General features: G+C 33.3%; 6 protein-coding genes, 3 long non-coding RNA genes, 1 other non-coding gene and 1 pseudogene across 15 annotated transcripts; 6 read left to right on the top strand and 5 right to left on the bottom strand.

Moving 5' to 3' along the window:
* Positions 1 to 50,868: 50,868 nt before the first annotated feature.
* LOC112806003 (rust resistance kinase Lr10-like) lies at positions 50,869 to 51,855 on the top strand. The gene has a single exon (XM_072220802.1). It carries the CDS (start codon positions 50,869 to 50,871, stop codon positions 51,853 to 51,855), a length of 987 nt encoding a protein of 328 aa, XP_072076903.1.
* A 3,388-nt stretch (positions 51,856 to 55,243) lies between these two features.
* Positions 55,244 to 57,746, bottom strand: LOC112697922 (uncharacterized). Of its 3 annotated transcripts, none has more exons than XM_025751302.3 (3): positions 56,785 to 57,746; positions 55,602 to 56,659; positions 55,244 to 55,526 (listed from the first exon to the last, which is right to left on the bottom strand). In XM_025751302.3, exons 1-3 carry the CDS (start codon positions 57,466 to 57,468, stop codon positions 55,481 to 55,483), a joined length of 1,788 nt encoding a protein of 595 aa, XP_025607087.1. In that variant the 5' UTR covers positions 57,469 to 57,746; the 3' UTR covers positions 55,244 to 55,480. The 3 variants fall into 3 exon arrangements, with proteins under 3 accessions (XP_025607087.1, XP_025607088.1, XP_025607086.1); XM_025751303.3 differs by having other exon boundaries at positions 55,602 to 56,620; positions 56,785 to 57,740; XM_025751301.3 differs by having other exon boundaries at positions 55,602 to 56,620; positions 56,728 to 57,700.
* A 2,110-nt stretch (positions 57,747 to 59,856) lies between these two features.
* On the top strand, positions 59,857 to 73,472 carry LOC140180324 (rust resistance kinase Lr10-like; annotated as a pseudogene).
* On the top strand, positions 68,461 to 68,568 carry LOC112700281 (small nucleolar RNA R71). The gene has a single exon (XR_003153191.1). It is a non-coding gene; the product is annotated as a small nucleolar RNA R71 (small nucleolar RNA).
* A 4,599-nt stretch (positions 73,473 to 78,071) lies between the features above and the next one.
* LOC140179874 (uncharacterized) lies at positions 78,072 to 81,628 on the bottom strand. Its single transcript, XR_011873707.1, has 2 exons — positions 80,997 to 81,628; positions 78,072 to 79,417 (listed from the first exon to the last, which is right to left on the bottom strand). It is a non-coding gene; the product is annotated as an uncharacterized lncRNA (long non-coding RNA).
* A 14,273-nt stretch (positions 81,629 to 95,901) lies between these two features.
* Positions 95,902 to 97,576, top strand: LOC112806001 (uncharacterized). The gene is made up of 2 exons (XR_011874673.1): positions 95,902 to 97,039; positions 97,131 to 97,576. It is a non-coding gene; the product is annotated as an uncharacterized lncRNA (long non-coding RNA).
* Positions 97,577 to 101,889: 4,313 nt separating this feature from the next.
* LOC140180419 (uncharacterized) lies at positions 101,890 to 103,958 on the top strand. The gene is made up of 2 exons (XR_011874672.1): positions 101,890 to 102,396; positions 103,520 to 103,958. It is a non-coding gene; the product is annotated as an uncharacterized lncRNA (long non-coding RNA).
* A 4,987-nt stretch (positions 103,959 to 108,945) lies between these two features.
* Positions 108,946 to 110,834, bottom strand: LOC112697921 (probable galacturonosyltransferase-like 1). Its single transcript, XM_025751300.3, has one exon. The coding sequence runs from the start codon at positions 110,463 to 110,465 to the stop codon at positions 109,392 to 109,394; it is 1,074 nt and encodes a 357-aa protein (XP_025607085.1). The 5' UTR covers positions 110,466 to 110,834; the 3' UTR covers positions 108,946 to 109,391.
* A 9,484-nt stretch (positions 110,835 to 120,318) lies between these two features.
* LOC112806000 (lysM domain receptor-like kinase 4) lies at positions 120,319 to 122,260 on the top strand. Its single transcript, XM_025848312.1, has 2 exons — positions 120,319 to 120,796; positions 121,047 to 122,260. The coding sequence occupies exons 1-2, from the start codon at positions 120,319 to 120,321 to the stop codon at positions 122,258 to 122,260; spliced, it is 1,692 nt and encodes a 563-aa protein (XP_025704097.1).
* A 90-nt stretch (positions 122,261 to 122,350) lies between these two features.
* On the bottom strand, positions 122,351 to 129,223 carry LOC112697920 (protein DA1-like). Of its 2 annotated transcripts, none has more exons than XM_025751298.3 (12): positions 128,315 to 129,223; positions 127,567 to 127,728; positions 127,354 to 127,444; positions 126,798 to 126,954; positions 126,083 to 126,218; positions 125,880 to 125,963; positions 124,148 to 124,267; positions 123,854 to 124,066; positions 123,683 to 123,745; positions 123,471 to 123,589; positions 123,142 to 123,200; positions 122,351 to 122,979 (listed from the first exon to the last, which is right to left on the bottom strand). In XM_025751298.3, exons 2-12 carry the CDS (start codon positions 127,684 to 127,686, stop codon positions 122,687 to 122,689), a joined length of 1,455 nt encoding a protein of 484 aa, XP_025607083.1. In that variant the 5' UTR covers positions 127,687 to 127,728; positions 128,315 to 129,223; the 3' UTR covers positions 122,351 to 122,686. The 2 variants fall into 2 exon arrangements, with proteins under 2 accessions (XP_025607083.1, XP_025607084.1); XM_025751299.3 differs by having other exon boundaries at positions 126,083 to 126,203.
* Positions 129,224 to 130,570: 1,347 nt separating this feature from the next.
* LOC112697919 (type IV inositol polyphosphate 5-phosphatase 11-like) lies at positions 130,571 to 135,769 on the bottom strand. 3 transcript variants are annotated; one of them, XM_025751294.3, is made up of 8 exons: positions 135,551 to 135,769; positions 135,266 to 135,431; positions 134,897 to 135,030; positions 133,295 to 133,374; positions 132,946 to 133,071; positions 132,146 to 132,333; positions 131,803 to 131,940; positions 130,571 to 131,003 (listed from the first exon to the last, which is right to left on the bottom strand). In XM_025751294.3, exons 1-8 carry the CDS (start codon positions 135,571 to 135,573, stop codon positions 130,752 to 130,754), a joined length of 1,107 nt encoding a protein of 368 aa, XP_025607079.1. In that variant the 5' UTR covers positions 135,574 to 135,769; the 3' UTR covers positions 130,571 to 130,751. The 3 variants fall into 3 exon arrangements, with proteins under 3 accessions (XP_025607079.1, XP_025607081.1, XP_025607082.1); XM_025751296.3 differs by having other exon boundaries at positions 132,946 to 133,087; positions 133,295 to 133,340; positions 135,551 to 135,711; XM_025751297.3 differs by lacking the exon at positions 135,551 to 135,769 and having other exon boundaries at positions 135,238 to 135,417.
* Positions 135,770 to 144,179: the final 8,410 nt, after the last annotated feature.

The following is a 144,179-nucleotide window of genomic DNA, read 5'->3' as shown; positions in this document are numbered from 1 at the left end:
TTATTTTTAAATTTGTAAAGAAAAACACAAAAATGACCCAAAACATGAAAATTTTGGATCAAGACACAAGATGCATGCAAGAATGTTATGAATGTCAAGATGAACACCAAGAACACTATGAAGATCATGATGAACATCAAGAACATAATTTTGAAAAATTTTTGATGCAAAGAAAACATGCAAGACACCAAACTTAGAAATTTTTAATGCATGGAAATTATGGATGCAAAGATGCACATGAAAAACAACAAACAACACAAAACAAGAAAATCTCAAGATCAAACAAGAAGACTTGTCAAGAACAACTTGAAGATCATGAAGAACACTATGAATGCATGGGATTTTCGAAAAAATACAAGAAAAATTTTTAAAGCATGCAATTGACACCAAACTTAAAAATTGACTCAAGACTCAAACAAGAAACACAAAATATTTTTGATTTTTATGATTTTCTAATTTTTTTTTGTATTTTTATTAATTTTTTTTTTCGAAAATAATTTTGGAAAAACGAAAAATTAAAGAAAAATTTTTGAAAAAGATTTTTGAAAAGAAAATTACCTAATCTGAGCAACAAGATGAACCGTCAGTTGTCCATACTCGAACAATCCCCGGCAATGGCGCCAAAAACTTGGTGGACGAAATTGTGATCACTATTCTTTCAAGTTGTTTGTCTTTGTATGAAATCATTATTATGGCACTGGTTGAATTCACAACTCCGTTCAACTAACCAGCAAGTGTACTGGGTCGTCCAAGTAATAAACCTTACGTGAGTAAGGGTCGATCCCACAGAGATTGTTGGTATGAAGCAAGCTATGGTCACCTTGTAAATCTCAGTCAGGCAGATTAAAATGGTTTATGGGTTTTCGAAATTTAAAGAAGAAATAATAAAAGGGATAGAATACTTATGCAGATTCATTGGTAGGAATTTCAGATAAGCGAATGGAGATGCTGTATGGCTCAAGGACGCCTGATCTCCTACTGCTTCTACTCAATCTTTCTTACTCCTTTCCATGGCAAGCTTTGTATAGGGGTTCACCATCAACTGTGGCTACTTTCAATCCTCTCGGGAAAATGATCCTATGCGGTTGTCAGTCGCACGGCTAATCGTCTGGAGGCATCACCCATGGCTGATGGCTACATCCCATCCTCGCAGTGAAAACTAATGCTCACGCACTCTGTCACAGTACGGCTAATCACCGGTTGGTTCCCGCTCCTACTGGAATAGAATCCATTGATTCTTTTGCGTCTGTCACTAACGCCCAGCACTTGCAAGTTTGAAGCACGTCACAGTCATTCATTACCGGAATCCTACTCGGAATACCACAGACAAGGTGAGACTTTCCGGACTCCCAGGATCCTACTCGGAATACCACAGACAAGGTGAGACTTTCCGGATCCTCATAAATTCCGCCATCTATCTAGCTTATACCACGAAGATTCTGTTGGGGAATCTAAGAGATACACATTCAAGCTCTGTTGCATGTAGAACGGAAGTGGTTGTCAATCACGCGCGTTCATAAGTGAGAATGATAATGAGGGTTATCTAACTCATTACATTCATCATGTTCTTGGGTACGAATGAATATCTTGGAATAAGAATAAAAGAGGATTTGAATAAAAGAAAATAGAATTTCATTAATACTTGAGGTACAGCAGAGCTCCACACCCTTAATCTATGGTGTGCAGAAACTCCACCGTTGAAAATACATAAGCAAAAGGTTCAGGCATGGCCGAATGGCCAGCCCTCTCCATGATCAAGTGACCGAATGAAAAAGACTTAAAGTGGTCAAAAGATGTCTAATACAATAGATAAATGTCCTATATATACTAGACTAGCTACTAGGGTTTACATGAGTAAGTAATTGATGCATAAATTCACTTCCGGGGCCCACTTGGTGTATGCTTGGGCTGAGCTTGATCTATCCACGAGCTGAGGCTTCTCTTGGAGTTGAACTCTGAGTTATGACGTGTTTTGGGCGTTCAACTCCGGATAATGACGTTTTTCTGGCGTTTAACTCCAGACAGCAGCGTGTACTTGGCGTTCAACGCCAAGTTACGTCGTCATTCTTCGAATAAAGTATGGACTATTATATATTGCTGGAAAGCCCTGGATGTCTACTTTCCAACGCCGTTGAGAGCGAGCCAATTGGAGTTCTGTAGCTCCAGAAAATCCATTTCGAGTGCAGGGAGGTCAGATTCCAACAGCATCAGCAGTCCTTTTGTCAGCCTTTTTCAGAGTTTTGCTCAAGTCCCTCAATTTCAGCCAGAATTTACCTGAAATTACAGAAAAACACACAAACTCATAGTAAAGTCCAGAAATTTGAATTTAACATAAAAACTAATGAAAACATCCCTAAAAGTAGCTCAAACTTACTAAAAACTATATAAAAGCAATGCCAAAAAGCGTATAAATTATCCGCTCATCACTTGCTTCATACCAACAATCTCCGTGGGATCGACCCTTACTTGCGTAAGGTTTATTACTTGGACGACCCAGTGCACTTGCTGGTTAGTTGTGCGAAGTTGTGATAAAGAGTTGAGATTACAATTGTGCGTACCATGTTGATGGCGCCATTAATGATCACAATTTCGTGCACCACTAGTCTTTCCATAGGAGTTGACTAGGACTTGAGGAATTAAGTTGATTAGTCCACTTGACTTTCCTTTATTTAGTAAGGGTTAACTAAGTGGGAGCAATAAACAATTCTCATCACACCTGATAAGGATAACTAGAATGGGATTTTCAGTTCTCATACTGGTGGACGAAATTGTGATAAAAGAGTTTCAAGCACTGTTAGAGAAGCTCACAACTCCGTTCAACTAACCAGCAAGTGTACTGGGTCGTCCAAGTAATACCTTACGTGAGTAAGGGTCGAATCCATAGAGATTATTGGTTTGAAGCAATCAATATTTATTTTATTAATCTTAGTTAGGATGTCAATAGGATTATTTGGATTAAAAGTGAAATTACTGGAATTAATAAAAGAGGGAACAATGTTACTTTGATTTGCAGTAATGGGAAACATGTTGGAGTTTTGGAGATGCTTTGTCCTCTGACTTCAACTCTTCCTTGAAATCCTCTTCTCACACGCAGGTTCCTTCCATGGCAAGCTCTATGTAGGGTGTCACCGTTGTCAGTGGCTACTTCTCATCCTCACAGTGAAAACTATGCTCACGCACTCTGTCACAGTACGGCTAATCACCGGTTGGTTCCCGCTCCTACTGGAATAGAATCACTCTTTTGCGTCTGTCACTAACGCCCAGCAGGTTAAAGTTTGAAGCATGTCATAGTCATTCAATCCCGGAATCCTACTCGGAATACCACAGACAAGGTTTAGACTTTCCGGATTCTCATGAATGCTGCCATCAATCCGGCTTATACCACGAAGATTCTGTTGGGGAATCTAAGAGATATTCATTCAATCTGATGTAGAACGGAGGTGGTTGTCAGGCACACGTTCATGGGTTGAGGAAGGTGATGAATGTCACGGATCATCACCTTCTCCACAGTTAAGCGCGAATAAACATCTTAGATAAGAACAAGCGTGTTTGAATGGAAAACAAAGAAATTGTATTAAATCATCGAGACGCTGCAGAGCTCCTCACCCCCAACAATGGAGTTTAGAGACTGATGCCGTCACAAAGTATGTAATTCAGATCTGAAAAATGTCATGAGGTACAAGAAATGTCTGTAAAAGTTGTTTAAATAGTAAACTAATAACCTAGGGTTACAGAAAATGAATAAACTAAGATAATTGGTGCAGAAATCCACTTCTGGGGCCCACTTGGTGTGTGCTGGGGCTGAGACTAAAGCTTTCCACGTGTGGAGGCCCTTCTTGGCGTCAAACTTCAGGTTATGACGTGTTTTGGGCGTTCAACTCCGGATAATGACGTTTTTCTGGCGTTTAACTCCAGACAGCAGCATGAACTTGGCGTTTAACGCCAAGTTACGTCGTCTATCCTCGCTCAAAGTATGGACTATTATATATTGCTGGAAAGCCCTGGATGTCTACTTTCCAACGCCGTTGAGAGCGCGTCAATTGGACTCCTGTAGCTCCAGAAAATCCATTTCGAGTGCAGGGAGGTCAGGATCCAACAGCATCAGCAGTCCTTTTTCAGCCTAAGTCAGATTTTTGCTCAGCTCCCTCAATTTCAGTCAGAAAATACCTGAAATCACAGAAAAACACACAAACTCATAGTAAAGTCCAGAAATATGATTTTTGCCTAAAAACTAATAATATTCTACTAAAAATTAACTAAAACATGCTAAAATCTACATGAAATTACCCCCAAAAAGCGTATAAAATATCCGCTCATCACAACACCAAACTTAAACTGTTGCTTGTCCTCAAGCAACTAGATGAATAAAATAGGTTCTAACAGAAATAAAGAAATAATAATATTCTCGAGTTTTAAATGAGGTTCAGATTCTTATTAGATGAGCGGGGCTTGTAGCTTTTTGTCTCTGAATAGTTTTGGCATCTCCCTGTATCTTTAAATTTTCAGAATGATTGGCATCCTTAGGAACTCAGAATTCAGATAGTATTGTTGATTCTCCTAGTGTAGTATGTTGATTCTTGAACACAGTCATTTTATGAGTCTTGGCTGTGGCCCTAAGCACTTTGTCTTCCAGTATTACCACCGGATACACAAATGCCACAGACACATAACTGGGTGAACCTTTTCAGATTGTGACTCAGCTTTGCTAAAGTCCCCAGTTTGTGGTGTCCAGAGCTCTTAAGCACACTCTTTAGCTTTGGATCACGACTTTAACCATTCAGTCTCAAGCTTTTCACTTGGACCTTCATGACACAAGCATATGGTTAGGGACAGCTTGATTTAGCCGCTTAGGCCTGGATTTTATTTCCTTGGGCCCTCCTATCCATTAATGCTCAAAGCCTTGGATCCTTGCTAAAATTTTCGCCACTCTTTTTTTTTTTTTGAACTGCTTTTTCTTGCTTCAAGAATCAATTTCATGATTTTTCAGATCCTCAACAATATTTTTCGTGTTCCTCATCCTTTCAGGAGCCAATATTCATCAAATTCAAAGTACATATTATGCACTGTTCAAGCATTCATTCAGAGAACAAAAAATATTGCCACCACATATAATTAATTATAATTTTATTTATTAAGAACTCGAAAAACATAAATTACTTCTTTATTCTAAAAGAAAATCTACTACTTTATCATGCCTAATGATGATGAGAAAAATAAATTATAACTTAATTGGAAATAAAATCAAAATAGACATCCTAATTACTACTAAATATCTTCTAAGGTCAATTTCTAAAGGGAATAATCTCTACTAAGTTAAAACAGAGAAATTGGAACTCAGCAACCTGTTGTTTTGAGGAGTGGATGCTCCTCTAATTCTTTGGGGTGTGGTTCAAGGATTAATTTTTGGCGCTTCAGCTCCCTTAGATCACGCCCTTGCTCCTCCTGTTCCTTGAGCAGTTTGCAAATCATGCTACCTTGATTATTCTGTTCTTCCTTTATTTGATCCATAGCTTCTTGCAATCTGGAAACAGAAGCCTCAAGCTGTTCCCAATATTCGAATTGGGGCAGTTCTGGGAGGGCTTCTTGTGCTCTCCTTCTGACAGGATCCTCTTGTTGCTGTTGCCTGATCATTGATGTTCCAGTAATGAACTTTTCAATTGGGATATATTCAGTTATTCCCATCTTTACTCCAGCCTCTTTGCAAAGCATAGAAACTAGGCTTGGATAAGCCAATTTGGCGTCCTTAGAATTCCTGTTTGCTATTTTATATAGCTCACAGGAGATCAGCTGATGGACTTCCACTTCTTTTCCCAACATGATGCAGTGAATCATGACAGCTCTTTTGATGGTAACTTCAGAATGGTTGCTGGTGGGCAATATGGAGCGACAAATAAAATCCAGCCAGCCTCTGGCTACTGGCTTTAGATCCTCTCTTTTGAGTTGAACTGGGATGCCAGTTGTACTGGTAGTCCACTTGGCTCCAGGGATGCATATGTCCTCCAGAACCTTGTCCAACCCTTTATTGACCCTCATCATTCTCCTATTAAAGGAGTCTGGGTCATCTTTCAGTTGAGGGATCTTGAATATCTCCCTGATCCTGTCAGCATTGGTATGAATGATTTTTCCTCTGACCACTGTCTTATGGTCAAAGATAGCAGCTCCAATGATTCTTTGCCTTTCTGTCTGCCATAGATTAGCATAAAATTCCTGAACCATGTTCTTCCCCACTTTCGTTTCAGGATTGGCCAGAATTTCCCAATTCCTGTTTCGAATTTGCTCTTGGATTTCCGGATATTCATCTTCTTTAAGATCAAATCTGACTTCCGGGATCACTGATCTGTGACTCATTATCTTGTAGTAATGGTCTGAATGTTCTTTAGTTAAGAACTTCCCTTGGTTCCAAAGTGGCTTTGGAACGCTTTCTTTCTTTCCTCTTGGGGCGGTTTGTTTCCCTTTAGGGGCCATGATCAAGAGACACAATAGTTTTTGTGATCACGGGAAAACACACCAAACTTAGAGCTTTGCTTGTCCTCAAGCAAAAGAGAGGAAAGAAGAGGGATAGGAGGAGAGCAATGTGGAATGGTGAGGATGAGGAGGGCGCCGAACACAAGATATAGGGAGGGGGGTGGGTGATTTTCGAAAAAATAAGAAAGAGATAAGATAAAAGATATAATTTTAAAAGATATGATCAGAAAAAGATATAATTTTAAAAAGGAGAAGATATGAATCAGAATTTAAAAGATAATTTTGAAATTTAATTTTTGAAGAAGAAATTTTTTTTTTTAAAAAGGAATTATTGATGTGTTGAAAACAAATTTGAAAAGCTGATGGCTTGAATTGGAAAGCCATTTGGCTTTTGGGTTAAGATAAATCTAAAAAATTTGCAATCATTGGATTTTAGAAATTAGGATAAAAACTTTTTGGAATTGAAAGTGATAATTTAAAATATGTTTATGCAAGAAATCATGAATTGAAACATAAAAATTTTGAAAAATTGCAAGGAAAAACGAACTTGTACCTCCTCCCACCATCCTAGCGTTAAACGCCCACATGGTGCATGGTTTGGGCGTTTAACGCCCAAATGTTGCTTCTCCTGGGCGTTCAACGCCCATGTGATGCTTCTTCCTGGCGTTGAACGCCAGGAGGTCCTTCTTTACTGGGCGTTTTTCTAAACGCCCAGAAAGCTAGCAGATTGGCGTTAAACGCCCAGAAGGTGCATCTTTCTGGCGTTTAACGCCCAGAAGATGCTTCTTCTTGGCGTTTAACGCCCAGAAGGCTACCCTTACTGGCGTTGAACGCCCAGTGGGTGCTTCTTTTGGGCGTTTAACGCCCAAAGTATTTCTTACTGGCTTTTTCATGCCAGTGAGCTTCCAAATCTCTCTGTAACTCTTGGGACTTCAATCAATTACGAATTCACCTTTGAAGATACTTGGACTTAAACCTGTAAAGAAAAGAAAATTTATTAATCAGTAAATAAACTTTGTAAATGGCTGGGTTGCCTCCCAGCAAGCGCTTCTTTAATGTCATTAGCTGGACTGACACTGATATTCAATGTAATCTCAGTCTTGAGCATTCTTGCTCGAAATTATCTTCAAGATAGTGTTTAATTCTTTGTCCATTGACAATGAACTTTTTGTTAGAGTCACTATCCTGAAGTTCTATGTATCCATATGGTGATACACTTGTGATCACATATGGACCTCTCCACCGGGATTTTAACTTCCCAGGGAATAATCTGAGCCTAGAGTTGAATAGCAGAACTTTTTGTCCTGGTTTAAAGACTCTGGATGACAATTTCTTATCATGCCATCTTTTTGCTTTTTCCTTGTAGATTTTCGCATTTTCAAAAGCATTGAGTCTAAACTCCTCTAGCTCATTTAGCTGAAGCAATCGTTTTTCTCCAGCTAATTTGGCATCAAGATTCAGGAATCTGGTTGCCCAGTAGGCTTTGTGTTCCAGTTCCACTGGCAAGTGACATGCCTTTCCATACACAAGCTGGTATGGAGAGGTCCCTATAGGGGGTCTTAAATGCTGTTCTGTATGCCCACAGAGCATCATCCAAGCTTCTTGCCCAATCCTTTCTACGGTTAATTACAGTCCGTTCCAGGATTCTTTTAAGTTCTCTATTTGAGACTTCAGCCTGCCCATTAGTTTGTGGGTGATATGGAGTAGCCACCCTGTGGTTGACTCCATAACGTACTAGAGCAGAGTAGAGCTGTTTATTACAGAAATGAGTACCCCCATCACTGATTAACACTCTAGGGATACCAAATCTGCTGAAGATATGTTTCTGGAGGAATTTTAACACTGTTTTAGTGTCATTAGTGGGTGTTGCAATAGCCTCCACCCATTTGGATACATAATCCACTGCCACCAGAATATAGGTGTTTGAGTATGATGGTGGGAAAGGTCCCATGAAGTCAATGCCCCATACATCAAACAACTCAACTTCCAAGATTCCTTGTTGAGGCATAGCATAACTGTGAGGCAGGTTGCCTGATCTCTGGCAACTATCACAGTTAAGCACAAATGCTCGGGAATCTTTATAGAGAGTAGGCCAGTAGAAGCCACTCTGGAGGACTCTTGTGGCTGTTCGTTCACTTCCAAAATGTCCTCCATACTGTGATCCATGGCAATGCCAAAGGATCTTCTGTGCTTCTTCTTTAGGCACACATCTACGGATCACTCCGTCTGCACATCTCTTAAAGAGATATGGTTCATCCCAAAGATAGTATTTTGCATCTGTGATTAATTTCTTTGTTTGCACCTTACTGTACTCCTTGGGTATGAATCTCACTGCCTTGTAGTTTGCAATGTCTGCAAACCATGGCACTTCCTGGACGGCTAGTAATTGCTCATCCGGAAAGGTTTCAGAAATTTCAGTGAGAGGGAGGGACGCCCCTTCCACTGGTTCTATTCGGGACAGGTGATCTGCTACTTGATTTTCTGTCCCTTTTCTGTCTCTTATTTCTATATCAAACTCTTGCAGAAGCAGCACCCATCTGATGAGTCTGGGTTTTGAATCCTGCTTTGTGAGTAGATATTTAAGAGCAGCATGATCAGTGTACACAATCACTTTTGATCCTACTAAGTAGGATCTAAATTTGTCAATGGCGTAAACCACTGCAAGTAGCTCTTTTTCTGTCGTTGTGTAATTCTTCTGTGCATCATTTAGCACACGGCTGGCATAGTAAATGACATGCAGAAGCTTGTCATGCCTTTGTCCCAACACTGCACCAATGGCATGGTCACTGGCATCACACATTAGTTCAAATGGTAATGTCCAGTCTGGTGCAGAGATGATTGGTGCTGTAACCAATTTAGCTTTCAGAGTTTCAAATGCCTGCAGACACTCTTCATTAAAGATGAATGGCGTGTCTGCAGCTAGCAGGTTGCTCAGAGGTTTAGCGATTTTTGAAAAATCCTTTATAAACCTCCTATAGAACCCTGCATGCCCCAGAAAGCTTCTGATTGCCTTAACATTAGCAGGTGGTGGTAATTTTTCAATTACTTCTACCTTAGCTTGGTCCACCTCTATGCCCTTGTTTGAAATTTTGTGCCCAAGGACAATTCCTTCAGTCACCATAAAGTGACATTTTTCCCAGTTTAAAACCAGGTTAGTCTCTTGGCATCTTTTCAGAACAAGTGCTAAATGGTTAAGGCAGGAGCTGAATGAGTCTCCAAATACTGAAAAGTCATCCATGAAGACTTCCAGAAATTTTTCCACCATATCAGAGAAAATAGAGAGCATGCACCTTTGAAAAGTTGCAGGTGCATTGCACAGGCCAAATGGCATCCTTCTGTATGCAAATACTCCAGATGGGCATGTGAATGCCGTTTTCTCCTGATCCTGGGGATCTACTGCAATTTGATTATAACCTGAATATCCATCCAGGAAGCAGTAGTATTCATGACCTGCTAGTCTTTCTAGCATCTGGTCTATGAATGGTAAAGGAAAATGATCCTTTCTGGTGGCTGTATTGAGTCTTCTGTAATCAATGCACATACGCCACCCTGTAACTGTCCTTGTAGGAACTAGTTCATTTTTTTCGTTATGAACCACTGTCATGCCACCCTTCTTAGGGACAACTTGAACAGGGCTCACCCAGGGGCTGTCAGAAATAGGATAAATAATCCCAGCCTCTAGTAACTTAGTGACCTCTTTTTGCACCACTTCTTTCATAGCTGGGTTCAGCCGCCTTTGTGGTTGAACCACTGGCTTGGCGTCATCCTCCAACAAGATTTTGTGCATGCATCTGGCTGGGCTAATGCCCTTAAGATCACTAATGGACCACCCAAGAGCTGTCTTGTGCGTCCTTAGCACTTGAATTAGTGCTTCCTCTTCCTGTGGCTCTAAGGTAGAGCTTATAATTACAGGAAAGGTTTCACCTTCTCCCAGAAATGCATATTTCAGGGATGGTGGTAATGGTTTGAGCTCGGGTTTTGGAGGTTTCTCCTCTTCTTGAGGGATTTTCAGAGGTTCTATTATCTTCTCTGATTCCTCCAAATCAGGCTGAACATCTTTAAAGATGTCCTCCAGCTCTGATTCGAGACTCTCAGCCATATTGACCTCTCTTACCAGAGAATCAATAAGATCAACACTCATGCAGTCATTTGGGTTATCTGGATGTTGCATGGCTTTAACAACATTCAACTTGAACTCCTCCTCATTGACTCTCAAGGTCACTTCCCCTTTTTGGACATCAATGAGGGTTCGGCCAGTTGCTAGGAAAGGTCTTCCTAGAATGAGAGTTGCACTCTTGTGCTCCTCCATTTCCAGCACCACAAAGTCAGTAGGAAAGGCAAATGGCCCAACCTTGACAATCATGTCTTCAATCACGCCTGATGGGTATTTAATGGAGCCATCAGCAAGTTGAAGACATATCCTGGTTGGTTTGATTTCTTCAGTCAAACCAAGCTTTCTGATAGTAGATGCAGGTATTAGGTTGATACTTGCCCCAAGATCGCATAAAGCTTGCTTGGTACAAACACCTTCTAATGTGCATGGTATCATAAAGCTCCCAGGATCTTTAAGCTTCTCAGGTAAGCTTTTCAGAATGACTGCACTGCATTCTTCAGTGAGGTAAAATTTTTCAGTTTCCCTTCAATCCTTCTTATGACTTAAGATCTCTTTCATGAACTTAGCATAAGAAGGTATTTGCTCAAGTGCTTCTGCAAACGGAATCTTTATTTCAAGAGTCCTGAGATAGTCTGCAAAGCGGGCAAATTGCTTATCCTGTTCCGCTTGGCGGAGTTTTTGAGGATAAGGCATTTTGGCTTTGTATTCCTCAACCTTAGTTGCTGCAGGTTTATTACTTACAGAAGTGGGTTGGGAAGCCTTTTTAGAAGGGTTGTTATCAGCACTTGTATGTGACTGATCACCCACTGGCATTTGAATGCCAGGTGTGGAAGCTGGAGTGGCGTTAAACGCCACCTCCTTGCTTGTTACTGGCGTTTGAACGCCAGAACCATGTTCTTTTTGGGCGTTCAACGCCAGATCCATGCTTGTTTCTGGCGTTGAACGCCAGGAATGAGCATGGTCTGGGCGTTCAGCGCCAGCCTTATCCCTTTCTGGGCTCTGCTTGTCCTCAGAGGGATTTTTAGTAGCCATTTGTTCATTTCCTGTCTTCTTGCTGCTTTGAAGTGAGGTATTTAATGTTTTCCCACTTCTTAATTGAACTGCTTGGCATTCTTCTGTTATTTGTTTTGACAGTTGCTTTTCTGTCTGCTTTAATTGTACTTCCATGTTCCTGTTAGCCATTCTCGTTTCCTGTAATATTTCCTTGAATTCGGCTAGCTGCTGAGTTAGAAAATCTAATTGCTGATTGAATTCATTAGCCTGATCCACCGGACTGAGTTCTGCAGTTACTGTTTTAGCTTCTTCTTTCATGGAAGATTCACTGTTCAGATACAGATGCTGATTTCTGGCAACTGTATCAATGAGCTCTTGAGCTTCTTCAATTGTTTTTCTCATATGTATAGATCCACCAGCTGAGTGGTCTAAAGAAATCTGAGCTTTTTCTGTAAGCCCATAGTAAAAGATGTCTAATTGCACCCATTCTGAAAACATTTCAGAGGGGCATTTTCTTAGCATCTCTCTGTATCTCTCCCATGCATCATAAAGGGATTCATTATCTCCTTGTTTGAAGCCTTGGATGCTTAGCCTTAGCTGTGTCATCCGTTTGGGAGGGAAATAGTGATTCAGGAATTTTTCTGACAGCTGTTTCCATGTTTTTATGCTGTTCTTAGGCTGGTTATTTAACCACCTCTTAGCTTGATCTTTTACAGCAAATGGAAACAGTAGTAATCTGTAGACATCCTGATCCACTTCCTTATCATGTACTGTATCAGCAATTTGCAGAAATTGTGCCAAAAATTCTGTAGGTTCTTCATGTGGGAGACCAGAGTACTGGCAGTTTTGCTGCACCATGATAATGAGCTGAGGATTCAGCTCAAAGCTACTAACTCCAATGGAGGGTATACAAATACTACTCCTATATGAAGCAGTAGTGGGGTCAGCATATGACCCCAGAGTCCTCTTGGACTGATCATTCCCTCTTAATTCCATAATGGAATAAAGGAGATGGTATGTATGTTGCTATTGTCTAAAAAAAAATTAATTTTTATAAAATAAAAATAAAATTAAAAACGAAACAAAAGCAATTAAAAAAAAAATTAATTTGAAATTGAAATCTGAATTTTTTTTAAAAAAAATTTCGAAAAAAAAGTAGTTGGAAAATATAAAATTTTTGAATTTTGAATTTTATGATGAAAGAGAAAAAACATGCAAAAGACACAAGACTTAAAATTTTTAGATCTAATGCTCCTTAATTTTCGAAAATTTTTGGAGGGAAAACACCAAGGAACACCAAACTTAAAAATTTTAAGATCAAGACACAAGAAAACTCAAGAACACTCTGAAGATTCACAAGAACACCAAGAACAAAAGGAAGAACACCAAACTTAAAATTTTTAGAAAACTTTGATAAAATTTTCGAAAATTATAAAAAGATTAATAAGAAAACACCAAACTTAAAGTTTGGCACAAGATTCAATCCAAGAAAAATTATTTTTGAAAAAGGTTCCAAAGGGTATAACCAATTATCAAGAACAACTTAAAGATCAAGGAAGAACACAGAACACTCACACGAAAATTTCCAAGAAAAATATAAAAGATGCAATTGACACCAAACTTAGAACAAGACACTAAACTCACGAAAATTAACAATAAATTAAGAAAAATAATTTTTGAAAAGAAATTTTTTTGAAAAGAAACTATCCTATCAAAATTTAATGACTCTATAAAAACAAATTATTCCTAATCTAAGAAATAAAATAAACCTTCAATTGTCCAAACTCAATAATCCCCGGCAACGGCGCCAAAAACTTGGTGGACGAAATTGTGATAAAAGAGTTTCAAGCACTGTTAGAGAAGCTCACAACTCCGTTCAACTAACCAGCAAGTGTACTGGGTCGTCCAAGTAATACCTTACGTGAGTAAGGGTCGAATCCACAGAGATTATTGGTTTGAAGCAATCAATATTTATTTTATTAATCTTAGTTAGGATGTCAATAGGATTATTTGGAATAAAAGTGAAATTACTGGAATTAATAAAAGAGGGAACAATGTTACTTTGATTTGCAGTAATGGGAAACATGTTGGAGTTTTGGAGATGCTTTGTCCTCTGACTTCAACTCTTCCTTGAAATCCTCTTCTCACACGCAGGTTCCTTCCATGGCAAGCTCTATGTAGGGTGTCACCGTTGTCAGTGGCTACTTCCCATCCTCGCAGTGAAAACTATGCTCACGCACTCTGTCACAGTACGGCTAATCACCGGTTGGTTCCCGCTCCTACTGGAATAGAATCACTCTTTTGCGTCTGTCACTAACGCCCAGCAGGTTAAAGTTTGTAGCATGTCACAGTCATTCAATCCCGGAATCCTACTCGGAATACCACAGACAAGGTTTAGACTTTCCGGATTCTCATGAATGCTGCCATCAATCCGGCTTATACCACGAAGATTCTGTTGGGGAATCTAAGAGATATTCATTCAATCTGATGTAGAACGGAGGTGGTTGTCAGGCACACGTTCATGGGTTGAGGAAGGTGATGAGTGTCACGGATCATCACCTTCTCCACAGTTAAGCGCGAATAAACATCTTAGATAAGAACAAGCGTGTTTGAATGGAAAACAAAGAAATTGTATTAAATCATCGAGACGCTGCAGAGCTCCTCACCCCCAACAATGGAGTTTAGAGACTGATGCCGTCACAAAGTATGTAATTCAGATCTGAAAAATGTCATGAGGTACAAGAAATGTCTGTAAAAGTTGTTTAAATAGTAAACTAATAACCTAGGGTTACAGAAAATGAATAAACTAAGATAATTGGTGCAGAAATCCACTTCTGGGGCCCACTTGGTGTGTGCTGGGGCTGAGACTAAAGCTTTCCACGTGTGGAGGCCCTTCTTGGCGTCAAACTTCAGGTTATGACGTGTTTTGGGCGTTCAACTCCGGATAATGACGTTTTTCTGGCGTTTAACTCCAGACAGCAGCATGAACTTGGCGTTTAACGCCAAGTTACATCGTCTATCCTCGCTCAAAGTATGGACTATTATATATTGCTGGAAAGCCCTGGATGTCTACTTTCCAACGCCGTTGAGAGCGCGTCAATTGGACTCCTGTAGCTCCAGAAAATCCATTTCGAGTGCAGGGAGGTCAGGATCCAACAGCATCAGCAGTCCTTTTTCAGCCTAAGTCAGATTTTTGCTCAGCTCCCTCAATTTCAGTCAGAAAATACCTGAAATCACAGAAAAACACACAAACTCATAGTAAAGTCCAGAAATATGATTTTTGCCTAAAAACTAATAATATTCTACTAAAAATTAACTAAAACATGCTAAAATCTACATGAAATTACCCCCAAAAAGCGTATAAAATATCCGCTCATCACATACCTTGCCAAGAGTTTTTCTAATTATTAATTTATTTTTCTTGCCATTTAAATTACTTATTCCTTATTTCAGAAACCCAACGATACTTTTCCATAACCAATAATAAATCATACTTCCCTGCAATTCCTTGAGAGATGACCGAGGTTTAAATACTTCGGTTTATTGGGTTTTATTACTTGTGACAACTAAACTGTTGTACGAAAGGATTCTCTGTTGGTTTAGAAGCTATACTTGCAACGAGAATTTATTTGTGAAATTATTTACCGACAGTAAATCCGATCATCAAAGCTCCCATCCACTTGCTTTCCAAATAATAGAAATAGCCTCACTCGGTACATGTAAGCTCGGTTACTAATTCCTAACATATTAGTACCGTAAAGATCTTAATATACATAACAAGACAATAACACAGAGGTTTTCAAAACGTAAAATACTCACTATAATACGAAAATAAAACAGCAACGGCCTCTGAACCGGGTTGGCAGTAGCCCCGACAGCCACCTCTAGCGGCTGCGGCGACCCGACTCCGGCGACAGTGACTGAAACCAACATGTCACGACAAGAAAACTCCCATAATTTTACAAGAAACAAGAACCAAGTTCGAAACCCTTACCTGCATAATTTTTCAGCAACGGCAGCAGGGTCTTAAGTGGCAGAAGCTCAGCTCGGAGCTCCGGCGGTGCTTCCGAAGGTCACAGAACCTCTCCCGGTGGCCGGAATCACAGAGATGCAGCTCCCTTCTCCGGCAGCGACACCTGTGGCGACCTGGACCCCTTTGCCAGCGGCGGTTACTCGCGAAAGAATCAAAATGACACAGGCTTCGGTAGCGGTTCCGGGCGACAGCAGCGGCTGATCAGCGGCGGTCCTTGGGCAGTGACGCGTGCGACGGAATGCACGACCTCCCTCTCCCCGCAGCTCTCTCTCTCTTCACGTGAACTTTTCCTCTCTCGGGAACCAGCTGCTACAACGCTTCCTCTCTCCCAACTCGGCGATGACAGTGACGCGGTGATGGGCTCTGTAAAACCCGGTTAATTAATGGCTAATTAAACCATAAATGAGAATTTATTCTAGAAAGCCCAAAATGTGATTCTTATGGCTAATTGTGATAGAGGAGATTGAGACGAGAATTTTGGTACCAATTTTATAGAATTCGGACCAAGATTGGACCGAACGGGCCAAACCGGGCCAACCGGACCCAAAGTGGGCCCTTGGCCCAACATAACTAAACCAAAACCCTAGTTTTCAGCACTCTCTCTCTCCTCACAACACACTAAACACGCTGAAATGGAGGCCATGGAGGGAAGAATACTCTCTCAAGTTCTTTTTCTCACTTGATCTTCAAACCACCATAACTTTTGATCTAGAGCTCCGATTGTCACTCCGTTTGTGGCCACGCGTTCACCGCGGAGAGCTCTACAAAACCCATACAATTAATCTTGAGGTAAGCCACGTTTTGCTCTTCGAAATTCCAGCCTTGTTTTCGAGTTTTATGAGCAAAAATGTTGAGATTTTGGGCTCTTTGATGTTATAGGACCCAACTCTCTTGAAGGAGAAGGTTAATATTGTCTCCTTGGACCTTGGGTGTGGTAAGATTCTCAACCCTAGTGTAATTTTGTTGTTTTATGATGTTTGGGTTTTGAGATGTTGTGTATGGGTATGATGGTTGTGGCTTAGGTTGTGTATGTGTGGATATTGAAGCTTGATTGGTGATTTTGAAAAGCTTGGAGAGGGTTTGGTGGTGAAAAATCTGTTCTTGGAGGTTTTGAGGCCTTGAGAGCTTGTGGATAAGTGGTTTGGAAGTGCTCCAGTTGAGCTTGGGAAATCGGCTAAGGTATGGTTTCGGTTTCCCTTATCTAATATGTAATGTGGTAGGAAATACTTAGGCTAGAGGCCCTAAGATAGGCATTGAATGGTTGATATTATTAAATGATTGAAATATATGATGTGGTCATATATGTGATGATGATTATTGATGGCTTGGTAGTATGATGTATGAGAAATATACATGTTGTGATATATGCTTGATGATTGGTTATGGTTGAATTGTGGGTTAAACCATGTTGATGGTGAGTATGATATTGATTGTGTTCAATGATGATTTATTGGGATTGGTGTTGTTAAAAATTGGCATGAGGAAGAATATATGATATGTCAATATGTTTGAGTTTGAGCCACTTGGGTGAAGTGGGGTAAATGATGAGGTAGTGATTTTGGTAAATTGTGATAATGTGTCAATGTGTGAGTTGAGGAGGCTTGATGTTGAATTTGATATATTTTGATTGATTTCAAAGAAAGGGATGAAATTGGCATGTTTTGATTGATTTTTAAAAGAGTTGAAAATGGCTTGTTTCGAAAATGGCACTTGGTGGTTTTGTATGAAAATATGGTTTTTGGGCATACTTTGACGGGACATAACTTGGACTACGGATCTCTATTTTGTACCAAATCTGTTTAGAAATGAAATTGGATCCGGGATGTCCATGCCGTTCGAAGAACGGGTGAAAAACGATTTAAAATGAGGAAGTTATGTCTGTTGGAAGATTGGAGTTTAAATCTGTGAATTCTGCAGCTTTTAACTTAGAAAATTTTTAGCAGAATGACCCCTTACGCGTGGGCGCACTTGGCGTGTACGCGCCGTTCTTCCGAAAAGTGCCATCCACGCGTGCGCGTGATGTGCGCGGGCGCGCCGATTGTGCTGCACCCAATGCCCAGCCATTTTCCAGAGAGTTATGCCAGAACTGTGCCAGTGTTGTGCCTGGGGCACGAGAACACCCACGCATACGTGTGGTTGACGCGTGCGCGTCGATTGGCAAATTTTGAATCCACGCGTTAGCGTGCATGACACTTGTGCGTCGATGAGTTTTGAGGCCATCCACGCGTGCGCGTGGAGTGCGCGTACGCGTGGCCCTGTTTTCATCCCAAAGTTGATTTTTGAGTTTTAAAAGCCAAATCTCATACTTCTAAGCCTCCGATCTCACCATTTATGTCTTAAATCATTATGATATGCCTAGCTATTAGAAAAGGAGCTAGTGAATGAAGTAACTTGCGAGTGAAGCAAGGGAAAAATGAATGATCAATGAGGATCAAAGATGATTATGTGAGATGCGGAGGATGGTGGTGGAAGTGCTTGTTATGCCATGGGCCGAAAGGCTGTAATTGTTAATGAAACGGCTGGTTATGGATTTAACCGTGAGCCGGGTGGCTGGTTATGGATTTAACCGTGAGCCAGGTGGCTGGTTATGGATTTAACTGTGAGCCGGAATGGCTGTGTATGATATGAATATTGGCTAGTTCTGGATTGAACCATGAGCCGGATGGCTGATATGGATGATGATCCATGGATGAGAATTCATGCATGTTTATGCTGAATTATTGATAATTGTGATTTGCACTTCCACTATCTGAGATACGAGTTTCCCTGGGTAGTAGCAGTGGCTAGCCACCACGTGCTCCAGGTGGAGACTTGATACTCTGTTGACCCTATGTCGTAAGTGTGGCCGGGCACTGTGAAAGACCCGGATGAGCTCACCCCCGTAAATATTCACCAGTGAGGGTGATGGATATGGATCATGTTTATGATCAAGTTTATAACGAGTATAACTCGAGTTGGGGATGCGTGACAGAGGGACAGTCCAATGGTTAGCGATCAGGACTTGTCGGGTTGGCTCTATAACCGACAAGATGATATCATCAGCCACTGGGGACAGGCATTCATCATATGCATAATATGTGAATTGTTTGAGATTGCCTATTTGACTGCATATTACTTGCTAATTGTCTAAATGCCTTAACTGCTCCTATTTGTATATTCCTTGTTTGATATAACTGTGTTTGCTACATTATACTCCTGCTGGTGGTTGGGAGGTTTGAAGGAATTGGAAAGGGAAGTATTAGTTAGACTGAAGAATCTTTAGTCAGATGCCCTTATATGGTTTAGCTTGTTTATAAGCTTTGATATTATTTGGAGGAAGTTCTAGGATTGCCTTCGGCTTTCCTCTATTATTATGTATTATATATGTGGAAGCTGTTACCATGCTGGGGACCTCTGGTTCTCACTCATGCGGATTTTGTGGTTTTCAAATGCAGGACGTGTGGTTTCCCGCTGAGGCATGCTGGAGACTTCTAGAGTTGCGAAGATCCTTTGTTCTCGGGGCTATGTTTTGGTTTATATGTTTTGCTTAGATACTTTTATCTCCATTAAATAATACAAACTATGATGACTCCTCTTATGGGAGATTTTGGAGAATAGGTTTTATGTATTTGTGTCCCTTGGGGTTTCTTTTGGGGTTTTCCTTATTTTATCATATGTATATATTGCTATGCTCGGACCGGTTATCTTCGCAGCCGGATTTTGAGTCTTGATATTCCTGTTTTTGACACTCCTTTGTATATATAATCACGCGTTGGTTATCCTTGTTCGTTACGTTATCGATCGGAGTGTTGCGCTTTTGAGTTGCGATTTTTGTTTACCCATTTTTCTATAAAGGCTCCTAGTTATAATCAATCATTCATACTACTATATGTACTAAATTTTTATTTTAGAGGTCGTAATACCTTGCCATATCTGAATTATGACTTAAGCATAAGACTCTGTATGGTAGGGTGTTACAGGCTCTACGGCGACTCCCTCTCTCCCAGCGCCACTCACTCACGGCGGATCAGAGAAGCAAAAATGGAGCTCCATCGTGCTTCTCGTTCGGGGCTGACAAGGACGACGACGCGGTGACCCCGTCGGTGACTGGGCGCAGCTCGCGGCTCCATGGTTGACAGCAACGCGGTGAGTTCCCCTTCTTCTCTCCTCTGCCGCGTGGCTTCTTCCCCCTTGCTCGGTTCTGGTCCTCCCCGTGATGGCGGCGAGCAGCTCGGAGGTGATGGCGAGGCCCACCGGCGCTAGCCCGTGCTTCTCTTCCTCCCCTACTTCCCTCTGCGTTCCCCGTTTCCTCTCAGCCCTTTTTCTCTCTTTTGTTTCCTCTCGTAGCAGCTGTTGCTGTTGTAGTGTTAGGCGCGTGTGTGTGTTGGTTCAGGGGAACCGAGTCGGGTAACGGGTTATTGGGTAAGGTTTCATTATTTTGAAAATTAGGATTAGGGATAATTTAGTCATTTCAAATAAAAATTGGGAATAATATAATAATTGAAACCCAAATTAAATCCAACAGTAATTGTATATAGAAAAATACTATTTGCTCATCAATTTTACAAATTATTTTCAATAAAAAGTCCAAATCATAAAAATTAGAAATAATATAATTAATTTTCCTATTTTCCAAAATAGCAATATCAATATATTAAAATATTGATTATTTAGTCCATATCATATAAAAATCTTTATTATTTCACAACTACCAACTTTATAATTTGAATATAGAAAATAATTCAATAATTACAAAATTGGATAATAATCATAACTTATTTCAAATTCAATTAAATCAAAACTTGCTTTAATAATCTTTAATAAAATAATTTTTGAAATTAAGACTATAAATAACCATATGATTTGAAATTTGATCATAATAAGACCTTTTCAAAAGTTCTGGGTCTTACATTTTCACCAAGCAACCAATCATATTCCAACCCTTGTTTTGTAGCATAGAAAAATATCAAGTATCAATTGGCATGCTTAAGATAACAGAAATTGCAATTCAAAAGTAAAGTTACTAAGATTCAGTGAGCTTATGGAAGTTCTTTACACTTAAGTTGAGGAGTGTTAGGAGCCAGCAAGTTTTGTGAATTGTAGCCATCAATTAGTCATCATTGGTATTTTTAATAGTATGAGATTTCATCTAGTGGTGTGGGATTACTCACTTTTTTTTTGCTGGTTAAGTGCTAGTCAAATTTTAATAAAAGTGCTGGTCCCTAGACTTTTTTTTCTATTTATTGCTACTTTTTAAAACTCCTAGACTCTTATTTGTGGAGAATTGATTATAAACTTGAGAGTCAAAATCTTATCCTAAATCAACAATAAGCCACTCATAAGCTCTCTTACATAGAATTTCATTCTTGGTATTCGTCACAGATTCAATAAGTGATAACTAATAAAACTTTTTTAAACCGGTAAAAATGACTATCAACTAATCAAAATCATAATTTTAAATTTATTAGATTAGACTATATTATCACTCTAAAATTGACAGATTAATCAATCACAAGAATAATCCAAACCAAATATATTACCATGGCTCCGCAAAATAAGAATGCAACATAAATTATTTGATAAAAAGACACAAAAATTAACTGTAGAGAAATTTATTTCATCTATCAAATTGTTGAATTACAGTTGTCAACTTACCATTATGATCATGCATGCCAAAGACAAAAAATAAGCAAGTATTGAGACACATGGTTGATTTTTTTTGTTTTAAAATGATATATTTAATTCTAAGACATCTAGTTGAACTATAAAACAATTTAAAAAGAATTAAATAAAAAATCAAGAGATACATGAGAGATGCTTTTAACCAAACAGCTCAAAATATAATATATTATTTCACAAAGTATATTACTTATTTTTACAAACAAAAAATTTAATTAATGCAGAATCTTATATAATAATACAGAGATAATAAACCTGCTCTTTATCACTTGTCAAAATTTTTTAAAATTTTTCAAAATTTTTCAAAAACTTTTTTTAAAATAATATTCTAATTATTTTTTTTATAAATTTATGAACTTTCACATATCATAAAAACATAAATATTATAAAATCACATAAAATAGAATAAAAACATAATTTATATAAAAATAAGCAAATAGTCGTAGTATTACTTAACTTTTTTAAAAAAATTGCTTTTCCTAAGACAACAGGAGTGGCTCTACAATTGAAGAAGAAGTGAGTAAAAAAAAAAAAAAACTAAATAGCATTTTGGTAAAACTCAAGTAGTGTACAATTATATATATAAGACTATGTTGATTACCACATTCACAACAGTAATGCTTATTATATAAATGAAATTTAGTTACTAACTTACAACACATAATTTTAATTAGAAGAAAAAAAATAAAGGCACAAAACATATAAAGCAAGAATAGAATTTAAGGTTCATCACCATCTAGATAAATGAATTCTTATTCCAGATTCAATTAAGGTTCTATAGTTTATTGAAAAAGATAAAATCCATCATCAAATAAAGTTATCTTTGGTTTCTAATATAGAACTGCAAAGTTGAATAGTCACGAAACTTTAAAAACTTTAACACAGTTGATTTCTCCAAATTAAGATAAAATTATACATCCAAATAAAAGGATTATCTGATTTTTTAATGAAGTTAGAAATTCATATACATAATAGAAATATTTAAAAAATTACAACGGTAATTAGAGTAATAATTAATATTACAAACACAAAAAAAATAACAGATTAAAAATAATTTACATTGACATAAATAAAGAGCAAAATTATTCACCTTAAATCTCCAGTTGAGGTTCTTCTCCCAAGTCAGCCAATTCCACTAATTCTGTCAACTCCGTCAAGAGCGACATTTTGGGATTAGTATAGTTGGACCTGCATATAAAAAAAAGGAACAGTTAGTTCGTATATATTTACTCCAAAACATCAAATAAAATCCTAAAACAGCACGATTGATTAATAAACATAACCATATACTAACATATTGCAACTAAAATAACAGCAAATTCATATAGATTTGGAAGAAAATCAAAAGACGATTCTTGGTACTCAGTGGCCATCTCTCCAGAAGTCAACAACCAGCTCAGAATCAAATACACCAGCTTCCAGACAAGCACAATGATGTCTTTGAAGCTCCCAGTTCGAGATCTAACATAAGCTTGATCACTTCATAGAGCAAACGCTCAAGCCACTTGGTGCACGAATTCCCACACTTTCATACAGCTATACCAGCAAGTGCACTGGGTCGTCCAAGTAATACCTGAGCGAGTCAGGGTCAATCCCATGAAGATTGTAGTTTAAAGCAAGCTATGGTTATATTGCAGGTCTTAGTTACACAAATCAGAAGGTTGTTGGATTGATAGAGTGAAAAAGGTCTAATATATAAACAGAGATAGGAATATGGTTAAGGATTGGAGTTGCTTGCCTTTTTGAATTAAATCTGGTATTACTGTCTTCTTTGCTTGTGAATGATCTCTTCAATGGCAGGCTGTATGTGATCAACGCCTTTATTGAGAGGTAGTCAATACTCCTCCAAATCTAAACCCCAAGGTTAGTGAAGATGGGTATTTATAGAGTGGGGGTAGGTGAAGGTTTGGTCATGGGGGTGTTTTGGGTGGCAAATTTGATTTTGAATTGGGTTAGGGTTGGTGGGAGTTATGATGGATTTGGAAAAGTGAAATGGATATGATTGGGCTAGGGTTTATAGAAAAGTGTGTATGGGAAAGTGTGAAAGTATGTTGGAATAAGTGGTGTAGGTAAAAGATGCTGTGGGACCCACTGATCCTGAAAGGATAGGGAATCCAGATTCTCTGCTTCTCTGCATTGGCGTTTGAACGCCCAGGGGCTGCTCCCTGGCTGGCATTCAACACCAGCAATGCTGCCCATTTGGGGCGTTGGACGCCCAGCAGGGATACCCTGCCTAGCATTCAACTTTAACACTCCATCCAAAGTGTTCTGTTTTCACTGCTGTGAATTCTGTCTCTGTTCTGACTACTGCATATGATCATGACTCTAAAAATAACTGAAGGAAAAACAAAATGAAAGAAAATAAAAGTAATTAATTAAGGTTGGGTTGCCTCCCAACAAGCGCTTCTTTAACGTCATTAGCTTGACGGTTAGCTCCTTACGGAGGTGAGTATGGGCTCAGATTTTTGCCCCTTATAGTGAACTTTCTTCCTGTATTCTCATGAATGAGCTCCACATGCTCTAGAGACAGGATACGAATCACTGTATGTGGTAAGATTGGCTTCTGAGTAAAGACCACTCTCATGCCAGGTGAGAGGTGTAACACCCTACCACACAGAGTCTTATGCTTAAGTCATAAAACAGAGGTGGCGAGGCATTACAACCTCTAAAAATAAAATTCAGTACGTATAGTATTGCAAAAATGTTCATAACTAGGAGCCTTTGAAGAAAAATGAGTAAGTTAAAAGCGTTAAATAAAAAAGCGCAACACTCCAACATAAATGGACATATAAGGAGTAAGCTAATGCGAAGAGATATACAAAAGAGTGCCAAAAATACATATATCAAGGCTCCAGACTCGGTTTGTGAAGTCAACCGGTCAGAGCATACATACATACATACATACATACATACATACATACATACATACATACATACATACATATGTATGTATGTATGTATATTGTTATGCTCTGGCCGGTTGACTTCGCAAACCGAGTCCGGAGCCTTGATATATGTATTTTTGGCACTCTTTTGTATATCTCTTCACGTTAGCTTACTCCTTATATGTCCATTTACGTTATTGATCGGTGTGTTGCACTTTTTGATTTAACGCTTTTAACTTACCCATTTTTCTTCAAAGGCTCCTAGTTATGAACATTTTTGCAATACTATATGTACTAACTTTTATTTTTAGAGGTCGTAATGCCTCGCCACCTCTGTTTTATGACTTAAGCATAAGACTCTCTATGGTAGGGTGTTACATTATGGTATCAGAGCAGTTCATTCCTGTAGAGCTTGAGGGATGTACTGGCTATGCTTTTGTGCATTTTCTGTGTTTGTGTTTATGTGCTATTAGGATATCTGACTGATATAACTGGCATAAATATTCGTGAGCATGCATTTGGGACTTTGAGCACTAGACTTCCGATATTGAGACTAATTAACTTGATATCGATTGTTTGGTGTGTATAGGAATCAGATGGCGCCTCGTGGATGCGGTCGAGGCCATAGGAGAGGACGTGCCAGTACTCATGGGCCGGAAACTAACCTGAATGACCCCGTGAACTTCATGGCCGCATTGCAGAATACAGCTGCTACTATGCAGGCCACTGCTAAGGCACTCGGACAGCAGATGAACAACCATAATAATGGGAAAAATGGCAGAAACAAGACCCAAGGTCCAATGACATTGGCGACCTTTTTAAAGGTCAATCTGCTAAAGTTTAAGGGAACCACTAATCCGACGGAAGCCGACACTTGGTTTCAAGCTTTGGAGCGCGCACTGCAAGCGCAGTTGGTACCTGAGGAACAATGCATCGAGTTTGCTACTTATTTGCTCACCGAGAAGCGTCGCATTGGTGGCAGGGAACCCGACGTTTCCTACAGCAGGGTAATGATCCTATCACCTAAGATGCCTTCCAGGAGGAATTCTACAAGAAGTACTTCCTGAATTTTGCCCAGACGGCAAAGGAACTTGAGCTACTGCAACTGAAGCAGGAAACTATGTCTGTATCTGAGTACACGGATAAGTTTAAGGAGTTGTTTAGATTCTCTCGTATGTGTCAAGGAGCTCCGGGAGACTTTGAGGAGTGGAAGTGTATCAAGTATGAAGGAGGGCTCCAAAGCGACATCTACAGCTCTGTAGGGCCTATGGAGATCAGAACTTTGTTCGAGTTGGTAAACAAGAGCAGAGTTGTCGAAGAGTGTGTGAAGAAGGCAGCTGCAGAAAGAAGAAGCCAGAGGGGGTCCTTCCTATTGAACCGAGGGAAGGGTTTTGCTCCTAGAGGTCCGCCCTTCAAGTGGGGAGGTTTTGCACCAAAGAGGACTCAGGGTCAGAACAACTTCAAGAGGCCCAATAACAACAATGTTCCGAGGAAAAGATTTGGGAAGCATCCTCAGAATGAACAGGCGTGTGCTAGATGTGGGAGTTACCATCCTGGTGTTCCATGCAAGGCTGGATGGGGGTTGTGTTACTCATGTGGGAAGCCAGGGCATCAAGCCTCAAACTGTCCAGAGAAGCAGAGACAGGATACTGGGAGAGCACAGTAGCCTGGACGGGTGTTTACTACTTCAGCTGTGGGTGCCGAGGGGTCCGAGGCACTTATCTGAGGTAAATGTGAAATGGCTAGTCAAATTTTAAATGCCTTGTTTGATTCTGGAGCATCACATTCATTCGTTGCATTTGAGAAGGCTAGTGAGTTAGGATTAAAGATTGTGGTTTTGGGTTATGACCTAAAGGTGTATAATGCCACCCATGAAGCCATGTTAACTAGGCTAGGATGTCCGCAAGTTTCGTTTAGGGTCCAGCAGTGTAACTTTGTACTTGATTTAATTTGTTTGCGATGATCGGTCTTGATCTTATCTTGGGATTGGACTGGTTATCTAAGAACTATGTTCTACTCGACTGTTCTGCGAAATCAGTGTTCTTTATGCCGGAAGATACAGAAGGGCCGGTGGTGGTAAATAGCTATTACTTGAATTCTGTGGTAGTGAATTGTTCTGGGGCTGAATGTCAGGGTATTTTGTTGTTGACCGCGGTTGTCTCAGGCGATGATCAAACCTTGGAGCAAATTCTGGTTGTGTGTGAGTTTCCAGAGATCTTTCCCGATGACATCGATGAATTTCCACCTAACCGAGAGGTTGAGTTTGCTATTGAGTTGGTGCCTGGGACCGGACCAATTTCGAGTGCTCCTTATAGAATGTCACCGCTAGAAATGGCCGAGCTAAAATCTCAAGTGGAGGATTTGTTGGGTAAGAACTTTATCCGACCATGTATTTCTCCGTGGGAAGCGCCGATGTTATTGGTGAAGAAGAAAGACGGGAATATGCGATTTTGTGTGGACTACAGGCAACTGAACAAGGTTACAATAAAGAATAAGTACCCACTGCCAAGGATTGACGATCTCATGGATCAGTTACAAGGAGATGGAGTTTTCTCCAAAATTCATTTGCGATCCAATTATCACCAGATAAGAGTGAGAGAAGAGGACATCCCTAAGACCACTTTCCGAACTCGGTACGGTCATTATGAGTACACTGTAATGTCTTTTGGATTGACAAACGCTCCTGCAGTGTTTATGGATTATATGAACAGGATTTTCCATCCGTTTCTGGATAAATTCGTAGTTGTCTTCATTGATGACATACTGATCTATTTCAAGACTGAAGAAGAGCATGCAGAACACTTGAGGACCATGTTGCAGATACTAAAGGAAAAGAAACTCTATGCGAAACTATCTAAATGCGAGTTCTGGAAACATAAGGTGAAGTTTTTAGGTCACATAGTGAATAAACAGGGGATAGCAGTAGACCCTGCCAAGGTAGAAGTAGTGATGGAGTGGAAGTGACCGACCTCAGTTACTGAGATAAGAAGTTTTCTGGGATTAGCTGGCTACTATCAGAGATTCATCAAAGGTTTTTCGCAATTGGCTCTGCCATTGACAAAGTTAACCTGCAAGGACGCACCATTTGTTTGGACTTCTGAGTGTGAAGAGAGCTTTCAAGTGTTGAAGCAAAAGTTGACTACCGCGCCCGTGCTGGTGTTACCCGAGCCGAATGAACCGTTTGAGGTGTATTGTGATGCCTCGCTAAAGGGTCTGGGGTGCGTGCTGATGCAGCACCGGAATGTAGTGGGATATGCCTCACGGCAGTTGAGACTTCACGAAGTTAACTACCCAATGCACGACTTGGAACTTGCTGCGGTTGTGTTTGCGATGAAGGTGTGGAGACATTACCTCTATGGAGTTAAGTTCCAAGTCTTCTCTGATCACAAGAGCTTGAAATATCTATTTGATCAGAAAGAGCTTAATATGCGGCAGAGGAGGTGGATGGAGTTACTGAAGGACTATGACTTTGAGTTGAACTACCATCCGGGAAAAGCAAACGTTGTGGCAGATGCGCTAAGTGGGAAATCACTGTATGCTTCTTGGATGATGCTTCGAGAAGAAGAGTTATTTAAGGCATTCGGGAGTTTGAGGATCAGTGATTAGGAAGTGTTTGGAACTCTGTGTTTGAGCCAATTACAGATCTCAAGTGATTTTAAATCCGAACTCCTGAAGGCTCATCAGAACGATGATGTGTTAGCGAAGGTGTTGCCAGCTATTGAACAAGGGAAGCAATGGAGAATGTCAGAGGATCAAGATGGGCTATGAAGGTTCAAGGGTAGGATCATTGTACCTGATGTTGGAACTCTACGGCAAGATATATTAAAGGAAGCACACAAAAGCGGATTTTCTATCCACTCTGGGAGTACCAAGATGTATAATGATCTAAAGGCTATGTTCTGGTGGCCTGGTATGAAGAATGATGTGGCAGAATATGTCTCAAAGTGCTTAACTTGTCAAAATGTGAAGATTGAACATCAGAGACCTTCCGGGACATTGCAGCCCTTGGAGATTCTGCAATGGAAGTGGGAGAGCATTGCGATGGATTTTGTATCGGGATTACCGAGGACTAGAGCTGGTTTTGACGCTATCTGGGTGATTCTGGACCGACTGACGAAGTCGGCCCACTTCCTACCCATTCAGATGAACTATACACTTGAGGAGTTAGCGCTCTTGTATATCAAGGAGATTGTGAGACTTCATGGTGTGCCTACGACTATAATTTCTGACAGAGATCCCCGTTTCACTTCAAGGTTCTGGGGTGCATTTTAGAAAGCTTTTGGAACCCGTTTGAGCTTAAGTACAGCTTACCATCCTCAAATAGATGATCAATCTGAGAGGACGATCCAAACTCTAGAAGATATGTTGAGGGCTTGTGTTTTGGACCAGCCGGCGAGCTGGGATCGGTATATGCCGCTAGTGGAGTTTGCGTACAATAATAGCTACCATGCGAGCATCGGAATGGCTCCGTATGAGGCTCTGTATGGGAGAAAATGCCAATCTCTGCTATGTTGGTATGAGGCCGGGGAGAAAAGTCTATTAGGGCCAGAATTGATAGCCGAGACTACTAAGCAAGTTAAGAAAATCAGAGATAGGATGCTCAGTGCTCAGAGCCGTTAGAAGAGTTACGCCGATCAGAGGCGGAAGCCCTTAGAGTTTGAGGAAGGAGACCATGCTTTCCTTAAAGTTATTCCAACAATAGGAGTAGGTAGAGCGATTAAGACTAAGAAGCTGAATCCTCGATACATCGATCCATTTCGGATTCTTGAGAGAGTTGGACTAGTGGCATATCGGATAGCTCTACCACCTCACCTTTCGAACTTGCACGACGTATTTCACGTGTCGCAGCTTCGGAAGTATACTCCTGATACTAGTCATGTGTTAGAACCTGAATCGGTTCAGTAAAAAGAAGATTTGACTTTGCTGGTGACTCTAGTCAGGATTGATGACACGAGTATTAAGAAGTTATGCAGAAAAGAGGTTTCATTAGTGAAAGTGGCATGGAGTCGGGCCAGTGTTGAGGAACACAATTGGGAACTCGAGTCGGATATGCGAGCAAACTACCCTCACCTATTTGCAGGTAACTGAAATCGAATTTTGTGGGCAAAATTTCCAATTAGGTGGGTAGAATGTAAAACCCGGTTAATTAATGGCTAATTAACCCATAAATTAAAATATATTCTAGAAAATGAGAAATGAGGTTTTTATGGTTTAATATGATAGAGAAATTTAAAATGAGAATATCAACACTAATTTTAAAGAAATCGGCTCAAGATTGGGCCGAACGGGCTAAACCGGACCCAAGTTGGGGCCAACGGCCCAGCCAAGCCCCATTAATTAAAGAGATCTCAGCTTTCTTTCTCTTCAAAACACACATACACGCTGGTTAGGGAGAGGGAAACAAGAAAACCCTTGCTCCTATTCACATTAATCTTCCATTGATCATATCTTTTGATCCGGAGCTTCGATTGACGCATCGTTTAAAGCCACGTGACCGCAGTGTTGAGCTCTACAAAACCCACACAAGTAATTTTGAGGTAAGTCACAGTTTTCTCTTCGAATTCTTAGCCCTCATTTTCAAAAATTTGTGGCTAAAGTGTTGAGATTTTTTAGTTTAGATGTTGTTGGCTCAAATTAAATTGAAGGGAAGGCTTGGTCTAGCTCCCTTGGTCATTGAGTAAGGTGAGATTCTCAACCCTAAACTAAAGATTTGGAATTTTGTGATTTAGTGATTGAGTCATTGTGTTGGGTTTGATATTGTGGCTTAGGCATTATATATGTGTGTTTTGGAGCTTGATTGGTGATTTTGGAAAGCTTGGAAAGGAGTCTTGTGTTGGAAAGTCTGTTGGTGGAGTTTGGAAACCTTGGAAGTTGAATTTGAGAGTGTTCCGGGTTAAGCGGGAATCGGCCAAGGTATGGTTTCGATTTCCTGTATCTAAAATGTAATGTGGTTGTGAAAACGTAGGCTAGTGGCCCTAGGATAAGATTTTTTTTGGAGCTATTGATGTAGTTGATGAATGATATAAGTCGTGTGGGTATGTATGTATTTGGTGGATTATGAAACGTTGATGTAATTGTGGGGAGATTGGGATTTGGATTGGATATATGAATTATGATGATAATGCTTGCTAAAGCTTTTGTTTTCAAGCCCTTCACATTCCCAACAAGCTTGTAACCTTCCGAGATGTTATTTCACGCTTATAAACCCCCAAATTCATCCCCTTAAATCTTAAATGATATAAATGCCTAGCAAATGAGAGTAAGCTAGGGGAGAGGGTAACTTGTGGGTGAAGAAAGAGGACGTTATGATGGGTTGTGATGAAGGATGATGATATGAGTTGTTGAGGAGGATGGTGGAGTGTTGTATGATAAGAGTCGAATGGCCGAGTGTGATATGAGCCGAATGGCTGTATGTGCTAATGATTATGGCTGAGTATGAATTATGACTTGTAAGCCGGATGGCTGAGATGAATATTAATGTATGGCTGTGGTTAAATGCATATATGCTGAATTGTTCAACTATTATGATTGTTGCACTCCACCTATCTGAGATACAAGTTTCCCTGGGTGAAAGCAGTGGCTAGCCACCACGTGCTCCAGGTGGAGACTCGATACTCTACTGACCCTATGTCGTAAATGTGGTCGGACACTATGAAAGTTCCGGATGAGCTCGCCCCTGTAAATATACACCAGTGAGGGTGTTGGATATATATGTATATATATGATGTTATGTTGTGGATAGCTCGAGTTGGGGATGCACGACAGAGGGACAGTCCAATGGTTAGCTACCAGAACTTTTCGGGCTGGCTTTATAACCGACAGATGAGACTCATCAGCCACTAGGACAGGCATGCATCATATGCATTATATGTGATTGGTCTGGATTGCCTAATTGATTGCATTGTGACTTGCTAATTGCCTACTTGTCTTATCTGCTTCCTACTTGTGCATTTCTTTGTTTGATATACTTGTGTTTGCATATGTTACTATTAGCGGTTGAGAGGCTTGCAGGATTTGGAAAGGGAATGTTTAGTTAGTCTGAAGATCCTTAAGTTAGTCGCCTATTTACATTTCTTATGGTTTAGCATGTTTATGTGCTTTGATTATAATCTGGAAGTTCTAAGATTGCCTTCGACTTTCCCAGGACATTACATCTTAGATATTTGGGCACTGTTACCATGCTGAGAACCTCCAGTTCTCACCCATGCGGATTTTGTGGTTTTCAGATGCAGGGTGCGAGGCTCCTCGCTGAGGCATGCTGGAGACTTCCTTTTGGCAGAGATCCTTAGTATCTTTGGATTTTATTTTGATCATGTATATTGTTTAGATACTTATATTCTCCACTGTTCATATGTATTTTGCATTATCTCCTCTTAGAGGTTATTTTGGAGAAACAGGATTTGTATATTATCTCCTCTTTAGTCCAGGCTTCCATGTAGTCCCAATAATTAAAACCTATTGGGTCATAGTTTTGAGAAAATTTTTGAATTTTGTTTAGATTGTTCCTAAATTGCTTTGGGGTCAAAACTCTGAGGATTTGGATTGTTGAGTCGGTTATGAAATCGGGATTGCTTTTGTCCTTGTAGTGTTTAATAGATACCGAGTCAGTATCTATCAAAATAAATTTGTAAAATTGGTGAGTTTTATTGGGTGCAAATGGCTTGAATATATATATATATATATATATATATATATATATATATATATATATATATATATATATATATATATACTGTTATGCTCTGACCGGTTAACTTCGCAAACCGAGTTCAGAGCCTTGATATATGTATTTTTGGCACTCTTTTGTATATCTCTTCGCGTTAGCTTACTCCTTATATATCTGTTTACGTTGGAGTGTTGCGCTTTTTTATTTAACGCTTTTAACTTACCCATTTTTCTTCAAAGGCTCCTAGTTATGAACATTTTTGCAATACTATACGTACTAAATTTTATTTTCAGAGGTCGTAATGCCTCACTACCTCTGTTTTATGACTTATGCATAAGACTCTGTGTAGTAGGGTGTTACACCTCTCACCTGGCATGAGAGTGGTCTTTACTAAGTAGCCAGTCTTACTACATACAGGGAGTCGTATCCTGTCTCTAGAGCATGTGGAGCTCATTCATGAGAATACAGGAAGAAAGTTCACTATAAGTGGCGAAAATCTGAGCCCATACTCACCTCCGTAAGGAGCTAACCGTCAAACTAACCAAACCTTCACCTACCCCCACTCTATAAATACCCTTCTTCACTAAACCTGGGGTTTAGATTTGGAGGAATATTGACTACCTCTCAATAAAGGCGTTGATCACATACAGCCTGTCATTGAAGAGATCATTCACAAGTAAAGAAGGCAGTATTACCAGATTTAATTCAGAAAGGTAAAGAAACTCCAATCCTTAACCATATTCCTATCTCTATTTATATATTAGACCTTTTTCACTCTATCAATCCAACAACCTTCTGATTTGTGTAACTAAAATCTACAAAATAACCATAGCTTGCTTCAAACTACAATCCTCGTGGGATTGACCCTGACTCACTCAGGTATTACTTGGACGACCCAGTGCACTTGCTGGTACAACTGTATGAAAGTGTGGGAATTCGTGCACCAAGTGGCTTGAGCATTTGCTCTATGAAGTGATCAAGCTTATGTTGCATCTCGAACTGGGAGACTTCAAATACATCATTGTGCTTGTCTGGGAAGCTGGTGTATTTGATTCTGAGCTGGTTGTTGACTTCTGGAGAGATGGCCACTGAGTACCAAGAATCGTCTTTTGATTTTCTTCCAAATCTATATGAATTTGTTGTTATTTTAGTTGCAATATGTTAGTATATGGTTATGTTTATTAATCAATCGTGTTGTTTTAGGATTTTATTTGATGTTTTGGAGTAAATATATACGAACTAACTGTTCTTTGTTTTTTTTTTATATGCAGGTCCAACTATACTAATCCCAAAATGTCGCTCTTGATGGAGTTGACGGAATTAGTGGAATTGGCTGACTTGGGAGAAGAACCTCAACTGGAGATTTAAGGTGAATAATTTTGCTCTTTATTTGTGTCTATGTAAATTATTTTTAATTTGTTATTTTTTTTGTGTTTGTAATATTAATTATTACTCTAATTACCGTTGTAATTTTTTAAATATTTCTATTATGTATATGAATTTCTAACTTCATTAAAAAATCAGATAATCCTTTTATTTGGATGTATAATTTTATCTTAATTTGGAGAAATCAACTGTGTTAAAGTTTTTAAAGTTTCGTGACTATTCAACTTTGCAGTTCTATATTAGAAACCAAAGATAACTTTATTTGATGATGGATTTTATCTTTTTCAATAAACTATAGAACCTTAATTGAATCTGGAATAAGAATTCATTTATCTAGATGGTGATGAACCTTAAATTCTATTCTTGCTTTATATGTTTTGTGCCTTTATTTTTTTTCTTCTAATTAAAATTATGTGTTGTAAGTTAGTAACTAAATTTCATTTATATAATAAGCATTACTGTTGTGAATGTGGTAATCAACATAGTCTTATATATATATAGTTGTACACCACTTGATAGATGAAATAAATTTCTCTACAGTTAATTTTTGTGTCTTTTTATCAAATAATTTGTGTTGCGTTCTTATTTTGCGGAGCCATGGTAATATATTTGGTTTGGATTATTCTTGTGATTGATTAGTTTGTCAATTTTAGAGTGATAATATAGTCTAATCTAATAAATTTAAAATTATGATTTTGATTAGTTGATAGTCATTTTTACCGTTTTAAAAAAATTTTATTAGTTATCACTCATTGAATATGTGACGAATACCAAGAATGAAACTCCACGTAAGAGAGCTTATAAGTGGTTTATTGTTGATTTAGTATAAGATTTTGACTCTCAAATTTATAATCAATTCTCCATAAATAGGAGTCTAGGAGTATTAAAAGGTAGCAATAAATAGAAGAAAAAGTCTAGGGGTCAACACTTTTATTAAAATCTGACCAATACTTAACCAGCAAAAGAAAAGTGAGTAATCCCACACCACTAGATGAAATCTCACACCATTAAAAATACCAATGATGACTAATTGATTGCACAAATCACAAAAGTTGCTGACTCCTAACACTCCTCAACTTGATATTTTTCTATGCTACAAAACAAGGGTTGGAATATGATTGCTTATTTGGTGAAAATGTAAGACCCAAAACTTTTGAAAAGTCTTATTATGATCAAGTCTCAAATCATATGGTTATTTATAGTCTTAATTTCAGAAATTATTTTATTAAAGATAATTAAAGTAAGTTTTGATTTAATTGAATTTGAAATAAGTTTGATTATTATCCAATTTTGTAATTATTGAATTATTTTCAATATTCAAATTATAAAGTTGGTAGTTGTGAAATAATAAAGATTTTTATATGATATGGACTAAATAATTAATATTTTAATATATTGATATTGTTATTTTGAAAAATAGAAAAATTAATTATATTATTTCTAATTTTTATGATTTGGACTTTTTATTGAAAATAATTTGTAAAATTGATGAGCAAATAGTATTTTTCTATATATAATTAGTGTTGGATTTAATTTGAGGGAAAAACTACCAAAAGTACCCATAAAGTTTACGAACGCTGACAAAAGTACCCATAAACTAAGGAAATTAACGATGTACCCATGGAAGATGGATTTCGTATGACAAAAGTATCCAAACCCTAATTTTTTTGTTGATTTTTTAATAAAATTTCCAAACTACCCCGACTCTCAACCTCAACTCACTTTTTCAACTTTTCGTAACCCAACCAGTACCTTTAAAACCTTTGTCATGGTTTTATGGAGTCTAAAACTACTCCTATAATAAACCAGGCTAAAATCAATGATAGTGGTTGTGGTAGAGGACTTCGACCAATTCCTGGCAAATAAATTTAGTATGATGAGCTCTTTCCCATTTTTTTTTGCCAATCCTTTCACACAAAGAAAACCCTCAAATTAAGAAAAAAAAGGAGAAAACAATTGAAACGATTAAAAACTGTTCCTTTATGATTCTTTCTTTGATTCTTCATCGGTATTGATTGATTTTTTTATTAATCTCGGCGCTACAATCCTCTGTTATGTTACTATCCAAAATTTCCACCATAAAAGGTTCATTTCGTCTTTTGTAGGAGTAGTTTTGGACTCCATGGCAAGGGTTTTAAAGGTGCATGTCGAGTTATGGAAAGTTGAAAAAGTGAATTGAGGTTGAGGGTGGGGATAGTTTGGTAATTTTATTAAAAAATCAACAAAAAATTAGGGTTTGGATACTTTTGTCATACGGAACTCATCTTCCATGGGTACATCGTTAATTTCCTTAGTTTATGGGTACTTTTGTCGGCGTTCGTAAACTTCATGGGTACTTTTGGTAGTTTTTCCTAATTTGAGTTTCAATTATTATATTATTCCTAATTTTTATTTGAAATGACCAAATTACCCCTAATCCTAATTTTCAAAATAATGAAACCCTACCCAAAAACCCGTTACCCGACTCGGTTCCCCTAAACCCAACACACACACGCGCCTAACACTACAGCAGCAACAGCTGCTACCAGAGGAAACAAAAGAGAGAAAAGGGCTGGGAGGAAACGGGGAACGCAGAGGGAAGTAGGGGAGGAAGAGAAGCGCGGGCTAGCGCCGGCGGGCCTCGTCGTCACCGCCGAGCTGCTCGCCGCCATCACGAGGAGGACCAAAATCGAGCAAGGGGGAAGAAGCCACACAACAGAGGAGAGAAGAAGGAAAACTCACCGCGTTGTCGTCAACCATGGAGCTGTGAGCTACGCCCAGTCACTGATAGGGTCACCGCGTCGTCGTCCTTGTCAGCCCCGAACGAGAAGCACAATGGAGCTCCATTTTCGCTTCTTTGATCCGCCGTGAGTGAGAGGCGCTGGGGGAGAGGGAGTCACCGTGGAGCCCATCACCGCGTCACTGTCATCACCGAGTTGGGAGAGAGGAAGCATTGCAGCTACTGGTTCCCGAGAGGGGAAAAGTTCACGTGAAGAGAGAGAGAGCTGCGAGGAGAGGGAGGTCGTGCGTTCCGTCGCACGCGTCACCGCCCAAGGACCGTTGCTGACCCGCCGCTGCTATCACCGAGAATCGCTATTGAAGCCTATGTCATTTGGATTATTTCGCGAGTAACCGCCACCGGTAAAGGGGTTCAGGCCGCCGTAGGTGTCGCTGCTGGAGAAGGGAGCTGCATCTCTGTGATTTCGGCCGCCAGGAGAGGTTTTGTTACCTCCGGGAGCACCGTCGAAGCTCCGGGCTGAGCTTCTGCCACTTAAGACCCTGCTACCGTTGCCAGAAAAGTATGCGGGTAAGGATTTTGAAACTATGGGAGTTTTCTTGTCGCGGCATGTTGGTTTTAGTCACCGTCGCCGGAGTCAGGTCGCTGCAGCCGCTGGAGGTGGCTGCCGGGGCTACTGCCAACCCAGTTCAGAGGCCGTTGCTGTTTCATTTTCGTATTACAGTGAGTATTTTATGTTTCGAAAACCTCCCGTTAATGTCTTGTTATGTATATTAAGATCTTTGCGGTACTAATGTGTTAGGAATTAGTAACCGAGCTTACATGTACCGAGTGAGGCTGTTTCTATTATTTGGAAAGCAAGCGGAGGGGAGCTTTGACGATCGAATTTACTGTCGGTAAAGAATTTCACAAATAAATTCTCGTTGCAAGTATAGCTTCTAAACCAACAGAGAATCCTTTCGTACAAAAGTTTGGTTGTCACAAGTAACAAAACCCAATAAAATTTATAATCGAAGTATTTAAACCTCGGGTCGTCTCTCAAGGAATTGCAGGGAAGTATGATTTATTATTGGTTATGGAAAAATATCGTTGGGTTTCTGAAATAAGGAACAAGTAATTTAAATGGCAAGAAAAATAAATTAATAATTAGAAAAACTCTTGGCAAGGTATGAGAACTAGAAATCCCATCCTATTTATCCTTATCAGGTGTGATGAGAATTGTTTATTGCTCCCACTTAGTTAACTGATAAACCACTATTTTATGATTCATATTGTGTTTAATTGTGTGGTTTTATCAAGTCTTCATCCGCTTATTCATATGATTTACATGTATTTATAATTCCTTCCTAAAAATATTCTATGATTGAAAACTTGCTTCCTAAAGACCTTTTAGTTGTACATTTTTATTTTCCTTCATACCATTCGATGCTGTGATCTGTGTGTTAAGTGTTTCAGGCTTCATAGGGCAAGGATGGCGTAAGGAATGAAGAGGAAGCATGCAAAAGTGGAAGGAACACAAGGAATTGAGGAGATGACCAGCGAGAAGTCACGCGATCGCATGGCCCACGCGACCGCGCGGATTGGAAGCTGCACGAACGATGCGAATGCGTGGATGACGCGCACACATGGTACGAGAAATGCTGAGTGACGCAAACGCGTGGACGACACAGTCGCGTGACGTGCGCGATCTGCAGAATTACAGAAGTCGCTGGCACAGATTCTGGGCCTCATTTCAACCCAGTTTTCGGCCGAGAAACACAGATTAGAGCCAGGAAACATACAGAGACAAAGGCAACAATTCATTCTGCACAATTTCAAGTTTTTAGATCTGAATTTACTCTTCCCCTAGGTTTCTCTCTTTGACATTCATAAATTAGGATTTGAAGATTTTTGGCTTTACCTTTTGAGAAGAGTCTACCTCCGGTATTGGTCATTATAGTTTGTTATTTACTTTTCATTCACTCTTCCATATTCTTAATCCTTCCAGAGTTGACATTGGATTATTTTCATGGTTTACTAATACAAAACTATTTTCGCTTTTAATTAATCTCTTTCATTATTATTTATTATGTCTCTTTTTATTTCCCTTATTAAAGTTGTGAAGTCTATATTTATGATGATGGAGTAGTTCCCCAACTTGATTGGGAGTTGATTAAAAGGAGAACCTTGAGTTGGAATACTCAAGAGCCCAATTATAATTGGTTCATTGTTGGTTGGCTTGTTAGTCACTAACTCTAATCCTTCCCAAGGGAGAGGATTAGGACTTGTGAATAGGAGTTGACTTTTAATTTGACTTTCCTTCATTCGTTGAGGGTTAACTAAATGAAAGCAATGATTAATTATTAATTGATCTTGACAAAATTCTGACAAGGATAGAACTTCCAATTAATCTTCTCTCGGTCAAGATTTTATTTAATTCATATAAATTCTCTAATTTAATTTTCTGTTCATCAAACTCAAAACTCCTTTTGAAAACCTCTGATTGATAAAATAGCACATCTTCCTGCAACTCGTTGGGAGACGACCTAGGACTCATACTCCCAGTATTTTATTTCTAAAATTTGTGACAACTCTTTTCTAAATTGATAAGTGGATTTTCGTCGGTTAAGAACTGTACTCGCAGTGCCATTTTTCTAATTAATTCTTAATCTGCCAATTTTCGCTCACATCATTAACCCTTACTAAATAAAGGAAAGTCAAGTGGACTAATCAACTTGATTCCTCAAGTCCTAGTCAACTCCTATGGAAAGACTAGCTTTAGAGGGATCCAAGTCAATCAGCAAATTTCAATTTTCAATCAACAGCTGAGTTTGACAACTCAAGTGTCACAAATTACTCAATCAAATCCAAAAGGGAAAAATCCAAATTATTTATATCATAAAGGGAAGAAAGCAATCATAATTCTAAAATACCTCAATTTATATTAAATAGAAAATCAAATTAAACATAGGAATCCATAAACCAAATTGGTAACATCAAGTAATCAACTAAAGTAATAGAATAATGAAAAGTAGAAGAGAAACTAAAGTAAAGGAACATTGAACTTGGAATGAAGAAATAACCATAAACTAAGAGAAATCCTAATCCTAAAACCTAAGAGAGAGGAGAGAGCCTCCCTCTCTAGAAAACTACATCTAAAACCTAAAATTGTGAATTATGAGTGTTGTCTAATGAATGAATGGATTCTCCCACTTTATAGCATCTAATCTGTGTTTTCTGGGCCGAAAACTGGGTCAAAAACAGTCCAAAAATTGCCCCCAGTGTATTCTGTTAATTCTGCAGATCGCGCATGTCACGCGTACGCGTCGCTGGTCGTTTTGGCGTGTCACGCGTTCGCGTCAAGCACGCGCACGCGTCATCTTGCAGGACTCCAATCCACGCGTACGCGTCAGGCGCGCGCATGCGTTGCTGCAAATTTCTTCATATCCCGCGCACGCGTGGGCCATGCGTGTGCGTCGATGCTCGCTGGTCATCTCCTTAGTTTCTTGTGTTCCTTCTATTTTTGCAAGCTTCCTTTTCATTCTCTAAGACATTCCTGCTCTATGAAGCCTGAAACACTTAACACACGGATCACAGCATCAAATGGTATAAAAGAGAATTAAAATACACAAATTAATGATCTCTAGGAAGCAAGTTTTCAACCATAGAACAAACTTAGGAAGGAATCGCAAAAATCATGCAATTCATATAAATAAGTGGGTAAAAACTTGATGAAACCACTCAATTAAACACAAGATAAACCATAAAATAGTGGTTTATCAAGCTTTCCGAAAACTATATTTTATATATTGGAATTATTACATATGGATACTGATGTGAGACAATGTGTATTAGGTGATTGTATCAGCCTTATGTGTTGTTTGATTGTCTCGAATGATTATGAATGTTTGTTTGGCTGGATTGTTGTGTGGTTTTGTGAAACGGAATGTCTTTGAAGTTGATTCTTTAAAGATTTGAGATTGAGTTTAATTTGTTGAGGATTGATTCGAGTTGAGTTAATTTTCTTGATAATGTGAAAAATAGAATACTCTTTGAAATTCAGCCTAGTTTGCTTTAATTGATTTGGTTTTGATGAATGAATTGTTGCTGAACCATTTCTTTAAAGCTTTGGAAATGAGATTAATCGTCTGATAATAATTTGATTTTAAAATGATTCCCTTGAGATATGAAATGAGGTGAATGTTGGATTCAGTTGCTTTTGAACTGATTTTTTTTGGGTTTTGAACCGTTGAAAGGAAGTGTGGAAACGGTTTAGTTGGGACCCGAACCGGGTGGTAAAGTCCAAGTTTTAGGGGAGGTGCTGCCGAAATTTCTATAAAATCTGAGTCTTTATTGAAATGTTATCTGGAAAAATGATGAGTCAAAGACTTCTACTATTCTATTTGATTTATCAAGAAAAGGATGATTCATGCTTTTGAAATGAATTATTAAAGAGGAAATTGTGATTTAGTCTTGTCTCTTAAGAAGAGCATTGTATCTCTTTTGGGAGAAAGTTATTTAGATGAAACTTATGTTTTAAGGCTGTTTTAAATGAGACAAGGGCTATGCCTTTGAATTTGACTTGAGGGTTTCAACTAGAGGAGTTTCAGTGACTTTGAAAGAACCTGAACTTCTATTGACAAGTTTCATTTTAAAATGTTTTGGGAAAGGTTTTAAGTACTCTTTGAATTCTAAATTTTGGCAAGACTAAAACAATTTAAACAGTTGAAACGCTTTAGAATTTATCATGGGATTGAAGCTGGTTTTGCCTAAGTAAAGGAAACGGCTTTGAAAGAAGTAAATGATTATGTGACTCGGTTTGGCTTAGATCCTTTTTTATTACTAAAATCAGGAAGCCAATGTTTTAATGATTTTAAGTGAATTTGGTGAAATGAGTTATGTTATTCTCTCCTAAAGACTTGAGACTCTGCCGAGAAACTTTTGTAATATTGTTGGATGGATGATTTTGAATATTTCAAAATAAACCTTTAATTTCCATGGTTTTGGAAGTTTTGGAAAGGGGATGCCGAGAGTGGCTTTGTTTTAAAAAGAACTTTACCTTAAGTAAAAGTGGCTTATGAGTCTGGGATAATTTGAGAAATGAGAATTTTAAAGTCAAGGCTATAAAGGATTAATTTTTGAATCCTTTTGATTTCAAAGTAAAGTGGATTGAGAAAAGTTATTTATGGCTTAAATGCCGATTTTATGAATTTGATGATGTCGGATGGTGGAAGTGCTATTTTGTTATGAGCTGGAACAGCTATGTATGATATTGAATTATGGCTGATTGCCGTATGAGTTATGAGTCGTATGGCCGATTATGAATTATGAATTTAAGCCGAAGGGCTGTATTTATTGATAAATTGATTGGTTCTGGATTGAACCGTGAGCCGGATGGTTGAGATGGATGTTGATCCATGGCTGAGAATGAATGCATATATGCTGAGTTATTGATATTGTGATTTTGCACTTCCACTATCGGAGACTCGAGTTTTCCTGGGCGGAAGCAGTGACTAGCCACCACGTGCTCCAGGTGGAGACTCGAGACTCTGTTGACCTTAATTATGTCGTAAGGGTGGCCGGGCACAGTGAAAGTCCCGGATGAGCTCGCCCCCGTGAATATACACCAGTGAGGGTGTTGGATATGGATCATAATTATAATCAAGATTATGTTGAGTATAACTCGAGTTGGGGATGCACGACAGAGGGACAGTCCAATGGTTAGCTACCAGGACTTATCGGGTTGGCTCTATAACCGACAGATGATATCATCAGCCACTAGGACAGGCATGCATCATATGCATCTATGTGACATTGTTTGGGTGTGCATATTGTACTTGGTTTACCTTGTGATTACTTGTGATTAACTGCTAATTGTCTACTTGTTGTAACTGTTTGTTTGTGATTGAGCCTTCCTACTTGTGTTTGCGACTGAAACTCTGTTGGATTGTGGTGGATTTGTTGCTGTTGGATTGTTTGGGCCTAGGGCCGTGGTTGAAATGAGATGGATTGATGGTTGGTTTCGGTTTTGTGTTTCTGGTTTGGAAAAGTATGAAAGGCTAATTTGGTTCAGTATAGATAAACCTTTTGAAAGACTTTTGAATCTTGTTTTAAATGAACAGTTTCCTCTTTCAGAAAAGATTTCAGATTTCTCTTTTATTGTAAACCGTTGTTTTTGAAAAGAGGCATAAGACGGTTATTAATCACTGGTACGGTTTATCTTCACGTATCCTATTATAGTAATTCCCAAAAACCCTCTACTGAGAACCCTTTCGAAGATGATGTTCTCACCCCCTACAATTTTCTCCTTTCAGGATATGGATGCAGAAGTCATGAAGAGTTTATTTAGTTAATGTTGAGATGCTCTGTATTGCTTTAGATTATTATTTATTGTACCCTCGCCTTTATCTTGATATATTCTGTAAGAGGGATAGGAATTGTATTGGTTAATGCTTGTAATATTATATGTGTGTGTGTGTGTGTGTGTGTGTGTGTGTGTGTGGGGTATCTATGGATGTACGTTATCGAATGAAAGTATTTTGAGAGCGGTATTGTGGTTTAAAGTTTTAAATAGGCTCATATTTTAGTATTAAATAGTATAAGTATCGTCGTAATGTCCGAACTATCAGAGTTACGCAGTCGGAAGCGTGAGTTTTGGTAGTTAGGGTGTTACAGAAAATGTTTGCAAGATGATGGTTCAATGAAAAATATGATGGTGTTGAAAGTTCTATATTATTTAAGGGTGAATTGAAATTTGATTGTATCAAGTTCTCGACGCTTTTAAGACATCTTAAATGCCATATTTTTTTTAACACATGTCATAATTGATCTCACAATTTACTGCATTAAGTGACAATAAGATTGTCATATACAAGGCTTAAGATAATAGACGAATATATAAATTGGTGTTGTGGGCAAAAATTTTTGTGTTTAGTAAGTTTGTTGTTGCTGAGATTTCTATTTATTCTATTAAATCTTAGTCAACAGTAATTTTATGATTCTCACACTTCAAATGTTGTGCTAGTGTTGGTTTTAACTTTGATTCTTTTATGCATACCATGGCTCTTCACAAGGGAACCAGAGAAAGTTATTGTAGAACCAATAAATTGGTCATCGATGGTCACGACAATACTTGCAGTACGAATCCTGATTTTGGTGCCACTGATGGGAACTTCTAAGAGGAAGATTTATGTCAAAGATTTTAATTATTTATTATCTGTTAATTATTATATTTAACATATGGGTTGGATTTATTGTGTTTTAGGATTTTGAAAGTATTCTTTGATTACATTCTTATACTTGCCTTTGAAATATTAAATGATTTAAAACATCAGTTGATTTATTTAAAAAAAATTGTAGAGAACAGATTTGTTCTTCATGTATTTTATCTCAGAAGATTAAATTTCTAATCTAAATATATAAAGCATCATATCTTTTTTTTTTTTTGATAGTGTGATATTATTTGTATTTTAATTTTCTTTATCTTATATTAGCAAAACTAAAATTTATCTTCTAAGATATCCTTATGGAATTAATACGTTTACACTTTATGTTTATTTTATGTTTACTTGATTATTCTATTTTAATTTATGCCAAATTAATAATCATAAACCTGTAAAATTAGTTGTTAATCACAACTACTATATTTTTCACTTTTGACATTTGTTTAAGATTTTGCGATTTTTTAAATTGAAGTAATTAGTTTTTGAAATACATTATTAGGTATATATTAAATATTAGGTTGGTATAATTATACAAATAGAAAAAGATAATTCAAATTTTGAATTAGAATGACTATAAAAAGAAATAATCTAAATAATTAATTAGTAAAAAAAATTTAATAGTTAATTTTATTTTTATATTACAATAAATTTATCTATTTTTTAAATTTAGTTAAAATTTGTTCTAAAAGTTGTCAATTAAAAAAGATAGTAAACAAATACAAATCAATGTTAATTAAAATATTATAATTTTATTACTTGAAGACATAGATATTTGTGTCTTTTTTTTAGTCATTCCACTTTTATGTTGAGCTTTTTTTCTTTCAAAAAAAAACATGACATATAAAAACAAACTAAATGTGTGACTAATATTTTAGTTTCTTTTTACAACAAAAGTCTCCTTCAAGCCAACTGTACCGTTGGCTTCAAGCCATGTATTTTTTAGAAAAATTATTCAAATCATGATATTTTGATAAGTGTGTTTTTTGTTAAAAATTATATAATTGAGGTATTGTTTTTTTCTTTTGAGTCAATACGTATTATACGTATTTTTTAATAAAATAACAATTAAATATTTTTTAGGAATAGAATCGAATAGCAGAATTTAGCAAATAGAAATCTTTTACCCGTACATGGTACGGGTGTTTTGCTAGTTTTATAAGTGAATACTTCTTTTTTAACTTACATTTCGCTTAAAATTTTTACTTTAAAAAAATTGGGTGAATATCTATCCTAACTCTTGATAATTTTTTTGAAAGACTATGAAACTCCAAAAAAAAAAGTATTCTTTTTTATCCTTGATATTTAATTTTTTGAAACTGATTAGCCTTCTAAATGATCTCTTTTCAAAATATGCTCATGTGACATGTTAATCACTAATATATCTTCTATTTAATTTTTATAAGTAAAAATAATTTAAAAATCACTAACATTTTTTAGTTTTACACAATAAATTTAACCAATGTATTTGAAAAAAGGTGAATTCTATCATGTCCTCTCTAAAATAAAGGATAAATTACCCCTTGTGACATATACAGTGATTATTGATAAATTATCTTTCAACCAGAGTTCCAAGGCTCGAAAAAGATCGTCAAATCTGATCGCTATCTCTAATATGATTGGAAGAAAATTCTAAGAAGGAGAGAGCTAAAAAATTGATAGAAATTTGTGATATATTAGTTAAAAATGATGGTAATTGGTGCGTGAAAGAGAGGACCAAGGTATTTTTTCATCTTTAATTTTTCTTAAATTATCTTTCAATTATTATTCATATAATAAAAATTTTAAGATGGTAATTATTGAATTATTGTTTTTATGACTAACTAATATTTTGGTTTGTTTTTGTTATATAATTATACAAGGCTATGGGGGGTTGGTTACCTGAAGAGGAGTACCATTGTCAATCCAGCTGAATTTTAAGAAAAATACTAGAAAAAAAATCTTAGGAATGAGAGAGTTGAAAAATTGATAGATGTGCTCATTGAAATTGAAGATTAAAAGTGTAAGAACAAGTTCAAAATCCTAACCTAATTGATTGAGAATGGTGATTGGATTTGAGAGGTGTATTTGGTGGGGATGATGAAAATGACAATGTTATCAAGTTTTAAGAGAAAGATAGCGTCAATTGAAAAGAAAAGAGAAGATAACGTGAATTTTAGAGCTCGGATAAAAGAATAATTTATCAATAATCACTCTATATGTCATAAGGAGTAACTTATCCTTTATTTTAGAAAGGGTAGAGTAGAATTCACCTTAAAAAAATAAAAAAAAAAAACAAACAACCTTGACAATTATCTCCAAAAAACGAGATTTTCAACAAAAAAGAATATGTCAATCCTAATTGGCTCTTAACGGATAAATCAACAGTTTAACATGTCATATAAGTTTATTCTGTTAATACAGAAAAAGATATTGACAGAGAGGTTAATCAATCTCACAAAAATAAAGATGAAGGGCCAGAAAGAATTTTTTTTTCTTGAAGATCTCATTATCTTTCGAGATAATTGTCAGGACGTTTAAAATTTTTTTTCTAACAAAATTGAAAAAACAAATTGAGATTGAGTATTTTAATGTATGGTTGAGTAAGTAATTTATCCAAGAAAACTTGTAATATCTTTTTTTCTGGTTTTGGTCCAAAAATTCAGATGTGGAATTAGTTCTTGTAGCTTTTTGTTTTTAGATGCTAGCTTTTTGTTTTTATATATATATATATATATATATATATATATATATATATATATATATAATTAAAATTTTGTTTCTGTTTTAGTTTTTCATATGTAATCAATTCATAAAGACAGCAAAAATATAAGAAAGTAAGAGAAAAAATTCTACTTAGTCTTATTATAAATGTACCTTCTTTATCTTTGGTAGTATATTATTTGAGAAAATTATTAAAGAAATTAAATACTAATAATGGAATCTATCATAGATTGAAAATAGTTACATTTTAAAAAGAACTTTCTAATATTTTGATGTGTACTTTTTCTTCTCTAAACCTTTTTAGCAGGATATAGATTACAAACATGGAATCGATGCTTCAAAGAAAATTGGTCCTCTTAACACATTTTCTAAATATATAAGATTTTTAAGATTTTTATATTTTTGAAAAGTTATTTATTATAAAGATATGTAGTTTTGTGGCAAAACTTGAATGAAACTTTTGGAGGGTCAACTTTTAGCAAAAAAAAAAATTATACAATAATATTTATATTAAAATAAAATTTATAAATATAATTATTTGTTAAATTTGTTATTAATACATAAGACTACATATATAGTTAAAGTTAACTAACAAACTAAATTTGATTTTGATTAACAAAAAATTTAGTTTAGGTTAATAAATTAAACTAATTTTAAATAATAAAATCAACTATTAACCGATTATAAAATTAATAAATTGATTTTAAAAAATAACTATTTTTATATGAAAAAATCGGTTTTTCACATAAAAATCATTTTTTAATCTAAAAACTATTTTTTTTCTTTTTAAAAAGCAGTTTTTTTTAATTATACAAAATTAATTATAATTTATAAGTTAATTTTTGACATTTTGAACAATTAATTTTATTTTTGAGCATATCTATCTCTCAAAAATCTCTAAACGATTTATCTTTATTGTTATTTTCATTACAATTAAATAATATATTGCAATAAAATAAAATCTTAACTTCCTAGCAAAATAAAATATCCAAATTCATTAATGTAAACAATGGTAATACTTCAATGATATTTAACTAGCAATGTTGATTTAAAAAATTAAACACAGATACACAAGATGGAAAAATATCAAATTAACCAAATGAGTTAACTTTATTTTATTTAGACAAGAACTAGTAATTTTTTTACAAAATATTTGAGGGGCCATGGCTCCCATCGTCTACACAAAATTCCGCCTCTGTTTAGTCTTTTAACATTTTTTTTATCCTTTGGTTGGTATTGTTGTTCTGTCAAGTGTAGAAATAACAATGATGCAAGAATCATGGTCAATTATATGATTATGGATATAATATTAACAAATATTTTGTTTGGGCAAAATATAAATTTATTGTTATTGTTATATTTTACTATTTTAATTTAAAATGCAGTTATATAGATAATTATAATATAAAGAATATATTTAAGTGTTAATAAATGTTAATTTAGTAAAAGAAAATTAAAATATATATTATTAATATACATAGAAGGGATTCAGACAAAAATGTAAAACATAAAGATACGCTTATATAAAATAGTTATCGGTATATAATATTACTATGCTTATAAAGTAACGCATTGAATAAAAATAATATTGTCTATTTATTTGAATTATGTAACTTTGACAAGGAAAAAAACCGTAACGGGTAGCCCATTTCAATCTGAAAAAACATAACTTCAGATGCAGAAAAACGATGCCTTTAAAAATACACAGTTTAGCTTAATAAACAGTCCCTAATAAAACGTCTCTAGTCAAATAGGCATAGCCTTTGGTAAAGGCATCATTCTATTCCGTGTAATAGAATCAATAGGTATATAAATATAGAATAATAGTTAATTGAACTTGGTTCAATTACAAAGAGAAGCAATAGATAATATAATTAGATATTAGTGTGCGAAACAAAAAATTTTCGTGGGGGATCAAATTTGTGTGGAACTATGTATAAATATAATTAAGTTCAAAGAATATTGTCCATCGCATTGTTTTTAATCGAATTTTCTTTTCTATTTGTTATCTTATACCATTGCACTTATTTTATTTTTCCCTAGCTATCACCTATATTATTATTATTATTATTATTATTATTATTATTATTATTATTATTATTATTATTATTATTATTATTATATTTCGATTAATTATATTCCACTAATACAAAAAACCAGTCACCATCCATTTATCAATTATCTTATAGAAATGAATATTTAATATTCATGTAAACTTTGATTTTATTTTTCAAAAGTATTTAATTATTCTAACATAAAAATTTGATTATTCTACTATAAAAAAATTTATTATTATTAGTAGTCGATTAAGAATATATAAAATAACATATATAAATACACAATAATATAACTAACTAGTATTTTTACACGTAATAATATTACGGGAATATAAATTTTTTAAAATTATAGTCTACTTTGTTCTGACAGTATAAATTATGCATAGTACAAAAGATTTATAAAATTAAAGTACATTTACAAAAAAAATCATAGGTTAACAAAAGTTTCTGATTAAGAAGATCAAGGTATCTGTAGATAAAAAATTAAATAATAAAATTTTTAGTTATTATTTTATATAAAAAATTTAATTTTTTTATTAATAATTAATTTTAACATTCGTTATCTAAAATTTAAAATAATTTAACATATATATTTTTATATTTAATTAGGTGTATGTTAACTGTTAAATTTATTGCATAAATAAAAATAATTAATTTTTATACTTATTATTTAAAAATAATATTTTTTTCTCTATGTATATAAAAATATAATTAGATATTAGCATAAAAAAATTATACAGATAATTATAAAATTAACTCAAAATTATTTTTTTTGAAAATAATTGAATCTTGATTCTAACTTTTAATTATAACATTAATATTCTCTCAAACTTATATAACTTATATGTAATAAATATTTGAAAGGAGAAAAATAAAAATATAAATTAGAAAGATAAGTGGTACAAATTTAAAATTAAATAAAAACTAAAAAACTATGTATATAATAATAATAATATTTTTTATTTAAATTATATTATTTTGTTAATTTTGTTTTCTGTAGAAGAGAAAGATAGAAAAATAGAGAATGAAAAAAAAGAGAGAGAAAGATAAAGATGAAGAATGAGAGTGAGAGTGAGAGCTTGTTAATTTTAGAAAAAAAATTATTTTAATTGTAAAAAAATATTGGATGATGTATTTTGATTTGGCAAATTACTAATATAAAATGTAAATTATATATAGAATAAAAATAGTAGAGAGAAATAGAAAAATAGAGAGAGGTAGATGAAAAAATTTAGGAAGAGAGTTTATTAATTTTAAAAAAAAAATATTTTCTCTCAATTTTAATAAGAGATTAAGAGAGTGTCATGTGACACATTTGCTTATTAAATTAGATAGTAATATATGATACATAATATAGGTATATTTTAATTTCAATTTTAATATTTTAATTTTAATTTTAATGTAATTAAAGAATATTATGTTGCACATTTTGATTGTCAAATTAGTAATTAATTATTGATATTGATAATAATATATAAAATAGATAAAGTGGTTGAAGGAAGGAGAGAAATGGAGAAAGGAAGAGGGAGAAGAGGAGAATTTTTAATTTTGGAGGAAAAGATATTATTTCAATTGCAATGAGAGAGTGACATGTGGCACATTTTTGTTGTAAAATTAGTAAGGAGGAGAAAATAATTCTTTAATTTTAGAGGAAAAGTCATTTCGATTACAACGAAAGAGTAACTGTGACATATTTTAGTTGTAAAATTAATAAAAAAGAGTAGAAAATTCCTTAATTTTAGAAAAAAAAATTTAATTTTAATTACAATAAAAAAAATGACATGTGCATTTTAACTCTAAAATTAGAGATATATAATAGATTTAACCGTTAATTTTTTATATACAGCATTATTATTGTTGTATTACGATATTACCCAGACAATAGGTTATAGGTTAGGTACATATTAACAATTAAGCAGTAAGCAATACCTTAAACATATATAAAAGAATATATAATACCATAAATTAATCCTTAAAATTTTTTTACTCAAACACTTTTATCCTCAAAATAAAAGATTAAAAATCGATTTGGTGATTAAATTTTATTGAGAATTAAATTCTCCAACGAAAAAATTTTTTGAGAACTGATTTAGAATATTACTCAATATAAAACAATACAAAACAATAAAATACTGATTTTAATTATTATTTTATTTATTTTAAAATAAGTGTTTTTGTTTTACTTTTTAAATTTATTAAAAATTTAATGTAGTTAAACAGAAGAATTATCTAAATACATTAATTTTTAAATAAATCTAAAATTAAATAATCCAATTATTTTGAAAAAAGAGAGAGCATTACTATTGTCAATTGTGCATCGACTAATACAGTAATACTAATTTATTGTCATTGCTATGTATCTAATTTTTCACAAATTCTTCTCTACAGATTACGTGTACGGAATTTTGAAAGGTAGATTCTCATTCCTCAGAAAATATTTTATGTTGCATGGTGTGATTTCCATATTGAGTCCTAATGTGACTAAGAAAGATATTATTATTAGGGTACCACAAAATATAAAATATCTTTCAAAGACTAATTAATTTGCCATTCTCCTAATTTTTAAGAGTTTGATGGTTGTTCTTATGTCAATTAATTAATTAATTATGTAAAAATTATTTACAGCTATATATCGAAAATCAAATTACATTCTTTGTACACTATGTTCAACTTTATGTTCTCGTTAGCAACAAATATATTTAAATTGATTGATACTTGATATTTTCGCAGGACTTCGAAAAATAGTAGGACAAGATCGTGGCGAAACCTTCTATAAAACGGATGTATTAGCTCTTATTAAGCTAGGAGTATTCACGGGACGGGTTATGGTGCCATACATGGTCGTCAAATTCATACTGAGTCTCGTATTTTTCTTGGTAATGTTGATCTACACATGCCAAAAAAAACATGCATCAATTTATGAAAATATTGAGGAATTTTTGCAAGGTAATAATCTCATTCCAATAAGGTATTCATATAAAGAGATAAAGAAAATGACACGAGATTTTAAGGAAAAATTGGGAGAAGGAGGATTCGGTTCTGTGTACAAGGGAAAGTTACGAAGTGGACCTTTTGTAGCCATAAAAATGTTGGGTAAAGCTAAGACTAATGGTCAAGAATTTATCAGCGAAGTTGCTACAATTGGTAGAATACATCATGCCAATGTAGTAAGGTTGATTGGATTTTGTGTTGAGGGTTCAAAACGTGCTCTTGTATACGAATTTATGCCGAATGGTTCTCTAGATAAGTTTATCTTCTCCAAAGTGGATAGTGTATCATTGACTTACCAGGAAATTTTTGAAATATCTCTTGGAGTGGCTCGTGGTATAGCTTATCTGCATGAAGGCTGTGACATGCAAATTTTGCATTTTGATATCAAGCCTCACAACATTCTTCTTGACGAGAACTTCATTCCTAAGGTCTCAGACTTTGGTCTTGCAAAGCTTAATCCTCTTGATAATAGTATTGTAACTTTGACAGCAGCACGAGGAACAATTGGTTACATGGCTCCAGAATTGTTCTACCAAAATATTGGAGCAGTATCTTATAAGGCCGATGTCTATAGTTTTGGAATGCTTTTGATGGAGATTGCAAGTCAAAGAAGAAACTCCAACCCAAATGCAGAGCATTCGAGTCAATTTTACTTTCCATTTTGGATATACGATCAATTGGCTCAGAAAAATGATGAGATAGAGATGAAAATTTTAATGCATGAAGAAACGAGTGAAGTAGCAAAAAAGATGTTCATAACTGCACTATGGTGTATACAATTAAAGCCAAGTGATCGTCCTTCAATGAATAAAGTGGTGAAAATGTTAGAAGAGAATGCTGCAAGCATTGAAATGCCTCCAAGACCTTCATATTATCCAAATGATATGATTCACAAAGATTCTGAGGAGATTAATTCAGGAGTAACTACTTCAAATGATTCTTCTAGTTGTTCAGGTTTTGAGGAGGAAATTACAACCAATCCTATGTGAAAGTGCTTTGGTTGATGACTAGTGCAATTTGCTTTCTATGATCTTGTTTCTTATTATGTTAAGTAAAAGGACAAGTATAGCAAGTGTGATATTTTTCTATACTGTATTTTAATTTATATGTATGTGTTATACGCTTTTGTTTATTAAAATCAGTTGAATGACAATTTGATCATTTCTTTGTGGGCACGGGTGTATTAATATTATTATTTTGATTATTATTAGAAAATATTTTAATTATTATTAAAGAATAGCATGTGAAATATTTTAATTGTCAAATTAGTAATATAATATAGACATATAATGAATTCGATGTACACTTTTAATACCAGAAGTCTCTTTCTCTTGGTTGATTATGTAAGTTTATTTGTTTACCTACAAAAAATTGTGTAGAATTTTGTTATTAGCAATATTTTGTAATATTATTTTGACAATATGAAGTGTTAAAACTTACTCAACATTCTACTACATGTATGCTATCCCTCCAAATTTGTATGAGTAACTACTTCAAATGATTTTTCTGGCTCTTCAGAATTTGGGGAGGAAATTACAACCAATTCTATGTGAGTTTTCTGGTTGATGACCAAAGCAGCTTGCTTTTTTACGATCTAGTTTCTTAGTATGTTAAGTAAAAGTACAAGTATAATAAACAGGTGTGGTATTTTTCTAGGAGGAGTGTTAGGGGATAAGTAGATTTTGTGAGTTGTAGTTATTAATTAGCTATTATTAATATTTTTAATAGTGTGAGATTATATCTAATGGTATAGGATTATTCAATATTAACAAATTCCTTCATTTTAATATTGGATAATCAAATTTCAACCTATACTTTGCTAAGAATACATGTATTTAACAACATCTCAGCGTTTAATTAAAGTAACATTTTCAGAATGTTAACAATGTCATAATACAATAATAATGATAAGTTGCTGTTGCATATTATATTTCATCATAACCAAATGTATATATAGAGTAGACATTTCCAAAATAATACACCATCTTTAGCACAAGATTTGTTCATCATAAGTGCCAGTCAATGAATTGTTTTTGAAATCCAAGATATCCCTACAAAAAGCATGTAAAAATAAATTCTTAGGAAGAAAATCTTAGGAAGAAGAGAGTTGAAAAATTAATAGATGTGCTTGTTGAAATTGAAGATTAAAAGCGTAAGAACAAGTTTAAAATTTTAATCTAATTGATTGAAAACGGTGATTGAATTTGAGAGGAATTAGGATTTTAAAATTGGAGAAGAAGAGGTGTATTTGGTGGGGATGATGAAAATGACAATGTTATCAAGTTTTAAGAGAAACATAGCGTCAATTGAAAAGAAAAAAGAAAATAACGTGAATTTTAGAGCTCTGATAAAGGATAATTTATCAATAATCACTCTATATGTCACAAAGGATAACTTATCCTTTATTTTAGAAAGGGTAAAGTAGAATTCACCTTAAAAAAAATAATAAAAAAAAAACAAACAACTTTGACAATTATTTCCAAAAAACAATGAGATTTTTAACAAAAAAGAATATGTCAATCCTAATTGGCTCTTAACGGATATATCAACAGTTTAACATGTCATGTAAGTTTATTCTGTTAATATAGAAAAAGATATTGACAGAAAGGTTAATCAGTCTTAAAAAATAAAAATGAAGGGCCAAAAAAAAATTTTTTTTAAAGACCTCATTATCTTTCGAGATAATTGTGAGGGTGTTTAAAGTTTTTTCTCTAAAAAAAATTGAAAAAACAAATTGAGTTTGAGTATTTTAATGTATGATTGGGTAAGTAATTTATCCAAGAAAATTTGTAATATCTTTTTTTCTGGTTTTGGTCCAAAAATTCAGATGTGGAATTAATTCTTGTAGCTTTTTGTTTTTAGATGCATTTATATATATATTATTAAAGTTTTGTTTCTATTTTAATTTTCCATTTATGTAGTCAATTCATGAAGACAGCAAAAAAACTGACTAGTTTAATCAATTCAGATAGCAAAAATATCAGAAAGTAAGAGAGAAAATTCTGCTTAATCTTATTACAGATGTACCTTCTTTATCTTTGGTAGTATATTATTTGAGAAAATTATTAAAAAAATAAATACTAATAATGAAATCTATCATGGATTGAAAATAGTTACATTTTAAAAAGAATTCTCTAATATTTTGATGTGTACTTTTTCTTCTCTAAACCTTTTTCGCAGGGCATAGATTACAAACATGGAATCGATGCGTCAAAGAAAATTGGTCCTCTTAACACATTTGCTAAATATATAAGATTTTTAAGATTTTTATATTTTTGAAAAGTTAATTATTATAAAGATGGGAGTCACTTACATAAAGACGTTTAAAACATCTTTTTTTAAAGACGCTTTTTAATAATTAAAATTTAACCTATATAATCGATCAAACTGTATTATTTTTGTCAAAATTAGATCAAACAAACCAATTTGACCGAAAAATCGATAAATCAAATCTTAGACTAATCTAAATTAATATTCTTTTTTATAAAAAATGACTACAATATTCTTATTATAAAAAATGACTAAAATATTTTTATTATATATATTAATTTTGAAAATCTTAAATTCTAATTCTACGATGGTATCAAGAGAAGAGAAAGGTTAGAATTTAGAGTTTTAAAATATATAGTAAAAATATTTTAAATCATTTTCTATAATAGGGGTATTATAGTCATTTTATAAAAAATATTAATTTAAATCGGTTTAAGATTTGGTTTATCAATTTTTTGGTCAAATTGATTTATTTCATCTAATTTTGACAAAAATAACACAATTTAATCGATTATATAGATTATATATTAATTATTAAAAAACATCTTTAAAAAAAGATGTTTTAAACATCTTTAAAAAAAGATGTTTTAAACATCTTTATGTGAATGGCTTCCTATAAAAATATGTAGTTTTGGTGGCAGAACTTGAATGAAACTTTTGGAAGGGTCAAAACTTTTGGCAAAAGAAAAGAATTATGCAATAATATTTATATTAAAATAAAATTCATAAATATAATTATTTGTTAAATTTGTTATTAATATGTAAGGCTAAATATATAGTTAAAGTTAACCAACAAACTAAATTTGATTTTGATTAACAAAAAATTTAGTTTAGGTTAATAAATTAAACTAATTTTAAATAATAAAACCAACTATTTTGTTTGTGCATGATATAAATTTATTGTTATTTTGTTATATTTTACTATTTTAATTTAAAATACAGTTATATAGATAATTATAATATAAAGAATATATTTAAGTGTTAATAAATGTTAATTTAGTAAAAGAAAATTAAAATATATATTATTAATATACATAGAAGGGATTCAGACAAAAATGTAAAACATAAAGGTATATAATAATATTACTATGCTTATAAAGTAACGCATTGAATAAAAATAATATTGTCTATTTATTTGAATTATGTATGTAACTTGGACAAGGAAAAAAACCGTAAAGCGTAGCCCATTTCAATCTGGAAAAACATAACTTTAGATGCAGAAAAATGATGCCTTTAAAAATAAAGAGTTAGCTTAATAAACAGTCCCTAATAAGTAATAACACGTCTCTATAGGTTAAAAAAGAAGTTTACGAACATGGGGTTAATAGAGGACAACAACAACAACTAAGCTGCATTCTTCCCTTCAATGTCTTCGCCTCCAACAGCAAACCTGTCGAGAGTTCAATGGATAGATTCAGAAAGTATGAGACAGCATAATATAAGCAAAGAGGATAGAGATGCTCACATATAGAGTTTGGTATAGGGACCAACTTTAAAATAACCCTTGGATTCAACCTTGACAGAAAAAAGAGCATCCGTTTTGAGCTTGACTCTGGCATAATGAACAAGGTCATGAAGCCCAGATTCATTCTGTTGCATGAACATATAAATCAGACTTTCTTTTTCTTTCTGGTTGTGATGACAACAGAAAACATGCAACACCCGCCAAGTATCGTCCAGACCATCTATATGCAGATCTGCCATAACCATCCTCCTAGACAAGTCGTACACATACCAATTAGAGGCTAGCTCCTCAACAACTAGGAGATAATCACTAGATCCCAAAAGAACAAGTTTTGTAGGACAGAACACATTAAGAGGAATTTTTGGAAATTGGCACTCAATGGGTTTCCATCTGTTTGCTTCAACATCATATGACACAATCGATCGTCCTCCCAACTTACTAAAACGATACAAGAAAATGAGGGTCTTATGATGCTTGGTGCTCTTGTCCTCCCACAAAAAGTAAGATTCAGGATCCATAGAACCTTGAATCAAGGCGTTATAAGGTACTTCCCTTCTATCCCAGTAATCTGATTTTGGGTCATAGATCTCAATCCAACCACCCCCAAAGATTAACAACTTGCCATCATATGGGACTACTAAAGCTCTATTACGACTGATGAACGTGTTACCCAATAATTTCCAAATCCAAGTAGAACCATCGTATTTGAGGCACCAGAATTTTTTGGGGTAATGTAGGTCCATGATCACCCCATATTCTTTTGGAATACCACCCATCAACCTACCAGGGACGAAGTACAAGACACCACCAACGGAACAGAATTCTAGGGACTGTGATAGCGAGGAATCAATTTTTATACCTTTGGCAAGAGGAGTAACAGGACCTGCTTCTTCAAGATCAACACAGCCATTCTTCATCAAGTCCGCCTCAGTGACAGTTAACATCTTGCGGGTGAAGGTAGTAGAAGAACCCATCTCAGTTACCACATCGTCAACATTTTCCACAAAAACATAAAAGCGCTGCGTCATGAGTAGCTTTGGATCAGAACAAGAAACAACCTGGAATTTGGGAAACAACTATATTATCCAAGATAAAATTAAATCACAAATAGTTTAGAACAACTAACTATTAAAGAGAAAGTTTCAATTCGCAGGTGTGTTGATGAGAGGATGCAGAAACCAACCTCAGGTTCAGATTGCTGGCACTTGCCAACAGCAACTGTATCTTCCAAAACCGCACCTTTCAAAACCCCAACAGCCCTTTGCCACCAGTTGTCAAAATCAAAATCAGGGTTGAATTGAGTAGCGTGACCCAAATCCCTAATGTGATTGGCGGCCTTAGCCATCAAATTCTTGCCATCTTCGGAAACCCTACCGACCACACCAAACGCACTGAAAGTGCAAGCCTTCACAACAAACACTTCACCCTCAAAGTTACTCACTTTCTCCTTGAGCCACCTGGCGAAGTCCTCTGCTGCAAGACGTAGGGAGGTATCTTTCGCGCTGATAGGCGGTTGTGGCGGAGATCGGTTCCAATGTTCCGCAGTTGAAGCAATGATGAGGACGAGGTTCTCCTTAGGTAGGTCTTCGGGCTCGTAATCAACTGTATCTACGAGCTCTAAAGTAACGCCGTTTGAGGCTAACATATAGCGGAGGTGCTGCGCCAGAGCTTTTGACGTTCCGATTCGGGAAAAGAATAGGATCTTGCCACATGGATTGCATTCGGGTTCGGATTGTGGACCGAGCATTGAAAGGTCCTCTTTGTGGGGGCCTTGAAGGAGGGTCTTGCGGCGACCCTTGCATATTAACATGGTTAGGGCAGCGGCTGAGGCGGTGGCCGCGATGGATAAGAGAGAGGATACCGTCATATCCACCTGTAACGAAGATAACTTAGCTTTTATTATTGGCTTTTCTATTTCGTTTTAGGGTTTTCTTTTTTTTTTTCGTTGTTGAAGAGACTCAGAAAGTGTTCATCGATGGCAAAACTGGGAATGAGGAAAACAGAATAAGGAGATGAGCTATATTTTAAAGGTGATGCGGCTTGTGGTCATTTTGGTTCCTCTTGTTATTATGGAGCTCGCACCCTAACACTATAGCACTAATCCACAGTTAATATATAGAATTACTTACATCTAACTTTAGCTATACATTACAGACAATAGCTTAGGTATAAACAACTAAGCAATACAAGTTAGTGAAGTTACACCTTAAACATAAAATAATACAAAGCAATGAAATACTGCTTAGTTATTAGTCTTTCCTTTTTAAAATAAGTGTTTTATTTTTTAGATTCATTGAAAATTTAATATATTAATGGTGCAATGGTGCGTAATTTATAACCCACAAACTATCCGGTAAGTGCACCGGGCCGTACCAACTAATACCTTACGTGAGTAAGGGTCGATCCCACAAGGATTGATGGATTAAGCAACAATAGTATTTGATAGGCTTAGTTAGACAAACAAAAAATAGTGTTTAGATGTTCAAAAGCATTAAACAATAGAAGAAGAGTTTGAAGACAGACAGGTAAATAAGTGAGAATAAAATATGGAGAAATAGTTAAGGTTTTAGAGTTATCTATTTTTTTGGATTAACTTTTCTTATTCACTATTGTAATCATGTAAGATTTAATTCATTGCAAACTATTTGTGACTAGACCCTAATTCCTTAGACCTTTCTAGTCTCCTCTAAAATTCATTAACTGCCAATTCCTTGGTCAATTAATTCCAATTAGAGGGTGATGATCAAATTCTAGTTTATATGCCACAAGAATCCTAATTATCCAAAAATAAGGGGATTATATGTCACGTATCCCGTTAAGTACAAACAATTAGAAATTCAAGATAATATGTTTTCAAGTTGTTGTTCAAGTAAAGAGCTTTTCCAAGTTATACAAGAACTCAATTAGAACATAGGTCATACTTCCGTTTCACCCAAATTCATAAAATAAAAAACGAAAACAATTATTGAAATATAAATAAAAACATGAATTAAAATAGAAAAATAATAGTATCACTCTATACAATAGACAGTGTTCCTAACCTTAACAATGGAGGTTTAGTTGCTCATGGTTCAGAGTCCAAAAGCTGTGGAATATGGAATGTAAATTTGTATGGAATAATGTTGTGGAATGTTGTGTTGGAACCACCCTGTTGAGATCCCTTTTATAACTAATCCTAATAAATTTAAAATCTAATTTCTAAATTTAAAATTAAAATAATATCTTTTTCTAGAATTAAAATTTGAATTTAAATTTGAATTAATTAACAAGTCTTCAGCTGATGGGTGGGGACTACTTAATTTGTCCATTCTGCAGTTTCTAATCTGTGTTTTCTAGGCTAGAAACTGGGTCAAAACAGCCCAGAAATCGCCTCTAGTGTTTTTCTGCGTTTTCTGCACGTGGCGCATGTTATGCGTATGCGTCGCTGAGCAAATCTTCAACTCACGCGTACGCGTCGCCATGGATACCTTCAGATCACGCGCACGCATCAGGCACGCGTGCGCGTCGCTCCTCGCTGCCATCTCCTTTGCTTCTTGTGCTGCAGAAATTCCATCAAATTCCGCCGAATGCTATCTAAAATAAACAGTATTGCACAAAACTCAAAATAGCATCTATAGTGGCTAAAATATAATTAATTCTTAATTAAACTCAACAAATTACATGCAAATTTACTAGAAAAAGATAAGAAAGATGCTTACGCATCAACTAACAAGTAAAAAAGATAGTTATTTTAAAAAGGAAAGAGTATTACTATTGTGCATCCACTAATAATGCTAGTTTATTGTCTTTGCCATGTTGCTAATTTTTCACTAATTCTTCTCTACAGATTACGCGTATGGAATTTTGAAAGGTAGATTCTCATTTCTTGGCAAATATTTTCAGTTGCATGGTGTGATTTCCGTATCTATTGAGTCCTAATCTGTCACAAAGAAGACATTATTAGGGTGCCATAAAACATATAAAATATCTTTTAGAGACTAATTAATTTGCCATTCTTCGAAAAGTAGTGAGAAAAGATGGAGGAGATACCTTCTATACAGCAGATGTATTAGCTATTATTAAGCTAGGAGTATTCACGGGACGGGTTATGGTGCCACATATGGTCATCAAATTCATATTGAGTCTCGTATTTTTCTTAGTAATGTTGATCTACATATGCCAAAGAAGACATGCATCAATTTATAAAAACATTGAGGAATTTTTGCAAGGGAACAAACTCATTCCAATAAGGTATTCATATAAAGAGATAAAGAAGATGACAAGAGATTTTAAGGAAAAGCTAGGAGAAGGAGGATTCGGCTCTGTGTATAAGGGAAAGCTACGAAGTGGACCTTTTGTAGTCATAAAAATGTTGGGTAAAGCCAAAGGTAATGGTCAAGATTTCATCAGTGAAGTTGCTACAATTGGTAGAATACATCATGCCAATATAGTAAGATTGATTGGATTTTGTGTTGAGGGTTCAAAACGCGCTCTTGTATACGAATTTATGCTGAATGGTTCTCTAGATAAATTTATCTTTTCCAAAGTAGATAGTGCATCATTGACATACCAAAAACTCTTTGAAATATCTCTTGGAGTGGCTCATGGTATAGCTTATTTGCATGAAGGTTGTGACATGTAAATTTTGCATTTTGATATCAAGCCTCGTAACATTCTTCTTGACGAGAACTTCATTCCTAAGGTCTCAGACTTTGGTCTTGCAAAGCTTAATCCTCTTGATAACAGTAGTAAGAGAAACAATTGGTTACATGGCTCCAGAATTGTTCTACCAAAATATTGGAGCACTATCTTATAAAGCGGATGTCTATAGTTTTGGAATGCTTTTGATGGAAATTGTAACAACCACCCCTTCTAGAAACAAAATTAAACTTCGAAGTTTGAAAATCGGTTAGGAGATAAGATTAGAATTTTTGAAATTTTGGATAGAAACTTAGTAACCACCCTCAGTTTGAAATTTAAAATATCCCAACCACCCCATCCCCAAACGTATATAAATAGGGGAGCACCCATAGGTAGAAAGTCACTCCTCTCAGACACTAATCCTCTCCCTTCTCTCTCTGCAAAGAAATAATATTCTGTGGGCAAACACAAGAGGCAAGCTCGAAGAAGTGTTAGGAAAAAGAGTAGGGAATTATGCCTTTCTTACTTATGTTGGCATGTAGTATCTTTCATGTATTTTATGACATGAATTATTCTTTGCTTATCTCTCATCTACATTGAGCATGATTATCTATTATGTCAATTATTCCCTCTTGAATCCATTAATATGTATCCCATATCTTTTCTATGTGCATTTACATGACCTTTTAATTACTATTCCTTTCATGTTGAAAATACATGTCCCTTTAAAATGTTTTATTAAATTATTTAACAATCCCTAATTTTACTACATGACCTTTGATACCGTTACATTATTATTATTCCTTTAATGTTGAGAGTACATGCTCCTTTTTGTGTCTTGTTCAAGGAACCCTATTTTGTTATATGCAACTAAATGACCCCTTATATCATTATGTTATTATTGCTCCTTTATTTTAAAGATCAAAGGTACATGCTTCTTATAATATCTAATCCAAGTATTTCAAATACCCACTTTCTTACAATATGCACTTAGATTATATTTTATACATTATATCATTAATATCTTCTTAGGGTCAAGAGTACATGTTTCCTTATAATTATTTTATTCAGCTAATTAATATATCTCATTTTATTACATGAAATTATATTGACTTTTATAACATTAGATTAATATTAATATTTCCATGAGTTAAAAAGAGTACATGCTCTCTTATAACTATTTTATTCAACTATTTAAATTATTCTATCTTTTATAATGTATATTTATTTTATATTATTAATACCCCTCTAGGGACGAGAGTACCTACTTTCTTATAAAGTCTTATTCAACATGCTTATTTTATCATGGTATATGTCTCTCCTCTTGCATGATCTATTCTTGTATATGCCTAAATAATCCTACTTGTTAATTAAACTGAGGGAATGATACTTCGGTAAGGGAAGGTGACCCCAAAGACAAGATAATCGAGATGATCCTTCGGTAAGGGAAGGTGATCGAATCGAGATGATCCTTCGGTAAGGAAAGGTGATCGGCAAACCTTTGGGAACCTTCGGTAAGGGAAGGAAACTCCCATCAATTTTATATAATAAGATATATTTGTTGATATAACTCTTTTCTTGTGTATGTCTAAATAACCTTGATTGTAAATTGAACTGAGGGAATGATCCTTCGGTAAGGGAAGGTGACCCCCAAAGACAAGATATCGAGATGATCCCTCGGTAAGGGAGGGTGATCGATCGAGATGATCCTTCGGTAAGGGAAGGTGATCACCAAGACACTCGAGATAAGAACCTTCGGTAAGGGAAGGGGACTCTCATTTATACCGTTTTGAGCTCAATACCTTCCATAAAAGTTAAAAGTTAAGAAAGAAGAAAGCATGAATGAAAGTTTGATTCTTAGTTTTTCTCAGATTTATGTATGATTATGTTGATGTTACTTAGGATGTTATCCTTCTGTTTTCCTATATGCTTTCTCTTTTTGCACACATGTTCTACAAGAAAGATGCATATTACATGTCATATCGTACGCCCCTAGTGCGCGAAATTGTGATCAATACTTTTCACAACTCAAATAATCCCCGGTAATGAATCCAAAAACATGGTGTTCAATACCATGGCATAAACACAACTTCGCACAACTAACCAGCAAGTGTACTGGGTCGTCCAAGTAATAAACCTTACGCGAGTAAGGGTCGATCCCACAGAGATTGTTGGTATGAAGCAAGCTATGGTCACCTTGTAAATCTTAGTCAGGCAAACTCAAATGGATATGGGTGATATACGAATAAAACATAAAGATAAAGATAGAGATACTTATGTAATTCATTGGTGGGAATTTCAGATAAGCGCATGAAGATGATGTGTCCCTTCCGTCTCTCTGCTTTCCTACTATCTTCATCCAATCCTTCTTACTCCTTTCCATGGCAAGCTTATGCAAGGGTTTCACCGTTGTCAGTGGCTACCTCCCATCCTCTCAGTGGAAATGTTCAACGCACCCTGTCACGGCACGGCTATCCATCTGTCGATTCTCAATCAGGCCGGAATAGAATCCAATGATTCTTTTGCGTCTGTCACTAACGCCCCGCCTTCAGGAGTTTGAAGCACGTCACAGTCATTCAATCATTGAATCCTACTCAGAATACCACAGACAAGGTTAGACCTTCCGGATTCTCTTGAACGCCGCCATCAGTTCTAGCCTATACCATGAAGACTCTGATCTCACGGAATGGCTGGCTCGGTTGTCAGGCGAGCGCTCGGTTGTCAGGCGATCAACCATGCATCGTGTATCAGGAATCCAAGAGATATTCACCCAATCTAAGGTAGAACGGAGGTGGTTGTCAGTCACACGCTCATAGGTGAGAATGATGATGAGTGTCACGGATCATCACATTCATCAGGTTGAAGAACAAGTGATATCTTAGAACAAGAACAAGCGGAATTGAATAGAAGAACACTAGTAATTGCATTAATACTTAAGGTACAGCAGAGCTCCACACCTTAATCTATGGTGTGTAGAAACTCCACCGTTGAAAATACATAAGAACAAGGTCTAGGCATGGCCGAATGGGCAGCCTCCCAAAGAGGGTTCAATCATAAAAACATGATCAAAAGCTCTCTAATACAATAGTAAAAGGTCCTACTTATAGAAAACTAGTAGCCTAAGGTTTACAGAGATAAGTAAATGTCATAAAAATCCACTTTCGGGCCCACTTGGTGTGTGCTTGGGCTGAGCATTGAAGCATTTTCGTGTAGAGACTCTTCTTGGAGTTAAATGCCAGCTTTGGTGCCAGTTTGGGCGTTTAACTCCCATCCTTGTGCCAGTTCCGGCGTTTAACGCTGGAAATTCTGAGGGTGACTTTGAACGCCGGTTTGGGCCATCAAATCTTGGGCAAAGTATGGACTATCATATATTGCTGGAAAGCCCAGGATGTCTACTTTCCAACGCCGTTGAGAGCGCGCCAATTGGGCTTCTGTAGCTCCAGAAAATCCACTTCGAGTGAAGGGAGGTCAGAATCCAACAGCATCTGCAGTCCTTTTTAGTCTCCGAATCAGATTTTTGCTCAGGTCCCTCAATTTCAGCCAGAAAATACCTGAAATCATAGAAAAACACACAAACTCATAGTAAAGTCCAGAAAAGTGAATTTTAACTAAAAACTAATAAAAATATACTAAAAACTAACTAGATCATACTAAAAACATACTAAAAACAATGCCAAAAAGCGTACAAATTATCCGCTCATCACAACACCAAACTTAAATTGTTGCTTGTCCTCAAGCAACTGAAAATCAAATAAGATAAAAAGAAGAGAATATGCAATGAATTCCAAAAACATCTATGAAGATCAGTATTAATTAGATGAGCGGGGCTTTTAGCTTTTTGCCTCCGAACAGTTTTGGCATCTCACTTTATCCTTTGAAATTCAGAATGATTGGCTTCTTTAGGAACTCAGAGTCCAGATAGTGTTATTGATTCTCCTAGTTAAGTATGATGATTCTTGAACACAGCTACTTATTGAGTCTTGGCTGTGGCCCAAAGCACTCTGTCTTCTAGTATTACCACCGGATACATACATGCCACAGACACATAATCGGGTGAACCTTTTCAGATTGTGACTCAGCTTTGCTAGAGTCCCCAATTAGAGGTGTCCAGGGTTCTTAAGCACACTCTTTTTGCCTTGGATCACAACTTTATTTCTCTTTTTCTCTTTTCTTCTCTCTTTTTTTTTTCGTTTTCTTTTCCTCTTCTCTTTTTTTTTTCGTTTTTCCTCTTCTTCTTTTTTTCACTGCTTTTTCTTGCTTCAAGAATCATTTTAATGATTTTTCAGATCCTCAGTAACATGTCTCCTTTTTCATCATTCTTTCAAGAGCCAACATTCATGAACCACAAATTCAAAAGACATATGCACTGTTTAAGCATACATTCAGAAAACAAAAGTATTGCCACCACATCAAAATAATTAAACTGTTATAAAATTCAAAATTCATGCAATTCTTCTCTTTTTCAATTTAAGAACATTTTTCATTTAAGAAAGGTGATGGATTCATAGGACATTCATAACTTTAAGGCATAGACACTAAGACACTAATGATCACAAGACACAAACATAGATAAACATAAGCACTAAAATTCGAAAAACATAAAAATAAAGAACAAGGAAATTAAAGAACGGGTCCACCTTAGTGATGGCGGCTTGTTCTTCCTCTTGAAGATCCTATGGAGTGCTTGAGCTCCTCAATGTTTCTTCCTTGTCTTTGTTGCTCCTCTCTCATGATTCTTTGATCTTCTCTAATTTCATGGAGGAGAATGGAATGTTCTTGGTGTTCCACCCTTAGTTGTCCCATGTTGAAACTCAATTCTCCTAGGGAGGTGTTTAGTTGCTCCCAATAGCTTTGTGGAGGAAAGTGCATCCCTTGAGGAATCTCAGGGATTTCATAATGAGTGGGATCTCTTGTGTGCTCCATCCTTTTCTTAGTGATGGGCTTGTCCTCATCAATGGGGATGTCTCCCTCTATGTCAACTCCAACTGAATAACAAGGCTAACCTTGCCAAGGTAGAGGACTTGTCCGCCACTTTATAAAGTTCTTGGGCTATAACCTCATGAACTTCTATTTCTTCTCCAATCATGATGCTATGAATTATGATAGCCCGGTCTATAGTAACTTCGGACCGGTTGCTAGTGGGAATGATTGAGCGTTGGATGAACTCCAACCATCCTCTAGCCACGGACTTGAGGTCATGCCTTCTCAATTGAACCGGCCTTCCTCTTGAATCTCTCTTCCATTGGGCGCCCTCTTCACATATGACTGTGAGGACTTGGTCCAACCTTTGATCAAAGTTGACCCTTCTAGTGTAAGGATGTTCATCTCCTTGCATCATGGGCAAGTTGAATGCCAACCTTACATTTTTCGGACTAAAATCCAAGTATTTCCCCCGAACCATAGTAAGCCAATTCTTTGGGTCCAGTTTCATACTTTGATCATGGTTCTTAGTGATCCATGCATTGGCATAGAACTCTTGAACCATTAAGATTCCGACTTGTTGAATGGGTTTGGTAAGAACTTCCCAACCTCTCCTTCGGATCTCATGTCGGATCTCCGGATATTCACTCTTTTTGAGTGAAAAAGGGACCTCGGGGATCACCTTCTTCAAGGCCACAACTTCATAGAAGTGGTCTTGATGCACCCTTGAGATGAATCTCTCCATCTCCCATGACTCGGAGGTGGAAGCTTTTGCCTTCCCTTTCCTCTTTCTAGAGGTTTCTCCGGCCTTGGATGCCATAAATGGTTATGAAAAAACAAAAAGCAATGCTTTTACCACACCAAACTTAAAAGATTTGCTCGTCCTCGAGTAAAAGAAGAAAGAAGAGAGTAGAAGAAGAAGAAATGAGAAAGAAGGGAATGGGTTTGTATAGGGGTGGGGGAGGGTTATGGTTCGGCTATGGGAGGGTGAGTTTGGGAGGGAAAGTATTTTGAATTTGAAGGGTGAGGTAGGTGGGGTTTTATGAAGGATGGATGTGAGTGGTGAAGAGAAAGATGGGATTTGATGGGTGAAGGGTGTTTGGGGAAGAGGTGTTGAGGTGATTGGTGAATGGGTGAAGAAGAGAGAGAGTGGTGGGGTAGGTGGGGATCCTGTGGGGTCCACAGATCCTGAGGTGTCAAGGAAAAGTCATCCCTGCACCAAATGGCATGCAAAAATGCGTTTTGAGCCAATTCTGGCGTTAAACGCCGGGCTGGTGCCCATTTCTGGCGTTTAACGCCAAGTGCTTGCCCTTTTCTGGCGTTTAACGCCAGTCTGGTGCCCCTTTCTGGCGTTAAACGCCCAGAATGGTGCCAGAATGGGCGTTAAACGCCCATCTGCTAGCCTTACTGGCGTTTAAACGCCAGCAGGTTCTTCCTCCAGGGTGTGCTATTTTTCTTTCTGTTTTTCATTCTGTTTTTGCTTTGTCAATTATTTTTGTGACTTCTCATGATCATCAACCTACAAAAAAACATAAAATAACAAAGGAAAATATATAAAATATAACATTGGGTTGCCTCCCAACAAGCGCTTCTTTAATGTCAGTAGCTTGACAGAGGGCTCTCATGGAGCCTCAGAGATGCTCAGAGCAATGTTGGAACCTCCCAACACCAAACTTAGAGTTTGAATGTGGGGGTTCAACACCAAACTTAGAAGTTGGTTGTGGCCTCCCAACACCAAACTTAGAGTTTGGCTGTGGGGGCTCTGTTTGGCTCTGTTTTGAGAGAAGCTCTTCATGCTTCCTCTCCATGATGACAGAGGGGTATCCTTGAGCCTTAAACACAAAGGATTCTTCATTCACTTGAATGATCAATTCTCCTCTATCAACATCAATCACAGCCTTTGCTGTGGCTAGGAAGGGTCTGCCAAGGATGATAGATTCATCCATGCACTTCCCAGTCTTTAGGACTATGAAATCAGCAGGGATGTAATGGCCTTCAACTTTTACCAGTACATCCTCTACAAGTCCATAAGCTTGTTTTCTTGAGTTGTCTGCCATCTCTAGTGAGATTTTTGTAGCTTGCACCTCAAAGATCCCTAGCTTCTCCATTACTGAGAGAGGCATGAGGTTTACACTTGACCCTAGGTCACACAAGGCCTTCTTGAAGGTAATGGTGCCTATGGTACAAGGTATTGAAAATTTCCCAGGATCTTGTCTCTTTTGAGGTAAGTTCTGCCTAGACAAGTCATCCAGTTCTTTGATGAGCAAAGGGGGTTCATCCTCCCAAGTCTCATTTCTAAATAACTTGTCATTTAACTTCATGATTGCTCCAAGGTATTTAGCAACTTGCTCTTCAGTGACATACTCATCCTCTTCAGAGGAAGAATACTCATCAGAGCTCATGAATGGCAGAAGTAAGTCCAATGGAATCTCTATGGTCTCATTTTGAGCCTCAGATTCCCATGGTTCCTCATTGGGGAACTCATTGGAGGTCAGTGGACGTCCATTGAGGTCTTCCTCAGTGGCGTTCACTGCCTCTTCCTCCTCTCCAAGTTCGGCCATGTTGATGGCTTTGCACTCTCCCTTTGGATTTTCTTCTGTATTGCTTTGAAGAGTACTAGGAGGGAGTTCAGTAATTTTCTTGCTCAGCTGACCCACTTGTGCCTCCAAGTTTCTAATGGAGGACCTTGTTTCAGTCATGAAACTTTGAGTGGTTTTGATTAGATCAGAGACCATGGTTGCTAAGTCAGAGGTATTCTGCTTAGAATTCTCTGTCTGTTGCTGAGAAGATGATGGAAAAGGCTTGCTATTGCTAAACCTGTTTCTTCCACCATTATTATTGTTGAAACCTTGTTGAGGTCTCTGTGGATCCTTCCATGAGAGATTTGGATGATTTCTCCATGAAGGATTATAGGTGTTTCCATAGGGTTCTCCCATGTAATTCACCTCTTCCATTGAAGGGTTCTTAGGATCATAAGCTTCTTCTTCAGATGAAGCTTCCTTAGTACTACCTGGTGCATTTTGCATTCCAGACAGATTTGAGAAATCAAATTGACTTGTTGAGTCAATATTTTGTTCTGAGCCAATATGGCATTCAGAGTGTCAATCTCAAGAACTCCTTTCTTCTGATTAGTCCCATTGTTCACAGGATTCCTTTCAGAAGTGTACATGAATTGGTTATTTGCAACCATTTCAATCAGCTCTTGAGCTTCTGTAGGCGTCTTCTTCAGATGAAGAGATCCTCCAGCAGAGCTATCCAAAGACATCTTGGATAGTTCAGAGAGACCATCATAGAAAATACCTATGATGCTCCATTCAGAAAGCATATCAGAGGGACACTTTCTGATTAATTGTTTGTATCTTTCCCAAGCTTCATAGAGGGATTCTCCTTCCTTCTGTCTGAAGGTTTGGACTTCCACTCTAAGCTTACTCAATTTTTGAGGTGGAAAGAACTTTGCCAAGAAGGCATTGACTAGCTTTTCCCAAGAGTTCAGGCTTTCTTTAGGTTGTGAGTCCAACCATGTCCTAACTCTGTCTCTCACAGCAAAAGGGAATAGCATAAGTCTGTAGACCTCAGGGTTAACCCCATTAGTCTTGACAGTGTCACAGATTTGCAAGAACTCAGCTAAGAACTGATGAGGATCTTCCAATGGAAGTCCATGAAACTTGCAATTCTGTTGCATTAGAGAAACTAATTGAGGCTTAAGCTCAAAGTTGTTTGCTCCAATGGCAGGGATAGAGATGCTTCTCCCATAGAAGTCGGGAGTAGGTGCAGTAAAGTCACCCAGCACCTTCCTTGCATTGTTGGCATTGTTGTTGTTTTCGGCTGCCATGTGTTCTTCTTCTTTGAAGATTTCTGTTAAGTCTTCTACAAACAGTTGTGCCTTAGCTTCTCTTAGCTTTCGCTTCAAGGTCCTTTCAGGTTCAGGATCAGCCTCACAATAATGCTTTTGTCTTTGCTCCTGCTCATATGAAGGAGAAGAAAACAAGGAAATATGGAATCGTCTATGTCACAGTATAGAGATTCCTTGAGGCGTCAGAGGAAAAGAAAAATGGAAGACAGAGGTAGAAAAAAAATTCGAACTTATCAAGAAAGATGGAGTTCGAATTGTGTATTAGAGAATAGTGTTAGTCCATAAATAGAAGGATGTGAGAAGAAGGGAAGTGATTTTCGAAAATTAAGTAAAAGATTTTAAAACATTTTGAAAAACACTTATTGATTTTCGAAAACCAAGAGTGGAAAAGAAATTAAGTGATTTTTGAAAAAGATTTTGAAATTAGAAATTAAAAAGATTTGATTGAAAACTATTTTGAAAAAGATGTGGTTAAGAAGATATGATTGATTTTAAGAAAATGTGATTGAGAAGATATGATTTGAAAAGCATTTTAAAAAGATTTGATTTTGAAATTAATAACTTGGCTAACAAGAAAAGATATGATTCAAACATTAAACCTTTCTCAACAGAAAAGGCAACATACTTGAAATGTTGAATCAAATCATTAATTGATAGCAAGTATCTTTGAAAATGGAAAGAAATTGGTTTTGAAAAAGATTTGATTTTGAAAAACTTTGAAAACTTGAAAAAAAAATATGATTTGAAAACAGAATCTTCCCTCTTGTGCCATCCTGGCGTTAAACGCCCAGAATGGTGCACATTCTGGCGTTTAACGCCCAAACTACTACCCTTTTGGGCGTTAAACACCCAGCCAGGCACCCTGGCTGGCGTTTAAACGCCAGTTTGCCTTCCTCACTGGGCGTTTTGAACGCCCAGCTTTTTCTGTGTAATTCCTCTGTTGTATGTTCTGAATCTTCAATTCTCTGTATTATTGACTTGAAAAGACACAAATTAAAAATATTTTTGGATTTTTAATAATAAGGAATAATCAAAATGCAACTAAAATCAAATAACAATGCATGCAAGACACCAAACTTAGCAGTTTGTATACTACTGACACTAACAAAATGAGAATGCATATGAGACACATAAACACTCAAATCAATAGAATTCAAAGATCAGAGCAATGAAATTATCAAGAACAACTTGAAGATCAACGAAGACACATGCATGACTGCAATAAGAACAGAAACATGCAATTGACACCAAACTTAAAATGAGACTCTAAACTCAAACAAGAAATTTTTGGATTTTATGATTTTGTAAATTTTTTTTTGTGTTTTTTTTTTCGAAAATTAAGAAAATAAAGATATCAAAATTCTTAGTGAGAATTCCAGGAATCATGCAATGTTTAGTCTAAGACTCCGGTCTAGGAATTAGACATGGCTTCACAGCCAGCCAAGCTTTCAAAGAAAGCTTCGGTCCAAAACACTAGACATGGCCAATGGCCAGCCAAGCCTTAGCAGATCACTGCTCCAACAGCAAGATTGATAGAAATCAACAAGCTCTTGTGATGATAAGTTGAAACCTCGGTCCAATAAAATTAGACATGGCTTCACAGCCAGCCAGACTTCAACAGATCATCATGAAACACTAGAATTCATTCTTAAGAACTCTGAAAAAAAAATACCTAATCTAAGCAACAAGATGAACCGTCAGTTGTCCATACTCGAACAATCCCCGGCAACGGCGCCAAAAACTTGGTGCACGAAATTGCAATCACACTTTTGCAACCTCGCACAACTAACCAGCAAGTGCACTGGGTCATCCAAGTAATACCTTACGTGAGTAAGGGTCGATCCCACGGAGATTGTCGGCTTGAAGCAAGCTATGGTTATCTTGTAAATCTTAGTCAGGATATCAATAATTATCAAGGTTTGATTGTGAAAAGCAAAAGAACATGAAATAAGTACTTGTTTTGCAGTAATGGAGAATATGTTGAGGTTTTGGAGATGCTCCATCTTCTGAATCTCTGCTTTCCTACTGTCTTCTTCTTCAAGCACGCAAGGCTCCTTCCATGGCAAGCTGTATGCAAGGGTTTCACCGTTGTCAGTGGCTACCTCCCATCCTCTCAGTGGAAATGTTCAATGCACCCTGTCACGGCACGGCTATCCATCTGTCGGTTCTCAATCAGGCCGGAATAGAATCCAGTGATTCTTTTGTGTCTGTCACTAACGCCCCTCCTTCAGGAGTTTGAAGCTCGTCACAGTCATTCAATCCTTGAATCCTACTCAGAATACCACAGACAAGGTTTAGACCTTCCGGATTCTCTTGAATGCCGCCATCAGTTCTAGCTTATACCACGAAGATTCCGGTTAAAGAATCCAAGAGATATCTACTCAATCTAAGGTAGAACGGAGGTGGTTGTCAGGCACGCGTTCATAATTGAGAATATGATGAGTGTCATGGATCATCACATTCATCCGGTTTAAGAACAAGTAATATCTTAGAACAGAAGCAAGCATGATTGAATGAAAAACAGTAGTAATTGCATTAATCCATCAAGACACAGCAGAGCTCCTCACCCCCAACCATGGGGTTTAGAGACTCATGCCGTGGAAGGTACACAAAGAAACGTGTAAAGTGTCATGAGGTACAGATACAATGTCAAAAGATCCTATTAATAGTAGTCTAGTAACTTAGGGTATACAGAAATGAGTAAATGACGTAAAAATCCACTTCTGGGTCCACTTAGTGTGTGCTTGGGCTGAGCATTGAAGCTTTCATGTGTAGAGACTTTTTCTGGAGTTAAACGCCAGCTTTCATGCCAGTTTGGGCGTTTAACTCCAATTTTTATGCCAGTTCCAGCGTTAAACGCTGGGAATTCTGAAGCTGATTTGCAACGCCGATTTGGGCCATCAAATCTCGGACAAAGTATGGACTATTATACATTGCTGGAAAGCCCAGGATGTCTACTTTCCAACGCCGTTGAGAGCGTGCCAATTGGGCTTCTGTAGCTCCAGAAAATATACTTCGAGTGCAGGGAGGTCAGAATCCAACAGCATCTGCAGTCCTTTTCAGTCTCTGAATCAGATTTTTGCTCAGGTCCCTCAATTTCAGCCAGAAAATACCTGAAATCACAGAAAAACACACAAAATCATAGTAAAGTCCAGAAAAGTGAATTTTAACTAAAAACTAATAAAAATATACTAAAAACTAACTAGATCATACTAAAAACATACTAAAAACAATGCCAAAAAGCGTACAAATTATCCACTCATCAGCCCCCTTTTTAAAAAATCCCGCACGAGGGCTGGAGATGGATATGGAGGTGTTGCATAGCACTCCTACTGAGACGTTAGGTTCTCACTCCCTTTCTTTTCCCATACTGTCTCCAGAAGAACATGGCACAGTGGATAGAGACGACGCAGTGCCCCCGAAGGTAACTTCTAAGTATGACCCCTCGAAGCACGCGTGGGTAGTTGCGACCACTACTACCGTGCTCCAAACTATCTACTTAGGTCGAGAGTTCGTGGAAGAAGAACCCCAGCTGCCCATCGTAACCTTCCTAGATAGGAACGCTTCAGCATCTAAGAAGCGGTCATTTAAGGTGGTACACCTCGAGTCCGACTCCGAAACCGAGGAAGAGGAAATTCGACAATCCTAGCCAGAAGGAAGACACCATGGAGGAGGATCCAGAGGAGGAGTTGGACCCTTGCGGAAGTCCAAAGATGGAATACGTGCCCTCTTCCCCACTTCGGCACCCCGTCGAGTTTTGGTTCACCCCACCCAACGGAACCGGATCTTCACTGCGCGAAAAGGTGTTGGAGGGAGGCCCCTGGTACCTCGATTCGTGAATAACTGAAGGGTCCTAATCAAGGATAGGATAGGATACAAGTATGAGAGCTTCTTCGACGAGATTAGTTTAGGACGTAATTAGTTTCTTTTCTGGTTATAATTTTCTCTAAGTGTTTCATTTTGAACCGTACTCATGGTTAAGATATTATTTCATATTCAAACATTTTAGTGCTACTCATTTTCCCCTTCACGCATACCTCCTCCTCCCTTGCATAACTTAGAGTGTTACAGAAATGACAAGCCAAAGAAAAAACTCAAACCCAAATGCAGATCATTCAAACCAGTTTTACTTTCCATTTTGGGTATATGATCAATTGGCTCAAAATAGTGATGAGATAGAGATGGAAATTTTGATGCATGAAGAAACGAGTGAACTAGCAAAAAAGATGTTCATAACCGCACTATGGTGTTTACAATTGAAGTCAAGGGATCGTCCTTCAATGAATAAAGTAGTGGAAATGTTAGAAGGGGATGCTGCAAGTATTGAAATGCCTCCAAAGCCTTTATATTATCCAAATGATATTATTAAGAGAGATTTTGAGATTAACTCAGGAGAAACTACTTCAAATAATTCTTCTGGCTCTTCGGGTTTTGAGGAAGAAATTGCAACTAACCCTCTGTTGAAGTTTTCTGGATGATGACTAGTCCAGTTTGCTTTTTATGATCTTGTTTCTTATTAAGTAAAGGTTCAAGTATAGCAAGTGTGATATTTCTCCATATTTCTTATTTATGTATTGTACACTTTTGTTTACTAAAACCAGTTGAGTAACAAATTGATCATTTCTTTGTGAGCACGCGTATATTAATATTGTTTTTGATAAAATAAGTTAAATATAATCTTTGTTTAGTTTTATCTCAATAATCTATACAATGGTTAGAGAATGCAAAATAGTTAATATGACCAATACCAGAAGGAGCCTTATTTTGTGAGACTGATTATTCTGGCATGGTTACTTATGTTCCCCCTAATTTAAGGGTATGCAAATTATTATGTTATGGCAATATTAGTATCATGTGAATCTCAATACCAGAAGTTGAAACACAAATAATAAAAAGCAAACTAATAATTCAAAATACACAACAAATATTAGAACTTACAAAATCAAAATTGCCAAAAATGAACTCACGTCAAAACTGCTAGTATAGTAGACTGAATGATTATGCTTAGAACCATTACAGATTTATCCTCCTCCTTCTAGTTTATTGGAAATGCTAATTGTTACTTCTTGGATTTTTTTTATGCTCTGTACAAAAGATATACATTTTACTGTCTAATAAAAAAATATCATACACAAACTGTAACTATGGCATAAATATATATAATCTGTAATACTCACTGGACAGACTAGAGTATTATAATAGGTGAAGCACTTGTTGGTGCTGTCACCTTCTTTCTAGGACTCTAAACATTTCAAACACATAACACATAAGTTCAAAAATTTTAGTTATAAAAAACGAATTTCTTGTTCTTTATTATTATAAATAAATCTAAAATATTAAAACAAGTGAGTAGGGATAAGTGACAGACTAGATGTACAAGTAAACTTGGAATAATACTTTATTGGTATATACTATATATGGTACAGATATATAATCAATAATAACTAAGTTTTCTGGTTGATGACCAAAGCAATTTGCTTTTTTACAATTTAGTTTCTTATTATGTTAAGTAAAAGGAAAAGTATAGCAAGCAGATGTGATATTTAATATTTTTCTATATTGTGTTTTTATGTATATTTATGTGCCGCACGCTTTTGTTTATTAAAATTTTAAAACCCGTTGAATGGCAATTCGATGCTCATTTTTTTAGTTATGCTCCCGAAAAATGTGTCATGCATAGATATGGATAATGGGTGTGTTTTTAAATAATATAAAAATATTTTTTTTTAATTTAAAATACAAATCAGAGATAGGATTTTGAGAGGTATGAAAGACCGAAACTCCAATTTGTAGAGTGACAAATTTAAATTTGGAGGGTTGCAAATCGGAAGCAATTGGAACCTCCCATTTGAAGATTTTCTTTTTTACTTTTAAGGTTGAAAAATCGGGGTCAGTTTTGAGGTTTTAAAATATAAAAAAATTAAAGTCACAAAAAAAAAATATAAAAAAATTAAGAAACTCAATATTAACCCTCCGATTTGTGGCCTTGCTAAATTGAATGGTCCAATTTATTTCTAACCATTTTTTCAAATTTCACACCTTAGGATAACACACAATAAGCCAATAACAACGTATAACACCAACGTTTTTTCAATTTGTAAATTAAAAAGTGCATTCCGTTGGAACATGTGTGTATTAATATTATGAGAAAGTATGAGGAGCTAATGAAATATTTGTACAATGTGTATAATAGAGGTTTATAGAATATTAGAGATATAACTATTAGTGTTATCTTTTTTCATCAGCTGCATCTTTTAGGATGAGTGGTATCATAATGACATGGTATTAGAGCATTAGATTCGAAAGGTCAAAAGTTCGATTCTTGGACAAATAGTCCATTATCTTTAGGATCCTAATATTATTAGTCTTCCTATACATATAAGTTTTTTTTAGCAAACAAGTCTAAACGAGTTAACTATAACCCAACAAAATTCATTTACGTAATGCGCACGTGAAATCACACCATTCCTCTCCAACATTTATATCCCACATTCCTCCTTCTCATCCTCCTTCTTCTCCTTCTTCTTTGGATTCCTCTTCCTTTTTTTTTCGTATTCTTTCTTTTTTGCGTGTTTCATCCCTATTGTCGTTCTTTTTATTGCTGTATTTTTTTTCTCCTTCTTTTTCTATTGATTTTACAAAATTATGTATTTTTTTAATTTGATTTTTTCTCCCAAAAAAATTATGAGAAAATGAAATAAGAAGATAAAAAAGAAGCAGCAGAAAATGGGAGGAAAAAGAGAAAGAGTTTTGAATTATGCAAAATTTATCAAAATAAAAATATAACGAAAAATTTCCAAAATACACCGAAAAATTGCTAAAATATCCCAAAAGTTTTCTAAAATACACCGAAAAGAGAATGGAACAGATTTACCACAATAATAATTCAGATTCAGAACTTCTACACCAAAATTTTGCTATAAATGCACAAAAATATTTTCTTTAATGTATTTTCTTCTTTTTTTTTTGTTATTTCTTTCTTTTTTTTTAGTTAAATGAATGTAGACTCATCATCTTTCAAGCAATTTTGCAACATTATGTATTTCTTCTTCTTTTGTTTGATTTTTTGTTTTTATTCTTGTTAAGAGAATAAACTAAGAAGGAAAAGATAAAGAAGAAGAAGAAGAATGATGATGAAGATGATGAAAAAGAAGAAGAAGAAGCAATGACAGAAGATGAGGAGGAGGAACGAGGAAGAGAAAGAGGAAGAGTTTTGAATTATGCAAAATTTATTAGAATAAATATACACCGAAAATTTTTCAAAATACACCGAAAGATTTTCAAAATACACTGAAAGTTTTTCAAAATACACCGAAACGATAATGGAACATATTCATCACAATAATAATTCAGATTTAGAACTCCTACACCAAAATTTTGTTACAAATGCACAAAAATATTTTCTTTAATACATTTTTTCTTCTTTTTCCTATTTCTTTCTTTCTTTTAGTTGAATGAATATAGTTTCATCCTCTTTCATGTAATTTTGCAATATTATATATTTTTTTATTTGATTTTTTTGTTTTTATTCTTGTTAAGAGCGCAAAATAAAAAAAAATTGAGTAGGTAAAACAAGAAGGAAAAGATGAAAAAAAAAGATGATGATGATGATGAAAAAGAAGATGAGCAGCAGAAGGAGGAGGAAGAAGAATTTTGAATTATACAGAATTTATCAAAATAAAAATACACCGAAAATTTTCTAAAATACACCGAAAGATTTTCAAAACACACCGAAAGTTTTCCAAAATACACCAAAACGAGAATGAAACAGATTTATCACAATAATAATTCAGATTGAGAATTCCTACACCAAAATTTTGCTACAAATGCACAAAAATATTTTTTAATATATTTTTTTCTTATTTTTTCTTTCTTTTAGTTGAATGAATGTAGATCCATCATCTTCCAAGTAATTTTGCAGAATTATATTTTTTTTTGTTCTTTGTTTTTTTTTATTCTTATTAAAAGAGTAAAACAAGAAAAAAATTGAGAAGGTAAAATAAGAAAAAAAGATGAATAAAAAAAGATGATGAAAAAGAAAAAGAAGAAGCAGCAGCAGAATATGAGGAGGAGAAAGAGAAAGAGTTTTGAATTATGTAGAATTTATCAGAATAAAAATACACCGAAAGTTTTCAAAATACACTGAAAGATTTTCAAAATACACCGAAACGAGAATGGAACCACACCTCAACCAGTTGATTCGATTCAAAATAATAATCCACTTCGCTTTGGTTCAATTAACAGTCTGAACTTGAATCATTTATTATCTTCAACAACGAAATAACTATTTAAACCTGATTTCGCAGTTTGATTTCAAAAACTTGAACTTGAACTTAGACGAAGAGAACGTAGAGAACATAGAGAATAAAGAGAAACACAGAGAACGCAGAGATGAAACAGAACGTAGAAACGCAAAAATGCTAAGAAAAATTGAGATGAGCTATATTGAGTCATATTTTAAAGGCGATGTGGGTTTGTGGTCATTTTGGTGATAGGCTTGTTTTTATTTGTCTCGGCTTTATTTTTAAGAAATTTTGGTGATAGGCTTTTTCTCCTTTTGGTCTTGGTGATAGGCTTAGGTTACCGTAAGGCAATGGGCTTCTCAGTTACTGTAACTCTTTTGCTTCCCCGTCATTGAGTCATTGCACAATTTGTCCTTTTTTTTTTTCATTCAACTATTATTACCCAAATGTTCAAAAAAAAATATTATTATCCAAATTTTGATCTAAATATTCTATTATAATTCTTTATACCCTCAATGTCATGGATTTTTTTTATATAAATTAAATAAATATATTATTTATGGATATAAACAATTTGCAGTGTTTTTACAAAATTGCATCATATTATTTATTTCGTTTACAGTGTAAATGAAATAATTTTGCACGTATTTCGTTTACACTGTCAACGAAATAAGACTGACATTGTAACACCCTCGCTATCAGAATGTCACGCTTCCGGCTGCGCCACTCTGATAGTAAGTATTACGACTACTTTATATACTTAATAATAAAATAGGAGTCTTTGACTCGAAACCGTATCGCTGATTTCTTTGAAAACCAGAAAACTACTTTATCTTGAAAACAAACAAACATATATTTATATACAAGATTTTTTACATAAGTAGCTAATAAATATAATGTATTTATAAAACATACAACTCATATCCCTCTTACAACATTTTAATAATAAGGGTGAGGAATAAACCTATAACATGTGTAAACAAACAGAAACGACATATCTAAGTACTTAACTAAAACTCCGCAAGCTTCTTCGTCCGTCCTAAAAAGATAAAGTTGTAGGGGGTAAGAACATCGTCTTTGCTGGTTCTCAGTAGAGAATTTTGAAGAATTGTTATAAGAAGATATTTCAATAAGAAAACTGTTTTCAAACTCACACTACAACAAATAAGAGTTTTCGCAACGGTCAAAAACTGTTGCCGTAGATCAAAAAACCGTTCTTAAAACTTTAGGCAACACTTTGGCAACGATTTTTAACCTGTGGTATATGCGGCCGTTACCAACACTCATAGGCAACGGTTTTTTACCTAAGGCAACGGTAACAAAAAAAACCGTTGCCACAATTACTGGCATAGACAACAGTTTTGAAGGGAAATTTTAAACAACGGTTTCGAACCGTTCCTCGATAAGCAACGGTTCAGAACCATTCTTATTAATGATCTAACGATTTAAAACCGTAACTGGATAGACAACGGTTTTAAACTGTTGTAGTTTTATTATTCACATAGCCAATGGTTTTAAAGCGTTACGATTGGTGTCATTTTTTGGCAACGGTTTTAATACCATTGCCATTTTATAGTCATCTAAGACAACGGTTTTAAAGCGTTACCATTGGAGTCGTGTTTTGGCAACGGTTTTAATACCATTGCCATTATGTAATCATCTTTGACAACGGTTTTAACACCATTGTCTTTTGTAACTTTTAACAACAGTTTTTTTTTGTAATATATAAGTTTTTATTTACAATAGTTTTCTCGTGAATGAAATTAATTTCAGTTTTTCTTTTAATTATTTAGTGTCAATAAATAATCTAAACTATTTGAATCAAGTCACTAAAGAAAAATAATTGAACATTTCCCATCAAATTTAACATATAAAAATTGTTGTAAGATCCACAATCACATTATATTATCATTGCAAGATAACATAATACTAGTCTAGGTCATAACTACTTGTACTTATATCATTATCATTTTTCCAAATACCATAATACTATAGCCTAAGTCATGACAACTTCAAACTATATCATCTAATTTTGAAAAAAATATAATAACAAAAAAGAGTTGAAATAGCTAAGTAGCAAATAGTCATCATATCCACAAGTTCATGACTTTTACTCTGTAATATTTACTTTTAAAAATGTGACCTTAATCAAGTTCGATTTCTCCTTCAACATAGTTTTTCTGTAAACAAAAAAAAATAAATCAAATATAAAACTACACATCTTTAATACTAATAATGTGTAAATAAAAATGTTTGAGAGAGAGAGATGACAAACATATATATCATAACATTCTTCTATTTGGATACACAAAACAATTGAATCAACATCATCATAATCAACCATTATTTAAGATATGATAACATATAGAAACTTTAACAACAAATAATACCTCTTCATGCGCATCATTGTTTGATATTTCATACTTTACTAAATCTTAAATCATGAACCAATCACGGCCTCCAGCCCAAGCAATTCAATCAACACTATCATCAATTCAGCATAAAAAATGCAATCTCAAAAGTACAACACTAGAACAAACACAGGCAAAATAGACAAGAAAAACACAGGTATAGATAGCAATTACAGCAAGTAGCTCAGATAGCAGTTAATAATAGTTAAGCAATTCGGCAAACCAAAACAAATTCAAACCCAAACAAAGCATGCAAATGCATATGATGCAGGTCTGCCCTATGGCTAATGAGCTCATTTGTCAGTTATATAGTCAAACTTGACATATCTGGTAGCTAATCCGGACACTGTCTCTTTGTTGCACATTAATATCATTATAGGAAATACGTGTCCTATCACCATTAGAGGGAATAGGTGCCCTGTCACCCTTACAACCAGAGAAAAAATACAAACATACTCATTATCAATCAACCACAATCATGCCTCGTTTATTATATTCAATTTCATAATCAAACTCAGTTTTCTTCATTCTTCTTCTTCATCCCTTTCCCGGAGTAAGTGGACAATGCCAATGCTTCTTACCCGGAGTCTCAACTCTTAATCAAATTCAATTTCATTTTCAAATCCATTTCACAATATCATTCAATTCATTCAAAAATCATACTTTTAAAATCAAGTCTCATCATTCTTCATTCAATTTGAATCCTCATCATTCCTCCCATTCCTTTCATTAATAATTCAAACTCAAACATAACCTTTTTCTTAATAACTTAGAAACAAGTCATATAATCCTTAAATCTAAATCTTTCTAAATAATCAATTTAAACGAAAAATCCAATTTTCATAAAAATTTCGACAACATTTTCTCTAAAACTCGGGATTTTGCCATCCTTCCTGTGACCCAACCAAACCATTTCCAAATGTCAATCATTTTCCGAAATCCAACGAATTCTAATACCAAATCATTTTCAAAATCAAACCAATTACAATAATAAATCTTTTTCAAAATCAAACCAGCTCCAATATTAAATTATTTATAAAATCAAACCAATTTAAAATTAAGCCGCTTCCAAAATCAAATCATTTTCATATCTCAAATCATTTCCAATGTTAATCCATTTTCATTATAATTCCAAAACCCAGAAAAAACCACTTCTCACAATATTCAACCAAATAACTTTACAAATTAATTTCTTATTACAACCGCACACCACTCATGCAATCAGTAATTTAATTCAATAAATAACCACATCCATAAGACAAACATAATCACAGAAATATATTTTTCACATCAATATCTATTTATAACAATTCTATAATATAAAATAAATTTTAAGAAAAACTCCTACCTTAACTCGCCAAAACTTGAAAGCTATACAGCGCGTCGAAACCCCTTCTTATCGGCTTGTAACCTCGGCAGTCACAACCACAGCCCATTCCACTCTCACAACTACGGTGGCAACCCCAAACATGACATGCAAAAACCAGGAATCGATCCAAGACAGGGCCCCTAGCAACGATTTCTGACGACTAGAACAGCAGCGTGAAAATTCTGGAGAAGCTTTTTGATCGAGCTGCTGAAGAAGAAAATGTCAGAAATCGTTTGTGCCTCCAAGAACTCCAATTGGGTAGCTACGTCAAATTCTACCAAACAAAAGTGACGCCAACGTGTAGAAGAAGAGGATACGAACACTTTTATCGGATTAGACTTTTGATTGAAATTACAGATCTCAAGAAATCGAACATTGAAGGTTATGACTTCTTATGGCTTTTTGTTCTCTCTCACTCATGGCTCCCTCCCTTTTGCTTTGCCTTGGTTCCGCTCAAACTCCACTTCCCCAAGTTGAAACAAGGTTTAACAGGTTTGCATAATAGAACGGTGCCACAAGAATAAAAACATTGTAACATCTCATGCAATGGAGAACTAAAGCATGCTGATGCAGTTGATCTTGTAAATAAACTAAAATCTACAAACCAAAGCAACCGAAAGAGCTCTAGCGTGAAACATTTAATAAAGAATGAGTATTCTTCCAAGCAAAAGCAAACACCAAACCATATCATGTCGGAAATGATACGCAAATGTGAAAAAACTAAAAGTAAAGAAAGGATGAAGAGGATTATATGATGGAGTTAATAAAAGGGCAAGTGTCATTAAGGCCACTTGTCATTCGTTTGAATTCTTGAGTCAGCAGTTCAAGTTTTAAATATCTTAAACGAATAATTATGAAAATTAGATTAAAACACAAGTAATAATATATATGAGTTACTAATATAAATGACATCAGTAACATAATGATATAAGATATACGATGAAACATTAGCAAAACTAAGTTCACCAAAAAGTATCGATATTTACTCATATCGACGGATATCAAACTCGATAATAATATTATTAACTAAACTCTATTTTTAAATTAAAAATATTAATTACTCAAGTTAAAATATACATATAATTTTCATTACTTATAAATTACTAGAATTATAATTTTAATTATGTAAAATATTTCATATAACAAAAATATATATAAGAATATGAATTTAATTGAATTAAATAGTTATAAAAATTGATTTAATTACTTATAATAAAATAATTCTTAAAAATAAGGAACTCCAATTTATTAAAAAAATAAATTATAACTTATTTATATTTAAATTTTTAAAAATGTGGGTCGTTATATTCTACCCACCTTAAAAAAAGTTTTCGTTCTCGAAAATTGTTATAATAAAATAAGTTCAAACTTAAATCAAAGAAAACAGAATCTATAAAGAGAAGTATAATATCGTTAAGGATGAATATTCAAAAAGACTCAAGTAAACAATTAGATTCACAAGCAAGCAAAGGGACACAAGAACGATAAGGTATGGTCGGAAAACATTCGAAACAAAGAATTCTGTTGAGGATTGGCACGAATAAGATTATACATCGAAACAAAGCTAACTTCATACCCTCTAACGCTCCCAAACCCCAAGAGTTGTATCACCTATTACTTCTATTTCATCTATGATAACCCATTAGTGTTTCCATGTACATAAATCATTAATATTAAGTTGGCCAGACCTAATACCATGAGAGATGCAACGGTCAACTAACAGCATTAATCAATAGACATTCATGCATGTGAAACTCACACTCTTGTGTCCTAATGCATGACAGACACTTAGAGTATGCAGTGAAGCATAGTCAGTCTATTCCCAAGGCTCTAATAGGAACGAACTGCTTTGATACCACAATGTAACACTCTCACTATCAGAATGTCATGCTTCCGGCTGCGCCACTCTGATAGTAAAAAGTATTACAACTACTTTATATAATTAATAATAAAATAGGAGCCTTTGACTCGAAATCGTATCGATGATTTCTTTGAAAACCAGAAAACTATTTTATCTTGAAATCAAACAAATATATATTTATATACAAGATTTCTTACATAAGTATCTTATAAATATAATATACGTATAAAATATTTAACTCATATCCCTCTTATAACATTTTAATAATAAGGGCAAGGGATAAACCTATAACATTTGTAAACAAACATAAATGGGATATCTAAGTACTTAACTAAAACTCTGCAAGCTTCTTCGTCCGTCCTGAAAAGATAAAGCTGTAGGGGAGAACATCGTCTTCACTGGTTCTGAGTAGAGGATTTTGAAGAATTTTTATAAGAAGATATTTTAATAAGAAAACTGTTTTCAAACTCCATGATTATCGTTGCCTTGTGAATCTTTTGAAAACCGATGGTTTAACCACTTAAAAATTTAAAACCCTTTTTAAAAGAAATCAGTTAATTATCCGGGAATCCAAAACTCACTTTTCTTATAAAAGAATCTTAACACTTTCATAACAGTATGAATGACCGATCTGTTCCAAACATATGTTCATCGACCTGTTCCAAACATAGGTTCATTAAGTCTATGCTGAACCAGCTTGATATTTTATACTTTACAAAATCTTAAATTAGGAACCAATCACGGCCTCCGGCTCAAACAATTCAATTAACACTATCATTAATTCAGCATCAAAACACAATCTCAAAAGTACCACACCAGAATTAACACAGGCAAAACAAACAAGTAAAACACATGTATAGATAGCAATTATAGCAAGTAGCTCAGATATCAGTTAGTTATAGTTAAGCAATTAGGCAAACCAAAACAAATTCAAACCCAAACAAAGCTGGAAAATGCATATGATGCATGTCTGCCCATGGCTAATGAACTCATTTGTCGGTTATATAGTCAAACCCGACATGTCTGGTAGTTAATCTGGATACTATCTCTCTGTTGCGCATTAATATCATTAGAAGGAATACGTGTCCTGTCACCATTAGAGGGATTATATGCCCTGTCACCATTAGAGGAAATATGTATAGTAAGAACCCGCATTTTTACGTAAAACCGTTTTAATAAAATAATTTTAGTGCCCGAAATAGATTCAAAATTTAGAAATTTTAATTTGGAAATATAAAGGTGAAATTTGGTTTCAGTGAATTTTTCTGAGTTGGAAAATGTATTTCTTTCGAAGAGTTTTCGTAAAAATGCATACTGGCGCTTAAGCTGGCAGTGCCGGCTCTAGTCTATCCAGTACCTGATGAACGTGATTTTTGACGGTTTAGAATTTCACAAATGAGATCTTGTTGAAGTATAGTCTCTAAACCAACAATAATCCTTTCATGCAAAAATTTGTTTGTCACAAGTACAAACCCCTAAAATCTATAAACCGAAGTATTTAAACCTCGGGTCGTTCTCCCTAGGATTTACAATAAAGTGTCTTGTTATTGGTTATGAGTTATTTTGGGGTTTTGGATAAGAAGCATGAAAAGTAAATGGCAATGAAAATAAACTAACAACTATAAAAGGCTCTTGGCAAGGTATGAAAATTAGAAGTCCTATCCTAGTTATCCTTCTCAATTGTGATGAGAATTGTTCATTGCTACCACTTAGTTAACCCTTACTAAATAAAGGAAAGTCAAGTGGATGAATTGACTTGAGCCACAAGTCCTAGCCAACTCCCAAGGAAAGACTAGCTTTAGTGCACTCCAAACCAATTAGCAATCTCTCCAATTACCAATCAACAAAGGAATTAGATAACTCAAGTGTCACTAATTAATCTACCTAGGCCAAGAGGAACAAAATCTATACTATATCTAGAAGAGGCATTTCAACAAACACATAAAGGGCAATAAAAGTAAACAACATAAATTACAAGAATTAAAGAGAGATCTAACTACAAAGGCAAGAGATCAACAATAGAAAAGCAAAGAAGAACAATTATTATGAATTACCTCTTATTGAATTGAAAGAAAATGTAGAAGGAACAATACTAGATCTACAACAAAATATAAGAACAACATAAAGAAAATTACAACAAAAGAATAGAAGAAGATGAATGTAGCAACAAAGAATTGAAAGGTAGAAGTAGAAGAAAGCAAAGATTAAAACCTAGATCTAAGAACTAATCCTAATCCTAATCCTAGAGAGAAGTGAGAGCTTCTCTCTCTAGAAACTAACTCTAACTACTAAACTATGACTAATGATTAAAAGTATGTAAAGTATGTTGATTCCCCCTTCAATCCTTGGCTTAAATAGCATAAAAAATGAGTTGGATTGGGCCCACAAGGCTTCTAAAATCGCTGGCCACGTTTTGCTTTAAGTGAACCAGGTGGCAACAACGGCGCGTGCGTGTACTATGCGCGTACGCGTCACCATACGTGTAGTAACTATGGCAAATCTTATATCGTTTCGAAGCCCCGGATGTTAGCTTTCTAACCCAACTAGAACCGCATCATTTGGACCTCTGTAGCTCAAGTTATGGTCGTTTAAATGCGAAGAGGTCGGCTTGACAGCTTTCCGGTTCTTTCATTTCTTCATGAGTTCTCCAACTTTTCATGCTTCTTTCTTCATTCCCTTGATCCAATCTTTGCCTCCTAAACCTTAAATCACTTAACAAAGATATGAAGGCATCTAATGGAATCAAGGAGAATTAGATTTAGCTATTTTAAGACCTAAAAAGCATGTTTTCACTCTTAAGCACAATTAAAGGAGAAGTTATAAAACCATGCTATTTTATTGAATAAATGTGGGTAAAAGGTTATAAAATCCCCTAAATCAAGCATAAGATAAGCCCTACAAATGGGGATTATCAACCTCCCCACACTTAAACCAAGCATGTCCTCATGCTTAAGCCAAGAGAGAAACAAAGGGTATCAACATTTATTCAATGTAAATAAACTATATGCAACCTAAACTATATGCAACTAAATGCAAAATGGTTTTACCTACTTGGTTAAAAATAAATCAATCCTCCAAGTCATACATGCACAAGTAGGGCCAAGATTATATAACGATTCATGAATCCTACCAATTCGAATATCAAAATGAAGTTCAAGTAGACTTGCGAGAAGAAAGCTTATGAAAGCCGGGAATCATGGAATTGAGCATCGAACCCTCACCGGAAGTGTTTGCACTCTAGTCGCTCAAGTGTGTCGGGTCGATTCTCTCAATTCTCCCCTAATCATGCTTTCCAAAATTTGTTTTTCATCTAACAATCAACAATTATTTCATGCATGCATACAATTATCATGAGGTCTTTTCTTTAGGTTGTAATGGGGCTAGGGTTAAGGTGGGATACATATTTGGTCAAGTGAGCTTGAAGTTTGAATCTTTGATAGGCTTAGACTTCCCACCTAACCTATGACATCCTATACAATTAAGTTCTAACCTAACTACCCATTCTTCACTTTTCCATATACTCATGCATTCTCTTTTCATTTCACAACACATATGCATTGACTTTTATTTGAGCTTTACTTTGGGGCATTTTGTCCCCTTTATTGCTTTTCTTTTTCTTTCTTTTTTCTACATACATTTTTTCTTTTCTTTTATTTTTTTCTTTTTCACTTTTATTTCTTTTTCTTTTCATTTTTCTTTTTCTTTCAAACTATATACAAGAATATCAATGCATAAGATCTATACATTTAATCAATACATGAGTATGTACCCAATTCCCCAATATAAAAATACAAAACACAAACACCCTTTTATCCCAACCAATGTCCCAAAGTTTTCCCACTCTTGAATGACACTCACACTCACTAGCCTAAGCCAATCAAAGATCCAAATAAAAGACATTCATTGTTTTCCCCTTTAAGGCTTGTAATGTGCTAAATTAAAGAACAAGTGGGTTAAGCGTAGGCTCAAAATTTGGCTAACAAGGGAAGATATAAGGTAAGGCCATTTGGGTAAGTGAGCTAATGAAATGATGGCCTCAATCATATAAATGCATGAATACAAATAATAATGGACATATAGACTCAAACAAAGCAAAGATTACAATCATAGGAAGAGAGTAATGCACACAAGAAGGAAAAATAAGTGGTTATAAGATGTAACCACACCATTAGGCTCAAATCTCACTTGCTTGTATTCTTAGCTCAAAAACCATGTTCCAAAATACATTCTTTCAAGCAAGTTCAACAAAAATTTTTCAAATTGGTAGGGTGCCCTAAAACGGTTTCTTGGGAAAGAAATCATCACCCTAACCAATTAGTCCTAATAGGAGAGAAGTGGTAAAAATATGTACAAATTCTAACTAACATGCAACTTATCATGCAATGCAATAACTAATCTAACAAAGAGACTAAGAACTGGTGTTGGACAAGGAAATTGTTACCCACGGAGATCGGTCAAACGACCTCCCCACACTTGAAGATTGCACCGTCCTCGGTGCATGCAAAGAAGAGCAAGGTGGATGGGTTGCTATAATTGATGAGCTCCTTCAAAAGGTTGTGCGGATAACTTGTTTGTTGCCCCATTTAGAAACTTTTCCTTTTTCCCTTTCTGGTGGCCAACCTAAAAGGAAAGAGAAGGAAAGGAATATTAGGCCTATAACAAAGATATCAAAGCAAATAGAACATAGGCGGGGGTTAATGCCAAGTAGGAGTTTGGTTCTCTACTACATGGTAGCTACAACATGTAGAGGAGGAAACAATAAGAGAAAATGGCATATCAATGATACTTGATGCAAGAGTACGGTCAAAGCATGAAGAGCATCAAGTTCGAACAAGAGAGAGTGGGCCATGAAAGACAATATATGGTCATATCAATGCACAAAGAACATAAGTGCCTAAAAGATTGAGCATTGATTTGAAGAGAAACATCACCCAACAATATGAAACAAGTCAAGAGGCACCAAAATAATACAAGGAATCCTCAACAATTGAGTAGGAAGATGTAACACCATTATTAAAATGACTTAAAAAAAAACGAAAACATGCTACAAAAACTAAATGAAAATGGGAAGAGTAGAAGTATGCGAATGTGATAAGCAAAAGAAAATGGAATGGGAGAAAAAAAACTCTTTTTTTACCGACGCGTACGCGTCATGCATGTTTACGCGTCGATGGGTATATTGGTCGAAGGACGCGTACGCGCCAAGTGTGCGCACGCGTGCGTCGAGTTAGGCGAGAGTTATAATGTTGGCCCAAAAGTGGCACAACTCTCGGGTAAAAGTACCGGGGGTGCAGATTGTGCAATCGACGCGCACGCGCACAGCGTGCGTGCGCGTGCATTGCGAACTTAAGATCGTGTGCGCGTACGCGCCAGGTGCGGGCACGCGTGCATAGACTTGTGCCTTTGGCCCAGTGTTCGCACAGCGCAGGCCTAACTCTCGGGTTTTTGGCTGGGGTAGAATTTTTGCATCCACGCGTACGCGTACAGTGCGCGTCCGCGTGGGCGGTCGAAAAATGCTCAGGGGCGCGTACGCGTCATGTGCGCGCACGCGTGGATGGTGTTCTGTTTCTCAAAGAAAATTTTTGCTATGTTTTTGCACCAATCTAAGCATTCCAAACCTCCAATCTGCTACCAAATACGACAGGTACGCGACTAATGGCCCTTTCCACCACAACGGAAACACTTATCCTTTGTTAATTTATTTTGCCCAATATTTCTTTCTTTATCCCACTTCTGGTGAGATCCTCTCTTTTGAACATAATTCCTTTTCCTTCCATAATTTTTGTTGTTGCCAAAACCTTGCCATTTACCTCTTTTGGGGTAATGATTTATCGCATTTACTTCGGAAAATGGGACGGCGCCAGCTGGGCGCACTTCGTGATTCTTTAAGAGCAACTCATTGTTGCGTTCAGCAACAAGAATGCAAGAAATTAACTCAGAATATTTTTTAAATCCTTTTTCTTGATACTACTATTGCAGGAGCACATTCGAGGTATGGAAGGTCGAAAAAGTTTTCTCTAACATATCATTATCAGATATTTTTTTCCACATAATTTCATTCGTGAGGTGATTCGAAACATTGCCGAATTATATTCATTTATGGATTTAAAATCATGTAGACACAACTGCGTCCATTCATATCGGGCTTGAGGAAGTATTACCGTCTTTTGATGATTATACCTTTCTTCAAGGTCTTTCCAAAGATCTACAGGATCTTTTAATGTGAGATATTCATTTTTCAATCATTCGTCAAGATGACGACGAAGAAAAATCATGACTTTGGCTTTATCCTTTTGGGATGCATTATTTTCAGCCTTAATGGTATCTCCAAGATCCATTGAATCAAGATGGATTTTAGCATCTAATATCCATGATAAATAATTATTTTCAGATGTATCAAGAGCATTAAATTCAAGATGAGAGAGCTTCGACATAATGAAAATTTGTTACCTGAGTCTTCCTGAAATTTGATCAGAGTCTCGTGCTAATAACGTGTTGTGAAATAAATAAAAGATATACTAAATATAAAATAAAGATGTATAAATAGAAGACTCTAGTATTAATATTTACCACAATTATTATTTCAATATAATAAAGATGACTAATATATTTACTAATGTTATATGTTAAAGTATGTATAGATAGAGAGAGAAAAGAGAAGTGTTCGTAAAAAAAGAGAAATAATTATTTTTATTGTGTCATACATCTCAGACTTCTATTCATACTTGTACAAAATATTTCTTTTTAATCTTCATAAAATTTAGTCTTTTTTAAAGAACTAAACTTTTTTTATTAAAAACGTTGACTGCCCAATATTGTAAAAAAAGTCACAGTATATTAAATGGACATCCATCCATTCATACTTATCACAATAAAAATAATTAATATTTTTATTCATTATTTGTCGTCTCAACTATTTTGATTCAAATATATATATATATATTAAATTTTTTCTTCTTTTTATTTCAAATCTTTAACAGTTAGATTTGTAAAAAAGAAAGTTTAGAACAACACTTTTATTGAGTCGAAATATAAGAGATTCCAATTTTGAAGTTAGAAAAATCTGTTAATTTGAATGTGTGTAATATTATAAGTGTAAAAATTATACCTGAAAAATTAGCATATTTTATTTTATCTTATTTAATTTTTTTAAAATATAAAAAATAATTAATTAAATCCATCACATTTTTTGCGAGGCAAATAATATAAATAGAGAAACTATTATTGTTAGTTTTTTAAGTACAGTTATCGCATTCACATACATTTATATATATTACTATTATTTCACTTGAAAGACTCTTTTAATTTGAATATTAAAGTCTCTTTTCAAATACTTTAAATCCTGTAGATACCAAGCAAAACAAATAAATTTATCATAATATCGTGTTTGTATTCTATTATTAGGAGAGGTAATCCTAATCACCTTAAGAACACATAAAATTTTTTTGTCTCTTACATTACAAAAATTAAAATTATATTAAAACGGCCCTAATAATATAGTAATATTATTGTCGCTAAAATAGAAAAATAGAAAAGCGGTTAGATAAACACAACAGTTAGGGGTGTTCAAAATCAATTCGGACCGAACTAAACCGACGAACCGAATCGAAAAAACTAAAAATTGAAAATGAAAAAAATCTTATTTTGCTGTTTTTGTACGGTTCGATTCAGTTTTTGGTTTTGAATTTGAAAACTCTAACCAAATCGAACCGAACTAGTTAGCAAAAAAACCCTAAACATTACTAACCCCACCCCCCACCCCAAACGAAACTGTGCGCGAGTGTGAGGTTGTGAGCGTCTAACCTTAACCCCCAAATCTCCAATCCCTAACCTAGCTCAGTACTCATCGCTCTCTCTTCTCCAAATCTTCACACCTGCGCACCCCAGCCACACCTGCCTGCGGCACCCACCACCGCGAAGCCTTCGGCCCGTCGCACATCAGGCCAACACGAAGCCTTCCTCTTCGCGGAGACGCGGACAGAGCAGAGATCCCAACAGTCCAACACGAAGCCGTCGGCCCGTCGCACATCAGGCCAGCACGCCACCCACTGACTCGACACGGCAGCACAGCACCACACCGTCGCCGTTGAGACTCCACCACCCAGCAGCGTTTCTGGGTTCTGGCCACGATCATCAGTTCAACCCAGCACCTCCTAGTCTCCCACTCAGCCTTCCTCCCAAGTCAATATGGAGCCCGAGCCACCGATTCAGGTAATGTACCATTTGTTGTTTACTGGTAATTCTGTTCATATAAGTTTTATTTAAACATATAAGGGGTGGTTGTGCAAAGTTGAAATTTTTTAAATTTTATATTGGAAATGTCTTGCTTTTATAGCCTTTTATCATTTATACCTGCTATTTGGATTTTCTTATTAGTGTTGATTTGTCGTTACTTGCTGTTGATTTGTTGATTTGTTGTTAAGTTTTGTTGATTTATAGCCTTTTTTTCCACGTTAATACTTACAGACAAATGCATTGTTGATTTGTTGCTACTTGCTGTTGCTGGTTTGCTGTTTAATGGTTCATTTTATTGTTGTTTAATGGTTCATTATATTGGAAATGTCCTGCTTGCTGCCTTGCTGGTTGCTATTTAGTGGTTCATTTTATTATTGTTTAATGGTTCATTATATTGAAAATGTCCTGCTTGCTGCCTTGCTGGTTGCTATTTAGTGGTTCATTTTATTGTTGTTTAATGGTTCATTATATTGAAAATCTCGTGCTTGCTGTCTTGCTGGTTTCTATTTTAATGGTTCATTTTATTGTTGGTAATTTGGTATTACTGGTTATTAAATTATTGCTGGATGCTAGTTATTGATTTATTGTTCAGTTTATTGATGGATGCTGGTTATTGATTTATTGTTTTTTTTTTTATTTCAGGTTGGTTTGCATTAAGAAGTTTAGCTATTTTGTTGGAGAAGACACCATAACTTTGCTATCAGTTTAATGACAATTTATTTTTATTTTCAATTGTGTTGACTGTTGAACTATTCAACTTCTTTAATTGTTGTATTTGAATTCTGTTGTCGTTAAATTTCATTAGATCAAGACTTTGTTAGCTATTGTATATTTTTGTTTGTCGATTTCAATGTTATGACTTTGCATAATAGTATATTAGTAATTTTTTTGAATTGATAGAAAAACCGAACAAGCCGAACCAAACCAAACCGATTTTAATTAGTTTGATTTAGTTCAGATGGCCTTGATAAAAAGCCGAACCAAACCGAACCGCAGCTTAATTAGATGATCAAATCGAATAATTTTTTCCTTAAAAACCGAACCAAACCGCACTACAAACATCTCTAACAACAGTATACCCGTTAGAGTCGCAAGGCCAGTTTAAGAAATAGTATATACTATACAGCAAAAAAAGATTTGGAAATTTCGGGGAGAAAAAATGAAAATTTGTCTTTTCTTGTTACTGCTAGTCATTAACAAAACTGTAAATAAAATTAGAACAAGATTAAGTATGATTTTGGTCCCCAACGTAGGGGCTGAAAATTTATTTCGTCCCTCGCCTTTTTTTCGCTCCAAAATGGTCCCCAAAGTTTCAGTTTATTTTAAAATCGTCCTTTTTACCAATTATATTTTTTTATTACCAAATTACCCTTTATTAAAAAATTATAAAATAAAATAAATATAAAATAAATAAATAAATAAAGAAAAAAAAGAAAGAAAGGGGGGATACAGAAGCGGGGTGGGTGGGGAGAAAAGGGAGGGGAGGGGGAGGGTGGAGGGGGGAGAGAAAGGGGATCCATGCCGCCGCATCGCCGCCGCACCGCCGCCCCCGCCCGCCACTTCTTCTTCTTCTTCTTCTTCTTCTTCTTCTTCTTCCCGCCGCCGCACCCACCGCCGCACCGCACCGCGCCGCCACCACCTTCTTCTTCTTCTTCTTCTTCTTCTTCTTCTTCTTCTTCTTCTTCTTCTTCTTCTTCCACCGCACCATCGCCCCTGCCGCACCTCCACCATCTGCCTCACCACCGCACCACCAATTCTTCTTCTTCTTCTTTCTTCTTCTTCTGTGAACTTGATTTGTTTGTGAAATTTTTGGATTTTTTTTAAAATTTGTTGTGGATTATTGTTGTTGTTGAAATTTGTTGTGGAATATTGTTGTAGATTTCTGATGATGATGATGATGATGATAATGTGGTGGTGGTAGGTTCTGGTGTTAGTGGTGGTTTTGTTCTGGTGGTTTAGCTGCTGTTCTTCTGATGATGATGATGATGATGATGATGACCATGATGATAATGTGGTGGAGGTGGTGGGTTCTGATGGTGGTGGTGGGAGAAAACACAGCGCTGCCGAGACTGGGGGAGGGGGGAGAAAGAGAAGCGGGAGGGGGGTGTTGTTTCGGGAAGAGAGGAAAGGGGGAAGAGGGAAGGTCGCCGTCGCAACAGCTCCACGCCGCCGCCGCTCAACGCCGCCGCCGCTCCACGCCGCTGCTCCTCCTCTGCCTGCATTTGCGATTCTGCTTCTGTTTCTGGTTGAGGAAGAAGAGGGGAGGGGAGGGGAGGAGGGGTATTTTTGTCCGAAGGACCATTTTACAATAAACTGAAACTTTGGGGACCATTTTGGAGCGAAAAAAAGACGAGGAACGAAATAAATTTTCAGCCCCTACGTTAGGGACCAAAATCATACTTAACCCTCCATATTACTATTTCTAGAAGAATGGTACTATATCTCTTAATTGTGATGACGTTGGAAAATACTACATTCCTTCGTGAGGTTACTGCAAAATTTTTTCTTTTACCAAAAAATTCTAGTACTTAAAACAAAATTATCATCAATTTTTTTTAAAATATTATCATAAAATCGCTTATTCAAAAAATTTAAATTAATTGAAAGAGATATATAAATAATTATATTTTTAATATATTCTCTCACAAAATCTATTTATAAATTTACATAAACTTTACATGTATAACTATTTTTTATTTTTATTTATCTTATATATTAAAATTTATTTGTTAGAATACTATATTATTTGGTCATAAAAATTCTGACCTCTTATTATGTAATTACTATTCAAAAATTTATGTCTATAACAAAAATACATAAATAATTATTTAAAACAAAAACTATATTTGATGGCTATATATATAGGCACAGTCCTTGCTGGTTATGTACTAAAATGGACATTGGTCAAGGTATTCCAGAGCTATATGTTTAAGAGAAGCTTGATGAAGTGTGATCAATGGAGAGGGTGAGGGTCATGATCAGGGTTTAGAACAGGGATATTTTGGCCCTGCCACTCAATCCTCCTTCATAAATACAAATGGAGAGAATATTCCAATATAAGAAAAATATATTTAATTAATTAAATTTTTTTAAAAAGGAGAAGAATAGGAACAAAAAGAGGGCAGGGAATTTTAATGAATCACAATCTATCAACATTAAACCATAGAAACTCAATTCTCATCCCAATATTCCATTGAATAGTACCCTTTTTGGCTTTATTCTCCAATTCCAACCATAATTCTTGCAGCAACCATTTATATCTTTCTGTTAGCTAGCTGCACTCTCATTTTTCAGTTTAATGCACTCAAAATTATAATATTAAATTTTCTTGTACTTTCAATAAAATTAGTAAAATAAAAATAAATTAAATTAATCGCTCGTCTTAAATAATTAAAATTAATAAGGTCAACTTTTTTTTCTATCCTAATCACTTGGTAACTATTTTATATACTAGATCTCAATTAGTATGAGTCAAATTAAATTAAATAAGATGTGTGAAATGTTATATATAAGATAATACAAAATTTTAGATCTCAAATTTTCTTTTTTCATCATCTATATGCACTCCTTGATATAAATGTTAAATTTGGAATAAATTCCCAATTTTATTCCTTAAGAAAAACATGAGGATAAAATTGTTTATTAAGATTTTAAAATAATAATTTTATAAACAATAATAATAATGAGTCAGTTCGAACTTGACTAGTTAATAGTTCAATAAGTTGAGCTCGTGAGCCAAATTTAAACTTAAAATTGAGCTCATAAATTAAATAAGTCAAACTTAAGATTAAATAAATTCAATTCATTAGTTCATAAACTGGCTCGATTATATATATATATATTCTAAAAACCGTTTCACCGGTAGTGGAGTTTCAAAATTCCATGTACCATCAAATTGCTTGTAAATATACGTTTAGTTTATACTTTTAATATTATATATATATATATATATATATATATATATATATATATATAAAGTAGTAATATATAATTTTGTATATATTAATATTTTTATTTAAAATTTTATAATTATTTTTTATATGATTTTAATGTAGGACATAAATAAAAAATTCATAATTAATAGATACGCAATATATAAAATTAATATTTTTTAATATATATAAGTTATAATTTATTGAAATAGATTATAGGTTATGTTCTTATTATTTAAACCAACTCGTGAGTTTGAGTCGGCTCATAAACTTTTTTGGTGAGCTAAACTTGAACTTAAGAAATAGACTCGATTATTAATGAATTGAGTTGTGAGTCAAACTCAATTTTCATAAGTCGAACTTAAACTTGATCTAACTCAACTCAAATCAGCTCATTTTTAGCCTTACACCGAAAAAATTGATATATTTTTATGTTATAAAAAAAGAAAGAAACAGTAATAAAGGACAAATTACTTTCAATAAGAGATTAATTTATTGTGATTTTGAGAAATTATTTTCTTATATATTACACAATATATAATAATTTGTTTTTTTCTGAGAAGGGGTACTCTAGTTTACTACTACTACTAAATCTAGAAGTATGAAACAAAAAATCTCGGAATTAAATTACACCTGCAGTGTACTATAGGAAAAGTTTATGGATCAGCAATTTTATTAAATTCTAACTAATATGTAACCAGCAAAAAAAATATGAGTTATTAGATGAAATCTCACATCATTAAAATCATCTTAATAATTATTTAATAATTACAAATCACAAAAATTGTTGTCCCTAACATTACTGCCCCTAACATTGTACTATATTACAGATAAGGGAAAATGGACCTTAAGGCAAGAGCCTCTCCTTTTCTCTCACTCCATGATCTTTCTCTTTCTCTTTCTCTTTCTCTTTCTTCTTTCTCTATCTCTGCATTCATACATGCTACTTTCAACACTAATCCCTCACTTTCCACAAAAAAACTCACTACCCTTTTTCACTACTACTTCTCTTCCTCTTTATTAACATGCTTTCCTTAATTCATTTATGCACTTCTTTCTTTCTTTTAAGTTTCAACCCTATATATGTAGACTCACTTGAATCCTTAAAAAGCCTATCTTTTTCTCTCCAAAACCAATGCAAATCATCATTCACTCATCATCATATAATCAATTCAACTTTCAACCATTCTTACTATATTTACTTCACCATCATTTTTACTTTTTTTTATTCCTATTAATTAATTAATTAACTACTCTCTCTCTCTCTCTCACTCATCCCCTTTTTTTCCCTCTTTTAATTTCTGTTGTTTAATTTATATCTATGTATATAATTACCACTTCATATATACACTTATTAGTTCTCTAACAAACCTAGCAAGTAGATCTTTCTCTCTATTATTCTCTCTTTTTTTCTATCTATAAATCTATTAGCATCTTGAATTATTCTTCATGTTGACAAATTCTCTTCCATCAATAATGCAAACCTTACTAGCATCATCAACCCCTAAATTTCAAGGACCAGATTTGTCCTTAAACATAAGCCCTCCATGTGTTGGTGTTTCAGATTCCGAAAACAACAACCTCAACAACAACAACATGAACATGAACATGAACATGTTCCTAATTAAGTAGTAGGAAGAAAATTCTTTACAATGATATAAGTACTAGTTCAACTACTTCAGATTCAGGTGGTAGTAGTTGTGGAAGTGCAAGTGACTTAAGCCATGAAAACAACAACAACAACCTCAACCTTCTTCATCATGAACCTACATTGACCTTAGATTTGAATAACTACCATTATCATCATCAAGGACTTTCTAGAAGCTTCAATAATCACCACCATTTCCAACCTGAAATCTATGGTCGCAAGTTCAAGAGAAGCTCCAGGGTCATTAATGGAGTCAAGAGGAGCGTGAGAGCACCTAGGATGAGATGGACAACAACCCTCCATGCCCATTTTGCTCATGCTGTTCAACTCCTTGGTGGCCATGAAAGTAAGTAATAATTTCATTTTTTGAGGTTACGTCTAATTCTAATTGATATATATTTTTTGGGGTTTGTGATGTCAACATTATATTATTGCAGGGGCAACACCAAAGTCAGTTTTAGAGTTAATGAATGTTAAGGATCTAACTCTAGCACACGTCAAAAGTCAGTTACAGGTATATATGTGTGTTTGGCCTTCACTATTCCCATATCTCCATTGCCTATCTCCATTGTTTTTCTTTCTTTCTTTCTTATTATATGTATCCTTATTTTTCCTCTTTTTGATTTTCAAATTTAGACACAAATGAAAATTGAAAAGAAAAAGGGACTATATTGTTTGTTGTTTTGGTTAATTGCCTCCATTAGTGGGCAATGTATAGAAACAAGGACTAAGGACAAAAGGGTATCTAGATGGGAAATCTAATAATATTAGCCCTCTGGAAACTTTTTATTTCTTGTCATATATTACTTTTTTTTTTAATTTAACTTGATAAAATACTTACTTGAATAATTATATCTCTGGTATATATTTTTGTACTTGAACATTTTTAGTTTGTGTAAATTTTATATAGATTTCTTTTCTGGATTAACAAAGATTAAACTGAGAGCTTTTCGATTATAGAAATTTTCTACGAGAAATAGTGTAATTATCGATGCCAAAAATTGACGGTCAAATTTTTTGTCAATATTTTTCGATAGCTTTTCATTGATAAAATGAAAAATAGACAATTAGAAATAAAATATTAAAATCGACGACGATGTCGTCTATCATTTTGGTAACTTTCTAGCTAACATTTCAATACTATCGTCACATTACTGACAAAAGGGTGGCTGAAATTTTTTTTTAAATCGATGGACTAGTTGTTTATTTTAATAATTAAAATATTGATAACTTTTGTCGTCGATAAATTTAAACGATAGAGATCTCTTTTTTAAGTTGGATAAGCAGTATAGATTTATTATATAAAATAGATGACTGCAGTGTTGATTTTTATTTTAACTAAAATCGACGAAAGACCCGTCGATTTTTTATCTACAAAAAACACTCCCGCGTTTGGCCTCCTGCGTCCCATGCAATACAAGAATTTGACAAATTAGTGACGATTTTTTGCGAGAAATATTTTTTGTCACTAATCCGTCACTAACTTGCGAGGAATTAGTGACGCATTACCGACAAAAACAATAAGCGGTCACAAAATATCCGAACTTGAGAAAAAGCCACTGATTAGCCAGAGATTTACGAGTAAGTCTGTTACTCGCAAATTGACTTTTATAGCTACAAAATGAGCGAGGAAAATTTTCTCGCTAAGTTGTCACAAATTAATTAGCGAGTGACAATGTTCTAGCAAATCAGTCACTTAGGGATTCAATCAAATAAAAGTAAAGTAGTGAGGGATATTATTATCACTATTCCGTTGCAAGTGTTTGATATATAATTAGTGAGAATCAACTCACACACTAGTTCGTCGCTAAATAAACTTTGTGTGAAAAGGGTAATTAGTGAGAAAAAATATTCCTAGCTAATCCGTCACAAAGACTTGAAATGCATTTTGCGATGGACAATTTTGTAGCTAATTTGTCACCAAATTTTTATTTTTAGCGAGCAACTAGTTTTTCGTTAATTTGTCGCATAATATTGTAAAATTCAAAATTAGGGTAGCGACAGAAAATAGCCGTCGCAACAGATAAATCATTTAGCTAGGAAAGTGATCCTTGCTAATTAGTCGCTAAAGTAGAAATACGGATATTGAGCGCCTAGGACCTAAGTAGTGAAAAATTTGTGACCGTTTAACAATTGACATACTTCGTTCGCTGATTTCAAGTCGCTGATTAGCAGGCGAAATACATTTGTCTAAGTTGTCGCAAGTTTAATTTAGCGAGCGACTTGACAACTGCAATCTTGTCGCAAAGCAGAAGCTATATCCTACCTATTTTGTAGCAAATTACTTGCTAATCTCGTTGAAAATCCGTCGAAGAGTTATAACAACTCCAAAGCCAATCGCGAAAAGTTTTAGAAGTAACTTGTCGCAATTGAGTCACTAATCCAAAGCTTATTTAGTGAGAAAATAGTGACCACTTAATAACTGATAGACTTTACTTGTTTATTTTATGTTGTTATTAATTTGTGAGGAAAAACGTTAGTCTTCATTCCGTCATTACTTTAATTAGCGGCTCATCCAGCACTATCGTGCCTATTCAGCCACTTTTTCTATTGAGTTTAAGAAATTAATTTTATATTTTTATTTTTAAATTTATAAATTTAATATTAATAATTATAAATAAATTATGAAAAAGATAAAATATATTAAATTATTTAACATGTAAAATCTTTAAAATAAATAAATTTAAATTAAAAAATAAGATTAAAAAAATAAGATTGTTATTATGTGTAACTAAATCAATATAAACACTTACTAATATTATTTTAAGATTAGTTACTTATAAACGTTATTAAATTTATTTATTTTCTCAATCCTATTTAATTAGAAGCAAATTTAAAAATTTATATACAAAGTATTTTTTATTTTCATCCATAATTCTAATAGATAAAAAATGTATTACTTCAATTTTATCTTAAATATCTTTAATTATCTTTAATTTTATTATTTTTAAAAATTATTCATTTATATTTTGATTATATCATCCCATCATATTATACACTATCCTTTTCTCTTTTTATTCTTTATACATGTATAATTATTATTATCTCTTAATAATATAACTGTCATTTTAAAAATTGGTCAAAAATATAATTATCAGTTAATTTTTTTTCTTCTTTTTACCATTACCTTTTTATTTGGGCAAATGACCTTAATAAACCTGTTCCAAGGGTTACCTGAAACTGGAGGTCGATCTCGGTTGAGATTCTCTGTACGGATCGGTACCGACATGTCTGGCTGGTGGGAGACGGTCGGAGCTGTCGTGTCCGACTTGTTGGACTGGTTGCACTGTTGATCCTTCGTCACCGGAGGGTGGGGAGTACCTGCAAGAGACTCCGATGCTTAAGTTAGCACGGGTATTAACAGGTTTTTTATGTAGAATCAGAGTAAGAGTTATACCTGGGTGCTCCAGTGTATTTATAATGGTGAGATGTGACCTTTTGGATAAGATAAGTTAGTTATCTTATCTTATCTTTATCTTTGAGTTGAGGTCAGCGTATCTTCAATGAAACCGCCTTTGTCTCTATAGGTTTGGGCTGCCTTAGGATTTGAGTCGTGTTCCTCTACCCGGGCTCTTTATTGGGCTCTCTTGTTGACTCGGCCGAGTTCTTTAAGAAGAAGTCAGTCCGCTTGACCTAAAGAGGTCGGTCGCTTTGTCGTCAATCATCCCAGGTCGGATAGCTCGACCCAGGGTATGAACAAAACCTAATGCATTTCAATATGTCCTGATTGTCCCAAATAAAAAAATACAACGTCAAAGTCTCAAACCACGTTTTTATATAAATTGAATTGAATGAATTCAATTTAGCGAAACACGTAGTAAATCGAATCAATTTGATTCTATTTCCAGAATAAAAGTCGAAACGAGTTAATTCGAATTATGTGATTGAAAAGTGAATAAATCGAATTTAGTAAATTCGATTTAGGTAACAGATTTCCCAACCTAAATCGAAATCATTTGATTCGATTTGATGGTTTTGTAAATCGAATTTACTTGTTTCGATTTACATGCATTTCTCTCGTGCATAATTCGAATAAATTTGATGGTTTTATTAAAATACTTTGTATAATTAATAATAATTTAAAAATTAAAAACTTATTTTATTCCATGCATTAAAAAAAAATTAACAAAATATTTAATTATGAGATTTTTTAAAATTAATTTTTATTTATTAAATTAAAAATAACATATAAAACAACATATTTTAGTACTCTTTTTAAGTACTCTCAATAATAAGATTATTATGTATAAATAGTTGATTTTTTTTGACAAAATAAATAATAATAATAACAATAATAATAATAATATTGAAAATACTTAATAAAAATAATAATAATACTTAATAAAAATATGAGCTCAACGTAAATTTTTCATCAAAGTGAGATTCAAATATAATACTCTTTTATATAATTAATAATTTTAAAATTATTTTATTCTATGCATTAAAAAAAATAAACTAATAAAATATTTATTATTATTGTGTATTGTATAATTATCGTCTAGCTAATTACTTAATTGGCATGTTCTTAACTTAGCTTCTTATTACTCTTTCAGTCTGAAAGATAATGTCAATAAAATCTTATACCCCTAACTTATATAGTTAAATCCAACTTCATCATGCTGCTGGTTGCACCATTATTAAATTTTAAAAATATTATAATAAATATAAATAGATAAAAATTAAATAAATTTATATATCTATTAATATATAAAATTATAGTTTAATTTTTAATAAGAACAAATTAAGGTCATTTGCTCTTTTTACTTTACACATAACTCATATTCTTATTGTCTTATTCATTATTCTACTGAGTATATATAATATTCTTTTTTTATTTTTTCACTTAATAAAAAAAATAATAATAGATATGTGTATGGAGAATAAAAATAATAAAAATAGAAATTAAGAATTTCGAAAGAATAATGACTAATGATGATTTAAGATATTAAATATAAAATAAAAAAATATAGCAATTAAAATTATGCGAAAAAATATTTTTTTAAATTTAAATTTTTACATTTACTCCAAATTAAATAAAATTAAAAAAATAAATAAATTTACAAATATTTATAAAAATTTTATCTTAATTGTTACATATAATAACAACGTAATAATTTTAATATTATACTTAAATTTATTCAAATTTTATTATTCTATATATTAAAAAAATTAAATAACTTATAAAATTGTTATTTTTATTTTTATTTTTTATTTATTAATAATTTATTATTTACAAAATTTTTATTTTTTATCTTAAATTTATTATTCAAAAAACATAAAAATTAATTTTCTAAAAATATTAGAAAACAAAAGGGCAGAAACGGTGTCGTTTTAATTAATTTAAATTATATTTTTATACATCTTAAAAAAAGAAAAAAGAAAGAAAAAAACCATACAAGTATATGGTGCCGTTTTAGTTAGCAATTAGAAGAATGAAAAATAGCAAAACCAAAACACCCTAACTTCTCTTGCCCTCAGCTATTTCACCTCACTCCCAAAACTCCTGAGAGCACAACGGTGCTTGACTTCCTTCGATCGCAGCAGAGAAGAATATGCAATTTTTATCTGCAGTCCCACTATTTCCACTATCTCTCCTTCTATCATTAGTTCACCGTAGAAAAAGAAATAAAAATAAAGATTGCTGGTGTCATTTGTTTAAAGTAGATTCGCTAAAGGAGGTCTGATCAACGACACCACTGAAAGGTCCGTTGCTCTTTTTCACAAATCGCAAGTTATGTTCTTATCGATAATTTAATATGATTGTGATGGTACTTGCATTCAAAATTTTCTTAGATTATCTCATCTTTATTGGATTAGATTTTGCTGCAGCAGTGAATTTTATTGTTCATTTTTTATTTTTTTAAAAATAATCTATATCCGAATTTGTTGCCTTTATATTTGAGTTGTTGAAAATATTGGTTCATTTGTTAGGTTGGTAAGAGAGTTGCATTGGAATCTTTCTTGCTATATATTCCTTAACTCTTTTAGGATGATCAAGGTTCAACGGGATAGTGGAATTAGTTTAGTCCGGTTAAAAAAAATCTATATGAATATAAAAATTGGCAATTAATCATAAGTAAAATAATCAAAGGTTTCAAATAATATAATTCAATATTTTTAGTACAACATAAGCAAATGTTCTTATATTGATTGGTGGCTGATTTTAGAATTAGCATGATTAGTCCAAACTGACTTACCTACTATTGGTTAAAAGTATACATTCTTTTCTTCAATAAATGTTGTAGTTTATTATCACTAGACATTTTGTCAGAGAAAAAAATAAAAATCCTGAGAAAGCAAGCAATTGAGCAGAAAGGCCCAAAAAAAAAGTATAAGAACAAGACCACTACTAAAGTCAAATATTATACTGACAGACATGTTGAAGACATGAATAGTTCTAAATATATGAAAAGTAAGAAAATAAAAAAAAATGGCATGATGCATTGTTTCAGATAATACATTCTATTCGTTTCTTGTTACATGGTGACAGATTCCTGTTTCCTGAAATTTAAAACATGTATGGATTTAGCTGCCTTTTGGTCAAAGTAAGCAAAGCATATTCCTAAAGAAAAATGGTACATGAACCAGTCATTTGTTAACTAAATTTTAACTCGAACTAGTTATTTGTTTTGGTGCTATAATGTGCTTTTTTGTTTTCATCTTCGAATTAATCTCTTTCTACACACTAATTTAGCTCCTCTTTGCTGTTCTTCTAATACCTCTTTTGTTCCTTGTTTCCTCTTTTGTTTTTATGTATGAACTCAATCAAATGGGATTTCAACTTCTCCAAATTGTGATCCTAGAATTTGTGGAACTTTTATTTCAGCTATGAATCGTATAAAATTTAATCTTGATTTTGGAAAAATCAAGAGGGCATTTTCGTTATTTGGAGTTAAGGGGTAGAATGGTAATTTTGTCATGTTCAATGATCTGAATACTAGAAGAATTATACCATGTCAGTCTTGGACATCAAGAAGACCAAGAGTTCGTTTCAAAAACAGTAGTGGTGAAAGGACGACAATTCATAAGACCCATTGGACTAAGTCAGGACAACAAGAAGTTCAATAATGCTTTTCAAATTCAATGGGAGGCATAATTTATTATTAATTTTCGAATTTTTAGGCATTTATTTTGGTTTGTTTTGTTGTTAGAGTTTGTTGAAAGATTTGATCTACTTTTGATTTGCTTAGTAGTATTTTTAGAGATTTTAAATTTAAATCAAATCTGATCTAATCTAATAAGATTAAATCTGATTTAAATTAGTTATCATATTTTTAGGATTTTAAAATTTAAATCAAATATGATCTAATCCAATAAGATCAAATCTGATTTAAATTAGTTATCTTATCTTATCTTTTAACTAGTTTGTTTGGAGTCTATTTAAACATATTTACACGAATAAAAATTTCCTTAGTGCTTTATGCACGTTTTTTTATGTGATTAAGTAAGGTGAGTGATTTGTATCGCTTGTTGCATGGAGAAGATTGAATGATTCAATTTTCATCCCTCTGATCTAGGTTGTCAAGGACAAGTTCTTTGAAGGTCTAACAGGGAATCCCTTCCAGTGACCTAGATTGCTAAGAACAGGTATTTTAGAGGTCTAGTCGAAAAAATCTTTATCTATCTTTTATGTTTCCGCGGTGTCTCTTGATGCCAATAAATTCCTCTTCTTAATGTCATTCTTTTCTTGTCCCCCTTCCATTAGGATTTTATTACTTTGAATGTATTAAACCCTAACATAATTTTCTTATCAACAGCTCCCTCACTTTTATTATTCTTTAACTTATCTCGTTCTATACATTATTCTCAATTTTTATATTATTTTACCAAAACATACACATGATTTATTCACAGTCAACACAACTAGCTATAAATCAGAATCTTTAGCATTTTCAAACATTTAGAAAATTAAACACATATTTATAAAAATTAATTATTCTCACAGTCACAAATTCAACACAAATTCATCATCCAACCAATCTAGACAGTCATAAATTATTTGCAATTACTCATTAAACTTTTGAGCATTCATGAATTGAAAACTTATATTTTAAAGACAAATCCTTTATCTTTGTACGAAATTCAGGTAAACAAAAATTTTAGAGAAATTTTCTAACTGACCTGCTAAAGAAAAAAAAATCAAAAATCATTTATGATTCTAAGAACTCCAATTGGTAGAACTAAAAAAAAAAAAACTACGTCACTATTAACTTTTATCAAACAAAAATAATACCAACACTTAAAATACATAAAATCAGGGTCGAAAACTTGGAAGTTTTCACGTTTTCTCTCTTCCTCGCCCACGGGCTTTTTCTTTCTTTTTCTTTTCGGTCACTTCCTTCCCTTAGTTTCTTCCCTTTTGGTTCGGTGAAGAGAAGGAATAAAATGCAGCCGAAGCTTCGGTTAGATGGCTACTTTGTGTGCCTCCCATAGAGCTGCACTGGATTCAAGTCCTCATGGAGGAATATAGAACCATTTATGTGTACTCCCATATAGTGTGTGTGAGTGAGTTGTGTGGGTATGTAATACATAGGTGTATGGATGTAATGCCTAAGATTGGGGGTTGTCCAATCCACTTGACCAAAAAAAAAAAAAGAGAAGGAATAAAATAACATAAGGCCATATGGGTGATGTAATTAATGACGTACGTGTCACATTATATATATCTATATGTATACATTAGCCACCTTAGCCTTTTTTCCTTTTATTTCTTTAGCTTTGTTTCTTCCTTTCCCTGATGGCATTCGACCAAGGAAAATAATAATATTTATAAAAATTAATTTAAATTTTGTCTATTAAAATAATTTTTAATAAATAATTTAAATTAATAAAATAAGTTATAATTAAATTATATTTTAAAATTTTATTTAATTATTTTTATTAAAAATAATTTGTTTAAAAATAAAATCTTACTATAATATAATAACACATAAATAACTAATTATTTAATTTTTAAAAAAAGTAAGATGTTATATCCTCTCATTTATAAAAATTTTCGTTCTCAAAAATTGATACAATAAAATAAATTTAAAATCTAAAAAAAACTAGATTCACGAAAAAAATACAAGCAACATCAAAAATAAATACTCGAAAAAATTCGAGTGAACAGATAAGATTGGATAGAAAAAGAATCAAAACAGAACTCTCTTCAAAAAATATTCTAAAATAAGAACTTCTGAAAAAAATACTAGAAATAATTTATCGTATCAAAACAAGTTCGAAATTCTTATCAAGGGATTATCATTCATGTAGAAGAACACAAAGTCATAGATTATAATCTCAGTAGGAAGTGCATAAGTTGTAGAATGCGAAGCAAAAGGATCAATCACATAATTAGCTTGCTACGAATTGTAACTCTCAAGGTTTCAAATCGCTTAAAAATTAAGGATTATGCATTGTATCAAAACAAATTATAGGTCAAATCGAAAGGTACAGAATTTATGAAGATGTGTACAAATAATAATAAAGAAGGATAATCAAATCTGGTTTCGAAAAGAATTGAAACAAGGGACGGAAGAAATGAAAAATAAATGAATAAACAGTGAAAGAAAAGATGACACCAAGTCACATAGTACGAATAAAAAGTATACGTCGAAACGAATCCAACTCTTAGAACGTAACTTCTAACATTTCCAAACCTCGTGATTCGCATAACCTATTACTTCTAGTTCATTTATGATAATCCGTTAGTGTTTCCATATATATGAATCATTAGTATTAAGTTTGCCAGACCTAATACCATGAGAGATACAACGGTCGACTAATAGCATTAATCAATAGACAATTATATATCTAAAACTCAAATTCTTGTCATTATGACAAGTCCTATTGCATGATAGACACTCAGAGTATGCAGTAAAGCATAGTCAATCCATTTTTCAAAGCTCTACAGGAAGGACTGCTCTGATACCATAAAGTAACACCCTAACTTTTAGCACCTCATAATCGTACTAAAAGTTCGAGTGCTACTTACCTCTAACCCTTTTTATTTTATACTATCTTTATTTAATAACGAACCTTTACGAATACGAACCGGAATCTTAATCAGGAAAACAAAAAGTCTTCACTTTAAATCTCTTAATAAAATATAACATAACAATATATACATAGACTTATTCCAAGATCCTCAAATACAAGTCCTATTCCTCTGAAATTTTTCAGAATAATGAATGACGAGAAAAAAATAAAATCTAAGATTAAACCAAAATCCATAAAATACGAATACATGTATATAAAATTCTGTGGATTAGTCACGGCTCCTTGCCAAGGGCTTCCTGAACCTGTCACTAAAAAAGAAGATCTGTAGGGGATGAGAACGTCGTCCTCGCATGTTTTCAATAGGGAAGGTGAATGCCGTAAAAGTAATGAACGAAATGCGAATAATTGACTTTACTCAGTAAAACTATTCTTTTATCAAGCCTTTGAAAATACTTTTTAATTTTACTTTAGACAATTATTTGCTTTCTTTAAAATTTCTGAATTTAAAACAAAACTCGCTTACAACATTAATTCTTAATTAGTTTAATACATAATACTAATAGTACTAGAGACTCAATTGAACACACAAACAAGGCAGAATAAGACAACTAGCACAATCACAGAGAAAATACAACAAACAAGACACAACTAAATGTAAATATGCAAACAATATGATGCATGTCTGTCCTAAGCAGGTCATGAGCTCACGCGTCGGTTGTCTACCCGCAACCCGACGTTACTCGGGACAAACCCCGAATATGGTTTCTTTACCGTATCAGTTAGGCACAATTATCATCATGGGTATGTCAGTTAATTAAGATATCTGAGCATCACGGTAGAAACAGGCTAATAGTCTATGAAAGATTATTCATTTTTTATATTGGTCTCTCAGAAATTTTTTTAATTAAACTCATCCTCTAAAAATTTTAAACTAGTCACATTAGTTCTTCCGTCACTTTTATTGCTAGTGGCATCATAATTTATTAACATAATTATAAATTTATGAAATTAGATTAAATCAATTTTAAATTAAGGGATTTCAAAGTCTCAAGATCCCCTTCAATTTAGAATTTACTTTATCTAATTACATAAACTTATCATTTTAGAAGTCAATTAAGACTATTAGGTGTATGTCGTGATCAGTGTGATGTTATTTAATGTGTCGCATTAGTAAATTTCGATGTCGTCGGTAATTTAGAAGTGACAAAAAGACTGGTGTAAATAATTTAAAATCTTTAAAAGATGAATTTGATTAAAAAATCTTTTAAAGACAATTTTAAAAACAGATAATCTTTTAAAAATGAATTTCACAATTTACCCTTATACTTATACTATAATCAACTAATATAATTCATATAATAATGTTTGGTGAGAGTAACATTTCATGTGTACTAGTTTTATCAATTTTATTCATCACTATATTATATGAGCAAAGTTTGAAGATTACTCATTTTAATTTATATTAGTCAATAATACTCAATAGCTCACACATTTAGCTCAATAGCTTAGAACCATACCTTAAATTAATATTTTTAAATATTATTGATTAATATTGAATAAAAACAATAAATTGTGTTAGTTCTCTAATATTATTTATATTATATTTCATACTGAATTTTTAAGATTGGGCTATCAAAAGTTGCCTCCAAATTTCACACACACATGGTAGAGTAACAAAATTGGAACTTCATATCACTAAATAATAATAATAAAAATAGAGTGCAGAGAACAAATGAATGATAAAGATGTAAAGTGAAAATTATCTATGCCAAAAAAACTTTTCATTTTGTTCTCTTCATTAGAAACAAAAATTGATTCCTGGATCCAATAAAAGATATGTATTTCTCTATATACTCACTAATAACTTGTTTACAAATTTTTCTAATAATACAATTATCCTAAATGAAAAACTCACAAACCAAACTAATCATCTTTGTTCCTTCATTCACGAATCACAAATATAATCCTTCCCTTCTTTCTCTTGTGAAAATGAGTTTTTCAAATTTTTGTGAATGAATCAACAAAAAGGATCATCAACCTTAGAAATTTTCTGGACCCAGATTATGTACATAGCTAATTTTCACATTGAAGAAAATTCATATATGATCTTAAAAAGCAAGAAATTTCAATTTACTCTTGTTTATTCCTTGCTTCACCAACCAGCAGCAACTCATCTTTGTTTTCTTATTTTATTGAAAAAATATCAACTGTTTTAACCTTACCTAATATGGAATTCAACATTTAAAAACAATTAAATACTATCTAAAAAAATGATTACTCACGTGAAATTATATTTATGTAAAGATCATAAGTAAAGACTATTAGATGATATAAAATAGAGAAAAATCTAAAACAGCCTCTTACAATTATCTCGAAAGACAACGAGGTTTTGACAAAAAAAATCCAATTCGGTCCTGACAATTATCTCGAAAGGACAACGAGGTTCTTGTATCAAAAAATAGTCAATGTTTTTTTTATAGGGACTAATCAGTCCCAAAAAAAAGACCAAAGGTCGGATTGGGTGTTTTTTTTTAAGAATTTCGTTGTCCTTTCGAAATAATTGTCAGGATCGAATAGGATATTCACTCTATAAAAGATTTGACTAAATTATCGTCTAACAGTTCTCCTATCATCTTGATCTTGATCGACCTGTTGCAATGCTGATTTGTTATGAAACAACTCATGGATCCAATAAAAAGAAACAATTTCGTTGATGATGATCAAGAATCCAAAGAAAAAGGAGTGATCAAAAGATCATAAGGTGCCCAAAGAGTATCCAAAGGACAAGGTCTATTAGCATCAAGTCTCACCCATGGCTTCCCTTTCCCACTCCAATGCAACAAACTCACAGGCCCAGGATGAAGATCTCTACACAAACCTCTAAAGTTATCTCCACCAAGCCCATGCTGGTTCCACCGATGATCCACACTTCCGATCTTCCCCGCGAAAACCAGCAAAAATGGCGGCAACGATCCAAGCTCGTAGATTCTCATCCTCTTCTGAAGCTCCATCCATTCCTCTATCTTCCGTGTGTAATCTCCTTCCCGCCATTTCTCAAGATCAATCACCATCACCCCAGTGTTGAAGTAACAAGCTTTTCGATTCGCAAACGTTAGCGAAAGCGAAGGGTTGGACCAAAACGTGGGAGTGAAGTAAGCTGTGAAGTTTGCATTGCAGTATTCCGGTGCTGCAAGAACTTGATCCTTGTTTAATGGGGTGGAGGCTAGTTTCGTAATTTCATCGACTAGTACGAGGTCGGAGTCGAGGTAGACTATCTTTTTCACGCATGTTGGGAGAATGGTTGGGAGGTAGGATCTTGCGTAGTTTAGAGGGCAATCGAGGGCGGAGCGAATTGACGTTGAAATCAGGCCAGAGACTAATTCGTCGCTGAAATCATAGAGTTTGAATTTGAGGTATGGGAATGATTTTGAGAGTGTGGTGTGTAAGAGTGAGGATGAGTTGGATTTTGTTGAAGAAACAAAATGGAAGAAGATGTTTTGTGGACATGAAGAGTGTTGAAGGACACTTAGGATTGCTGCCATGGAACCTCGTATGTATGTCTTGTCTAGTGTCATTGCAACATGAACTAGTTCATCAGAGCATATGTAGTTATTGTCTTCAATGGAGGGGCAATTTGGGGAATTGTAGAATTGAGGTGCTTCTTTGAATTGGTGTTGGAAATTGGCGTTTGTTGAGGATGTACATGGTAGCAATAATAAGAACAAGGAGAGGGTGAGAATTAGTAATGAGAGTGGTGATAATGGTGGTTGTGATTTTTTGGGATTAGAGTTCATAGTATATATGGTGTTTTTGTGTGTGTGATTGAAATGGAAGGTTGAGAAGGGTGTGTTTTGATTTGAATATATTGATATGGGTTATGATGATGATAATTGGAATTTCATGATTATTCAAACATGCTCATTAATCCCTTTGGTTTAGAAAAAAACATAACTAAAAAGAAAAGAAAAGAAGAAGAGAGATAGAGAGATCTTTATGGGTTGGCTTATAATTGGAATTATTTCATTATTCCAAAGATGCTTAAATGTCTTTGATTTATTAGTAAAAAATATTTTTTTATATTAAAAAAAAAGGAAAAAGATTTTTAGAGAGAAAAGAGAGTAATGAGCTAGGCTAGGCTGGCTTGGAGGATGAGAGTGAGAGAGAGAGAGAGGGGGGAAAGTCAAGAATATATATGGAATTGAAGAGTAGGTGGAGTTCACATATATAATATATAATAATAATATATAATTATTTGGTCATAGAAATGTATCATTTGATGGCATTGTTTTTGTGACATTTTCTTTTCAGGTATGGGATGGGGACCCTTACCTTCTTTCTAAGGTTCTGAACTATTTAATTATCCTTCATGTGTATGTCATTTAAATATATCTATCTATGTATTGTATGGAATATGAATGGGCTATATATAATTATATATGAACTCTTAAATTAAATATATTACATTGGATTAAAATTATGGATGGGGAGAGAGTAAATACTAAATACTTAAATAGGGTCATCTCATCCACTTTATAAAATACAGGGTATGTAGTATGTACCTTTGTAATATAATGTACCATGAAATAGGGAATGTATCTGAATTTATATTTATGACACAAAGATCCCACCCTTGGTTGTATCTTCATTTTGATTTCATTCCTATTTCTTTGAGTCTTTCTTATAATGGAAATAATATCAAAAAAAATTTTGAGCTTATCTAATTTTGAACTAGGTTTAGAACACAAAAAGATATAGTTATATTTTAAAATAATAAAATATATTTTTACCATCTAAAAAGTAATAACTTAAATTAAAGTAGTTTTTCTATAATAAATTGTTTAATTATGTTAAGTGTCCACAAAAAATCAGTTACCAATTAACTGTTATATATAAAAAATATATATTTAGTATTTTATAATAAAATTTTATTATACTATATATTGTAAAAATATTTTAATTATTTATTTATTATAAATTTAATTATATTATGATAAATTTAATTATAGTTATAGTTAATTATTTAATTTAAAAATATATAAATAGATAATGACTGGTTAAGTGATTCAATTTTAGTGTATATGGAGAATCTTTAATAATTTATTCATGTGTATAATATTATCATACAAAAGAAGACTAATAATAAATTTAATGTTTTTTTATTGGATAGGAACAAATTTGTTTATAAGAAGTTGACAAATGATAAATATATCCAATAAAAGATGAGTTATTATATATCATCTTTAAATTTCGGAGGAGTAAAATCAAATGTGAAATTTTAATTATGCTCTTAGGTAAGTTTGTTTTGAGGTAAGAGATTGAGAGATTGAAGTTTCAGTATTATATATGTTGATTTAGATATTGATACTAAAATTTCTGTCTCTTTCCTCAAAATTTCAGTATTTCAGTACTTCCAAAAAATGAGGACACAAGATACTAAAATTTTTAGAGATGGGACTGAAACTTTAATAACATTTTATATCTAAAATACTTTTATTTCAATTAATTAATTCCAATTTTATCTTTTGTACAAATTAAATTAAAATTTTATTCTTGTTTTAATTTCTGTCTCTCACTTTACACCAAATAGAATACTGATAAAATTTATTTCAATCTTTATCTCTTAATTTTTGTCTCTCAATTTTCGTCTTTCTATTTCTATCTCTCCACCAAACACTACATTAATTATCACATGTTCAATATGAAGTTAGACATAAAATAATTCTCTTCTTTCTTATAATGATTTTATTCATATTAATTAAGAAAGAGCACTTTCAATTCCCTTCATCTTGGATTAGAAATTTAGAATGGTAGAAACTACTACTTTATGCACAAGTAACAGTGACACAAGACTAGTAAAAAAATATTAAAAGAAAAAAAACCCTAAATTTTAAGCAAGCATGTTCAATTAAAGCGTTGTTGTTAAGGCTATATTCACATTCGTCTAAGGCACATTATTGAATGTTTTTCATGCTTCATGACTTATTCTATTTTATTTAATAATTTTAAACTATCATGCTCTAATCCGAAAACTATGTCCCAGCAACCGAATCTTCCATAAGGGAGCATTTCCAAGGAAGAAAATTATTTCCATTAAAATAAATCCACCAAAGTATAATTATATTTAGATTTTGATTAGCTGATTATACCAACTTAATTAAATTATTAAAATATTACTAATATGTAAAAGATATAGAAGACATTTGGAAATTTATTACAATATCAAAGTCAACATATATGTGTGCCGATGTGAAATATACATCATCACATGTAAGAAATTTATATTATTTAGTCAATATTAAATTTTAATTATTACTTCTTCACTAATTATATATAAGTGAAATAATGAAAAAGAAAACCTAATGGTAAGAATAGTATTTTTAAAAAAAAAAAAAAAACTAAAGTTAATCAACCTAAACTAGTATTATATATATATAATATGCTTACTAACTCTGCGGCCAATGTCAACAGTGATACTAACTATAATAATATCTCTCCTTTCAAAAATTTAAATTAATAAAAAAAACACATAAATAAATAATTATATCTCTACCAATAACTTAAACTATGTATAAAAAGATGTTTTGAGTAATCTAGTTTAGTTACATGAGAGACCAATACAATGGTCTATTAATATTATTTATTTATTTATTTATTTATTTATTATTATTGGAATGAGAATCAATATGACCAATTAAAACCTTGTAACACTAAACTCATCACCCACTAAACCATCACAAGACATAAGATCCATATAATATTGCTCTAATAATGGATCGTAATCTTTCTTAGGGACACCATAAAAATTATATATATATATATATATATATATATATATATATATATATATATATATATATATATATATATATAAGCAAAAAGTGAAGCCAAACACGTTGTTTGCAAGCAATTATATTTGATATTTTGAACTTTGGGTAAAAGAAAGGCATCTCACCTTTCTTGATCACATTTGACATGTTGCAACTTATTTGTTATTTACACGTACATAATTTTATAAAATTATTGTGGATCTTATTAATCATTAGTGTTCACAATTTCATTGATTAGATATGAAATCAAATTAAGTTATTTCGATGTTGATTCTGTTCTTCCATTCCTATGTCAATGCAAAATAATATATGAAGTTTTTTTTTATATATAAAAAGTTACTCCGCAAATTTAAAAATAATGTAAAAATATTTAATCTTCATAATGTTAATTAACTAACAGAAAATTAGACATTATTTAACAAGCCACAAGCCATAATATGCAGTTATGAACGATAATACTTTAATTACCTAAATTCCTATTAATCGATAATTTAAGCAAACTTTTCCCTTATTATGAAAGCATAAAAATAAAAATTTATATCTAAATTAAATGATATACATGAATTTGACTATTTTAAGATGACAATATATATTTATAAAATAAAATTATTTGATAAGATCTACACATAATAAAAAAATATATATTTATAGTGATGATTAGTAGTTCATTTTTTTTATTCTATAAATCACCTAATTTTAGAGAAGTCAAATCTATATACGGATAGATATATTCCTTTCCTTTATTCATGCAAAAACTAAACAATATAAATGAAAACCGAGCGAAGAAAAAGAGAAAAAAAAAAAAAAGAGGGGACAAAATTTCAAATTTTGGGGTCCCCTCACCACTCCTCTGCTCTCGAAAAATATGATTACTTTTGGCATTATATATTTGTTTGTTCTCAAAAGATATATTAAAAATAATTCAAATTATAATAACTTAAAGGGTTTAGTTTAGTTTTTCTTTCTTTCTTTTTTTTTTTGGAAAAAACGCGCTTAGCTAGATTCATAGCTTGACCTCACAAACACCTCAAAAGTCATATAATTGTTTTAAGAGAATTTTGTTTATTATAGCAGTTTACAGTTGGCAACACCTTTAATATATACTCTCTCTAATCTAATTTTAATTTGGAGTGTCCACTCTATTATTGATGATTAATCTATTTGAGTTCCAATTAATAGTATTAACATAAGTTCCAAACTTAATTACCAATAAGTATATACACACTTATATAGTTGTCGGTGATATATGATCAGTCAATTTTATCAACATTATCCACACACACATATATATAATTGAACAAATAAGATATTATTTTATATATAAGATTAGTGTAATATACTAATATATATATATAGATGGATTATTCCATGTGGACAATGTTGAAGAAAGCCACCATTCCTAGTAGTACGGTCACACACGTTTTACATAGTGGATTTTATGGGCAAACAGATCTGATTTTGGACAAGTTTTTGCAGGTAATACTTTCATGAAAATAATTAATAATAAGGATTCTAAAAAATATTTATAATAGTTAAAATTGTAAAATTTTAGATAAAAAAAAGAAAAAATAGTAATTTTATATATATAGTTAGAGAATAAAAATTATTAGATAAAAACATAAAATTATAATATATAATATTTTTGTCTTAAAATTATTCATTTCAAAAATTTAAATTAATTAAAAAAAACATAAATAATTATTTCTTTAACATTTTCTCTCAAGTAAAAATCTGTTTTAGTTTGCTTGATTTACAGATAAATGTTTTTTGTCCGTTTAAAGATTATTAATTAATATATATTTTAATAATTTTCATCTAAACCACTCATATATAATTATACTACTTAATAAACTTACATATTTCATTCTCATATAAAGCAATTTATCTCTTTAAATAAATCACAAATAAATAACAATTATATTATATGTATATTAAAAATCAACTATCAATAAATTATTGTATAAAAATATATATTTAATGTTCATAAAAAAATAAATTTTTATTATAAAAAGGTTTCATTATTTTACTATGATATTATTTTATTATTCTAATAGTTGATTATTTAGTTAAAAACATGAATTAAAATATATATTTAATCACAAATATATAATAGCTGATATATATATATATATATATATATATATATATATATATATTATCAAATAAATAGTATTATCTTGATATTAAGATAAACAATTATTTTAAAATGTTATAAATATTATGTTTTTTTTCGGTTAAGGCGAATATTTTAAAACAGAGCACTAATGCGGCTCATTTTTTTTGTTATAGAAGTAGAAGTGGTGATATACTTTAATATTGTAATTTTTGGTGTTTTTTAAATATGTGGAAGTACACAAATTGGAGGGTCTGATTTCTGTGCCTCAAATTTTTTAATTTTTTTAAACACAAATCGGACGGTCCGATTTATGTACTTCTACAAATCGGATGGTCCGATTTGTGTACTCCAAATTTTTTAATTTTTTCAACGTAAATTAGACGGTCCAATTTGTGTACCTAAAAATCGGACGATTCGATTTTTGTACCTTTTAAAAATCGGACGTTCCAATTTGTATTCCGTATATTAAATCATCCCACATTTTAGAAAAATACCACGGTTGATCACCATTTAAAAAAATACCATTGTTAATTCAATATTAAAAATAAAAAGTGCAATAATGCATTAAAAAAAAAGAAAAAGAGAGGCGCGTTAAAAGGTAAAGTACTGAATGGGGTAACATGATTTGTACGACATTTTGATTCACACACAACCGTACATTTGGGTTTTAGTTTCTTTGTTTTGTTTCAAAGTCCCATTTCTTCGGTGCTTCCTCACTTTCACAACAAATCTTAATCTCACCAACTTCTTTGTACATCAATGACATGGGATGGAAAGAAAATTTGAAATCCAACACAATTAAAAAAAATTATACAGATTTTGGCAATTATCAAAGGGTGTTAAAAACTGTTTAACAACATTTTTTAATTTGAGAATTTATATATATGATGTTGACAATAATAACAAATTAAGTTAATTATTTTCATTGGCAGCTCTTTCACGTGCTATATGGCCTAATAATCCTATATATGCGTAGCTAATATCTTCTTAATTATCACAATCACTCAAATCTTTGTCTTCTCATTAAAAATGACATACTTTAATTTATTGCATTCATTCCCTGCCGAATCTTTGAAATATTGAAATTTCTATGTCATTTTGTTGTGTGGTCTATTTAATTTGATATATATTCCATAAAAAAAGAGGGAAATTAAAGGAAAAAAAATGTATATATATATATATATATATATATATAATATATATATATATATATATATATATATATATATATAAAAGACTTTTCCATAATGGATCGGATAGTTTATATGCAATGATATAGAATATGATCATATATATCACTAAAGTTTAATTAAATAAAACGATGTTAATGAGACACAATGATGGTTTGATAATCAAACTAAACTGACTTGTTGGATCAAATTAACTGAAAATTGATTATTAAATTGGTTCAAACATTAATTATAAATAAATCTGTTAAAAATTGAAAAAAATCAATAAATTAATCGAATCACATATGTTTTTTTTTATTTGCAATTAATTTGTTTAAAATAATAAAAAAATATATCATAAGTTAATATATTATTTTATTATGTTCAGTTATTTCAGTTGAATTTTTGATTAAACTTTTAAATATTTAATTTTATTAATTTAATAATGAGCGATTCAATTTTTAAATATTGAATATAATCTCATTGGTTAATTGTTTACCTACATATTCTATTTTGTGATTGCTCTCGTACATATTTCATATGTGCAATTGTGCAGAGAAATTAATATGGGTTCTTTTATTTTTCTTATATATATGTATATTTTCATGGGAAATATTTTTTTTTTACAATAAGTACATTCTATATTCTAAAATTATATATATATATATATATATATATATATATATATATATATATATATATATATATATATATAGCATTTGTTTTGAAATATTGGGACAGAGTCGGAAAGACTGAGATTTAATATCATGTTTATTAGTTTAGAGTCATCAAAATATCAGTATTTCAATACTTACAAAAAGTAGAGACACAGAGACTGAAATTTTAATAATATTTTATACCTAAAATACTATCATTTCAATTAATTAATTCTAATTTTATTTTTTATGCAAATTAAATTAGAGTTTCATTATTGTTTAATTTTCTGTCTCTCACTTTACACCAAACAAAATAATATCAAAATTTATTTCAATCTCAATTTCTTAATCTCAATTTTTTAATATCAGTCTTTCAATCTCTGTCTCTACATCAAACACTACCTAAATTACTATTACATAATCAAACTGTTTTACCGGTGCTAGCATGCATGTGTATGTATCCCATCTCTAATAACAAGAGCCTTGATCAACTCGTTTTGAATTAATAAAGATAATTAATGATGTCCTTTTTAATTCCAAACTTCCATGAGCTTTCCTCAAACACTATAAACACATTCGATTTGAATATTCTATACGCAACATCGTTTCATGATAATTACAAAATTTAATTACTGTATTCCACCAAAGAACAACTAATTTTGGTTTAAAGTGACACTCACAGAGTATTTTTTATAAGAAAAAATAAAAACAAAAAAAATGTTGCTATCATAGTTAATTATCATATTTTAATTTAAGCCGCGTTTGTTTATAAAGACAGGATATTGAGTTAGGAATATAAAGAATTAGAGATATAAAATTGTGTTTAACAAATGAGATATGAATAGAGATATTGTATCTAGAGACACTGATTTAGTATATTTTATGTCCATTCTAATAATAAAGATACAAAGATATTAACAAGGGACACGACTTATATAAACTTGTAAACAACAGGTAGAAGTTTTTTAAATTAAATTAAACTAGCTTAGATACTTTCTATTAAAAAAAAATGAAAAAGTTACATATTATTATTTATACCCAATCTAAATTTTGGGACATATATAAATTATTTCTAAATGATGGAAGCTACATATTTATTTATTTATTTATTTCTTGGATCTATTTGCTAAATATTCAGCCATTTTTTTTACCAAAAATCTTAGACTGGACTTTTTCAAAAGTCTTTCATCACATCAAGGGAAAAAATTATTTTATCATTGTTGTTGTTTTTTTTTTTTTTGTCTAATTTAGCAGTTAGAAAGACCACCCTCTTCTGTCCAAAAAAAAAACTTCTAACGAAAAAATTATAAAATAAAAAAAAGAAGAAAAAACAATCGATTGTAAATAATCCAAAATATACTTTAGATATTAGATATCTTCCAATATATATACTTGAAGGTGAGATTTTTTTTCCCCCTCCAAGTGTCTTGGAGATATTTTAGCTGAATTTTTTTGTACTTTGCAGTAGGTTCCTTGATTTTCATGAATTAAAAAAAATTATTAAGAACTTCTTAGGGTTTATCTCCTTTTACTCTCTTAAATTATTTGCATTGGACTTTGATATATATTCTATGGGCTCTTCCCATTGTAATTTGTCTAATTTTAATGTGCACTTAGATTTAAAGAATAATAATATATATTTCAAAACCAACCTTTAGTATATGTAACTAAGAAATTCTCCCTCCACTACAATTTCTTTTTAATAAAAACATAAATAGAAATGAAAACAAATAAATCATAATAAGTGCATATGCTTTAACCAAAGTTCTAAACTGTGTAATAAACTAATAATACATCTTCAAAATCAGCTAAAAGGCCAGAATTTAATTGCCAATTGTTTCCTCAATAAAAGTGGGATTATATTACGTGTATGGTGTATATTAAAATCAGCTATTAAAAAAGTTATTAGTATAAAATATATATTAGAATATAAATATATATTAAAAAATAAATTAAATTTCACATATATTTATACATAAATATATTAGTGAATAATTTTAGTGTATAAAAAATATTTTTGATAAAAGTTTATAGTACCCTGAAGCCTGAGCTATGAAATAGTCGACAAATTACAACATTGTAAACTTCGTCTTTGTCTCTTTGATATTTTTGTTTAAAATAAATTAAATTCCCTCACATTGTATCACTTATTATTCATTAAATTATTCTACTATAAAAGTGCAAGTGAGGCATCAAATATCTTCAATTTTCATACACTTAAATGTTCTCATTTTTCATCAATGAAATATCTTGTGTATCTAATCATTTTCTTCTCACTCAGACTATGCTCGGTAAGTGATTCTTTTTAAGGCAATTACCTCTTTTTTTTTTTTCTTTTAGGGGGTAATTAACTAATTACTATATTTATTTTATTTATATGTTGATATTTAATTATGTGTTACAATGTGAACAAATATATTTTTTATATCGTTTTTTTTAAGAAAAATAATTTATAAATATATAACTCTTATTACATCAATAATATAAGAAACTTTTCTTTTTTTGAAATTCACTTATTGTCCCCCTTTGTCCTATTTTAGCTATCACTAACTAATTACAATTACTTCTTGATATAATTATATGAATATAATGAATATAACAATAATAATAACAAAGTCTTATCCCAGTGGGTAAGATCGGCTGATTACAACCAGCATTGAACTTTTTAAATTCTTTCTTTCTTTCTCAACAAGTTTTGAACTACTAATCTTAATTAACAAACTAATTAAGCTTTCTTTGTTTCTTGAAATGGCAATTAGGCACAACAAAACTACTCAGGAAACTCAATACTAAGATGCAACAATGATGACAAAAAGGGACCTTCACCATCATTCCTCTACACATGCAATAACAATGGCATCAAGGAATCATCAACATGCATGGCATTCTTAATCTTCAAATCTCAACCTCCTTACAACACCATCACCACAATCTCCAACCTCATTTCTTCAAACCCAATAGACCTTGCAAGAATCAATGATGTCACTACTTCACACACAATGTTCCAAATTGGTAAAGAGGTTATTGTCCCTTTGAAATGCTCTTGTTCTTCAATGAAGGACACCAAGTATTACTATTACCAATCCAAAACCAAACATGTCTTGGGTGCAATCTTGCCAGAAACTTTCCAAGGCTTAACCACTTGTGATTCCCTAAAGAGGTTCAATCCTTATCCGGAGCGCGATTTGCGCCCCGGCATGGAGTTGAATGTTCCATTAAGGTGTGCTTGTCCAACATGGAATCAAGAAAGAAATGGCACCAAGTATTTGATGACTTATTCTGTGAATTGGGGTGACACCATTTCTAGCATTGCATCAAGATTCAATGCAACAATACAGAATCTTCTTGAAGCCAATGGTAATTCTAAACACTTTTTAATAGATTCTAATCATAATAATTGATTTATAAATCTATCAATCTATTCTTAATTTTATAATCTCCAAATACTACATCAAAGATATTGGTTCATTTCATTCACTACTGTCTTTTAGCTTACTTGTGATGATAGTTTCTTTTAAATATTTTATATTTCAATGGAATTGTCATATTCACATATCATATCTTAGGATATTTAATATTTGTGTTCATATTGTTGCAACATATATAGGTATTTCCATGGAAACTACAATTTTTCCATTCACAACTCTTCTGATTCCTTTGCCAAGTGAACCACTGAGTTCATCAACAATCACAGTTGCCAATGATCCACCATATGATTCTACTTCACTGCATGCCAAAACCGGTTCCAAAGGGATCGAGTTAAAGAAACTAGTAATATTCAATATAATTCTTGCTGCTATATTGATTCTGAGCATCATGTCATCTCTAGTGTTTTTTATAGGAAATATATCAGAAAGATTCATCAAGGCAGGCGAAATCCGTAACAAAAATCATGCGATTTCAGAAGATATCCCCGTCGAAATAGCGAGCATTGATGTGAACTATTCTAAATTGTATAAATTCGAGGAAATCAAGGATGCCACCGAAAATTTCAGTTCAAGGAACAGAATCAAAGGTTCTGTATTTCACGGCGAATTCGGTAACAAAAGGGAAAGTTTTGCTGTCAAAAGAAGAATAAGTAAAGGGTATGCTTCAAAAGAAATAAATTTACTTAGAAGAATCAACCATTTCAACTTGATCAAGCTTCAAGGATATTGTGAAAATGAAGATTTGTTCTATCTTGTGTTTAAATTCATGGAAAATGGTTCCTTAAGAGAATGGCTTAGTAGTGAAGAAAACTCTTTTTTGCATAAAAGTTGGTCAAAGAGGATTCAAATTGCTTTGGATATTGCAAATGGACTTCAATATCTTCACAACTTCACATATCCTTGTTATGTTCACAATGATATTAACAGTGGAAACATTCTTCTAAACAAAGATCTAAGGGCAAAGATAGCAAATTTTTCTCTAGCAGAAGAATTATTAGAAAGGAGAATGATAACAAGTTCAAGTTCTTGTCACACTTCAGATGATGTTTATGCCTTTGGAGTGGTACTTTTGGAATTGATCACTAGCAAAGAATGTGTTACACTGCATGGTTTATCAAGAGAAGGAATAACAATGGTTTCTAGGATCATGATGAATAATCTCATTAGTAAGGAGCATGAAGAAGAGAAGTTGAGTTTGTTCTTTGATCCAAGGCTCATTGGAAACATTGAGAGAAAAAGTGCTTTGATGCTAGTTAAGCCAAGTTTAGCTTGCTTGAATCAAGAATCAGAAAGTAGACCAAACATGTCAGAGGTGGTCTCTACCTTGTGGAAAACACTTTCTGAGTCCCATAATAATTGTTGGAGTGAGAAAATTGTCATGTTGAAATGTTAATAAATGTGTGCAGAATTTATGTCTACATATAATAAGGTTGAATGTACAATTTGTTTTTTTCTCTTTGTAGTTATTATAGGATATTTCAAATTTCACAATCATTGTATCAAATTTTATATATTATCACAGAATTAATTAATAAAAATGGACCTCTCTAGTACCCTAAGACTACACCTTTGCTATGAAAGTGTTCTCCCCATTGTTTTTCACTTTTTCTTCTTTTGCTACAAAAGTACTATTATGTTGCAAAAAATCATATGAATGTAATCAATGCATCCAAAATGGTATCCATTTTAATTACAAGTACAAAAAAATCATGAGTTTGCCAAATCTAATGCCCTAAGGAACCTTTTTATCTCCAGAAAAGAATGAGGGAAAAAACAATGTGTAAAAACAAAAAGTGGGAGGGTTTTTTCTCAATGCTTTTCAAAATGGAAAAGTACCAGTCATCCATATATGGTTTAGGGTCTTCTGAAGACCATACTTCTGCACTGCTTGGTGACCTGCCCTAAACCCGTCTCCGTAAACTGGCGAGATGTCGGATTCAATCTGGTGCTTGAAGAACTCGCCGAGCTTCATCTCAAAAGGGGGTCTTTTCCCTTTTCTAGATGTTGAAGATGAGGATGAGGCTGACGCCGAAGTGAGTTCAGAATGCAACCACATGTATGCCATAACCTGACATATACCTTCTTCGACGTTTTGACTTAGGGTTCGGTAGCCTTCACAAATAGAGCAGATAGCTTAGAACGAAGTACATCGATTTGATGACAGATATTGAAATGTATGATTAAATTCCTTAAATCTTAAAGCCTAAACTCCAAAATGGATAACAAAGTTCACATGATACTCCACATTCAAAGAATTTCTAGGTGAAATAGTACCTTTAAGCCGCAGCCATGCATGCATCATCTCGTGAGCTAGGATCGATCCAGTAAGCAATCTGAAAAGATAAAAACGAATTGTATTCATAAATAGAATCATGATTCATCCAACCACAAGATGAGGAAACAGGAATATGCAAACATATAAATCCAATAACAAGAATATGAAGAAAAATACCATGAGCAAACTAGCAGACACAAAGGCAGAAGAAAAAAACACTGAAGAATTTTTCCCTTGCAGAGCTAGATTTGTTAACTTTGAAAGATTTATGTACTCATAAGCATTGAGCTTTGTGACTCTGGAATTTGTAAAAGCATTGAATTATTACCTTGGAAGTCCGAATAAAATGAGAATTGCCGTCACATCGCAACGTCTGGTCAATTTGTATGATTGTGTTCTCATGTCGACCGCTCTATTTCCTGCCCCAAGTCTCGGTCGTCTCGAGATCTGATTAAAGTTCAAACGCAATGTATCATTTAATAGCACGGACAAGAGAGAAGGAAACGTCACTAAAGCCGAAAACATAAAAAGAAATCTTACGCTGCTGATCGTCTGCTCTTCCGAAAGGCAGAGTCCTCGAGTTTCTGGCATGTGATAGTGACCCTGGCCAAGATAACGAATAAGCAGGATGAAAACTAAAACATTAAGATCAAATTTATCAGATATTATAATATAATTACTATGAATAGGTGAAAATGCATTTTTACTTACATGCTTCTCCCCCTCTCTTGCTTCATTCAGGGCTTGTCTTTCAACCAAGAGAAGTGGAATTTGCTGCTCCAATTTCATGTCTAAGCTTTCATAAAATCTTTGTATATCAACATAAAGCGGTTGGCATTCGCTTGTATCCATGATTGCAGAGTCAAGGCACTCTAAGCAAAGCTTCCGGCCATCATTAAGACCGATATATCCAGTCTCTCGTGGCTGTGTATGAAGATAGAAAATTTTAATTACACTGTTCACAATAAAAGTTCATTCGTGATAAAATTTTTCATTCATACTAACCTCCATTCGCTCACAGCTGCAACATCTTGGAGTGTTATCGTGTTCATGAGAAGGGCAATATTTTTGGACCCAGAATGGATGTGCCCTATATTCAATAAGACCAGCAGGGTTTGTTGGAATCTGTCAAAAGATATATATTACCGAAATTAACAGCTACCGCAATGAGGTATAAGGTGTAAATTACTAAATTCGGGTGAAAATTGAGTAACATATACTTAATTAATGCCAACACTTGAGAAGCTATAAAAACATCATGATCTCACAAACGACATCGGCTTTAGTCCTATACCATCAAGAACACGATGCACAAACTTTGATAACAAAACATCTTTCCACTCTTCTCATCCATTTTTTACATATTACATGGTAAATGGAAAAGAAACTTTATACTTTTTGGCCTTTTGGGTGTCAATTACAATGAAGGGGAGCTTTGGAGCAACGGTCAAGCTGTCTCCGTGTGACCTCAAGGTCATGGGTTCAAGCCGTGGGGTGAAGACAGAATCTTGTGGAAACATTTGAAGGAGGGAAATCTTGACATAGTGAGTACCTACAAGCTCTTATCTAATGAAAATTTAAATGAAGACCAAACTTTGAACATCATTTGGAAATGGAAGGGTCCTCAAGGAATCAAAGTGCTTCATGTGGATTATGGTGCATAAAAGGCTTATGACTGCGTGTAGAAGAGCTAGATTTTTTGGAGCTAGCTCGGACTGCCACCGCTGTCTTGGACAGCAGGAAACGCTGCTACATGTGATGAGAGACTGCCAGGTAGCAGCCAGGATTTGGTCAAGCCTTATCCTCCCTCAACATCTAAACAATTTCTTTAGAGCTCCCTTTGATCTTTGGGTAAGATTGAACCTCATATCACACATTGGTAGAAACAAAGAGGATTGAATTTCTTGTTCTCCCCACCTTATAAAAGAGCTGTGGATACAAAGGATTTCATAATCCCCTACGTTCAAAATATCAAAGAGGCCTTCAAGAAGGAATCTCTCATTAGACACCCCCCAGATAGAATTGAGGCTCACATAAAATGGAAGCCTCCTTCCCTGGGGTGGGTTAAAGACGACTCGGATGGAGCTTCGGCGGGCAATCTTGGGTGCGGCGGGTTGCAGAGGGATGCTTAGAGATGAGCATGGAAGATGGATTGCTGGGTATGCGATGAATGTAGGAGTCACAACCGCTTATCAAGCGGAATTATGGGGCATTTTGAAAGGTCTTGAGGTGACTTGGGACTTGGGCTTTAGAAAGGCAATTATAGAAACAGATTTTAGAGCAGCCCTAGCGATGTTACAGAAGCCAGAGAAATCCTCACAACACCCTGATCCTATTATTAGATTACACCGGATGAGGAGTAGGGATTGGAGAATGAAATTTACTCTCCTTCAGGGAAGGAAACAGAGGAGCAGACCTCCTAGCAAGAAAGAGCTTAAGCTTGAGGTTTGGATTCAGTTTTTTGGATCAACCATGTGTTGAATTGAGGAATGTTCTGTCTGATGATGTTAGAAGGGTTCAGTTACCCGCTTTATCTCTGTAGTGTAGTCTTTGGGCAAAAGCCCCGTTCATTCACCAAAAAAAATATATATATCAGATTAAGCTGAGTGCATTACATCCTTTGGATGCAGCCCTTTCCCGGACCCTGCATTAATGTGGATGCTTGTACACCGGGCTGTCCTTTTTTGGGTATCAATTACAAATTTACAATAAACAAGAACATAAAATTTGTACTCACGAAATGCTTGCAGACGTCACATTTTGGATGGTAGCTTTCCTTATAGCATGATTTATGGTAAGGGTAATTTCCCGACGTGGAGAACTACAAAAGCAAGAATGCATGTGTAAAAACAACAAATCCGTAGCCATGCAAGAAAAACCCATTAATGGAAAAATGAAATAAAGAACAGCATTTTGGCAGGTAAATGGAAATTCGGGCACCTCATAATCAGAGATCGGTAGGTTGCAAGCATGACAGCGGAAGCATTCAGGATGCCAGAAAGCATTCAAACAATTTAGATATCGTCCATAACCAATCTCAGTATGGCAGCCAGCACAAATCCTATTATGCAAAAAACTAAAAAACATTCAAATATTTCTGCATGATGCGAAGTTTTCAAACCAACAAATTATGATATATTTTGCAGGCGAAAAATTAAAGTTATTGGGATCTGTGTTATTTGTTTGCTAATTGAACTAGACGTGCAGTTATCAATCAATTACGGTAACTTTATGGTATATATGGTACAATATATTTGAAGAGGATACTAAAGATGAAGATCACTATGCATATGTATATAGATTATTTGATAAATGAGAATACCAATGTATTATGCTACATACTAGTTCAGTTACATCCTCCTGTTCCTCCCAAAAATATCCATAATGAGGCATATGAGTGCAAGTCAATAAGTAGTCTAATAAGGACCAGCAAGAATAGACGGGGAAAAATATGTTAATGAATACAAAGGAGTAAAACAAACATCAAAATAGAGAATTCGAAATCATCAAGCATGACAGAATGGTAAATGGTGAACAGATAAATTTAGATGATAAATTGATAATCTTAGCATGCTCATTTAAGTAGTCAAACAAAAAGTGTTGAAATGGTGATACCAAATTCGTACAATATGGTGACCTGTCCTCTAACTCGTACCTTGATCCCATTGGGAAATACACTGGTACTGGAATTGGAACCGCCGGATGGGGTTGATACATGTTCTCGTTTCCATATTTCGGAGGAGACTCTAGATTTAGGCTTTCTTCTATAGCTCTGGCAAGTTGTTCATCTTCTTCTAATTGAGATCTGTAGTCTACATAATAGACAGAAAAACTCATTGACGTATATTCCATTGTAGTTGGTTTTTCAAAACACAATTTACAAGGTTAAGGTAACATATATCATCTATAAAGGACAGAGCGCCGGATCCAAAAATATGTAGAAGTAACAGTTAATGTTCAACACAAGCAGAAATTTTCCAATGTAAACAAACTGCAAAAGCAAAACAATAGTAAATAGCTACGACTAAATAAGTTCTATTCAATTCTATAGCAACTGAATTTACCATTGTAATTGACAAAGACTGCATTCAATAGACTATCACAGACTTGATATCAAATTTTTCCTAATTAAAACTAAAAGAACGCAATGGTGTAAATGCCTTATTTTTCTTTTAAAATATACAACAACAGTTTGGAGTTATATCACTCACCATTTACATGGTTTCCTCTATGATTTTGCTCTGCCAGAGATAATGCAATGGCACGATCTATATCTTCGTTCTCATTCTCAGGCCAAACATCCTGCATCCAAATTCCCATCAACATATGTTTGAAAAGTTGGACAAACAGGAAATAGAAACAATGGCATATTTCAACACTTTGCAAAATAATGCATTCAAAAGCAATTGTTAAGGAGTTCTCACGTTTGTTACACCAGACGTCGATGGCAAGTAAGAATCCGCATCCCCGTTATAATACGAATGGTAATGCCCTTCCGAAATCTTTTGGTCGGAGCCTTTGAAAAATTTGCTAAGCCAACCCATAATTCAAGTTGCTATATGTTCATAATAGGTACAAATTCCTTCCTGAAAATCAAACAGCCAACAATAGTTCAATTAACTCGAAAACTCCAATACTATTGGAATTTGGGAACACCACTACTATTGGAGACATGGGTTAAGTGAAATTCAAAGAAACTATTTCCATCTTCATAATATGTATGCATTTCAATTTGCATACTCCAAACAATAGTTTAAAGGGCACAAACTGACAAACTCGATTTCGATTCATTTCGACATCTTCAGCAAAAACAAATTGACTTTTTAGCCTCAAACAATGACTTGGGCAGAAATTGCAATGGATCAAAATCATAGTTTGCAAAACTATAAACAAACCAAACACACCTTTAACAACTGAAGCTGCAGCTAAAGAGAAAAAAGGTACATCTAGAAAAAAACAGTTCAAAAGGAATCACTACCAAATATATATGAGAACTGAGACTCAAATTGCCACTCTAAGTAAATAACTCCAAAATTAAAGAACCCAGAAGAACAAAAAGTTTTTTTTTCCCCAAGCTCCATAGGTCAATTAAATTGATTACATAAAAATAAAAATCCAAATCCTGGGGCAATAATTCAATAATAAAAAGAAAAAAACAATAAATAAACTCACCTCTTTCTTCAGAAAAAGCAGAGAGAACAAGATCAAAGTAAGATTCTAGAGCATGTAAATTTGCTTCTCCTTTTCTCTCTCCAGCAACTGCAAACTTGATGATGATGATCTAAGAAACTTCAACTCAAGTTTTTGTATGTGTCAAGGGAAAGCAAATAGAAGGAACAAGGAAGGAGAAGAAACAAAGCAAAAAATGTTTTATTTTTTTTTCCTTTAATTTCAGAAACGAGAAACACGAACACGTATACTCCACAATATCATTGACAAAGAGGAAAAAAAAATCAAAATTTTAAATTAAAAAAAATAATCTTTTTACAATTGGAAACAGGGGAAAGTATAATAAATGCACGGGATTTTTCAGAAAGGTCAAAAATTGATGAGATTGATGATAACACCAAAGGGGGGAAGGAAGAAGGTTTGACAAAAAAAGGGTTTTGGAAATTGATTAATTAATTTATTTATTAATAATAATAATAATTTATGGTGTTGTGTTGTATGGGAAACAGTGGTTGTGACAAATTCAACTATTTGGGACAAAAGACTGTGAAGAAATTCAACAAGAAACAAGGTTTGTGTTGTTTAAGTGTGTTGTGTTGTGTGGGGTCCTCTTGGTTCTTTGTTCTTTCTCTTTCTTCAAAGGAATGAGATTGAAGAGAAAGAGAAGAATGAGAAGAGAAGACCCAAAAAACACAAAAGCAGAAAGAGAAAATAAATCCCAAACCCAAACGCGGTAATCCCAGAAAGTTTCTTTTATGAAAACATTAGTTTAGACTAGATTAGAGTTAAAGTATTATTGTACGATATATTGATATAATATAATTGTTAAAATGCTTTTCAAATTTTATTATATTTATTATTATTTTGCATAGAATGTGTCATTAAAACAATGTGAAAAAAATGCATCTCATCAATTAAAATAATGGTATTGGGCTCTCTTAATTAATACTGCTGGCCAGGAATTTCTAACTTTTTGTTTAAAAAATTGAAACGCGTAAAAAAAAATCAAAATTTTGCTAATGAATATTGTAAAATATCTGCTATAGTTTTTTTTTTATCATGAAATATATTATAATTTTTTTGAAAAAAAATAATGTTAAACCTTTAGTCCTTTAGTATACTTGTCAATCATCGTACCAAAAGAATTGTTAACTTGATTAAGCATTTAGCTAGATATTTGAAAAATACAGTAATAATGGCAATATTCTAATCTTTTTATATATATATACTCATTGCATTAAAAATTATTAAAAACTCAACTTTCCAATAATTTTAATAAAATATTTTATTTCATTAATACTCTTAAAATATATTTTCAAAAATAATATCATCGTTACTTTTTTAAATTAATGTCTTAATAAGATATATATACGAGAAAGAGTGAATTAATGAATCATCAATTGGTATTTGAAAAATCCAAAAGAAATGACAAAAACAAATAAATTCAAATAGTCGGCAAATAATTAAGTCAACTTCAACAATGGTGGCTTAAGTTGGAACAAATCCAAAGGGAAATAACCAACCAATCATAAAATCCCCAAAGACAAAAAACAAAGTCAATAGTTAATAAACCGACCAAATTAAATGACTTTATTAGCTTCCATCGTACTTGCCTAGGAATCTACTATACTACCAATAATAACTAACAAAAATTCACGTTTCACATTTTTTGTCTTTTAATTTTAAAAAAATTAGGTGACTATCTAATATATTTTTTATTCATTTTACATTTGAGTAAATAATAATTAACTCTTGATTTGGACTAAAAAATTTAGATATAAAAATAAAATATGTAATATATTTTAACATTGTAATTTTGGATAATTTTTAAAATTGTGGGATGTACGTTTAAAAATTTTTAAAAATTTGGAGTTTGATTTGTATACCAAAAAATCGAACGGTCTAATTTCTATACTTCTCACAGATCAAACGGTCTAATTTTAGCTTCTAACATCACAACTGCGTAAAACACTCATACACTTCATAACTGCGTCCTACACCATTCTCCCTTCCATATCTAAATTAAAAAAAATGCTTGATTTGTTCATTAACTGGTTTTCTATTATTTTTCTTTGTTAATTGCTCTCTTCTCTTCCCGGTGTATATTCATAAAATTTTAATCCCTTAATTTTACCAATTACTACTTTATTTGTTAGTTAATTTTTACTCTTAACATTTAAGGGATTAAATTATTATTATTATTATTATTATTGTTGTTGTTGTTGTTGTTGTAATAAAATAAATATTGATGAACAAAAATATCAACTGATTACTGATGAAAAATTTAATTTTCAAATGTTTCTATCTCTAGTACATTAATTAATTAATACAAAATTATTGACAAATGAGAGATTATATAAAAGAATCTGAAATAGTAATGAAGAAAGGAAAAATTACGACATTACATTATTAGAATACGACGTTTCAAGCGAAGCACTTGCTAACTAGAAAGTTGATTAATATTATTATTATTATTATTATTATTATTACTATTGATAATAGAATTAGAGTTTTCAATTATTGGTGGAAGACGACGTTGACGAATTAATCTTAAGCAGAGATGTGCCTTTACAGGTTTATGATCAGAACCATTAATTTCATCCATGGATTCATAAGAATGTAAAGTTGCTTCAATGTCACTTTCATCTTCTATTTTGAATAATATGCGATCGGTCCATGCTGGCACTCGAACCTGCTTTAATCACATTAATTATCTCATAAATTAATTACGATGAATGTCAATAATAATAAGCTAAAACCACACACTAACACAAAGCTTTAATTAAGTAATTAAATACACACGTTGTTTGACTATAATGTAATAAATAAACCGGTTGTTCGTTCTTAATAACCAATAATAAGAATAAATGATAAATAAGTTCTTAACTTATTTATCTTAAAAAAATTTTTTTTGATTAATTAATATAAAAATATTCATTATTTTTTAAAATGTGAAATTAACATTTAAATTTTTTAGAGAGATCTTATTTTTATATATTTTAGACGAAAGAATTTAAATATCTTTTATTTTAAAATAACATAACGCTTTTATATTTTTAATAAAGAATAAATTATTATTTGTACCCATAAAAGATACAGAAGCTGACAAATGTACCCATATAAGAATAAAACGATAATTGTAACTATAGAAAATGGCTTATATGTGTCAAAAGTACCTAACAGACTAATTGTGTAACCAATGTCCGGTACTTTTGGCACACGAAAGTCATCTTCCGTGGTTACAATTGTCGTTTTATTTGTCGGCGTCTATATCTTTTATAAATACAAATGGTAATTTATTCTTTCAATAAATTAAAAATTTATATATTTTTAAATTAAAAAATTAAAGGTTTATTTATATTGTTTTAATAAGAATAATAAACATATGATCATAAAAAAATCTAGCTAGCTAATTAACTCTATTAGTAGATGTCATAATAATGTTGTGATGGAATTTAATTATACTAGAATAAGATTAATAATGAGATGACCTTGTAACTTGTATCATAGTTGCTACTTCCTTTGTTGTATTTATAAGTAGGCTTAAATGTCAATGTTCCCTCACAGAAGCCATTGAATATTTGTCCACGCCCAGCTTCTTGTAAAAGCTGATCTTTTCCATGCAGCCTCTGAAATGAAAAATAATTAAAAGGGACTAATTATTTTATTTTATTTTAATTCATGGTAGCAATTTTGTTGTGTACTATATGGTGCATATCTATGTATGCATTATTTAGTTATGCAAAAAAATGTATTAATTACAAGTTCTATATTTTTAAGGATATAGTTTATATTTAAAAAAAAATTAAATGAGGATTATATATAATTCAATACCTGATGAAGGTCATTGTTGATAAGATTTCTGGCTGGATAAGTATCAATGCCTTGAAGCCTGTAGTTTAAATCTCCCAACCAAATAGTAATATGTGATGGTCTTGAATATGGATTCCAATTCTTAGAGAATAGAGAGTGTGATATGTGCCTACATTCACAATTTCTTTCCTCTACCTTGCTTGCATGAGCTTATGCAAATTTTAAATAATTAACACATTAGTATGTAATAATCCAATATATCTTTGAAGATATTTTTAAGAAAAGTTTATAATTAGAAATTAATATATGATGTTGTCTAAAATCACAACTTGAAAGCTTAATTATATCATTATTTAAGTTTTGTATACTCATTCTTTTTATATTATAGTACCAAATTCATACATTATCTTTTTTATAGTATTTTTTTTTGGTAATTATCTTTTTTATAGTATAAATTTTATTTTCTAATATTTTTGTCATGATATTATTTCTTCTAAAAATTTAAGTTGATAAAAAAAAACACACGAATAAATAATATTTTTAACATATTTTTTTGAATAAAAGTTTCTTTTGAGTTTGTTTGTATTTTTTTATAAATTTTTTTCTCTTTTAATAATTTGTCTTATGCTAAATTTTCTTTTTTTAGAGATCAATAAAGATTGCACTCTAGACTTTCGGATCATAAAAATTCTAATATCATATAGTAAAATTACTTTTTCAAAAAACTTAAATTGAAGAAAAAAGATATATAAATAATTATATCTCTAACAATTTAAAATAATTTTAATTATGAATTATATATCCCTTAAATATATATTTACCAGAGAGATGGCAAGAGATGAAAACAATTCTAATGCCTTTGTAGTTAATTCGGATTGCAACAGCTCCTTTCTTTCTTCCAATTATTCCTCCAAATCCCCCAATTGACTGTTTGTCCATCTTCAATTCTGCATATAGTAAAAACTATTACATTTATTAGTAGTATGATTTTGAAAAAAAATAACACTAATAAAAAATGCTAAAAAAATAAATTTTTATCATTCTAGTAATTAATTTCTTAAAAAAAAGTTACCCTTTAGTATATTTATTTTCTTTCCATTGATCAATATATATATCATCATTCTCTTTCAAACATATAATCATTATTGCATAAGGGTCAGAATATTGTACCTGTAATGGAAGATCTTTTTGCATTTGATGGCCCAAATAGGTAGAGCTGCAAAGATCCCATTATTACTTTGCCTATCATGCTTCATTTAATTTAAGGAAAAAAATTATGGAAAAGAGAAGAACATTAATTATTAGTTAGTATACAAACAAAAGAAAATCAAAGATGGTCCTAATTTTGATGATGACAGAATAATACTGTAAATAACAATTGTTGTGCTTGTAAATTCATGTAACGAGGTGCAAGATATTATTAATAATACAAGATTTTATATACTTTTCTTTTTAAGTGAAGTTCCAGCAGTTGCATTTTGTGACATGACACTTATTAAGAGATAGATATAGAGAGTTAATCTTCATTTTGGTTTTTGAAATTGATAAGTTGCACTAATTTAGTTTTTGACTTCTCAATTATTATAATTTGATTTTTCGAATTTAAAAAAGTACATCAATATAGTTCCTCATATATCTTTCGTTGCCAGAATTTAACACCGTTAATAGTATAGTTTAAGCCTTGTCACACTAGACATATATTAAAACGACGTGGTATGCATTTTAGGGTTAAAGAAGGCAGTAAATGATATTATTTAAGGGTTTAAACAATACTAAAACATTATACCCTTTCCTTTTAATATTGTTCAAATCCTTTTATTATTGAGCTCTTTTAGCATTAAAACGTGTAAAATATCGTTTTAATATGTTCAACATGATAAGACTTGAGTTATCTCACTAACAATATTTTTAGTAATTATATTAGTGCATTTTTTTAATCTAAAGAACCAAATTATAATAATTAAAAAGTCAAGAACTAAATCAGTATAATTCGTAAATCTCAAAACTCAAAGTGCACTTAACTCTAGATATAGATATAGATATAAATTCTTCTATACTATATATAAAACATGGTGCATGGCATAAGGTATGAACATAGGTAAGGTGCATCATCACTCATCAGAAGTTGACAACACATTACAATTGGATAAACTTTCACAACTTATTGCGCCACACTTCTAAGTTCTATCTCCCTCAATCTTAAAGCCGAACCAAAAGTTAAGGCTTTTGTACTTTAAACAAAAAAATCTACCAAATAATAATAATAGGTGGTCAATAATTTTTAGTTAAACACAATTTTCTTAACTAGGCCTACATAATTTTTTTTGGGGGGGGGGTCATTTACTACCTTAGCTTCTTGACTTCTTGTTTTCAGTTGGTGAAACTTAATATCATAATTTCTTTGACTTTGTCATTAGGATAATTAATTGGTTTCATTGTTATATTAATAACTCAATCTTGGCTAAGAAAATGTTGATGATGTAACATAATAAGTCTAAAAATAATAAGATAACTATTGACATTAAGATGTCTTATATAAAAAATTATATATAATTGACAACTATTAAATCATTTAATTTATTTTGACTAAGTTGTTATATATAGTATGTGCCAATATTTTAATTATCATTTTAGGTATCTTGAGTTATCATCTCACAATAATGATTTACGTGTCCAATCAGTTATAACTCAAATAATATAGTCTCTCATTTTTTTATTTAGAGGTCTCGAATTCAAATCTCACTTATAACTTAAAAAAAAAAAAAAACTTACGTGTGAGTTTCATGTAGAGCTTCTTTGAGGAGTGTTGCAACTTTTCTTTCTTTTGGAGCTTCTTGCAATCCAACTGCTAAAAGTTCAAATTCCCGGTTGCTACCAACCATATCTGCCAGCTCTTCAAACGAAACCTAATAATATTCACAATTTAATTAAATTAAAACATACATGAAAAATCAACAAACGAAGTTCATAACATATATATTTGGTTTCTCGTTTGAAAATTTTCTAAAACCGATCATATAGTAATATATGACCCTTATTATATTCAATTCAAATTAAACTACTAGCAATCAACAATATAATTAAAGTTTTTTTTTTCAAACGAAAAACCTTACTTGTTTAAATTAGAATTGTTATCTGCACCTGGCCATTCATATTCCAAGTTGCTATGGAGATACATAGATCCGAATGAGTTGAAAAGTTGCAAACATTTTCAGCTTCCACCGTTCTTATTCCTATGTGAGTTGGAGAAGCTTGGTTATGAATGAAACTCATTATTGGCCTCCTCTTCCACCTTGAATAATTCTTCCTGAAAAATATTCAATAATAATTCAATGTCACAAAATATTAAGAAAATATATGTATGTGTGGTAATAATAATAATAAAAAAAATGTTGATCATCATAATTATTCCATAATTTCACTTACCCTTTGCAAAAGAGGTTCCCCATTGTGGTGTTAATTTCCCAAAAAGAAGAAGATTATTTTGAGTGAAAAGTCACTATTTTTATGAAGGATAATATAATAAAAAGAGAGATGAAATGAAGGGTTTTTAAATTCATTGACTTGGACCATACTTATATAGAGATCATGCACATGACAATTATTTATGTGATGCTTCTCTACCATTCTAGAGATCTTGAATATAATTGAATCAATTTAAAATTGAAACATTTGAATATGATATATTGTTTGTTTTTTTCTAACGAGTTAGGTTGAGTCTAGTTGACAATGAAGAGAAGTTAAAAACAAAGTTGAAAAGGACCATTGAGTTAAGATTATACCACACACCATGCAATTTACGTCAAGCAAACATACACTATCTTAAATCTAAATTATAAAAGTCTAATAAATGATACGTCTAAGATTATTGTCAATGGAAGGAGTAATTAGAGGCTGCTACAGCTATATATTTGGATCTATATAGCTCCAAATCTTTACTTTTTTCAGAGTCTATCTGAAAAGTTTCATTAATAATAATAACGAGTAATAAAAGAACTAAATTATTATAATAGCTTGTTTAATGCCAACATGAGTTTTTTTTTTCCTTTAAAATTATTATTAGGTATATAAAATCCATTTGCAATTTGAGATTTATCTTTTTTTTTTGTAGATTTAATTGATATTATGGTGTATATATTATGTATAAAATTTACATATGTGCACGTATTATTTGGTACAAAATTTACTTAAAAATCGTTTATAACTCATCATTCATGTGTTCTATATTAAAAATATAGAAATGATCGTAAGAACGATAGTTTTAGGGTCTTTATGTTTATCCTGCATAGCATAGTAGTATTTGAACTCTATTTTTACCTATTAATTCTTTTTAACTAACAATTCTTTCATGAAAGTTTGAATAAGAAAAATATGACTACCAAACGATTTAAATTATTTTCCCCATGTAATTAAGAGTCTTGTGAAATTTGTAAATATGTTATTACTAACTATATTTAAGGGTTAGTACATTTATAAAATGAAATACTACTACAAATGTATCGAAGAAAGATGACAAATCCCACTATAGAGTGAGTAATAAAGCATTGATTCATGACCATCTAGCATGCATAAATATTTAAACAAAAACTTAGTATTTTTTCCTTACATTAAAACAAATATTAATTAACTTTATTCTTTTTCACTAAAAATATTATCTCTTAAAATTTTCCTAATTATATAATACATACTGAGATTTATTAATTGGCGGCTACATTAATCCGAATTGGGAAAGGATAATTCAACCCAACACGTGGATATTAGTGTGCTATTGCTGAAGTAGTTTGGCTACCTATAAAACATTTCCACATGTTCATACGAATAGACTCAATAGAAAAATGCTAAAAGTATACGAAATCCTTTTGGCGCTGACCATATTAAAAACCGCTATTATTATCTCTATTATGCAAGCTATTGAGTTGAAAAGCTAATATTCTAAAAAAGTGTAAACTAAGAATAAAAAATACAAATTAAGATACTAAAAAAAAAATTTACTCGCTAAACCTACTTCAAATAGATAGTTTGTTGGTAATTTTGCTAAATATTTTGAATAATTTTATTAGACTAATTCAATATTTAATAGATATTGAACTATTTTACATCTTTCATAATTAAAATAAACAAAATATTGTTAGAAAATAAAAATGATAATTTAATCTTCAGATATAACTATAATTGATTGTTACTAGGAAAAAAAAAAAGAAAAATACTAATATTTCTTCTCAAAAATACCCTTGCTAAAACAAAAAAGTATCTTCATAAACAAAATTAAATTTGACTACCTGAAATTAAGTAGAAAGCATGACTCTAATAAATTGCAAGGGTAAATGGATGATCCAACTCTTCAACCATTAAGACCATCATCATCATCCCCATCTTCATTTTCATCTTCACCGCAATTACAGTGATCTTCATCTTCATCTATTACCAAAATAGAAAATAAATAAAAACAAATTGATATATGATAACAGAATATCAGAAGGAAATTACCTTTACAGTAAAAACCACGCAACCAAGTTCGACCACACATGAAAGCTTCATCATCCTCTGAGTACCTTCTAAGAACTCGACCACCAATACTAAATTCAGACTTAGACGCCACATTCGTAATGGGAATACTCAGCAAGTCACAAGCCATCTTTGATAATTCTGGAAAGCGTTTCTGAGTATACTTCCACCATTCCAATACATCCAAATCCTCATAATAATCAAAGTTCAAATTTGGTTCATCCAGATAGACATCAAGTTGATTCTTTCCAACTCTTAGTGCAAGTTCATGATGTTTCAACGCCTTCAATACATAACAGTCACCAAGTAAACATGAGTCAATTTATAAGAGAAAAAAGAAGGTTAAATCATATATAAAATTGAATAAATTTACTTACACCAAACATTCTCTGCTTCATTTCATTTAATCCAGCTGAACTTGATGGTGCAGTACGGGAGCGAGTTGGAGTAGCACTCTGCACATTGGAAGTAATAGAAGGAATGTTGTAGTTGCTTGTATATCCATCAAAAAGCTTATACAACTTTCTTTTCACATGCTCTGTCTTCTCATGACTTGTAGAAGGATCAATTTTTGAAAAGAGAAACTCCAAAGAAGAAAGCTTAATCCGGGGATCAAGAACTGCTGCAAGTCCAAGCACAACACTATACTCCTCCCAATATGTCTTAAATTCTATTAGCATTTTTTCTCCCACACTCCTTATCACCTCATCTTCACTATTTAAACTTTCTTGCAGGGTCAGTTGAATTTGGTGAATTTGTAAAAAGTATAAGTTGGAAGTGGGATACGATGTGTCGGAAAACAATTTGGTAATGTCAAAGACGGGAAGTAAGAATTTATACATCCTTTCGGCTCTTTTCCATTCTTCAACAGAAGGACAGCACTTAAAATCATGATCTTTCGCTTGAAAGTTAACAAATGCACTGTGTTTTTTGAGAGCACATTCAAGCATCAAATAAGTTAAACTCGATCTAGCAGGATTATCTAGACGTAATTCAAGCTTGGTGCCTTTACCACCAAGCGTTGCAATGCAATTTTTAAACTCTGTCCTCCTACTATCTGATTCCGTCACATATGCAACACTTTTCCTAATCTTGTCCAATATATCATGACATGCTTCCAATCCTTCTTGCACGATAAGATCCAAAATATGGGCACAACATCTCACATTAAAAAACTCTCCATCACATAACAACCAATTCTCCATACACAAATCAGTTTTCAGATATTCTTGCATGCCATCATTGTATGGATTATTGTCATAAGTGAGAGAAAAAATCCTTTTCTCTATTCCCCACTCCCTCAAACATTCTTGAATTTCTGAAGATATTTGAAATCTACTACTGTAAGGAAAAGGTATGTAGCGAAGACCAAGAATTTTACTATTCAACTTCCAGTTTGAATCAACAAAATGTGCACTCACAAATATATAATCCTCAAAAGTAACTGTTGACCATAAATAGGAAGTTAGACAAATCCTACTAGGAATACTTGCTAGTGTTTGTTTGAGCTTCTCCTTCTCTTTCGTATGAATCTTCGACACAGCGTCTCTAATAGCGTCACTAGAGATGGGTACTATCGTATGAATCTTCACAGCATCTCTAATAGTGTCACTAGAGATGGGCACTGTAATTGGATTCATAGTATCCAACAAATCTACAAAGTCCTCTTCATCGAACACATTTATTGGCATATCATGCAGAAGTACAGCGGCAACAGCCTTCTTAAGTAACACCAATAGGTATATCGCAGGATACTTTGATTGCCCTTGCATATCCTTAACCAGTTGACGAGCATCTTCAATCTCAATTTCATCACATTGTTCAATATGGTGGATTAATAATGATGTCCCATCTAAACAATCCTCAACTTTTAATTCCTTTCCACAAGCATTACACCTAGCCCTTTCTTTTCCATCCTCTCCATCAATTTTGGTAAAAAAATTCCAACAATCAGAGATTGTTGACTTACACTTTTTACAGGTAGGTTCTTCAAATTCAGGTTCATGTGTGAAATCTTCCAAGTCTGTGAAATCTTCCATTTCCAGACTTGGCTGACTCACAGATTGGTCAGGTTGTTCCATTTTAATTGTCAAACAACAAAAATGGACTATTCAAGTTACTGCAGAAAACAACATAGCACAACATAACAATTATTTGAGTTCTGGCTTCTAAAGTTAATTAACTCACACTAACATAAAACGAAAAACATGTATCAGTATTTTTTTTTTCATGAATGAGTTTAATCAAATTGAATTTTAAAAAAGAAATACTGATCAAGTAAGTAAGTCGCAACTTAAAATAAGCACAACTGAATCTTACACAGTTAAAAGACAAAGGAGAGAAAAAAGAAAGGTGATATTGCATAACACAGGAAGCAGAGGACAAGGGTTCTTCCTGAATATTACTACACTACGAAAATCCGAAAATAATAAATATCCTAAACAATGTATAAAAGTTAACCATGATTAGAAAAAAAAAGCATATGAGTGACACGTATTTCTTTCATCTATACGTACCACAAGAAGGCAAGATGCGATCGCCGGAGACGAAGAGCGGAAGAAGAAGCAGCTCGCCGCCGGGAGAGAGAGTAACCTTCGCCGGTGATGGAAGAGAAGAAACGGAGAAAACAAGCAGAAGAGTGATCGAGTGAGAAATGGAAAGTTTCAGAAACCTAAAGTCATGATTGAGTGAGTAGTAACTGAGTGAGACTGAGAGTGGAATGTGGATAGTTTCTGATTTTCTGTGTATTCGCGCGCCAAATGTGTGTGTGTGTGTGTGTGTGAGAGAGAGAGAGAGAGAGAGAGAGAGAGAGAGAGAGAGAGAGAGAGAGCTCTACGTGTATTGGGCTAAATGGGCCTACATTATTTTGTCCATGGCCCAATTCTTTAGATGTTAGAGTCACGGTACATTAACATATTCACAGGCTTATACCCAAAAAAAAAAAATACACAGACCTTATACTAGCCCGACCCATAGTTTGTGCTTTCTATTCATATCTTCTTTTTTTCTATTTATGATATTTCTAAAACTATTTTTAAGATATTTATTAACAAGACTTTAAAAGTTAATAAATTATATATATTATAAAATCGACATCCATTGATAACAAAAAAATGATAAGATATAATTAAAAAAAAAGTTACTATAATGAATATAAAGTATGAATTTTATACTTGATAGATAATGTTAAAATTAGTAAAAATGTTCGCAAATTATTAGATTTTATTAATTATTAATTTTTTATTATTAAATTTATTTTTATTTTAATAGTACTTTCTTATTTTATCAAACTAAAAATTGTGAATCTGAATTTTATTTAAAATTTGTTAATTAATAAATTATTATATATATAAAATAAAATTTAATACTTCCGATATTAATTAAAATATAGGTGAGTTGACTATTAAAGTAAGTGTTTGATTAGATTAATTTTTTTGATGAAAAAAATATTATTTTAAAAAAATATTTTTATTAAATTTTAATTATATTTAAATATATCTTTTAAAAAAATTTATTAAAAAATAAATTATTTATTTTTTGTAAAATCTAATAATACCTTACTTTTAAAAAGAAAAAACAAAAGTTTTTAATTATTTTTTGTTTACCAAAAACATCATTTACCACATACCTATAAAACCTTTCCACTTGTTCACACATAGTGACAACTAAAAGTATACGAAATCCTTTTGGTGCTGACCACGTTAAAGACTGCTATTATGCAAACTATAAAGTTAAAAAATAATATTCTAAAATAGTGATTTAAACATGAATAATTAACATATAAATTAATTTGATATTCTTCAAAACATTGAAAAATAGATAAGTCGTCAACTAGTTTTACTTTTACCAAATGTTTTGAGTAATTTTGTCGAATAAACCCAATCTTTAATGAAGATCAAGTTATTTTACATCTTGTAAGAAATTAAGAATTATCAAAGCTCAATTAAAAATGATAATTTAATATCCAAGATATATAACTGATAACTGTTTGTCAACTAAAAAAGAAAAAAAAACTAATAGCTCTTCTGAAAGATACTTCTGCTAAAATGAAAAGTAACTTCATAATCAAAATTAAAATAGACTACCTGAACCTAAAACCAAACAACCTCTTCACTTGTTCATACGGTACTCCTGAACAAAATTAGTTGAGTTTCTGAGAAATCATAACCAAAAACCAAAAACCAAAAATTAGGGACAAAATAACTAACTAGAAAGCATGATTGTAATAAATTGCAAGTGTAAACGGATGATCCAATTCTTCAACCATTTAGAGCACCATCATCATCATCATCATCTTCATCTTCATCATCATCTTCATCTTCATCACAACCCCATTCACATTGATCTTCATCACAATCACATAAATCTTCATCTGGGTAGTAGTAGAGGGAATGTTGTTGTTGCTTGTATATCCCTCAAAAAGCTTATACAACTTTCTTTTCACGTGCTCTGTCTTCTCATGACTTGTAGAAGGATCAATTTTTGAAAAGAGAAACTCCAAAGAAGAAAGCTTAATCCGGGGATCAAGAACTGCTGAAAGTCCAAGCACAACACTATACTCCTCCCAACACTATACAACTTTCTTTTCCCCCTACTGCTTACGAAATTGTCAATAGGGGGACAATAATTCTCATGGATACTCCAAAAGAGATCGACACCAAAAAACTGATTTCACTATCATTTCCTTTCCATTTTCGTATGGCATTTGGGGCATATGTATCTGCTAGAGGTTTGTTTTGTCCACCTTGAATTATATAAATCAAATCTTTATGAAAGAATACTTTAACGTACCTAACGCCCACTCTACTAATCTTGATATGTGCCATCAGATCAAACTTAATGAAACCAAAACAATTGGAGCTGAGAAAGCTGAATGCTATGTAGTTCAGACGTTAGCTACTTCAGTACTTTCCAATAAAACAACTCTTTCAGCAATTCAGCTCCTCATGCAACTAATCAACAATTTTAGGGACATATCCTTCCCTTTTGAGCTCCTCATATTATGCCATATATATCCGTAGCACGTACGTGCAGACCATCACCAGCATGAAACTCGTGCAATTGATTCTCAATTTCAATCCAGCTACAACCAGGATTTTTACTGACACCCTTTTGTCTCATCAACAATCTCATCCTTGCTGAATCTTCCAACATTTTCGAATTTGCATATATTTTTGATGAGATGATATAGTTCCCAGAATTTGAAGGATCCAACCCGTTCACCTATATCTACATTTTTCAGCCTTTGACACGCACCATGTAAAGCTCCTAATGTGACCTTATCTGGCTTTTCAGGCATTTTCTCAATGAGATCCCAAGCTTCATACAGATGACCAGCGCGCGCCAAAAGATCAACCATGCAAGAGTAGTGCTCAATTTTCGGCACTAATCCGAACAATGTGCTCATCATATCAAACAATCTATAGCCTTCATCAACCAGGCCTGCATGCACACAAGCAGAGAGCAATGCTACAAATGTTATATCATTGGGACAAGCACCACAACCCTCATCCAACATGCACTGAAATAGTGACAGTGCTTCCTTTGCTTTGCCATGAGAAGCAAGCCCAACGATCATTGCATTCCAAGAAACTTCATTTTTCCCGTGGCATGTCATTGAAAACTCTCTGTGCACCGTCTAAACTCCCACTTTTAGCATACATGTCAACCAATGCAGTAGCCACAAAGATATCATGTTGAAATCCTCTTTGTGATACATACTCTTCGTACTCTTTGTGATGCATACCTATCTTCCCAAACTATCTCTCTCTTCTCTCTCTCTATATATATACATACACAACACAAATTTAGTGTGAATGAATTTATTAGCATGTTAATTGTGATTTATACATAAAGTGGGGTTGGGACCCTTATAGAAGTTCTTGGCGGGCTAAAAAATTTTGATATGGTAGTAGAATGAGTGTTATACTTTAACGTGGTGATTTTTGGTATTTTTCAAAATTACGGGGTACACAAAATTTTAAAAATTTGGAGTACACAATCGGACCTACCGTTTTGTGTTGAAAAAATTAAAAAAATTTGGAGTACACAAATCGGATGTACTCCAAAATTTTTTTATTTTTTCAACACAAATCGGACGATCTAGTACAGAAATCAGATGGTCCGATTTGTGTACCTAAAAATTGGACGGTCCGATTTCTGTACTTCTTAAAAATCGGACGGTCCGATTTGTACTCCGTACATTAAATCATCTCACATTTTAAAAAAATACCACAGTAGATCACAATTTAAAAAAATACCATTATTAATCCAATATTAAAAATAAAAAAATAGTTCTTGGCGAAACCACATCCTCATCAATATGATTCATGGTGGTGAGGGCAAGTTGAGGACCCGCATCTTCTTGTATATCTTGGTCAGCAGCGGTCTGATTCCCATTTTCTCTGATATTCAGGAGCTCTTGTTTCAATTCTTGGATTTCTCATTGGAGATCTCGCAGTTTGTTTTGCATGTTGTATGAATGAAGAGCACCTGTCACTGTATGTTTATTCCATTGTAAGGCATTCCATTTGAGAGCGTTAACTGTATT

This window comes from Arachis hypogaea, chromosome 16 (genome assembly GCF_003086295.3).
Source record: "Arachis hypogaea cultivar Tifrunner chromosome 16, arahy.Tifrunner.gnm2.J5K5, whole genome shotgun sequence".
Classification (NCBI taxonomy): Eukaryota; Viridiplantae; Streptophyta; class Magnoliopsida; order Fabales; family Fabaceae; genus Arachis; species Arachis hypogaea.
This window is presented reverse-complemented; position numbering and strand designations above follow the sequence as displayed.

Excerpts from the sequence above, each read along its gene's own strand:
- LOC112806003 (XM_072220802.1), top strand. The coding sequence starts at position 50,869 with ATGACACGAGATTTTAAGGAAAAATTGGGAGAAGGAGGATTCGGTTCT.
- LOC112697922 (XM_025751301.3), bottom strand. The coding sequence starts at position 57,468 with ATGACGGTATCCTCTCTCTTATCCATCGCGGCCACCGCCTCAGCCGCT. Across the intron at positions 56,621-56,727 it reads TTGAAACTTTCTCTTTAATA|CGCTTTTATGTTTTTGTGGA; the intron begins GTTAGTTGTTCT and ends CTCATGACGCAG. Across the intron at positions 55,527-55,601 it reads CCCTATACCAAACTCTATAT|GTTTGCTGTTGGAGGCGAAG; the intron begins GTGAGCATCTCT and ends AACTCTCGACAG.
- LOC112697921 (XM_025751300.3), bottom strand. The coding sequence starts at position 110,465 with ATGAACTCTAATCCCAAAAAATCACAACCACCATTATCACCACTCTCA.
- LOC112806000 (XM_025848312.1), top strand. The coding sequence starts at position 120,319 with ATGGCATTCTTAATCTTCAAATCTCAACCTCCTTACAACACCATCACC. Across the intron at positions 120,797-121,046 it reads GAATCTTCTTGAAGCCAATG|GTATTTCCATGGAAACTACA; the intron begins GTAATTCTAAAC and ends CAACATATATAG.
- LOC112697920 (XM_025751298.3), bottom strand. The coding sequence starts at position 127,686 with ATGGGTTGGCTTAGCAAATTTTTCAAAGGCTCCGACCAAAAGATTTCG. Across the intron at positions 126,955-127,353 it reads TAGAGGAAACCATGTAAATG|ACTACAGATCTCAATTAGAA; the intron begins GTGAGTGATATA and ends TCTATTATGTAG. Across the intron at positions 123,746-123,853 it reads CAAGAGAGGGGGAGAAGCAT|GGTCACTATCACATGCCAGA; the intron begins GTAAGTAAAAAT and ends TATCTTGGCCAG.
- LOC112697919 (XM_025751294.3), bottom strand. The coding sequence starts at position 135,573 with ATGGGGAACCTCTTTTGCAAAGG. Across the intron at positions 133,375-134,896 it reads GCTCTACATGAAACTCACAC|CATGATAGGCAAAGTAATAA; the intron begins GTAAGTTTTTTT and ends AATTAAATGAAG. Across the intron at positions 133,072-133,294 it reads AAAAAGATCTTCCATTACAG|AATTGAAGATGGACAAACAG; the intron begins GTACAATATTCT and ends TACTATATGCAG.